Here is a 113,020-nt window from a genome sequence, read left to right on the forward strand (position 1 = left end):
CATGAGCAAGTATAACACTTAAAGGGAAAAATGTGATGAGAAAAAAATTTTGTTTCTCCCTAGACTTTTTTTTTTTTGGCCAAGAATTAAATTTGCCTCAGCTTAATTGCTTTATGCACATTCTTGCAACGTTGCACACTCGGGAGCGAGGAAGAAAAAGAGAGAGCTGTGACTGTGTGGTATGTATCTCAAAGAGTGTGGTAGAGAGGGAGAGGAGAACGCGTAAGCAAGCTGGTTTGACCAGAAACAGAACTGCCTGTGACAGATTAAGAGACAAGCAAGGCTTGGAATCTGAGAGCAAGCAAAGAGAGTGGAAATTTACAGCTGCCTTGTGTGAGTGTTCAAGTGATCATTTTCTGCTAACGTTTTCCGGTGGTAACTGTTACTCTTCAAAGAGAGAGACAGAAAGTCAAGACTGGATTGTGGAAACTCTTTTCTCTGCCACGCTTTGGTAATAGGAGGCACCCTCTATTAAATGGAAGATAGAGGGTACTTCGTCTGAAGTGTTTTGAGCCCTAGAGAGAGCTGTCTTCAGCACCTCACCATGTGTCTACTGTTTGTTCCTTAGACAAGCCTGGGCATTTCTATAACATCGGGTGAGTATCAACCATGTTATCTACACCATTTCATAGAAATGGAATGACTGTGGTAAACTTTAGTTTTAGTTGAAGTTTTACTGTTATTGCTCATACATTCCTTTTAAATCATGTTGCTGCCTTGTTTCTTTGTGCACGATGAACTGCTCTTACTAGGAGAGGTTTAAACAACAACAAAACAATACTTCTCTGTTGCCTAAGGCATTTGAACCGTTACCAACTATTCTGTGCCCATGCAATATCTTATTTTGGAAATGGGTTTTTATTTACAAAGAGTTTCCAAAAATAAAATATTGGCAGTATAACATTTTTTATGTTTCTCTTTAAACTGGCATGAAAATTCAAAAGTTTTCTCTGTCTGTCTAATGTCGGTAAATTTTAAATTATCATTGTGATGTTTGGTATTATCCAATTATTATAAATTACAGAATTCCCTTGTAATTCAAACAGAAGTGTTAATGATACCATTCATTAAAAGGTTTTATAATTTAAAAGTTGAATTTTTCTGTTAAATCCAATGAGTGACACATGATTTTTCCAAAATTCTCTAATGAAAATAAAAATTGGACAATTTACATATCAGATTTACCATTTATTACAAAAATGATTGCACATGGATGTCATATTAAGGAATAAAGCAGTTATTTTGTTCTTATAGCTGATACCAAGCTCTCATGTAACATTGTTCTGCTGAAGAACTATTATAATTAGATGCATATATGTTTATAAGTAGTAGAGCAGAGAAGAGAAAAATAAACTTAAAATACGTATTCACATTCCAATAAAAACTTCATGTGTACAATAGTAACATAGGAGATTGTATGCTAATTTTATGTATGTCTTTTTAAAGGCATCGATGGAAGACGTAATCATTTGTCTGTGGGAGGAGGTGTGTATTGTTAGCTCCTAACTGAGTCATTGCATAAAGATGCACCATTCTAAGCAAGTTTCTAATCTCCTCTCTGCCAGCCTCAAAAAATGTCCTTAGTTATTGATTCAAGTGAGTACTTTAAGGCAGAACAACTTCGCTGAAATGAAAACTTCAGCAGAATCAGTATCCCTATTAAAAGGGTTTGTACCCTAGACATAATATAAAATGGCTGTACTTTTCTAATATTTCCTCTATGTGTGCAGAAGCCTGTAGAACAGGTTTTGATTTGTAGCTTTTTGTGGGTTTTTTTTTTCTTAGCCTATTGACCTGTGTATAAGAAGAAAGTCAGCTGGTCTGTGGAAACCTTTTCTGGACCAGTATCTTGCACTTAAAGTGAAAAGTAGATAGACTAGTGATAATATCACAAACACAAGTTTTACTTCTTTATACACTTTCCCACATTCAGTCCTTAGACCAATGGAAGATTTACACACAGCTTCACAATTGTCAGAATAATTTTTATTTTAAACTAACTAGTAATTCATTAGTATTACTTTAGTGGTGGCACCATTTCTTAAGCACATAGGAATGTAGATATAGAAATAAAGTATAAGTCATCCCCAACTTGCAAATGTTTTGTACTTTAGAAATTTGTTTGTGAGTGGGTTGTTGGAAATTTGGGACTCATCTTCCCTGGGAAACAATGTAACGAAGGATTATTTGGCTTTTGTTACAGCCTAAGAATATATTTTACTCACACTGTAGAAAAACCACCAACACCCTGGAAAATATTAGAAAAATCATTTCTAGTCATGAAAGTAAATATAAAAACATTTATGTTGAATAAGGCATTATTTTTATTTATCCTAAATTAATGCTTGAATAAAAGCAAATTTAATGAGATGGATAGGTATTTGGAAGAATACTTATAAACAGAATTTCTAGGTACTTTTTAAGAGCTTCCAAGGTTGATTGCACTGTTTATGAACATGTTAAAATCAGTGATGTTTCTTTTCTTTGCTAGGGGGATATTTCTCGCCATTGCTTTATGCATATCAGCCATTTCTGAGGTCTAGCTCAGTGTCTGGCACATAAGTAGGTACCTAATAAATTGTTACTAGATGAAGACTAAACTCTTTCTTTGGTTCATGAAAGTGGAACTGAGTCATTTTTCCGAGGTATCCAAAAAAGGAAAGGGATTTAGGGGCACACAGTTTTCATTATGAGAAGAAATGGCTTGACAAGAGTTGATTGAATTGTGAGAAGTGAACAAAGCAGTAGTACAGAATAGGCCTAACTATTAAGAGAGAAAGAAAAGACCTTGGTATAACTTTGTGGCAGTCCTGAGTGAGTAGAGATGGTGATGAGGGGAGGCAGTGTACAAGTGAGGTATCTTGAGTACATGGACATTCTGAAGTAAGATGTCATCTTTAACTTTATGTATTTGCATATGCCTACAAGGAGTGTGGCCTATTGGGAAAACTCAAATTAGGTCTCTCCAAATCAAGTTTAATTATGCTGGCCTAAAAGTTCCTGTAAAGTGCTGAGATATAACATTTAAAAGTTAGTAATGCAATAAACGTATGTAATCAAGTAATTAATAATGAAATAATACAATAAATGCAGATTACACTTACCTTGGATGATTTCTAGTGGCAGAAAAACTTTTCCATTTGATCAGTAAACACTTTCTTTGTTCTATTTGAAAAAAATTTAAAATAAACTTGCCATCACATAAAAAAATTCAGGAAAGTTCAAGAATGACAGTTCTTTGCCATGTGGCCAATCATATTTAAAAAGTAATGATTTTGAATAGTCCTAAGTGGCATGTAATAGGTGCTTAATAAATATTTGTTGAATGATTGAATGAAATAAGATGGAATAGTTTGGATAGTTTGCCATTTCTGAGATATGGATGTCCATGTTTACATGTCCATATATATACGTATTTATAATGCAGTTTAAAGATAATATTTAGCTGATAGTCTCTTAGCAAGGAAAAAATCTATGAAAACTATATCAGCATACTTTTTAATTATGGTCATACTTAGTACTCCATTGGTAAAGTAATTGGTTTAGACTGAAATCTTTACTGCTTGCAAATCAGATAATATAATTTTCAGTTTTGTAACTTATATGTCTTAAATTTCTAGCAGAAACTCATCTAGTCTCTTCCAAATTTTGGAAGGATGAGAAGTTATACTAGCCTACCCAGCCAGAAAAACTGTACGAACCTGGAAGTCTAAGGGATACTTGCTAACTACAGCTAAATGACTTTCATCTCTACCCTCCCATGTTAATGTTTTTACAGACTGACTTCTTAGACAGACACAGGGGCTTACTGAAGCTATGAAATAGTTATTTTTCACATTAGAACTATAAACCTTGTCTTAATGCCAATAACAGTATCTAACCAAAATTTGATGAATGTTATGTACAATATGTATGTACTTACAAGAAAGACTAAAAAAAGTGAATTTTGAGTTTCCCTTGATAATTCCGTTGTAAGAAATGACCCTTTGTGAATTTCAGTGAGATCTGATGCTTTGCTTATAGTTACTAGTTTTTGAGAATACTGACTTAGCTTCAAATCTCTGCTATAAATTGAGATTGTGGAATTCTAATATAAAAGTATCATTCGTTAGGGGCCAGCCTGGTAGCATAGTGATCAAGTTCCTGCACTGTGCTTCAGCAGCCAAAGGTTTGTGGGTTTGGATCCCAGGTACGGACCTATACACTGCTCATCAAGCCATGCTGTGGCAGCATCCCACATATAAAGCAGAGGAAGATTGGCACAGATGTTAGCCCAGGGACAATCTTCCTCAAGCAAAAAGAGGAGGATTGGCAACAGATGTTAGCTCAGGGTCAATCCTCCTCACCAAAAAAAAAATCATTCATTGACAATCATTAATAGTTAATAGATGTAGAAGATTTTTGCTATGACAAATGACTGGAGCTGTTAACAGAAACATTACTATGAATCTAATGAATAAAGTTACTGGTGGTTTTTTCTGGAACAATAGTCTAGAAGGTTATTATTTATAGCAATAAATAAATTGGTAGTAGTATATCTTCCTAACTTCATATACTAATTCTATTTTTAAATTATTTCCGTGGTTACAATATATTAGAAATAAGGAGCAATTCCCATGAGTTTTTCTTCTTATAAAAGTTTTTTTTCTGACGTAAGTCTGGTCAAATCTTCCAGGTGAATGAAGAGCCATAAAAAACTTCTCACAAGTTTTCCATTTCTATGTAAATTGTCCATTTTAAGAAAATGTCTCTCCCTCAAACGCTGTTAATAAAACTTATAAAAACAAGATCCTTCTTAGTAATTTTGAACTGAGAAAAAGGATGATCAGCGAAAGTCATTTATGCTTTATTGTCTACTGAGTTTCACTCATTTCTTTAGGTTTTCAAGTACAAAATTCAATTGTGGTGCCGTCTAATTACATTTGGGGTGTATAATGGAATAGTTGAAGGGTAGAAGACATTGATTGGAAGATACTTTGACACATATAATATGCTTTATGATGGATTTGGTGTCATAACGTGTATAACTATAATGATACTCTTTGTAGTTAGTACCTCTGTGAAGGCAATTCTAAATTACGACTTTGCCTGGGGGAGAGGGAGAAAGCCTACTTGGATACAGCAAATAGAGTAAAACTTTTAGATACACTTTTTTTATTTTAAAATTTACATTCAATCAAATGCACCCATTTTAAGAGAACAGGTCAATGAATCTGGACAAATGTTTACATTCATGTAACCTCCATCTCATTAGTTTTTAAAAGATGACTCTTATAGACCCAATCATTTGCCGTAGATGCACTTTAGATTGCATTCTATCTTGTGAGTCTTACTTGGAATACACATAAAAGAATGGTAGTAATTCATGAACTTTTCTGAATTTTTCTTACGTGGTGGTAGGTTATTTTAATTTTTTTTAGTTTGAGAGAAGATACCTGTCCCTTAAGTTTCAGTTAGCAAGCTCTAAGAAAGAATTTTGGAAATGTTTTTCTCTCACTCATTGTTGATTGTAAAATAAACTTATGTGAAGGGAAAGAAGGCTCATTTTTAAGTTGCCTTTCTTAACAGTGAGTTAGCAGTTTGGTTATACTTTTTATGATTTTACCTATGGAAATCTTGAGATTTTTCTTGGCTTCAGAGATAAATTTCCCAATCCCTTAAATTTTTGTGAGAAACCTTTGAAATTAGACCTATTATTGAACAGCACCAATTGGAGGTTAAGACATAAAGGCCTGGAAATATTCATTAGCCACCTACAGACAGACGTTTATTCCCTTTCAGAATATTTTCAGGGATAACAATGAGGGCATTTAGTGCCCCAAATGACCTCTTCTCCTGGCTTCCCCTTTCCTCTCCCTCTTCAGACCCTCTTCACTTAGGTCATTGAACATGTTCCGATGACTCACTGCAGTGATTGACTCTGGGCCATCTTTAATAGCGTTCACACATCAGTTAGGAATATGAAATATTTTACTGTGTATTAGGAAGGGAAATTCTTCCAACATCTACTACAAAATCTCCAGGGCCTGAGTCCCCTGGGAGCAGAGCTGAATAATCTTTTTTGGCTTTCTCTCCAGAATCTGAGCCAAGTACTACTCTTTATGAAATTTTGTTTCATAAGTAACAGAAATTGTATTTGACTAATGCTTTGAAAAGACATGATGATCAGATATTCCACAGTTTGAACTTTAAAAAACGGTTGTTTAGTCATTAAAAATATCATTTACAAGAAGGTGTTTCCGTTATAAAAGCATTTGCATGATCTATTAAACAAAGTTTGGAAAAAACAGAAAATTTGAGGGAAGAAGAAAAGTAAGCATCCATAAGCCAACTACCCAGGGGCAATCAGTGTCAACTATTTAAAATTATTTTTTCTATGCAGAGGTTTTGTGTATTTGTTTTCTTTTACATAGTTGTAGTTGTGCTGTATAATATCGGATGCTCTTTTTAGCAACATTTCCATTTTATTTCACATTCTTTGTGAACATTTTAATAGCCATATACTGTATTTCATCAAACCTAAGAAACCATTGATTGTAAGGCATGTACTTTATGTCCCACTAAGAAAGAAAAAAGAAAAAAATTGCCAGTTAGTATAAGATCCCATAAATTGTAACACACGCCTATATTTCAGAGATGTTAAAATGTAAAAAACAAAATTATAAAGATAACCCTTATCTTTGTTTGTTTTCTTAGGACAAATTGCCAGGAGCGGAATTACTATTAAGTCAGAGGTTGTGAACGTCTAAATGTTCTAGATCCATATTGCCAAATTATTGTCCAATTTGTATTCAATATATTATTTATGTTTTAAAATATATTTATATTCAGTAAGAAAAGAGAGGGCCTGTTGCATTTCACCATCAGTAGAACTGAATTTTCTCAGAACATCAAAAAACTTCGTTATATGGTGGGCAAAATAGTCTTTCGCTTTGAGTTTGCATTTTTTCATTATAGGAAATAAACGTTTACTAGGTGTTAAACTATGTTTGCTCCTTTGTGATTTTCCATTATCGCTATTTTTTCCTCAATGGTTTTCTTATTGTCTTCAGAGAGCTCTTTTATAATATTAGCCCTCTGTCTTTCATATTCACGTCACAAACTTCTTTTATTGTTTACCTATAATTTTATTTATTTTACCCATAAAAAGTCAAAGTTTTTACTAGATTTGTAGCATATTTATATTAACTCTGATTTGTCAGTCTTTTTCTTTGAGGTTTATTTCATCACTTTTAAAATTAGAGAAATTATTTTACATCCAGAAATTTGAAAGTCATTTATATTAACATCTGTATCTGGGCTCTTTTGTTCCATTGGTCTGTTTTTCTTGTGCCACAGTTTTACTCATAGTACTTTATAACACCTTTAATTTTATTCTTCCTAAATAATTTTCCTTTTTAAAATTTGTTATCCTTGCTTTCTTTTCTTTTCTTTTTTTTTTTTTTTTTTTTGAGGAAGATTAGCCCTGAGCTAACATCTGCTGCCAATTCTCCTCTTTTTGCTGAGGAAGACTGGCCCTGAGCTAACATCTGTGCCCATCTTCCTCCACTTTATATGTGGGACGCCTGCCACAGCATGGCTTGACAAGCAGTGCATAGGTCCGCACCTGGGATCCGAACCAGTGAACCCCAGGCCGCCAAAGTGGAACATGCGAACTTAACCGCTGCACCACCAGGCTGGCTCCTGTCCTTGCTTTTTTGATGTTTTTGACTTAATTTAGAACTAAAAACTTTTTTGGACTTGTGATTGGAATTGTATCAGACCATGGACTTTAAGAATAATTGACATCTTAATATTCAGTTTTTCTGTTCAAAAACAATATAGGTTTTTCTACTCAAATCTTTTTTGTCTTAGTTATGTGGGGTTTTTCCTCAAATCTCTTGTTTCAGGAAAAAAGAAATGTGCTCATTATAAATAATGCAGGAAAACACCAGATGAAAAAGTTTAAAATGTACCACAAATCTCATAATTCAGATAATGACATTAATATTAGCTGAGCCACATTCCAGAAATCATTCTGTGGATATATACAGTTAAAGGGATGGCTTGCTGAAGGATTGCATAGATAAATAGACGTATCTTGCGTATCTTTACATATGTCTTCCACTTGTTAGTTTTCTACTTTAGGAACAGTAATTGTCCTTATGTTGGATTATCATTGTCAATTTTCCATAGTGATAGATTCCTTATTTTTAACTTGTAATTTTGAGATAACTGTAGATTCACATGCAGTTATAAGAAATAATACAGAAAGGTCCTGTATACCCTTGATCCAGTTTCCCTCTATAATGACATCTTGCATAACAAGATATACTTGCATAGTATGGTATCACAATGAGAAAATTGACGTTGATACGATTTACAGACCTTATTCCAATGTCACTGGTTTTACATGCATTCATTTTGCGTATGTGTATATATTTAATTCTTTGAAATTTTATCATATATGTGGATTCGTGTGACCATCACCACAGTCAAAATATAGAACAGTTCCATTGCAAGGATGTCCTGTACACTTTCTTAGCCAAAGCCGTCTCCCTCCCTGACCCATCCCAAACTCTTGGCAACCACTGTTCTCCATTTTTACAATTTTAACATTTTAAGAATATGGAATGGAATCTTTCAATATGTCACCTTCTGAGGTTGTCTTTTTTAACTTGGCATAATTCCCTGGAGATCCAAGTTGTTGTGTATCAATAGTTTGTTTCTTTTTATTGCTGAGTAGCAGTCCATGGTATGGATGTATCACAGTTTAACCATTCACCCATTGAAGGACATCTGGGTTGTTTCTAAACGTTTGCTATTACAATAATGCTGGTGTGAAAGTTCATGTACAGGTTTTTGTGTGAAAATCAAGTTTTCATTTCTCTGTCATCAGGCAGTGCCTTAGAGTGCAAGCAGTGCATCGTATGGTGATCACATGTAGTTTTGTAAGAAGCTGCCATATTCTTTTTTAGAGTGGCTCTTCCATTTTACGTTTCCACCAGCAGTGTAGAGTAATCCAGTTCTTTTGTATCCTCACCAGCATTTGGTTTTATGACTGTTTTTTGTTTTATTCATTCTGATATGTGTTTAGTAATATCTTGTGGTTTTAATTTGCATTTCCACAATGGCTAATGATATTGAACAACTTTTCAGGTGCTTATTTGCCATCTGTATATTCTTTTCAGTGAAATGTTTGTTCATGTCTTCTCCCCATTTTCTAATTGGATTATTAGTTATTTTACTACTGAGTTTTGAGAATTCTTTAAATAGTTACAAGTTTTTGCTGGGTATATGTTGGTTATATGAGTTTTAAATATGCCTTAATTATGTATTTTTATACTCAAAATTTTTAAATTAAAGTTTTGTAGGTTTTTCGAGTATAGATCTGATGTGGATATTGTATGTATGTAGTTGTCAGTGTGACTGGGATATGTCTTCCATTATATTTTCTAACTGGTTATTGCTTATGCATGAAAGCTAGTAGTTTTGTATATTTATCATGTATTTGACTACTTTACTCAACTGTCATTAACTCCAAAACTTTTTTAGTCCATCTTAGATTTATGATGTATATAAGAATATTGTCTGTGAATTGCAGTTTTGTGACATCCTTCCCAAATTTTGTACTGTTAATTTGTTTTATATTTTAATGCATTGACCAGCACATAGGACAATGATAGTGTGATAGCCATGGTCCTTGTTCTGTGCCTCTTCTTAGTGAGAATACCTCCATTAACAATGATTTTTTTGATTGAGCTGAGATTTATATATCTCTATAGATTTTTAATTTTATTAGATGCATTTTTATCAAATGAAGTAATTTTTATTTGACTTACTGATATAATTAATTATATTCACCAATTTCCTAATGTTAAATAATTTGGTCTATTATTCTGTAAACATAGCCTTTGATTTTATTGACAAGGATTGTACTTAGAATCTACATTGAACATTTTTAAACTGAAAATAATTTAGATCACTTCTGTAGTAACTCCTATTCCCATTTCTATCAGTAGCTATTCTAAACTTTTATCTCTTTCCTTAAAGTCCCTACCATACTCCTTTTCTTTCTGAGTTCGTAATAGTTTACATCGTTGTGAAATTTTAGTTGTACATTATTATTTGTCCATCGCCATATGAGTGCTCCCCTTCACCCCCTGTGACCACCCCCCAGCCCCCTTCCCCTGGTAACCACTGAACTGTCCTCTTTGTCCGTGTATTTCTTTGTCTTTCACATATGAGTGAAGTCATATGGTGTTTGTCTTTCTCAGTCTGGCTTATTTCGCTTAACGTAATACCCTCTGGGTCCATCCATGTTGTTGCAAGTGGGATGGTTTTGTCTTTTTTTATGGCTGAATAGTATTCCATTGTATATACCACATCTTCTTTATCCAGTCATCAGTCGATGGGCACTTGGATTGCTTCCATGTCTTGGCTATTGTGAATAGTGCTACAATGAACATGGGGGTACATAAGTCACTTTGGATTGTTCATTTCAAGTTATTTGGATAGATACCCAGTAGTGGGATAGCTGGGTTACATGGTAGTTCTAGTTTTAGATTTTTGAGGAATCTCCATACTGTTTTCCATAGTGGCTCCACCAGTTTGCATTCCCACAAGCAGTGTATGAGGGTTTCCTTTTCTCTACAACCTCTTCAACATTTATTGTTTTTAGTCTTAGTGATTATAGCCATTTTAACAGGCGTAAGGTGCTATCTTAGTGTAGTTTTGATTTGCGTTTCCCTGATGATTAGTGATGTTGAGCATTTTTTCATGTGCTTACTAGCCATCTGTGTATCTTCTTTGGAGAAATGTCTGTACATATCCTCTGCCCATTTTTTGATTGAGCTGTTTGTTTTTTGTTGTTCAGTTATGTGAGTTCTTTATATGTTATGGAGATTAGCCCCTTGTTGGATATATGATTTGCAAATATTTCCCCCCAATTGGTGGGTTGTCTTTTTGTTTTGATCCTAGTTTCTTTTGCCTTGCAGAAGCTCTTTAGTCTAATGAAGTCCCACTTGCTTACTTTTTGTTTTGTTTTCTTTTCTTACTTTTTTCTTTTGTTTCCCCTGTCTGAGAAGACGTGGTATTTGAAAAGATCCTTTTAAGTTTGATGTCAAAGAGTATACTACCTATATTTTCTTCCAAAGTTTTTATGGTTTCAGGACTTATCTTCAAGTCTTTGATCCATTTTGAGTTTATTTTGTGTATGGCCTGAGGTAATGGTATACTTTCACTCTTTTGCAAGTGATTATCCAGGTATCCCAACACCATTTATTGAAGAAACTATCTTTTTCCATTGTGTGTTCTTGGCACTTTTGTTGAAGATTGGCTGTCTGTAGATGTGTGGTTTTATTTCTGGGCTTTCAGTTCTGTTCCATTGATTTGTGTGCCTGTTTTTGTACCAGTACCATGCTGTTTTGATTACTATGGCTTTGTAGTACGTTTTGAGGTCAGGGATTGTGATGCTTCCAGCTTTGTTCTTTTTTCTCAGGATTTCTTTAGCAATTTAGGGTCCTTGGTTGCCCCATATCAATTTTAGGATTCTTTGTTCTATTTGTGTGAAGAATGTCATTGGGATTCTGATTGAGATTGCATTGAATTGTAGATTGCTTTGGGTAGTATGAACATTTTAACTATGTTTTTTCATCCAATCCATGTGCATGGAATCTCTTTCTGTTTCTTTATGTTATCATCTATTTCTTTCAATAATGTCTTGTAAGCTTCATCGTATAAGTCCTTCACCTCCTTGGTTAAATCTATTCCTAGATATTTTATTCTTTTTGTTGCAGTTGTAAATTGAATTGTGTTCTTGAGTTCTCTTTCTGTAAGTTTGTTATTAGAGTATAGAAATGCAACTGATTTTTGTAAGTTGATTTTGTACCCAGCAACTTTACCATAGTTGTTGATTATTTCTAGTAGTTTTCCAATGGATTCTTTAGGGTTTTCTATATGTAAGATCATGTCGTCTGCAAAGAGTGAGCGTTTCACTTCTTCATTTCCTATTTGGATTCCTTTTATTCCTTTCTCTTGCCTAATTGCGCTGGCCAAAACCTCCTGTACTGTGTTGATTAAGAGTGGTGATAGTGGGCACCCTTGTCTTGTTCCCGTTCTCAGAGGGATTACATTCAGTTTTTGCCCATTGAGTATGATGTTGCCTGTGGGTTTGTCACATATGGCCTTTATTATGTTGAGGTAATTTCCTTCTATCCTCCCTTTTTTTTAAAAAAAAAAAAAGATTGGCACCCGAGCTAACAACTGTTGCCAATCTTTTTATTTTATTTTATTTTTCTTCTGTTTCTCCTCAAAGACCCCCAGTACATAGTTGTACATTTTAGTTGTGGGCCCATCTAGTTGTGGCACATGGGACGCCAAGTCCGCATGGCCTGATGAGTGGTGCCATGTCCCCACCCAGGATCCAAACCAGCGAGACCCTGGGCCACCGAAGCGGAGCACGCAAACTTAACCACTCGGCCACAGGGCCGGCTCCAATCCCGAATTTTTAAGGTGAGTTTTTATCATAAGTGGCTGTTGGATCTTTTTAAATGCTTTCTCTGCCTCTGTTGAGATGACCATGTGGTTTTATTCCTCATTTTGTTAATGTGGTATATCACATTGATTTGCAGATGTTGATGCCCTCTGTCCCTGGTATAAATCCCACTTGATCATGGTATATGATCTTTTTGATGTATTGCTATATTTGGGTTGCCACTATTTTGTTGAGGATTTCTGCATCTATGTTCATCAGCAATATTGGCCTGTAGATTTCATTTTTTGTGTTGTCCTTGTCAGCCTTTGGTATCAGAGTGGTGTTGGCCTCATAGAATGTGTTGGGAAACATTCCATCTTCCCTAATTTTTTGGAATAGCTTGAGAAGGATATGTATTAAATCCTCTTTGAAAGTTTGGTAGAATTCTCCAGGGAGGTCGTCTGGTCCTGGGCTTTTATTTTTGGGGATGTTTTTGATTACTGTTTCAACCTCTTTTTGTGATTGGTGTATTCGGATTATCTATTTTTTCTAGATTCAGCTTTGGGAGGTTGTAAGAGTCTAAGAATTTATCCATTTCTCCTAGACTGTCCATTTTGTTGGCATATAGCTTTTTGTAGTATTCTCTTATAATTCTTTGTATTTCTGCGGTATCCATTGTAATTTCTCCTCTTTCATTTCTAATTTTATTTATCTGAGCTTTTTATCTTTGTAAGTCTGGCTAGGAGTTTGTCAATTCTGTTTATCTTCTCAAAGAACCAGCTCTTTGTTTCTTTGATCCTTTCTACTGCCTTTTTTGTTTCAAGAGCATTTATTTCTGCTCTAGTTTTTATTATTTCTCTCCTTCTGCTGACTTTGTGCTTTGTTTGTTCTTTTTCTAATTCAGTTAGATGTAGTTTGAGATTGCTTATTTGGGATTTTTCTTGTTCGTTAAGGTGAGCCTGTATTGCAATGAATTTCCCTCTTAATATGGTTTTTGCGGCATCCCATATGAGTTGGTATGGTATGTTTTTAGTTTCATTTGTCTCCAGATATATTTTGATTTCTCCTTTAATTTCTTCAATAATCCATTGGTTTTTCAATAGCATATTGTTTAGTCTCCATATCTTTGTCCATTTCTCAGCTTTTTTCTTGTAATTAATTTCCAGCTTCATAGCATTGTGATCAAAAAAGATTCTTGTTATTATTTCAATCTTCTTAAATTTATTGAGGCTTGCCTTGTTTCCCATTGTATGGACTATCCTTGAGAATGTTCTGTGTGCACTTGAGAAGAATGTATATTCTCCTGTTTTTGGATAGAGTGTTCTATATATGTCTATTAAGTCCAACTGGTCTAGCTTTTCATTTAATTCCACTGTTTCCTTGTTGATTTTCTGTCTGGATGATCTGTCCATTGATGTGAGTGGAGTGTTGAGGTCCCCTACTATTATTGTGTTATTATTAATATCTCCTTTTAGGTTTGTTAATAGTTGCTTTGTGTACTTTGGTACTCCTGTGTTGTGTGCATAGATATTTATAAGTGTTATGTCTTCTTGGTGGAGTATCCCTTTGATCATTATATACTGCCCCTCTTTGTCTCGCTTTACCTGTCTTATCTTGAAATCTACTTTGTCTGGTATAAGTCTTGTGACACCTGCTTTCTTTTGTTTGCCATTAGCTTTGAGTATTGTCTTACATCCCTTTACTCTGAGCCTGTGTTTGTCGTTGGAGCTGAGATGTGTTTCCTGGAGGTCACATATTGTTGCGTCTTGTTCTTTGATCCATCTTGCCACTCTGTGTCTTTTTATTGGAGAATTCAATCCATTTACATTTAGGGTGATTATTGATATATGAGGGCCTAATGCTGCCATTTTATCACTCGTTTCCCAGTTCTCCTGCATTTTCTTTGTTTCTCATCTCTTGTATTTCAGTCTACCAATTGAGCTATGTAATTTTTTATGTTGGGTTTCATAGTTTTCTCCTTATTTATTATTTGTGTTCCTGTTCTGCCTTTTTGTTTAGTGCTCGTCACCTTAAGGTTTGTATGGAAAATCTCATAGATAAGACAGTCCATTTTCTGATGGGCTCTTTTTGCCTAGACTAAACCAATTCGGTCCTCTTCCTCTTCTCCTCCTGGGTTGTTTTTGTCACATCTTATTCCATCTTGTGTTGTGAGTTTGTGGTTAAAATGACAGGATTATCTTTGTTTTTGGCGTTTTCCTTCCCTTCATCTTTAATGTTATACTTGAGTATTTGCTAACCTGTTCTGATGTATAGCTACAATTTTCTTATTTTGTCTACCTATTTATTTCCTTACTCTGGGCTTTGTAACCCTTTTCTCCCTTTTTTTTCAGGTATGAGGGCCTTCTTGAGAATTTATTGTAGGTGGAATTCTTGTGGATGGAAACTCCTTTAACTTTTGTTTATCTGAGAAAGTTTTTGTTTCTCCATCATATCTGAAAGATATTTTTGCTGGTTACAATATTCCTGGCTGAAAGTTTTTTTCCTCCAGTTTCTCCTAGCTTCTAAGAGTTCTGCTGAGAAATCCAGTGAAAGCCTGCTAGGGGTGCCTTTGAAGGTTATTTTCTTCTGCCTTGCTGCCCTTAGTATTTTTTCTTTGTCACTGACTTTTGTCAGTTTCACTACTATATGCCTTGCAGTAGGTCTTTTTACATTGACATATTTAGGAGATCTTGTAGCTTCTTTCATGTGGATTTCCATCCTTCCCCAGGTTTGGGAAGTTCTCCACTATTATTTCTTTGAACAAGCTTTCTGCTCCATTCTCCTTCTCTTCTCCCTCTGAAATACCTATAATTCTTATGTTGCATTTCCTGATTGGGTCAATATTTCTTGGAGACTTTCTTCATTTCTTTTTAATCTTAGTTCTCTCTCTTCCTCTATCTGGAGCATTTCAATATGTCTGTCCTCAATTATGCTGATTTGCTCCTTGATGATATCCCCTCGAGCATTCAGGGAATCCATATTTTGTTTTATCTCATCCATTGTGTCTTTCTTCTCCAATATTTCTGATTGGTTCTTCTTTATAGTTTCAGTCTTTTGTGAAGGAGCTCCTGAACTTGTTGAATTGTTTCTCTACATTCTCTCTTAACCCGTTGAGTTTTTTGATGACAGCTGACTTGAATTGTCTGTCAGTTAGATTACATATTTCTGTGTCTTTGGGATTGATTTCTGGGTACTTGTCATTTTTCTTCTATTCTGGAGATTTAATATAATTTTTGATACTGCTAGAGGGCGTGGCTCTGTTCTTTCATGTTGTAGTAGTATTTGGTTGCTGTTACCACCTATCACCACTGGGTGGGAGTCAAGAGCTGCATATTCTGAGCCCTCTGTGTTCCCTGGGGTCCTTGGTGCTAGAGTCCAGCACTGGACGAGTTCGGGGAGGGGCACTTTCGTCTGTGTGCTCTCCAGGGCTTACTGGCTCTGCCCTCACTATCTGCTCCCCTTGGGTGTTGGCTTGATGAAGTCATCTCCATGATAGCTTTCACCTCATCAGGGTGTTTCCCCCTAACCTGCAAGGGACCTTGAGGATCTTTGATGTTCCTGTGAAGGAATGCCCCTCCCCCTTCCTTTTCTCTCAGAGGCCATTCCCAATCCCTGGATCTCAGTCTTTTGGGGAGGGAGCAAAGCTTTCTCTTACTCTGTTCCACCTCCTCCCAGGGGGGCTCCAGCCTCTCTGACTCCAACATATGGCTGCATGGGTCTCTCAGATGTCTTTTGTGTTGTGTAGATGTTCTCTATTGGAATGTGAATGTCTTTTTCGTTGTATTGTGGAGGGGAGAGTTCAATGGGAAAGCTCACTCTGCCACAATGCTGATGTCACTCCCCATACTCCTTTTCTTCATCTTCTCTTCTACTTAGCAGAGAAAATCAAGGTCACAAAATAAAAATAGATAAATAATATAGTCTTTACTTTACCCAACATATGTAAGATATTATTCAGTTCATAAAGGTAATTGATTTATATATATTTGTTATGTGTTGTATATATTATATGTAATCTCCATTTATATATCCTATTCACAATAAAAATTAGATACATACAATATTTACACCATATGTATGTGTATAATCTATATCCCCCCACACGTACATATATATATATATATATATAATTTAATTGTCTTGAATTCTATATTGTCTTATATTCATATTGTAATATTGCTTGGTATATGTTTATGCATCTCTTTATTTTCAACATTTTTTGTGTTATTTTGTTTTAGTTGTGTCCCTTGCGGAGTTTATAGCTGAATTTTGTCACACATGCATGTGCATGCACACTACCCCAATCTGAGTCTTGACTTTTTAGCAGTAGAACTTTTAACACATTTGTATGTATCATAATTACTAATGTTTGCTCTTATTCCTTCCATATTGTTTTATATTCTATATTTACTCTTTGCTTATTTTTTTCCTTTTTCTTTCCATTCCTGATTCTTGCTGATTAGGTGAAATAATATTTGTTCCTTCCCCCCCTTGTGGTAGTTGAAGGTTTTATCTCCTACTTCTGTTATTGTTCCTTGAACGAAGTCTATTAAAAGAATTTTATTTTTATCTTTTCAGGTTATTTATTATTTTTTGTTACACTTTGCCTCTATCAAAATATTTTAGGAATACTTTTTTAATAATTGTATTAGGCTTCACGACACATTGTCAGCCTTCATTTAGACTTAACTATAAATTTTATTGGTTTCTTTGCCCAACTCCCTACCTCTTTCAACTATTTTCTCATTTTCCTGTTTGTTCTCCCTCTTGTTCTTCCTCTACTCGTTCTCCGTCTCCGTCCTTAGATAATCTTACTTTGCCCTCACACATGCATAATAGTTTGACTGAGTATAGACTTCTAGATCAAATATCTTTTCCCCTAGGAACTATGTAACTAGTGTTTCACTGTTTTCTAACATTTGGTGTCAAGTTATATCTCGTGATTCCTCTCTTAGATTCTGGTTCTTAGGTGCTAGCCAGGATGTCCCCCCTCTATGGAAAGGGATTTGTAGGATTCCCACAAAGGAAATGTGGAGGTTTTCTCTTTAGTCTTAGAATTCAGAAATTTTAGAATGTTCTTGGAGTGGACCTTTTTGCATTTCTCCTGTATAACCATTAGTTTATGTAAATCTGAAGACATGTGCCTTTGTTTGGCTCAGGGAAATTTTCTTTTATATTTTCTTTATTTGTTGCTCTCGTTTTGTCAGTTATCTTTGTTTTTTCCTTTAAGAACACCTATTCAACCAATATTGGCTCTTCAGATCTATCCTGTATACTTCTCTGAATAGATTTTTCTTCGTTTTCGTTTGTGTTTTGCTTTCCATTTCAGATTTCCATGGCTTGGTCTTCAAATTGCTAATTTTTTTTTTCAATTCTGTACTGTTCTATCAGTCAGCTATTCTACTGCAGTTTTTATTTAGTCATGCATGCTTTTAGTTCTAAGAATGTTTTCTTATTCACTGTTTACTTCTTTTTCATAGCAGCCTGTTCTTATTTTATGGACTTGATAACATATCATATTTGGGAGGCAGACATGAAATAAATATATTTTTTTCTAGTTACATGTTTTAATGGCTTTCTTTCCACCTTCCCCCAGGGGTTTGCTCTGTTTGTTAATCTTTCTCTTTCTCTTCCATTTTCTTGATTTTCCTCAAATGCCTGCTGATTCTTAATTGTGATTTATATTTTTAAGCAAGGGACTATATTAATTATCATTGGCTGTATGGCTTTCTTCAACTACCTAAAGAAATGGGCAAAGTATAGAAATATGAAATTTACAGAAAAATAAAGTTTAAAAGCCAGTAAGTCTATGAAAAAGTGCTCATTCTTGTTAGTAATTTAAGAAATACAAATTAAAATAATTATGGGATAACCTTTTACAGCTGTCATATTGGCAAAAATTTTAAATTCTGACAGTTCCAGCTGTTGGGAAAGATCGAGCACAGCTGGGGCTCATACACAGCAGTGAGAGTATAAGACCTTGGGAAGGCAATGTGGCCATGTCTAGTAAAGATGAACATACCAGTTGTCCCCTTTGAATCCATTTTAGAGCAGTGTTTTTTAGACTTTAGTTTGTAACTCACTAGCATGTAGTGAAATCAGTTTAATGGATAATGATCAGCACTTTTAAAAATGATGGAGGGTAGGACAGATAGAATGGAAAATATCCAGAGATCAGGTATTGTTTCATGGAACAATTATACAATCATTTATACATTCCTTTGTTCTGAGTCATGGTGTAAAATACATTTCTAACTATAAGTCACTATTTAAAAAGTTGAAACCAGTGCCCTAGAGAAATTCTGATACAAATGTACATAAGTAGACATGCAAAAGAGTCGGTGTTACAATCATGTTTGTGATGATAAACAATGGAAAACAGTTAGAACTCAGGATTGGTAAATAAACTGTGGTATAGTCATACAATAGGATACCATACAGAAGGTAAGATGAATAAACTAGAGATTGATGTATCAAAATGGATAAATCTCATAAACATAGTGTTGAGGGAGGAAAGAAGGAGCTGATGGTGTGATACCATTTCTGTAAAGCTTTAAAGCATGCACAACAATATAACATTGTCTATAAATGATAGTAAAAGTATGAAAAATGTATAGAAAGGATAAATGATAAACAGGCCCAGGGTGAGCCAGAGGGGAATGGGATCAGGAAGATGTCCCGAGGGGGTTGGTTGCTTCAGTTGTTTTTTATTTTTGAATCTGGGCAGTAAACATACAGGAACTTATTACATTGTTCTCTATTTCTTCTATATACCCCAAATATTTTATTTAAATTAAATTAAAATATCTAGGGGGAAAAGTCCTGTTGAAGCATTTTGATTAGCATAACAGTGTCACAGTCCATTTGTGAGCCGTTTGCTATAGCCAGAGCAGTGGAAGGAACACCCTGGCCACACCTGGGCAATGTTCCCATCCTTTCGGAAGGGTGAGGTAGGCCGCAAAGCAGACAGGACTATCGCCAGAAGAAACAGACCAAATAGCTATCAGAGATTTTCTTTTTCTTCTTTGTTCATTTATTTTATGGGGTCATATTGGTTTATAACATTGTGTAATTTCAGGTGCACATTATTATATATCAATTTCTGTGTAGACTACATCATACTCACCACCAATCGTCTAGTTTTTTTCTTTTTCTTTTCTGATTCAGTTATTTCTACTTCTATTGTTATTATTTCCATCCTTCTTTTCTTGGAGATTTTTGGGATGGTTTCCTTTTTAACTAATTTTTTGAATTCTTATTTATTTTATTCCCATATGAATGGATTATAATTGTAGATTCTCACCCTCCCACATGTCCTGCCAACAATATCAAGGCTCCCTTTCAAGAATTGTTTCTGATTTTTAGCATTTATTTTGTTGAACTCTTGTAGGTTTGATTCCATCTCATCTCTTTGTAAAATTTTTAGTAAGCATACACAATCTCTGAACACATAAATATGTTGGCTAGAGATTTAATTATGAGGTTAGAGGCTTTCCTTTCAGAATTCTGTAGATTTTCTCCATGGTCTTATGACATCTGGTTTTATGAAAGTCCAAAGACAACTTGATTTTTATCCTTTGTTTTTGTTAAGTTCATTTTGTAGGAATGTGCTTTGAGAGAAGAATGTTTGTTTCTTTTAATATCCACAGGACACTGAATTTTGGATCTCATCATTAACCTCAACTGGAAAAATCCTTTAAATGACCAGATTTAGATCTTTTTCCTACTTAAGCTGTTATATATTTGATTGTGCTTCTGCTCCATTTTTTATTTCCTTTTGTTCTTGTTGGCTTCCTCCGTTTCCCCCCATTGTTGTAATACCTTTTTATGGGATACTTTATCTTCTCTGTAGCTCTATAATATATACACATATGTATATTGTAGCTATGTACATGTATACATATATACACATACACACATAAACACACACACACACACACACACACAGTATCTTTTCTCCATCATTTTAGTTTCTTTGACCTTTTCCGACATTCTGGCAAAACCCTTTGTGTGTCTGCGTCTCCCACTATATTGTGAGCCCTCTGAGGCTTATTTGTTTTGCACTGCCTAGTTCTATGCCTGGCACATTATAGATGCTCAGTAAATAGTTTTTGAATGAATAAATATAGACTGACTAATTTTGTCCCTTTCAGTCCTCTTCAGTCGCTTTTCTAGGGGGTCATTTCTGCTCCCTGCAGTTTTGGATTACCATGCTGCATTTGGGGTGTATCTCTATGTGTGTGTGTGTGTGTGTTTGATCTTTTACTTTGGCCAGCTTTCTTTTTGTCTAAGTCTTCCCCCTCCCCAATCTCCACCCCCCTCACCCCGATCAGGTCTGTTCTATCTCCTTCAGGGAATTAATTTCGGAAGCACCCTTTCCTGTCCAAGTCCACAGGGCGTTTCTCCCCTTTCTTGTGCTGCTTTTTTTTTTCTTTTTTAAATAAAACCTACACTATTTGTTGTTTATTCTATTTACTCTCTTTTGAAAGTGGAAAAGTATGACAGGGTCAATGTCAGTGCATTGCCGTTTGTGTGCTACATGGCCTGCTGTCAGACGAATGCTAAAGAGCAGATTGGTGTGCTGGGCCCCAGCAGTTTTCAGTGCCCAAGAGGCATTCATCTGTTGGGCTTAACGTGGCATCTTCTCCTGTCTCTGCTTCCTGCTTTGCTGGAACATGATATATGTTCTAAAAACTCTGAGAGGGCCTTTATGGAAAAATTATTATGACCACTTTATCCCCAGAAGGCACCATTTTCAGGATTCCTCCATTCCTTTTTGTCTCTACTGTAAGCACTTTATCTTTGGCCAATGTTGGATACTAGGAGTGAAAGACTCAGAATGGGTATGGACCAGTCACGAATAACCTAGAGCTCACTGTATATGGCCTATCTAATTTCAAAATATGATGCTCTTAATCTTTAAGACCCTCCCCTTACAGTATGGAGCTTCCTCAAAATTTTACAAATCCCATATGACCCAGCAATTTCACTTCTGGGTATTTATCTGAAGATAACGAAAACACTGCTTTGAAAAGATATATACACCCCCATGTTCATTGCAGCATTATTTACAATGCCAAGATATGGAAATAATCTAAGTGTCCATCAATGGGTGGATGAATAAAGAAGATGTGTTATATACACAATGGAATATTATTCAATCATAAAAAGAATGAAATCTTGCCATTTGCGATAACATGTATGGACCTTGAAGGCACTATGCTAAATGAAATAAGCCAGACAGAGAAAGACAAATACCATATGATCTCACTTATATGTGGAATCTAAGAAAAATAAATAAATAAGCTCATAGATAAGAGAACAGATTGGTGGTTGCCAGAGGTGGGGTGGTAGGGGGTGGATGAAATAAGTAGAAGGGAGTCAAAAGGTATAAACTTCCTGTTATAAAATAAATATGTCATGGGGATGTAAAAAAGAATAAATTGGTATTGACAAATAAGTATAATGTATCTGGGCTTTCCCAAAGCGTTTGGCAAAATTTTTCTTGATATCTTCATGAGTGAAATGAGACTATGAGTTAAATATGACTAGATGAATTGACAGTTATTTAGTTAAGTTAAAAAAAAAAAGTTCTGCACATAGAACAAATGACACCCAGACAAGGGTGATAAGTTTGACTTATAGTGGATCAGTTACCAACTCAGAACTAGATGGGAGCTTAAGTACCTGTGGTTGTTTAGCAGGTAGTGTGGAGTCCTATTTGGCTCATTTCTTAAATGACTGGTGGGGTAAATGATGTGATTGGAGTGGATGCGCATGAGTGACCAGAGAGTAGGAAGGTCAGCCCTGAGTTTGAGGGTGATGGAGGGAAGTATTGAGTCTGGGGGTGAAGTGGGGCTGGCTTGGTCTGAGGAGAACAGAGCAGGCAGGAGAAGTTCACCTAATTTGTAGGGGATCTGGGGTCTGGAACTGCATAGTGTGAGAATATGGTTTTTGATTTCCTTCAAAATATGGATCCCAGAATTGAAGAATAATGATCCTATGAAATTTTAAAACATTATTAAACTAATTTTATATTATAGTTATTACAGTAAATAGGCACAGTTAAAATATGAAAATAATTCACAAAAAGGAATGCTGCTGGGGCCAGCCCGGTGGCACAGCAGTTAAGTTCACAAGTTCCACTTTGGCAGCCTGGGGTTTGCCAGTTCAGGTCCCGGGTGTGGACCCGCTTGGCAAGCCATTCTGTGGCAGGTATCCTACATATAAAATAGAGGAAGATAGGCACAGATGTTAGCTCAGGGCCCATCTTCCTCAGCAAAAAGAGGAGGATTGATGGCAGATAATAGCTCAGGACTAGTCTTCCTCAAAAAAAAAGGAGCACTGTATTGAGGCATTATATATATTGTGTGTTATCTCCCTCTGTTATATAATTTTATTGCCTCTAAAATGTTTGCTTTCTCCACTTAATAATAATCTCCAAAGAGCAGGGATTGTGTTTTTCTTTTTCATAGTACTTAGCAAGGTGCTTGTGCTTAGTACTCCGTAAGTACTAAGTGAATGTTTGTTCAATGATTAAGTGAATGAATAAATGAACAAACTAATAGGCAAATGAAAAATTGGGAGGCAGTAAATCAGGAAATGCTGGCTAACAACCATGTTAACATGGAAGTCCTGAAAACATTTATAATTTCAGCAAAATTGGCATTAGAATTAGCTTGATACAGTAAGAACTGAGCAAAACAATAGGTAGTGGACAAAAATCATGTCATATCATATATATGATTCCATGTCATAATTCGTATTCTATTTTAATGTCAGGGAGTATTTAGGTGAAATTCCTACAGTGGACTATCTTTTCCTTAGTGAAGTAGAACTACATGGAGAAAGAGAATAATTACCCAAATACATTTAGCCTTTTTTAAAAAAACTGTTTTAATGCTAAATATTCGAACATTGAGTAGTTAACATTCAAAGAATAAATTTATTTTTCAAGAAAGAAAAAATGTGTAAGTGACTAAGGAGCCAGAAGTGTCTAGGACACTTAAGACAAAATCATATCTCAATTACTGTGCCTTTCTGTTTAGTGAAGTAATTCATTAACTCTGTTGCAGAACTTTTTGTAATAATAGCACCTAAACATAGGGTACCTTACCTATACAAGGCCCTGTGCAAGGTGCTCTGCATATCTCTAGTCCTCAAAACAACCCTAAGAGGGAGATGTTATCATCCCCATTTACGGATAAGAGCACAGAGCCTTAGAGAAATCACATGCTGTGCCCAGGATCACCCGGGGAGAAAGCAACAGATTGCTCCTCTGCCTAATGACCCAGTGATTGTTTTGGCTCCCACCCCACCTCCACACTCTATAAACATTTAAATATACTCTACCTTTATTTATTTATGTTTAGGACTGATTATTAAAGAAGAACCTAGTGCATCTTTATGATTTTATTCTTGAGTTTGATAAAGGGACGAGACACAGTGTTCTTCCAATGCTCTCTTTTTTGCACCTGACACCGCCCACTGAGAACCACAGTGTTATCTTCACATACTTCACCTTTGAATGCTCTGTCAGCATCAGTTTTAAAGGCTGACTGGTGTCCCTTAACATGCTTTTCAGACTTATCCGTGCCCTGAGAGTGGACATGTTCCCCTCACACCTAGCCTCCCCTCACTGGGGAGTTGAGCCATCCCTATTGAAAACAGCATCTCTACGGAAAACAGAAAATGTTTTTTGTCTTCTGTTTTATCATCAAAATTCACACCAACACTTTTGATTTCTTCTTCATAACATATATGTATCCCATTGGAATTCTTGATCACAGACAACAAATACTGAAGGAAGTTATTAGAAGGATACAAGGTAACTCAGATCTGACAGGAATCCTAGGGAACCCTATTTGGGAAGTAGAATCTAGGGGGAAGAGGGATTTGGAACCATAGCCAAGGTTATGCCACAGCAACAGCTGGTTAGAATCCTGCTATCAACTGTGTGTGTTTGTGTATACACATTTGTGTGTAAGATTCTTTGTTGATTAATTGCATCATTGTTAATAAATAAAATATTGGGGAAAATGAAATTAACCCAAAAGCCCATCAATAGGATATTGGTAAAATAACTTTTATAATAATTTAATAAGAAATTACTGAACAATAATAATTATATAATGTATCTATATAATGGAATACTTTATTATTACTGTAAAAATATTGTAGTAGAACTAAACATACACTCATAGAATGATATTCAAGATACAAAGAGTGGGAAGAAGTTGCAAAATACTATGTTTAGTATCATTCTATTTTTGTCTTAAAATATATTTACTTTTATTTGCCTAGAAAAAATTGGGGAGGACTCTATACCAAATTGATAATAGTTGTCATCTCTGGGTGGTTGGTTAATGGGCCCCTTTGATGTATTACATCATATTTCTGTAATGTTTGAAATATTTTTGCTAATAAATGTAAAGTAAATGAATATACCTCTACTAACTGGAGCCTTCAGTTGTAAGGTTTTTTTCTCTAATGCTTGTATTTTTTGTATAAATAGGGCAATGACGGCCATATTTGGCTTTCTCTACTCTATGTAAATAGTGTTCTCAAAAACAAGAATCGATACTCCTTTTCCCCTCCCTCCTCATTCTCCACCCTGGTAGTCTTCATTTCATCAGTGAGTGTGGCTAGCTGAATATTTGAAGAGCAAGTAGAGAACAGATTCTAAATAATTTTACATTGCAATTTTGTGATTGCTGTGAAGTAGCATGCTTTTAAATATTGTTTTACCACAGTATGTGGGTCCTAATTCCGCTTTTATTTTACATGTTTTATTTTGTCTGTTATCATTATCATCATCACTCTCTTTAGTCAAAATATCTAGTTTTAAATATCAGCTTATTTTCTAAAAGTACTCCTTTCCCCATTCTTGCTTAGTCTTTGAATTTCTATTGTAGGAAAGATTTTAAACTTTCAGTAAAAACTTTTAGGGGTTGGCCCTGTGGTCAAGTGGTTAAGTTCACGCGCTCTGCTTTGCTGGCTCTGGGTTCACGAGTTCAGATCCTGGGTGCAGACCTACACAATGCTCATCAAGCCATGCTGTGGTGGCATCCCACATAGAAGAACTAGAATGACCTGTGACTAGGATATACAACTGTGTACTGGGGCTTTGGGGAGAAAAAAGAAAAAAAAAGAGGAAGATTGGCAACAGATGTTAGCTCAGGGCCAATCTTCCTCACCAAAAAAAAAAGCATACTTAAAAAAACCTTTTAGGTAAAGCTTTTTAAATAATCTTTCATAAAACATTTTATATGTATTTAAATTTGGCATAAAGTTTGTGAAACTTATTTTAGTTTGATTGATTTTAATGTTTCAGATTACTGAATTGAGGTTATTGAGAACATAAAGCATTTTGATGTAACAATTTAATCATGTTAAGAGGTAAATTCATGATTTTTGTTTGCTTGTTTGTTTTTAGCATTTCTTATTGGAAGAAGAGATTGCTGTAGATGAAAAAATGCCTTTGTTTAGTAAATCACACAGAAATCCAGCGGAAATTGTGAAAAATCTGAAAGACAACATGGTCATTTTGGAAAAGCAAGACAAAAAGACAGACAAGGTATGAGCTAAACCAATAGCATTATTATTAAAATAAATGTATTCCAAGACCAAAAACCAGCATAAAAGCTTAATGAAGAATCCTAGATATGATCTGTTATGCACACATAGAGTTTCTGTAAATACATTTGTATTAATTGCAGATTTTATGCAACTGATAATTGTTGATCCTGTTGTCTTGAACTCTTGGTTCACAATCTGGAGCCTCTGACCAACTTTGGATCCCTTTAGACTATGGAGCTTAAAAATCAAAGGGATTATACTGGTATATAATGTTATACTGACATGAAGGGTAAAAAGTTTTTATTTAAAGATCAACTGAGGGGCTGGCCCCGTGGCTGAGTGGTTAAGTTCGCACGCTCGGCTACAGGCGGCCCAGTGTTTCGTTGGTTTGAATCCTGGGCACGGACATGCTACTGCTCATCAAACTACGCTGAGGCAGTGTCCCACATGCCACAACTAGGAGGACCCACAAGAAAGAATATACAACTATGTACTGGGAGGCTTTGGGGAGAAAAGGGAAAAAAATAATAAAATCTTTAAAAAAAAAAAAAAGATCAACTGATAGTTCTTACTTACTACAGGGCAACTTCATTTTAACATTATTTTAAGATCACGCCAAGCAAGCCTTCCTCATAGGAAGGGGTTTTAGTGTTTTAGTTATTCCTTCGAAGGGATGTTGAATCCTACATATTCTATTTCTCTCTAAACTGGCTAGTTTATGGCAAGATTCAAGATACCCATAAAATTAACATCCTTGAGTTCATAGTATCTTTCTGTCCCAGTGTATGATACAATCTTGTATTCTTGTAAGGATGTAGAAATATTTTGTTAACTCTAGTGTACTTTACAAAATTGAACCAAATAGTGGCCCAGGTAGAAATAAAAGTAAATCTAAACAACAAAAGAGAAAAATGGGGAAAAAAAACATAACGAGATACTCATTTTCCTTAGTAATCAGGAAAAGGCCAATTAAAATCACAGTAAATTCATATTACACATGTACTATCTTGGCAAAAAGGAAAAATGTCTGATAGTATTAAGTGTTGACGAGTATGGAAAGCAATAAGAACTTTCATCCACTGAGTGATAAAATATAAATTGGTGTTTGGAAACCAGTTTGGTGTATTACCTGAACTCAGAAGATATGCATGTTCTAAAACCCTGCAGTTCCACCCCTGGGGATAAACTCTGGAGATGTTGTTGCATGTGTGCACCAGGATGCACGTACAAGAATGTTCACAGCATTGTTGTTCATAACATTCCCTCAATGGAAACAACCCAAATGTCCATCAACAGTAGAACTGATAAAGAAGTTGTGGTCCAGCGATCAATGGAATTCAACAGAGCAATGAAAATTAGAGAACTGCTGCCTACATGCAGCAGCATGGACGAGTATAGTATTGAGTGAACGAGGCAAATCATAAAAGGGTATGGCTACCATTCCAAATCAGCAGACCTAAGCTGTATTGTTTGGAGATGCAAGTATAGGTGAGAAAACTATAAATAAAAGTCAATAAATGATTGTCATCAAAGACTTAAAAGTATTTACTTCTGGCCTAAAAAAGGGACATTCAGGTTTCTTCTGGGGTGCCAAAAATGTTGTTTCTTTTTTTTTTATTTTTTTTTGAGGAAGATTAGCCCTGAGCTAACATCTGCTGCCAATCCTCCTCTTTTTGCTGAGGAAGACTGGCCCTGAGCTAACATCCGTGCCCATCTTCCTCTACTTTATATGTGGGATGCCTACCACAGCATGGCTTGCCAAGCCGTGCCATGTCTGCACCCAGGATCTGAACCGGGGAACCCCAGGCTGCCAAAGCGGAGCATGCCCAATTAACTGCTGCGCCACTGGGCTGGCCCCTGAAAATGTTGTTTCTTGACCTGTGTTATGGTCACACAGGTGTTTTCTTTATAATTATCTATATATGTTTAAAGTACTCTTCTGTGGCTATCTGTTACAATTTAAGAAATTTCCAATCTTTAATAAATTAAGGTTTGCTTCAGTTGGATCATAAAATGTATCTGGAAATTATTTTTTTAAGTACTGTCACACTACTACGAATTATTTTTATTTTGCCTTATGCTCCTTATTCCCTTCTTCAGTTATAGTGATTAGAGTACTTTACTTGAATGCAATAAAACCGTTATTTCTTTAAAGATATTCAGCAAATCAAATTGTTAACTAATTGGCCTGTTCTCCTTTCCTTACCTGTATTAATTTTTTAAAAAATTTTTATTGAGTGTAATTCACATATCATATAATCCATCATTTTAGAGTATAGAATTCGGTAGTTATTAATATACTCACAGGGTTGTACAACAATGACCATTTCTTAAAGTTTCATAGACAGCAAAAAAGATAATGGTTATGTGTGAGGGGTAAGTGGATTGACAAAGTGTATGGGTTTTGACAACTTATGATTTTATACCTAGTCCAGTGAAAAATCAGAAGAATAGGGTTTTGTTGAAAAACCTTAACAAATGCTTTAAATAAAGACCAGTAGCTACTAAGTCTCCAAAATGGAGTCAGTTTAATTTTGAAGAGTAAAATTTATAATTACTTACTAGCAAAGTTGACTGTGTCTGAATATGGTTTAAAGGAAGATTGTTTCAGTTATGTTGACTAAGTAGAAATACTAGAGATCTTTTTCGTATAAATAAATTTTAGTAACATTTTCCAAAATAAGAAAAAAGTAATCCCTACTAAATGTTTTGTTTGTTTGTAACTATACAGTGTTCTTTGATTATAATAAACAGGGCCCAAGAAATGGTTTTTGTTTGTTTATAGCCTGAAAATTTTTATTACTCTTAACTATTAGCATTCTTTTTGGTCACTAGGCCTCAGAAGAAGTCTCAAAATCGCTGCAAGCAATGAAAGAAATTCTGTGTGGTACAAATGACAAGGAACCCCCAACTGAAGTTGTGGCTCAGCTGGCACAAGAGCTCTACAATAGTGGGCTGCTGGTGACACTGATAGCTGACCTACAGCTGATAGACTTCGAGGTAAACTGTCAAAGGAAGACATCTCTGCTTTGCAATTTTAATATATGTTACTATAAATATTTGACTTTAATTTTTTATTACTATTTATTATTTAAAAACCCAGTTTTTTCTAAAACGTCTAAAATCACTTTAATCTTTTTTTAGAAAAGCAGAAAGGTGTACTGTAAGTTTTGTGCAGCTAGGTAGCAAAGTTAGTGACTAATAATAATAATAGATAATATTTGTTGAATGCTAACTACATGTTGTTCAGTGGCAAGTACTCAACTCATTTAATTCTTAAAACAACCTGTGTGGTTGGTACTATATTATTAACCCCGTTTCATGGATGAAGTTCAAAGATATTAAGTAATTTGCCCAAAGTCACTCAGTTACTAAGAGCCTAAGCTGGGATTCACACTCAGTGTCTCCCAAGGCTGTTGTTTTAATTAAAATATTACACCAATGATTTAAAAAGTTTGTTAAATACTAGTAATATAGGATATTTATCTCATTGTGAAAGCAATTATACTTAATTTACCTAAATCATAAATTAAGTAAATAAAATCCTAGAAACATAAGTGGTGAATATGTGTAGGCGTTTTATTATCTATGGTATATCTAACTTAGAGCAGTGATTTTTGAGTAAAAAGTGTATATATAAGGCAAGTTTGGGCAGTGGCTATTTCAGTGATGAAAGTCTTGGCTTTGATTTCTTTACTGTTTTGTTCCCACTATCAGGCTTTTGATACCATCAGGTCAGCGCTTGAGTCTCCATTAATTCTCTGAGAGAGAGGGTGATGCAGATTTCTAAAGTGAATTGCTTTAGTTCTGTAACTAAGGAAATGAAAGGAAAATACAATGATTACAGTGATTAGACCAAGCTAAGGTCAGGGCTCTGGGGATCTGTCTAAATACTAGTCCACAGCTCTCTAGACATCTTAGATGGGGGAACATTTTTGGCTGACTTGAGCCGAGGAGGAAGAATGCAGAGAAAGACTCCTCTGGAGATGTGAAGCCAGGTTTGTTGGCTGGAAGCAGCAGTGAGTGAGGACTCCAAAGGGCCCAGACTTCAACTCATCCTTCCTTGGATACACCTGTCTTTTGCTTTCTTTCCTTCCCTTATTTATTTCTCTATCTGACATTTTCTGCCCAGTAATCTTTTTTCTTGCTTTTTCCTCCTGCCTGGCCTGCCTACTCTCCCTCCCCATTTTACTCCCCATTTCCCTTTTAAACTGGCCATATGTGGAATTAAAGCGTAGCTTTGTCGTTATGTTTATATACTTTTGTGTTTCTTTTACTTAGTTTAAAATGAGATACTATGAACGTTTGTAGAAGCTGTGCATAGTAGAAAAACACTTGACTTGGAATTAGAATTGTTTAGAGTCCATGCTCTACCATTCAGTGATCAGTAACATAACTTCTTTGAGACTAAATTTTCTCATCTAAAAAATAGAAGTAATATAAACTTTACAGCATTGTTTTAAATATTAAAGTAAATAAAATATATATACTTATGAAAGAATACTACATACATGTGCAAACTATATAGAAATGCAAGGTAGTGTGGTTTCATTTCCTCTCCTTCTCAAACTAAAGTTAAATTTAAGCTGGTTTATTTTCGTATAACTCTTGACATTTGTTTGGTTTTTATTATTTTAGTTTGAGATTTAGTTAGCCAGTGACCATAAATGGGAAAACAACCCCTGCTCTTGGATTACAGCATTATATTTTTATACATCTTCTATTTTTTTGCACATTTCCCTGAACGCAGCAATGTATTAAGCTATTATCACCATTAATGAATATGTTAGTTTGAATTAGTTTATGAGATTAGCCCAATTTGCAGTTGGATGCTGGAAGGAATATGACCAAGGATAGTTATGTTTTGAAGAATGAGTCGGGGATAAGATGTTGTCAAGTGATCTGGAGAAGCCTTCAGGAGCCACAGAATAACATAGGTTCAAATTGCTCTCCAAGAATTAGGGAGATAAGAGTACACCAAAGAAAAACTCTGAGTACTTCACGACTTTGTTCAGCGTTGTCTTAGATAACAAAAGTGGAACACTAAGAAACACTTAGGCAAGTTTCCCTTATTTTACTTGGTATACTGAAAATAAATAAATTTAGAGAAGAAGTTTACTTAAAAGTTATTTTGAGATTGACATTCAATTGCCTAAAAATTGGCTTATATGTTACCAAATAGAGTAAACTTTTACTCTCTGGAATCCCTGGAGAAAAGAAATGTCTTTCTGAATATTTGAATTTTCCAGCTAAAGATTAACTCTTCAAATGCAAAGAGTTAAATAGATTACTTTTGTGGATTAAATTTTCTTTATAAAATGCATTATATCCTTGCCTCTTCTCCAAAATAATATACTAGCTATAATAATTTTTTACTGTTGACTCAAAACTCTCATTTTGAAGATCTGTTACTGTGATAATAGCAGATAGTTCTTTTTTTTTTCAGGCTTATTGAGGTATAATTGACCAGACAGTTCTTGACTTTGTTCATTCAATTGATGTAACACAGTACCCAAAACATAGTTATCAATGAATGTGATATTCAGTAGATGAAGCTATCCTTCTCCTCAAGCACAAAGAAAATAAATACTATAAATACTTCTTGGTTGAATGAATGAATGAAAAATGGTTAAAATTTACGACAGTTCAGTTTTAAGCATTCTACCAACTACATACCTCCAGTATTTTCAGGAAGGAGGCAGCATTACCAGCATCATTAGCCTACTTGCAGAAATGTGTTATATATCTTTTTAGACTGAAGGCATAAATGATCAACCCCCAGGCAGCAACTTTCATTCTCAAGACTAAAGTATCCATATAAGCTAGTGACAGCTTAGTAAAATTCTTCCTGACTTCAGCACTCAGTCTAATCACGTAGAACCCCAGCCTCCTCATCTGCTGGTTCACAGGTAGCACTGGTACAGGCCCCCTCTGGACTGAGAGTATCTTGAGTACTAGGATTGTGTTTCCCACATCCAGTGCCATGTCCATTGGTTGGCTGAATGAATAAATGAATGTAGGAATGAGAATGAGAGATAGAAGCAGAGGTAAGGGAATTGGACCAAAGGAGGATGTCCTGAGGCACAGCAGTAAGCCACTTTTCTGAAAGAATTAGTAAATTGTGTAGAAAATAATTCAAGCATAATGATAATAGCATTTCAGTAAGTGAATAGCCTCTCCTGGGGCTTCTTTGAAGAATTCAGTAGTCATTTGACTATAAAATTGTTGGTATGTTTTTATAATAAGAAAGAAAGACTATTACTTTCAGGATGGGCGGCAGCTTTTGCCAGATAACCTAAAAGGATGGAACATTCCTTACGGAGAAAAAAAGTGAACTTTTGTTTAGAAGACACCTAGATGGGCTGTTGTTAGTTGTGAAAGGTGAGGTCCCTAGGCAGTGTTTGGAAGGAAAAGACTGAAAGAAAAGAGCTTACATTCCCTCTGTAGAATAAAGTAACAGAAATTTGAGGAATGTCCTCTCTTTGGCTAAGTTTGTGAGGAGTAGGAAATAGAAGAGAGTTAGGGGTAGGGTTTGGAGTGAGGGAGAGGGAAGGCTCCAGAACCATGACAGAGGAAAGGCCTCGAGGAAAAAGATAATCAGGAATCCTGAGGAACCTTTAATAAGAGTGATAAGTAGAATTCAATTTAAGTTCTTTCTGCACTGTGCTATACTTACCCTTTGTTACTCTTAAACCTTTGGTAAAAGAACTATGTACTAATAGCATATGTTGAGTGTAGGAGAAGTGGCTGTTTTCTTCACTTGGGATAAACAGAGTGTTGAGAAAATAACCAGTTGCAGTAGGCAAGACAGTGGACAGGCATTGAGAGGAGCTGAAAGCAGGAGTTTGAAATCCAGAGCTGACAGCAGTGATGGTGCCCCAAGGCGTTGGCTTAGAATGGGTAGCAGGGACTGACTCAGGAATCTGTGACAAACCCATTTCTCCTTCAGAAATCGAAAGGGAAGTGGTCCGTTGGGGTAAGGAAAGTATTGGAGGATCCTGCTAGTATGTGAATAAGGGCTAGTTAGGGGACAGACATTTGGGTCAAGATTGTTTAAAAAGAAAATCTCATTACTTTATAGCCATAAATTTTTATCTAATCCTTTAAGCCTTAAAATTGCTGACAGAAAAGAACCACTTCAGCATATTATTATAAGGTTAAAAAAAGAGAGAGTTACGGCTGAGATTGCAAGGCTTCTGATTTTGCGGGCTCAGGATCAAACTCAGAGCTGTGTTTTTTGAGGTTTGGCTGATATTCAAGACACAGCTTTAGATTCTTTGATGTTTTGAAACACGATGCGATAAGAGATCAAAGGATGAAAATTTAGTGCATGTAAGAGTTGATGCGTTCATTTTAAAGGCAGGTGTGCCTCGCAAAACTAGGGTGGTTGCCAAGTCAACTGCTCAGGCTGAATTAGAAAGTAGCTCAAAGGAGCAGAAAACTTTCTATTGTTTTAATTTAATTTCTAATGATTATTTCTTGCTATGTTTAAAAATATCAGCAAAATAAGCACTCTAAGGTCAGCTTCTCAATAAGCCGTTTTGTGGTCCTAAGTTTTCAAAGATTTCTGTCCTCTAAGGATCCTTTTCTCTTCCTGGCCCTGGTTGAAGTGGTCCTTAACCTTTGGTTTTATTACTGTAAAAACGAGGAATCATAAAGCCTTAAGATACAAGCTTTGACTGTACGTCATGCATATAACAATTTAAAATACTTACTTTGTGTGTAAGGCATTGATTCTATTTAGTCTTGATTCTGATTGGTTGTTTATGTATTTTGCACCTGTCATTAGGCAATTAAGTTAAAGAATGTACAATTTCAAGTGGGGAAATACTGTAGCATATTAAATAGAATTTTATGGTATTGTTACCCTATTGTCCCCTTAAAACTAATGAATATAAACTTTAGAAGCATTTTTACCTATAAAGGTATATAATTTATACGTGATTAAAAATGGTATTTGGTCCTTAATCAGAAGCATAACCTGTTAATTGTTTGTATTCCCCCTATAAAAATTAAGACAATGACCATTTTAGTTTGACCTTACCATGCTTTTTAAGGAATGTAACCTGCCATAAAGATAAAGACTGCTTATGCCATGTATAATGTACAAAACATTTTGTCTGCCTACCTCCTCTGCTTTCTGGGGAATGCTCCCTCCTTCCCCACTTACTTGATTACAGTGGGAGCAACCATTTTGTGCAACATGACGCACTGCCCAACACACAGCTGACTGGCCCAGCAGTGGACATCTGACCGAAGCAGGACCAGACTGTTTCTGCAGGATTCTAGAGCTTAAAAGTTTTTGAGAGCAATTAATTCTGAGCTAGCCTGTGCTTGGGTTCTCTGAAGCTTTCTCAGTATCTGTAAATTAGTTTAGTTTGAATTTCAGTCCTCTGGGAAAGAGTCCTTGCTACTCCATACAGTGAATTCCTCCACCCTACCCCCCAACCCTGCCAGACTGCTCTGCCTATCCAGCTCTGCTACTGAAGTTCAGTACAAACATTTGCCCTACCCAGCCTCAACTCTCCCTGCTCCCGCCCCCAAGCCAAAACACAGGAGCACAGTAGAGAACTCTATAACTTCAGTGGCTACAATTAACTTTCATTTTTTTAAATTAAGATATAATTTACAAATAGTAACATTCTCCCTTTTTAGTGCACGGTTCTGTGATATAGAACAATTCCATCACCTCCCAAAATTCTCCCATGCCCCTTTGTAATCAGCTCCTTTTCCTGCCCCTAGCTTCTGGCAACCACTGATCTATCCTCTTTTCCTGTATTTTTGCCTTTGCAAATGTGTAAATAGAATCACCCAGATCTAGCCTTTTGAGTCTGGCTTCTTTCACTTAGTATAATGTGTTTGAGATTCATCCATGTTGTTGCCGTGTATCAGGAGTTTGTTCCTTTTTATTGCTGAGTAGTATTCCATTGCATAGATGTACCACAGATCATTTATCCATTCCCCAGTTGAGGGATATTTGGGGAATTTCCAGTTTTTAGCAATTACAAATAAAACCTCTGTAACCATTTAAAGTTTGTGTGTGTGTGAATGTCAGTTTTTCATTTCACTTAGAAAACTCCTGTAAATCCTAAGAGTAGGATTGTTGGATAGTGTTGGGTTTTTCATTTGTTTTGGCTTTGGTTTTTTAATTTTAGCCATTCTAATAAGTGTTAGTGGTATCTTATTGTGGTTTTGGGGTTTTTTTTTTTTTGAGGAAGTTTAGCCCTGAGCTAACTACTGCCAGTCCTCCTCTTTTTGCTGAGGAAGCCTGGCCCTGAGCTAACATCCGTGCCCATCTTCCTCTACTTTATATGTGGGACACCTACCACAGCATGGCATGCCAAGTTGTGCCATGTCCGCACCCGGGATCCAAACTGGCAAACCACGGGCTGCCAAGAAGCGGAACATGCCAACTTAACCGCTGCGCCACCAGGCCAGCCCCTGGTTGTTGAATTTTGAGAATTCTTTATGTATTCTGTATACAAGTCAGTGGCAGCAATTTTAAAGTGGGTGTTTTCTTTTCCAATTCTTGCCCTCTTATACTCTCTCATTTGCTGTTTCTCACTTCTGCTGTCAGTGAGGGGTGCTCTTTATCAGCAGTTACTTCTAATTGCTGTGACTACTGTTCGTCACTTCTTTCTTCCCTCTTTCTCTTTTCTTGTTTGATTCCAATTTGTACTTCCATATATATCCTTCGTCCAGCAAGTAATGGTTGAGCATCTCATAGGAGGGCTGACCTTTTTGAATTTGCCAGCTAATAAAAGTTCTTCTTCAAGTATGAGATCTGATCGGTTACATTATATGTAATCTTAGAATTACTGGCTAATTTCAAACATTTTTGATCGTTTTTAGATGTTGCTTCATCATCATCAAAGATGCTTTTAGGGTTTTTTTCTTCTTTCTTTCTTCTGGCCACTTCTAGATCCAGAGCTTGAGATCTGGAAGCCTGAGGGTTGCAGAAGACTGGTTTTGAGTAGTTAAGGTTTTACTCCAGTTAGATATAGTGTGATGAATGGCTGTTTACGAAGGTTACATGTAATGTAGAGACCATCGTTCATCATCTTGTACTTGTCTAAACTTTCTCGAATCCTTTTCATTTGGATCCTTTCCTCAGTTTAGGTTTTGGGAAGCTGCCCCTGGTAGCAGACCTTGTTTTTGTTATCCACAGGGGTCTTCCTTTGCCTTTGCACACATTTGCTAATGAACCAGAAGAATGTTTTCCTCTGGGTAAAAGTTGGATAGAGTTCTGTGGAGCTTCATTTCTACTGTTCACTGGAATGCTGTATGGAAATGTTCTGTGGCATTTTACTGAGAAGTATGAAAAACATGCTCTTGTGACATTTCAAAGAGGATTGATATTTATTCTACAGTATTACACTTTAGAGTGTGGAAAGGTTTGAACAAAACAGACCACTTCTTTCATGTCAAAATTCATCTGTATTTACAGCTCTACCTCTGTTGTACAGCAAATTTATTCTTTAACATCCGTACAAATGAAATTCATGTAGTATTAACATATTTTAGTATTTTAAAATTATGAGAGCAACTAATTCTTAAGTATCCTTTTAAGTTGAAGATTTAGCTCCTAATTTTCTGTTAAAATTTGGATTTTGCTGAGTGTCTTTTCTTAAAGGAAGATATAATTTACTTCCCTGTTTACCTGTTCTTTATCTCTCTGTCTCCCTTCTCCCTAAATTTACTTCTTTCTTCCTCTCTGGCTCCATTTCCTTCCTTCTCAACTATTTCCTACTCTCTCTTCCTCCCTTATTTCCACCTCTCTTTTTATTTCTTTCTTTGAAATAAAGTGAAAGCAATGGATAGCTATAGAAGTTCTTATATTTAATTATTGCCAACATTTTGATGTTCCAGTTTCTTATTTCTGCCAGTTAGATATACCATAATTTATTTAATCATGCCTAACTCTAGATATATTGATTGTTTCTAACTCTTTATTATCACAGCTTTGATAAAGATCTCTGTGCCTGAAACTATTTTTTCTGTGTTAAGATTATTATTTAGGATTATTTCCTCAGGCTAAATTTCCCAAAATGGGATTCTAGGTATTATTAGGTTGCTTTATATTCTTAGCAACAATATATGAGAACTATCATTGAATTTTATCATTTAAAAAATTCCTGGGACTCTGCACCAGGATAGCAACATAGAAGAATCATGAATTTCCCTCCTCCTGTGGTCATACTGGATATACAGCTACACAGGGAGCAATTCCCTTTGAGATAAATCCAGAAAGTAGCTGAGTGACTCCCACTCATTGCGTGACTGAGAAAATACCCAACATCAAATGGGTAGGAAGGGCTGAGAAGCACTCTTGCCATAAACTCTACTGCCAGCACAGTGCTATACAATTGGGAGGCAACCCCCAACTCCCAGCTTCTTATTGAGGGGCAAAGAGCTCGGACCACATATCTAGTGCCCCAGCTTTTAAGCTGCCAACTGAAGAGTGAGCCCTTAAATCCCCTATCTGTGAAAGCTAACAGGACTTGCATTCATGAGTCCCACAGGACGGTAGCAAACAAAGAAGCTGTTGTTAATGGGCACGTAAGCACTCGTTGCAGCTCTCTCCAGAGCCAGCAGAGAGGCAGCAGGCAAAAATGTCCATCTTCCAGTCTTTCCCTGGAAAGGGTTTGAGTGCATACTTTACAAGCTGCTGCCTGAGGGTCCATTTTTTAATTAGCATGCATCTAGTTGCTGACTGTGATCCTCCCAAGAGCCCAAAAGAGCTGATGAGCACTTCCCCCACCTTCTTCCTCTGTCTTGCTCAACAGTGAAACCAAGTCATCAGTATCTCCCTCGAAGGAGCTTGTCCACACATCCAGCACCCCAATTTTTATGGCTGCCACTTGAGGGATGGGCCGCCAAATCACCTAGCTCTGATAGCCAACGAGACTTCCATTCATGAGTCCCATAATACTGTAGGAAAGACAGAAGCAGTTTTTTAATGAGTGCAGGAGTGTCCCCCACAGCTATATACCCAGGCTTAGTGAAGAGGGAGCAGGCAGAAAAGCCTATCTCCCAGTTTTTCCTTGGAAGGAATTTGGCTGCATACTTTCCCAACTGCTGCCTGAGGGTCCAGCTTCTAATCAGACTGCATGTAGGTGCTGAATGCAGTCTTCCTCTTTGGGACACTGATGGGTCTTGGCACACCCTAAACTTCTGTGAGCCACTAAGAACAGCTTGGCAGCTTGGGCAATCATGAAATTTGATTCGGGCCAGGCTGATTGACAAAATTCATCTCCTACAAGAGACCAGTCTGTCAAGATTGGGAGAGGTGGCTGTTTTATCTAATGTACACAGAGTCAAGGAAAATGAATAAACAAGGAAATATGTTCCAAACAAAAGAACAAAATAAATCTCTAGAAACCAATTTAATGAAATGGAGTTAAGTGGTTTACCTGATAGAGTTCAAAATAATGGTCATAAGGATGCTTACTAATGCAATACATAATAACTACATGAGAATTTCAGCAAAGAGATAGAAAATATTTAAAAGGACTGTCATAGAACTGAAGAATAGAATAACTGAACTGAAAAATTCAGTAGAGGAGTTTAACAGCAGACTAGATCAAATGGAAGAAAGGATCAGCAAACTCAAAAACAGGACAGTGAAATTCATGAATCAGATAAGCAAGAAGAAAAAGGAATGGGAAAGTGGAGATAGCTTAAGAGACTTAAGGAATACCATCAAGCAGACCAGGATATGCATGATAGGGGTCCCAGAAGGAGAAGAGAGAAAGAAAGGGGCAGAAAGCTTATTCAAAGAGATAATGACTGCAAGCTTCCCTAATCTGTGGAAAGAAAGAGACATCCAGATCCAGAAAACCCATGGAGTGCCAAATAAGATGAATCCAAACAGACCCACACCAAGACATGTTATAATTAAATTGTTACATGTTAGAGAGAGAATCTTAAAAACAGCAAGAAAAAAACAATTTGTTCCATACAAAGGAATCTCCATAAGACTGGAAGTAGATTTTTCAGCAGAAATCTTAGAGGCCAGAAGGGAGTGGGATAATATATTCAAAGTGTTGAAAGAAAAAAACTTCTGATCAAGAATACTATACCCAGCAAGGCTGTCCTTCAGAACTGAAGGAGAGATAGTTTCCTAGGCAAAGAAAACCTGAAGGAGTTAATCATCACTAGATTGGCCTTACAAGAAATGTTAATGGGAGCTCTTCAAGCTGAAACAAAAGGATGCTAATTAGTAACATGAAAACCTATGAAAACTCTCTTGTAAAGGTAAATATGTAGTTAAATTTAAAATACTCTAATATTGTAATGGTGGTGGGTAAATCACTTAAAACTCTAGTAGAAAGGTTAAAGGACAGGGGGCTGGCCTGGTGGTATAGTGGCTAAGTTGGTATACTACACTTTGGTGGCCCTGGGTTGGCCAGTTCAGATCCTGGGCATGGACCTACACAGCATTCATCAAGCTGTGCTGTGGCAGCATTTCATGTAGAAGAACTAGAAGGACTTACAATTGGGATATACGACTATGTACTGGGGCTTTAGGGAGAAAAAAAAAAAAGAGGTAGATTGGTAACAGATATTAGTTCAGGGCCAATCTTCCTCACCAAAAAGCATACCTTAAAAAAATACTTAAATAAAAATAAAGTCCACCAGCTCTTTAAAAAAAAAAAAAGATTGAAGGACAAAAGCAGGGCCAACCTGGTGGTGCAGCGGTTAAGTTTGCACATTCCACTTCAGCAGCCTGGGGTTGGCCGGTTCAGATCTCAGGTGTAGATCAATGCACCACTTGTGAAGCCATGCTGTGGCAGGCATCCCACATATAAAGTAGAAGAAGATGGGCATGGATGTTAGTTCAGGGCCAGTCTTGCTCAGCAAAAAGAGGGGGATTGGCAGCAGATGTTAGCTCAGGGCTAATCTTCCTCAAAAACAAAAAAAAACGGACAAAAGTATTAAAAGTAACCATAACTACAATAATTTATTAATGGATATACAATATAAAAATGTAAATTGTGACATCAAAACAAAATATTGGAGGAGAGAATGTAGAAAAGTAAACTTTTTATATGAGTTCAAAGGTAAGTTGTTATTGGCTTAAATTAGACTATTATAAATATGAGATGTTTTATTGTAAGCCTCATGGTAGCCACAAAGCAAAAACCTATAGTAGATACACAAAAGAGAAAGGAATCCAAGCATATCACTACAAAAATCATCATATCATAAAGGAAGAGAGGAAGAAAGGAACTGCCAAACAGCCAGCAAACAATTACCAAAATGGCAGTAGTCTTAATAAATTTAATAAATTTTCTGACCACAGTGGTGTGAAACTAGAAGTCAATTATAAGAGGAAAACTAGAAAATTCACAAACGTGGAGATTTAAAAAATTCTCCAAAACAACCAATGGAGCAAGAAAAAAAGCAAAGAAATCAAAAACTATCTTGAGACAAAGGAAATTGGAAACAGAACATCCTGAAACTTATGGGATGTGGCAAAGGCAGTTTTAAGAGGAAAGTTTTTAGTGGTAAATGCCTACATTAAGAAAAAAGATCTCCATCCAGACAGAAAATCAACAAGGAAATAGTGGAGCTAAATGAAAAACTAAAACAATTGGACTTAATAGACATATATACATCACTCCACCCTGAAAGAGCTGAATACACATTCTTCTCAAGTGCACATGGAACATTCTCTAGGATAGACCATATGTTGGGAAACAAGGCAAGCTTCTACAAATTTAAAAAAATTGAAATAATAACAAGCATCTTCTCAGATCATAGTGCTATAAGGCTAGAAATTAATTACAAAATAAAAGCTGAGAAAGGCACAAAGATATGGAGACTAAACAGTACACTACTGGACAAGCAATGGATCATTGAAGAAAGTAAAGAAGAAATCAAAAAATACCTGGAAACAAATGAAAATGATAGCATGCCATACCAACTCATATGGGATACAGCAAAAGCTGTATTAAGAGGAAAATTCATCACAATACAGGCACATCTTAACAAACAAGAAAAATCCCAAATAAGTAACCTTAAAGCACACCTACCTGAACTAGAGAAAAAAGAACAAATGAAGCCCAAAGTCAGCAGAAGGAGAGAAATAATAAAAATCAGAGCAGAAATAAATACTATTGAAACGAAAAAGGCAGTAGAAAGGATCAATGAGACAAAGAGCTGGTTTTTTGAGAAGATAAATAAAATTGACAAACCACTAGCCAGACTTACAAAGAAAAAAAGGGGGAAAGCTCAAATAAACAAAATCAGAAATGAGCGAGGAGAAATAACAACAGACTCTGCAGAAATACAACAGATTATAAGAGAATACTACAAAAAACTACATGCCAACAGAATGGATAACCTAGAGGAAATGGATAAATTCTTGGACTCCTACAATCTCCCAAAGCTCACTCAAGAAGAGGCAGACAATTTGAACAGACCAATCACAAGGAAAGAGATTGAAACAGCAATCAAAAACATCCCAAAGAATAAAACCCCAGGACCAGATGGCTTTCCTGGGGAATTCTACCAAACTTTCAGAAAGGATTTAATACCTATCCTTTTCAAGCTATTCCAAAAAATTAGGGAAGATGGAACACTTCCTAACACATTCTATGAGGCCAACATCAGGCTGATACCAAAACCTGACAAGGACACCACGAAAAAAGAGAACTACAGGCCAATATCACTGATGAACATAGATGCAAAAATTCTAAACAAAATTTTGGCAACCAGAATTCAGCAATTCATCAAAAGAATCATACATCATGATCAGGTGGGATTCATACCAGGGACACAGGGATGGTTCAACATCCGCAAATCAATCAACGTGATACACCACATCAACAAACTGAGGAATAAAAACCACATGATCATCTCAATAGATGCAGAGAAGGCATTTGACAAGATCCAACAGCCATTTATGATAAAAAAAACTCTGAACAAAATGGGCATAGAAGGAAACTACCTCAACATAATAAAGGCCATATACGACAAACCCATAGCCAACATCATACTCAATGGGCAGAAACTGAACGCCATCCCCCTGAAAACAGGAACGAGACAAGGATGCCCTCTATCACCACTCTTATTTAACATAGTACTGGAGGTCCTGGCCAGAGCAATCAGGCAAGAAAAAGGAATAAAAGGAATCCAAATAGGGAGGGAAGAGGTGAAACTCTCACTGTTTGCAGACAACATGATCCTATATATAGAAAACCCCAAAGAATCCATTGGAAAACTGTTAGAAGTAATCAACAACTACAGCAAAGTTGCAGGGTATAAAATCAATTTGCATAAATCAGTAGCATTTCTGTACTCCAGTAATGAACCAACAGAAAAAGAACTCAAGAATACAATACCATTCACAATCACAACAAAAAGAATAAAATACCTTGGGGTAAATTTAACTAAGGAAGTGAAGGACCTATATAATGAAAATTATAAGGCCTTTCTGGGAGAATTGGATGACGACATAAGGAGATGGAAAGACATTCCATGTACATGGATTGGAAGAATAAACATAGTTTAAAATGTCTGTTCTACCTAAAGCAATCTACAGATTCAATGCCATCCCAATCAGAATCCCAATGACATTCTTTACAGAATTAGAACAAAGAATCCTAAAATTCATATGGGGCAACAAAAGACCCCGAATTTCTAAAGCAATCCTGAGAAAAAAGAACAAAACGGGAGGCATCACAATCCCTGACTTCAAAACATACTACATAGCTACCGTAATCAAAACAGCATGGTACTGGTACAAAAACAGCTGCACAGATCAATGGAACAGAATTGAAAGCCCAGAGATAAAACCACACATCTATGGACAGCTTATCTTTGACAAAGGAGCTGAGGGCATACAATGGAGAAAAGAAAGTCTTTTCAACAAATGGTGCTGGGAAAACTGGAAAGCCACATGTAAAAGAATGAAAATTGACCATTCTTTTTCACCGTTCACCAAAATAAACTCAAAATGGATCAAAGACCTAAAGGTGAGACCTGAAACCATAAGGCTTCTGGAAGAAAACATAGACAGTGCACTCTTTGACATCGGTATTAAAAGGATCTTTTCGGACACCATGCCTTCTCAGAGAAGGGAAACAATAGAAAGAATAAACAAATGGGACTTCATCAGATTAAAGAGCTTCTTCAAGGCAAATGAAAACAGGATTGAAACAAAAAAACAACCCACTAACTGGGAAAAAATATTTGCAAGTCATATATCTGACAAAGGCTTAATATCCATAATAGATAAAGAACTCTCGCAACTCAACAACAAAACATCAAACAAACCAATCAAAAAATGGGCTGGAGACATGAACAGACATTTCTCCAAAGAAGATATACTGATGGCCAATAGGCACATGAAAAGATGCTCATCATAGCTGCTCATCAGGGAAATGCAAATCAAAACTACACTAAGATATCACCTTACACCCGTTAGAATGACAAAAATATCTAAAACTAATAGCAACAAATGTTGGAGAGGTTGCGGAGAAAAAGGAACCCTCATACGCTGCTGGTGGGAGTGCAAACTGGTGCAGCCACTATGGAAAACAGTATGGAGATTCCTCAAAAAATTAAAAATAGAACTACCATACGATCCAGCCATCCCACTACTGGGTATTTATCCAAAGAGCTTGAAGTCAGCAATCCCAAAAGTCCTATGCACCCCAATGTTTATTGCAGCACTGTTTACAATAGCCAAGACGTGGAAGCAACCTAAGTGTCCAGCAACAGACGAATGGATAAAGAAGATGTGGTACATATATACAATGGAATACTACTCAGCTGCAAAACAGAACAAAATCATTCCATTTGCAGTAACATGGATGGACCTTGAGAGAATTATGTTAAGTGAAATAAGCCAGCGAGAAAGATAATCTGTGTATGACTCCACTCATATGAGGAATTTAAAATTATGGACTAAGAAGAGTTTAGTGGATACCAGGGGAAAGGTGGGGTGGGGGGTGGGCACAAAAGGTGAAGTGGTGCACCTACAACATGACTGACAAACGTTAATGTACAATTGAAATTTCACAAGATTGTAACCTATCAATAACTCAATAAAAAAAAAAAGATCTCAAATAAACAACCTAACTTTACACCTTAAGGAACTAGAAAAAGAAGAACAAACTAAGCCCAGAGTTAGTAGAAGGAAGGAGACAACAAAGATCAGAGCAGAAATAAATGAAATAGAGAATAGAAAGACAATAGCAAAGACCAGTGAAACTAAGAGCTGGTTTTTTGAAAAGACAAACAAAATTGACAGACCTTTAGCTAGACTAACTAAGAAAAAAAAGAGAGGAGACTCACATAAATAAAATCAGAAGTAAAAGAGATGACAATTGATAACACAAAAATACTAAGAATCATGAGAAACTACTATGAACAATTATATGCCAACAAATTGGACAGCCTAGAAGAAATGGATAAATTCCTAGAAACATAAAACCTACCAAGACTGAATCATAAAGAAATAGAGGGGCCGGCCTGGTGGCACAGCAGTTAAGTTCGCACATTCCACTTCTTGGCGGCCCGGGGTTCACCGGTTTGGATCCCGGGTGTGGACATGGCACCACTTGGCAAAAGCCATGCTATGGTAGGCCTCCCACTTATAAAGTAGAGGAAGATGGGCATGGATGTTAGCTCAGGGCCAGTGTTCCTCAACAAAAAGAGGATTGGCAGTAGTCAGCTCAGGGCTAATCTTCCTCAAAAAAAAAAAAAAGAAAGAAATAGAAAATCTGAACAGATCAATTACTAATAAGGAGATTGAATTAGTAATCAAAAACTTCCCAGCAAAGGAAAGTCCAAGAGTGGATGGCATCACTGGTGAATTCACCAAACATTTAAAGGAATTGATACCAGTCCTTCTCACACTCTTTCAAAAATACAAAAGGAGGAACACTTCCACACTTATTTTATGATGTTAGCATTACCTTGATACCAAAGCCAGACAAGGACACTACAATAAAAGAAAATCATAGGCCCATATTCCTGATGAACATATATGCAGAAATCCTCAACAAAATATTAACAAAGCAAAGTCAACAGTACATTAAAAAGATCATACACCGTGATCAAGTGGGACTTATATCTGAGATGCAAGGATGGTTCAATCAGGCAATGTGATACACCACAAAATGTTAACAAAATTAAGGATAAAAATCATATGATCATTTCAGTAGATGCAGAAAAAGCTTATTAATAAAATTCAACATCCTTTTGTGATAAAAACTCTGAACAAATTTGGTATGCAAAGAATGTACCTCAGCATGATAAAGGCTATATATGATATGCCCACAGCTAACGCATACTCAATGGTGAAAAGCTGGAAACTTTTCCTCTAAGACCAAGAACAAGACAAGAATGCCAAGTCTCACCACTTACCCAACATACTACTGGAAGTTCTAGCTACAGCAGTAAGACAAGAAAAAGAGATAAAAGGTATCCAATAGGAAAGGAAGAAATAAAACTGCCCTATTTTCAGGTGATGTAATATTATATAGAGAAAATCCTAAAGACTCCACCAAAAAACTGTTAGAACTAATAAATGAATTCAGTAAAGTCACAGATAGAAAATCAATATACAAAACTTAGTTTTGTTTCTATACACTAACAATGAACAATCAGAGAAATTAAGAAAACAATTCTATTTACAGTAGCATCGAAAAGAACAAAATATTTAGGAATAAATTTAACCAAGGAGGTGAGAGATCTGTACACTGAAAACTATAAAACATTGCTGAAAGAAATTGAAAAAGACACAAATAAATGGAAAGATACTCTGTGTTCACCGATTAGAATTATTATTAATGTTAAAATGTCAGTGCTACCCAAAGTGATCTACAGCTTCATTGCAATCGCTATCAAAATTTCAATGACATTTTTCACAGAAATAGAAAAAACAACCCTAAAATTTGTGTGGAACCACAAAAGACCCTGAATAACCAAATCAATCTTGAGAATGAACAGAGCTGGAGGCATAGCACTTCCTGATTTCCAACTATTTTACAAAGTTATTAGAAAAGTATGGTACTGGCATAAAAACAGATACATAGATCATTGGAACAAAATATAAACCTAGAAATAAACCCATGTATATATGGTCAATTAATTTTCAACAGAGGAGCTAAGAATATAAAATAAGGAAAGGATAGTCTCTTCAATAATTGGTGTTGGGAAGACTGGATATCCACATACAAAAGAATGAAATTGGACCCCTATCTTACACTATGCACAAAAATAAACTCAGAATAGATTAAGACTTAAACATATGACCTGAAACCATAAAATTCTAGAAGAAAACAGAGAGTAAGGTCCTAGACATTGGTCTTGGCAATGATTTTTTTGGATTTGACACCAAAAGCAAAGGCAACAAAAGCAAAAGTAAACAAGTGGGACTACATGAAACAAGGAAGCTGCACGGTAAAGGAAACCATCAACAAAATGAAAAGGCAACCTATGGAATAGAAGAGAATATTTTTGCAAACCACATATCGTGATGAGGGGTTAATATCTAAAATGTGCAAAGAACTCATACAACTCAGTAGCAAATAACCAAATAACACAATTAGAAAATGGGTAAAGGACCTGAATAGACATTTTTCCAAAGAAGACATTCAAATGGCAAACAGATACATGAAAAAGTACTCAACATCCGTAATCATCAGAGAAATGCAAATTAAAACCACAATGAGATATTACCTCACACCTGTTAGAATGGCTATCAAAAAGAAAAGACATAACAAATGCTGGGAAGGATGTGGGGAAACAGGAACCCTTGTATACTATTGGTGGGAATGTAAGCTGGTACAACCACTATAGAAAACAGTATGGAGATTCCTCAAGAAATTAAAAACAGAACTACCATAATTATTCAGCAGTATCATGTCTGGGTATATACCCAAAGGAAATGAAATCATTATCTTGAAGCGATACCTGTACTCCCATGTTCATGTTCATTGCAGCATTATTCACAATAGCCAAGGTATGGAAACAGCCTACGTGTCTGTCAACAGATGAATGGATAAAGTAAATGTGTATATGTATGTGTATATATATATATACACACATACACACACACATACACACAAGCACACACCAATATTATTCAACCTTAGAAGAGAAAGAAATCCTGGGGCCGGCCCCTTGGCTGAGTGGTTGGGTTCGCGCACTCCACTATGGCGGCCCAGGGTTTCGCTGATTCGGATCCTGGGCGTGGACATGGCACAGCTCATCAGGCCACATTGAGGCAGCATCCCACGTACCACAACTAGAAGGACCCACAACTAAAATATAGAACTATGTACTGGGGGGATTTGGGAAGAAAAAACAGGAAAAAAAAGAAGATTGGTGACAGTTGTTAGCTCAGGTGCCAATCTTTAAAAAAAAAAAAAAAAAGTCCCACATTAATAGATAAGAGAGATCAATGGCCTATGTTTGTGATAAAGGATTTATGGATGGCTATACCTCTAAACTCGTAAATTAGTCCAATAAATATCTAATGCCTGGTATATACTGGGCCCTAATATGAGCATTGAAATGGGGCCTGTGTCCTTGAGAGCTGAGAGTACAATGAGGAGGTTAGATGAAACTCATTCATTTTGATAGACTATGTTCAGTGTTGATATCAGTTTAGTATGATGGCTAAGAACCCAGACTCTGGATTGCGTCAACTTGGTTTGGAGTCCTGGCTCTCCCACGTTCTGTCTGGGTAAAATAACCTTGCTAGTTCTTGATTTCCTTACTTATAATATGTACATTATAAGGCTGTTGTGAGGATTGGACAATACACATAAAGCTCTTAGCATAAATGTCTGGCACAGAGTAAGTACTTAATGAATGTTTGCTGCTGTGATGGTGGTAAAAGTGGAGGTAGGGGTACTGATCAATGTAGGCAAAGGATATTGCCATACAGAGAGGGGCACTTACACTAGAGGCAAATACTTCTGAATTGAATCGTAAAGAATGACTAAGAATTAGCTAGAAAAAGGAAGGAAGGGAAAGCATTCAGGACAAATGGAAGAGTATAAACAAAGGTATAGAAGCATGAAAGATTGTGTGTAAGTGTATGTAGTACAGCAATTTGGTATTAATAGAACTTAAAGTAGCAATTGGAAAGTTTGAGGTAGCTGATGAGGCTGGAGAAGTAGGCAAGGGCCAGGTCGTGGAAGGCCTTAGCTTTTTTCTAAGCAAAAGGGAGATGTTGAAGAGCTTAAGAGAGGAGAATGGCATGGTCGGATTTGCATTTCTAGCTAGCTCACTCTGCAGACTGAAGGATGCTTTGAAATGGAAGATATAGCTGGATGACGCTTTTTAATAGTTCAGTTGAGAGATAAAGACCAGAATCAGGACCATAATAATTGAGAATGGAATGTCATTCTTGTCCTTATTTTCTGTTTAATAAACTCCTGTTCAATCTGGAGCTTCAGATGGAGAAGCAGGCTGGCCTCGGGTTGTAGAGTGTGGAAGAGTGGAAGTCTTGTATGTGAGGACTCTAAGAAGCCCTATCCAAGACTGGCTATAGTTTCTCTGGCTCAGGCTACTAGAACTGAGTGGTTGCTTCTGTTCATCTAGGCTAGATATAATTTCTTACGATCAGCTAAGTCAAATATATCCACCTGATAGAAAACTCACATTTTTTTAATGCATCGAGGTGGAAGGGGAATGGATAGAGGGGAAAAGGTTACCAAGAAGTATATCTAAGAAAAAGACATTTGAGTCTAACCTACATTTCCTAAAATCTTTGTTTTCTCATCTATTTTTCCCTCCTTTTTTATGAATGTTTAAAAAAGTTAGTCATGATTTTCTTCTTAAATAAAGCTAAAAGGTAAAAACAATAAAGAATTCATATTCACTACTATTTTATTTTCTTCTGTGCCATTTCATGGACTACTGTGAGAAATAGACCTCTAATTGTTAAATTTGCCACAGTGCAAATCCTGTGGAAAGGAGCTGCATCCATTTTGTACACTCTGTGTTTGAAAGCACAGCTAATTAAAGATAAATAAAGAGTAAATTAATGTTTTTGCATGTTATAAAGGACAGTGCTATTTCTGTTTGTGTGTGTGTGTATAAACAGCTTTTGAGATATAATTCACATGCCATACAATTCACCCATTTAAAGTGTACAGTTTAATGGTTGTTTGTTTTTTTAACAGGGAAAAAAAGATGTGACCCAGATATTTAACAACATCCTGAGAAGACAAATAGGCACTCGGAGTCCTACCGTAGAGTACATTAGTGCTCATCCTCATATCCTCTTTATGCTCCTCAAAGGGTAGGTGCATGGTTTCCTTTAAAGTAGGTTAGAGTTTAGAATAATTGTTAAAAGTATATAGCGTTAGCCTCATTTGAGATCTGATGGGTTCTCTTTTGTAATCACAGTAAAGGTATTTGCCGTGCTTGAGGTCAACCTTCCAATCCATGTCTCCTTGATTACTTCAGCTGCAGCAAAATCCTTTCTTTGCATCATGTTTCTAAATAAAGTTCCTTCCATTTACTGCCTCTCTTTCCTCTGCCTTCCTCTTATTTCTGTCTCTTCCTATTTTATTGCTTGTGTTTCCCAATCTGCCCTGTTCCTAGCTGGCCAGTTACCCTTTTCCTGTTTGCATGAGGCAGAATCCCTTCATTAAACAAACACAAACACACACACACACACAGTTCTTCCAATGGCTAGCGTCTGCCAAGATGATATACTTCCACGTGGGGATAGAGTAAATAATACTGTGTGTATGTAGGACCATAGGACAGCCAAAAAACTCAAGTCTAGCCAGAGAATAGAATCCCTGGTTATTACTTTTTATGGATGCTCATTTATAAATGTTTCTTGGAGATTTTGAGGCCTCTTTAACTCCTGAAGGCCGGAGATCTGGATGTAGTAAGACTTGGGGGGAGAGCAGACTGTCTTCTTCCTCCCCTTCCCTGTCCTTCTACTCTACCGTCTCAAACCTAGCGTGATGTTCTGTACCTAGTCCATCTCATCTGCGTTCAGTTTCCAAACACTCTCATACATTTTTCGACGTTCAATTGTATGAAAGTGATACATACCACGTAGTTTAAAAATCAGATCTATCAACGAACAGCAGCTCTTTGCTTCTTCCTTCTCTATTCCTCAGTCCCGTTACCCAAAGACAACAAGTTTCATCTTTTTTATTTGTTCATCTGATGTTTACCTGTATATTACAAATAATGGGCTTATACTAATCTTTTTTTTTTTTTAAGATTTTATTTTTTTTCCTTTTTCTCCCCAAAGCCCCCCAAGTACATAGTTGTATATTCTTTGTTGTGGGTCCTTCTAGTTGTGGCATGTGGGATGCTGCCTCAGCGTAGTCTGATGAGCAGTGCCATGTCTGCGCCCAGGATTCGAACCAACAAAATACTGGGCCACCTGCAGCGGAGCGCGTGAACTTAACCACTCAGCCACAGGGCCAGCCCCATATATTAATCTTTTGATTTACCAATTTTAAAAACTATCTTTTGACTTTCTCATAGACTAGATGATAATTTAGTTTTTTCACCGCTATCGTTACTCCACATTTCTTCCTCTTATCCTCCCAATATAATTTATCGTAATTTTTTACTTTATAAAAAAATCACAATAAAATTATTAAGGTTATGTAATTGTTATTCACTGTTGACCAAAGTAGTGTACTATGATTATTTTGTTTTTTAGCACAAAATATTGTTTTTACTGGAGAATTGTATCTTTCAATTCTGCAAACGGAAATATACTTGTATCATGAATTTTTTAGGGTAGGCTAAACTTTTAACAAACCTTAAACTTGGTAACAAATAGACCCCAGAAAGGAGTGGGTCCACCACAAGATAAGTTTATTTCTCGTGTAACAGTGCAGAGCAGATATTCTAGGTCAGCTGAGGTTCCTTCAACACGTGGTTCCTAAGATCACTTTGTTGCCACTTCGGCCGACAGGAAGGCAGAATTACATGGGAGAATTTATGAGCCAGGCCTGGAAATGGCTCACGTCACTCCCGCTCATGTTCCGTTTGAGAGCACTTAGTCACTTGGCGCCTTAATTCCTAAGGGAACCTGAGAAATGTAGTCTAGTGCTCAGGAAGAAGAGAGTGGGTTTTGGTGGACAACTAACATTCTCTGTCACATATCGTTTCTTTGAAAATTTCTTCTCTTCCATTTTTTTGTTCTCACTTTCTAGATCTCAGATTAGAGTTAAATCTCTGGGATTGATTTCTTATCTCTTCTATTTTCTATTTCTTTGTCTTTTTGTTTTATTTGTCAGAAGATGTTCTTAATTTTATCTCCTATTCAAGATCAACTCTATTGAATTTTCATTTCAGCTACCCTATTTTTAATTTATAAGAACTCTTTTTTGTTCTCTGTTTAATCCTTTTTCTGGTCTCTTACACTTTTTGGCTCTGTGACCTTTGGCAAGTCACTGCACCTTTCCAAGCCTCCGTTTCCTTATCTGCAAAATAAGAATACAATTTGTAATATTATCTTCACACTAAAATAATATAATTATATGCCTTGACTATGCATAGTCACACAGACCTGTATTTTCAGTCAGGGTTCTGCTACTTAATTGCTATAAGACCTTAGGCAAGTTACTAACTTCCTTAAGTCTTGGTTTCCTCAATGCAATATGGAGATAATAACAATAATTATTTCAGTAGGTTGTTGTGATTCTTCAGTGAAATAATGCTTGCAAAGCACAGACCTAGCACATGATAATCAGTAATTATTACTCTAAGAAATTATTGTCTCTTTCCCTCTTAAGAGCTACAGCTCACATTGAAATATATGTACAATTTTAAACAAATATAATTAAAGTCATATATAAGTGTCAGAATAATGATGTAAAGGAAAGCGCACATTTCCAGCTCAGGTGGATCTACAAGATTTAATGGGCCCACTGGGATATCATCTGCACAGCTCTTCATTGGTGGATAAGGCCAAAATGATCAATTTGGACCCACTTCTGGAGATTCTAAAATGTTAAGCTAAGCATTTGACATAGCCTGTGGGAAATGGGGAGCCACTGAAGAGTTTTAGGAGAGGAAGCATATCAGATTTGTGTTTCAGGAAGTGAAGATAAATCAATAGTCATTTAAAGTTTAGTTTGTAAATAAATGATCCCTTGAGAATGCTGAAATGTATTGTCCTAAAAATATACTGGAGATCATGTCAGCTGATGCAGAAGAGTAGTGGTGTGGGTGATCTAGAACAGTATCTTCCACTGCGGGGTCACTGTGTGAAGGGACGCATGCGGCTCTGTGAGCTTCATTCTTGGAGTGGGGATTGGTAGTCTGGAGGACCTCCTGTAGCTGCTGTCACTGAATAGCAGTTGGTAATGACAACTGCCTTGTGTTTATTTTGTGCAAAGAGCCTTACCAGATATAAGTGGTTCTGCTAAAGACATGGATTTGATATCTTCTTCCCAAGGAAATTATAAACATATGACAATTAGTACTGCTAAGTTTTCAGTTTAATGAAGAGGAAAGGCAATCCAATAAATTACAAAGTATGGCTTCAGGGTAATTTAAAATTAAATTCATTCCTTTTATATATGGGAGAATGTATATACATTTTATACACTTATACATTATATATGCTTTGTGGAAGATATTAACAGCATAATTGGATATTTATTTTTAAAATTAAGTTGGTAAAGAATGACAGCTTACATTGAGAAAAACTTTATTTTCCCTTTCTAGGATAGTGAGACAAGATAAACAACTAATTCTAATTGTTATTCATTAATAATTTAACTGCTGGAACATATTTGCAGATCTGTAGCAAGCCTTTTTCATTTGTGTTGTGCACAGGATTCATTAATGTATGATTGTCCCTGGTTTGCCCCTTCCCCCTCTTTGAGTGGAGCGAGTTGAGAAAAGAGCTGGTGATTGGAAGCCAGGCAGGGGAACTAGACTAAGCTAGAGGTTATGTCCACTTGCACAAACAAGACTTGGAGATGAGGAGGAAGGAACGGCGGAGGGAGGTAACCCATCAGCATCAGGAGAGGGTTTTGGAGGTTTAATGGTGGGAGGCTCCAGAGTAGCTGCAGAGTGAATTAGAGGAGGGAGGGGAGTGTGAGATGTCATGCTGTGGGTTATAAATTGATATTTTTGTGAGATACGTATAAAGACTGGAATCTCTTTTAAGGGATTTTTATTGCTGGATTATGTTTATTTGTATGTGACTCTGTAAAATTTGTGGAGCCTTGGCTTTTTTAAAATTAGGATTACGTATAAAGTTTACTGAGTATGAATTATCAGTATATCTTTATGTATCTTTGTTAAATCTTTAGTTATTTGGAAATGTGTCTACGGCCTGTTTAATGGTGAATGTTGTGATGAATTCGAATGGTTACTATTCTTACACAAATTATTTGATACAACAGGTCATTCAGTTTCTTAAACTATTAAATTGATGTAAGTAGAAATCTTCCTTATATTCGAAATATGAACCTTTCTACTTATTAATCACCTATATTTACCAGTGATACTATTTTAATGGATAATTTGTAATAGATAATTATATGCCCTTTTTTCCTGTATTTAAGAAAACTTAAATAGCTTCATTCATTTTTCTAATACGTAGAGAAAATAATTTTTTATTCTTTAATTAAAAAGCCACTTTCTTAATATACATATTTCTATTCTAAGACTCTATTTTCATGTAATTATAACACACAATAGAAAAATATGAATTGTTTATTTTAAGGGTAACTCCCTCAAATCTGGCTCATTGGGAAAGTTTTATAAAATATCTTCCCATTTCTTCTGAAAAGTTAATATTTAGTTTGTAAGGCTACAAACTAAGTTTGAAGGCTTTTTTACCATTTTAAACTAAGTTTGTAGGCCTTCTTACCATTTTACAGATGAAGAAATTAAACCTTAGAGAGAATAAGGCTGTTGCTCAAAGGTTATGTAGCTAATAAGTGACAGAGCCAAGTTTTCAGTCCAGATCTGTTTATAAATCCCATGTTTTTTTCCATTAATAGATCCTTAATAAGATTTGAGGACTGTTCAGATGTGAAGGGAGAGGGAATTCTAGGAAACCCTGAGGACAGGGTAGACAACAAGAAGCCCTAAGTGGGACAATTGCACCAGAATCCACTTTATGTGTCACTATTTCTAGCTTACGTTGAAATGCTAGAGAGTTAGCCCTTTCTTAAAGGTTAGCATTTTTACTGAATTATCTCTTGTAAAGTTCCTTAAAAACTTAGGACGTAACTTGATTGGTGCATTCACACATCAAACAATGCTGTTATTTAGGAATATGATGGTAATGCGCTGTATTGAACCTAAGTCTAACCATAAAGCGTGTTTAAGATAGAAATAAATTGATACTTATCCATCAAAGAGAATCATCTGGATATGGGATTCAAAACATAGTATAAAGGATTTGGAGCCCACATTTTATGAAAAGATTTTAAGTAAAGACTTTCTCTTAAACGAACTTTTCTCCTGGCCCAGACAAGCAACATTCCAGGGCACTGAGAGAGCTTGGGGATGAGCTCACTAAACAAACTCCTCTCAGTGATCTGTAAAGAATCATGGTCAATGGAGGGTGTTCCAGAAGTCTGATATTAAAATCATAAATTTCTCCGAATAGGAGAATTTTTTTATTACAATTTTTTTAAATTTTTTATTACAAAAATTTTCAACTGGGTACAAAAGTAGAAAGTCTTAATAACCATCAATATTTTACTGTGTGTTTCCTCTATCTCCCTGACACCTCCTCCCCTTTTTTTGGCTGGAGTACTTTATTTCAGGTAGGAGGGCTCGTTTCAACATTTCTTGTGGGGCAGGTCTAGTGGTGATGAACATCCTCAGCTTTTGTTTGTCTGAGGAAGCCTTTATTTCTCCACAGTGACTAACTTAATGGCAGGTTGCCAATAAAGGTTAATCCGCTGAATGTTGAATCACTCTTTTATAGAATGAACCATATCTTCCTTCTGATTTATAGTTTGGATCATATAGTCTAGACTATAATTAACTGTATGGGTGTGGAGAAGGCGCAAAGTCACATATGCATGCTTATTCAAATAATCACAGTATATAAGATCTCTTTCAAATTTAATGAAAGCTGAAATATAAGGGCAATTATCTCACCCACCAGTCAGCTACAGGAAACATTACACTGAAAATGGTTAGAAGAAAGATCTTGTGAGAGAATATCTCAATTTAAGAAAACAGATTATATTATGTAAGGGGGGAAATGACTTTTGTTGTTACTGAGTTGTTACAAAGAAAGTCAGTCAGTACTTGAAAAAGTTTCGTAAAATGCTGTTCAACAAACAATCCCTGATCTCAGGAACCTTATCCATAAGTCGAATAGGATAAATGAGATAAATATTGATTCTTTACCAAACCTAAGGATGTCAATGTTACTGAGATTTGAAACTTGATAGGCTCAATTTATGAAGCACATCTTTATACAGTAGACAACAGACCATCAAAAGTCAATATCCTGAAGGATAGTCAGGTTGAAATGATATATGTGAATTATGGATGAAAGTTAGGAATTTCCCTATATATCCCAATGTACTCCTAACTTTAAGAAGTTGTCATCTCAGAGAATGACATTTCCACTCTTGGGAACAAACTACTAGGATGGAATAAGTATTCTGACCCAGGGGGGTATTTTTTAAAATAATCTCCTGGTTTTCAAGAATAGTCAGTGCATCACAGATGGTTCCAATAAGCTTCACCAAATGAAAGGAAAAAGAGGAGTACTTATACACAAAAGTTGGAGTTGAAACTTCATATAGACAGTCTCAGTTTGGAAATTGAATTAAGAAATGAGAAAACATTGGCTAGAGATCATACAACTTTTTGCATAAGCCAAAGTTTGTGTCTCATTAGGGTCCTCTAGTTTTAAGAATTTTTGTCAGAGTTTGAAATTCATTAAATTCATTGTATGCTTACTTTGTGAAAAACAGTATGCTAGGCGCTCTTTGGAGATTGGGGTGAGGATGGGGGGAGGTAAAAATAAATAAGACATAGACACCATGTGGAGATGAGGGTAGAGAAGGAGAGAAGGTGACAGGATAAGTAAAACATATCCCCAGCAATTAAATGATTTGTAATAAGGTGAAGAAAACAGATTTATAACAGTTTATTGTGATGTGACATAATACAGAAAGAAAAAAGTACTAAAGTGGAATCACAGACAAGCTGTTGTAGGAATATGAAGGAGGGAGAGAATAACTCTGAATGGTGGGTGATTAGGAAAGAATTCAAGGAGTAGGTGGCATTTGAGCAAAACGTGGAAAGATGAGAGAATCTTAGAGGTAGAAACATAAGGAGAGGGTGTTGTAGGTTGAGAGAATGACATACTCCAAGGAATTGGGGAATATGATGGAGATGAATTTGAAAAGTTAAGTTTAGGGCAAGATTATGCAAGTCCATAAATACCTTACTAATAAATCTAGATTTTAGTTGTCTGTCCCTTAGGTCCTTTCTCTAGGCCAACAGTCTTTATTTTATATATGTTTAGGTACTCTATCAGTGAATGACAGTGTTTTTCTCCTTCACATTTCGGAAAGTATCCCCTCTTTATAACATCTTCAATAATACCCCACCTTATAACTCCTCCATGTGTGTCAGTAGACTGATTTTCAAATTCTTCTTCTAAGAGAAATTAACATTTTTTAGATTCTGCAAAGAATCATGCCTATCTGAATATATTAGCATTTAATGTTAATTTGAGTTTTTCAGGGACTATTCAAATGATATTTGTGAATGTTATTCAGCATAAAAACAGGACAAAAATGAATAAATACACCCTGGTTTATTGAGTTCTGTCACGTATCTTTCTTTGCTCTTTCCCTGACGTATTTATAAATTTGATATTAAAAGTAGCCTATTTCATAAGTTGTGGGAAAGAGATTTTATTCTTGAATCTGAATTTCCTGTAAATATTTTTTTATTATTCTTGAATCCTCAAGTTCCCTCACCCCAGATTTACTCCCCACCCTATCCCAGCTACAGCATCAGCAAGTCCTGTTGACTCTCCTCCACACAATATCCATGCCCTGCCCACAGTCCTCTGTCCTACCACTACCACCCCAGTGCGAGCTGCTGTCATCTCTAGCTCAGCCTCTGCTCCTCCTCCTACCTGGCCTCCAGGCTTCCGCTCAAGCTCCTAGCTCCCATTCGTCCCTGCTTTGCGGTGGATTCTCCACAGGTACCCACTTTTCAAAGCATACGATTAGGCTCTGTTATTTCTTCCTTTAACCTCTCCAAAGGCTTCCTACCACACGTAAAATAAAAACCAAGCTCCTTACCTTGGCTCGCAAAGCTGTATATTATCTGGCCCCTGCCCTCCTCTCGGCTCTGGCCTCATTCACACCATTCACTCCTCTTCCCCCTACATTCCAACCACACTGGCCTTAATTCTCCTCTTCTAACTCCCCAAGCTGGTTCTTGCCTTGGAGCCTTTGCATGGTTAGTTCTCTTTGCCTGGAAAACTTTGCCCTTTCCTGAGCACTCAGTCTAAAGTGGAGTAAAGTAAATTAAGTAGTCATACTCTATAATGTACCTATTTTATTGTCTTCAGTTCCATAGCACTTCTCAGTATATGAAGTTATCTTTTCATTGTTCCTCCCCACCAGACACACCCTCACTAAAATATGAATGCTGGGAAGGCAGCGACCTTGTCATGCTTAGTGCTGTGAACCCAGCCTCTGGAGTAGTGCCAGGCACATCGATAGATGTTCTGTGGATATTGAATAAATGGTGTTTGGATCAACTGTGACAAATGGTATCTATGCTTCCATTAACAGCAGTATTGAAATTGTTCTTTTAAAACCATTAATATTATTTTGTTAATAGGATAACAGAGTTCTCTATTTCTCTCTTGCTTATGCTTTAGATATGAAGCCCCACAGATTGCCTTACGCTGTGGAATTATGCTGAGAGAATGTATTCGACATGAACCACTTGCCAAAATTGTCCTCTTTTCTGATCAATTCAGAGATTTCTTTAAGTATGTGGAGTTGTCAACATTTGATATTGCTTCAGACGCCTTTGCTACTTTTAAGGTAATGCTTCTTTTTTTCTGAATCAGCTAAGTCATTTACTTTCAGCATTTAAAGTCATTTGGCCTCTGAAGAGCCAACTTAACTTTAAAAAGCAGAAAATTCTGTTCTTTAGGTCTGAGCAAGGCCAACTGTATATGATATAGATCATAAAGAGGATTCAGTAAATGAATGCAATCTGTTAGGCCAACCTGTCACATGTGGAAAAAAACAGCTCAAAATACTTGTCACAAACTCATATGAAATGAATGCCAGTATTTAAGTGAAAATGAACATGTAGTCCTGTGTGTATGGCATGTTTTCATTTATGGTAAAAACAAAGAGTATAAGCTGCTGCTCAAGGTGCATTTGCACTAAATACCTGTGGAAGGCTATCTGGGAAGCAGTGACAGTAGTTACCTCCAGGGAAAGGAACTGGGCAGTGAAGGGAGATAGAGAATTACATCTTTGACCATGAAAGATATTACATGATTTTATCAGTGTAATTTTAAATTCCCACAAGGTAAAATCTATGCTAATAATTATATTGTTATTATATTGTTATTTTTTCATAGTTATGTGTATATTTGTAAACTTATTACCTATTTTGTTATTATATAGGAAATAAATTCAATAATTAAAAAAATTTTTTTAAATATTAGTTGTGGTAAAATACACATAAAATTTACCATCTTGACCATTTTTTAGTGTAAAGTTCAGTAGTGTTAAACTATATTCATATTGTTATGCAATCAATCTTCAGAACTTTTTCATCTTGTAAAACTGAAACTCATATCTTTACACTCATTAACCAACTCTCCATTTCCCCCTTCCTCCAGCTCCTAGCAACCACCATGCTACTTTCTGTTTCTGTGAGTTTGACCATTAAAAAGAAGTTTAGAGAGGGGCCGGCCTGGTGGCGCAGCAGTTAAGGGCAAGTTCCTCTTTGGTGGCCCGGGGTTCGCCAGTTCAGATCCCGGGTGTGGACATGGCACCGCTTGTCAAGCCATGCTGTGGCAGGCGTCCCACATATAACATAGAGGAGGATGGGCACGGATGTGAGCTCAGGGCCAGTCTTCCTCAGCAAAAAGAGGGAGATTGGCAGCAGATGTTAGCTCAGGGCTAATCTTCCTCAAAAAAAATAAGTTTAGAGAGCATATTAGAAATAGCATAACTAACTTATATCTAAAATACTAGAATTTATATATCCAGTGAGTGATGACACCCTTCAGAGTTTCTATGTCAGAAAACCATTTATTTATTCTTATGATCCTGCCATTATTTAATTTTTGAAATTGGTATCAATGTCTGTGGCATGTTCATTTTTCAATAACGGCAAGTCTCTATCCTTTGAGGGCAGATAAAAGTTTTGGAAACAGCAAAAAGCTATTTGACATCCAGGTTAGTGGATAAAGTGGGTGATCAAGTTAGCTAGAACTGTTTTTATTTTTTATAATAATAATAAAAATGAATTTTAAAATGACTAAAATAGTCTGATTTTCTTCAATGTCTACCAGATCGGCTCCGAAGGTGATTTTAGAAGAGGAATTCCAAAAATATTTTGAGCTGATGATATAATAGCATCATTGAAAAAAATAGGTTTTCAAGTAGATTATAAAATAGGCAAGACATTTAAGTGTATATATTCAAATTTGTTTCTTTAAAAGCGTTTCAGCAATATACTTGTTCCATTACATAATTCCAAATTTACTTCCTTCCTTCAGAATATAAATATATATTTTTACTTAATTATAACCTATGTATGACTTTTTGTTTTTTGTATATCTTAAATACATATTTCAACAATATTGACATAGTTCGTATACTAATATTAATATGTACTTTAATCTTAGTACTTTTTGTACACGGTTTGAAAGTTGCCTGTGACCTGGATGTTAAGTAGTTCTTTTTATTAGCTCTCTAGCAGTGGAGAAAGGTGAAAGCAGTGGTTTGCTGTGCTGAAAACTACGTATTATCTATAGACTGGGAATTTACTTAGCCTGTTCTGAGAAGGTTCCTTAAGTCTATTAAAAGTTGTATTAGTGGGGCTGTGGCCAAGTGGTTAAGTTCGCAGGCTGTGCCTCAGTGGCCCCGGGTTCTTTGTTTCGGATCCCAGCATAGACATGCGCACTGCTTATCAAGCCATGCCGAGGCAGCGTCCTACGTACAAAGTAGAGGAAGATGGGCACGGATGTTAGGTCAGGGCCAGTCTTCCTCAGCAAAAAGAGGAGAATTGGCATCAGATGTTAGCTCAAGGCTAATCTTCCTCAAAAAAAATAAAAGGTGTTTTAGCTCACATGGTGGCAGGAAGTGTGTGTCAGGGAGCAGAAAGGGCAGAGACTGGAGTGGATTGGGAGGAAGGGGGGCCTCAGGAGAAGAAGAAAACCTGGCCAAGGAAAAGAGATACCCCAGGGTCCAAGTGGAGGCGACGCCTGCAGGCGGGGCAGTGAGAGGGGCTTGCTGCGCCCAAGCAAACGGTACACTGGTGAGTGGACTCCGCCCTGAAGGCAGCCTGGTTAAGGGTCGGCAAGGCTGGGTGGCTGCCTGAGACACAGCCTATAAAGGGAACCAGGGAACCTCCAGAAATAAAATGAAATGGGCAAAATTGTATTGACGAGAACTCCTGTCTGGGAGAATCTTATTTGAGGATGACAGGTAACTGTGGCACCTATGTCTTAACAAATGGTCTATGCAGGTCTGGGAGCAGGGCTGAGCTGCCCGAGGCAGTAGAGGAAAGGAGCTACAGTGCCATCGCTCCCTAAGAGCCTCAGCCAGGCCTCAAATACATACAGAACCCATCTAGAATCTTGGGTGGAAGGGGGGATGGTCGCCAGGCTGCTCAGGTTTTCCGTCTCCATTCAGTCCTGCCTGCCCCCTAGATTCTCCCTGAGGAAACCGGGAGGAGAGGAGGAGCCCATGCCTGGAAGTCTGGCATAGACTGAAAAGGGCAAGGGAGAGAGAGACGGGAAGAAGGGGGAAGAGGGGAGTATGAAGAAGACAGAGACGCAGAGTAAGGAAGAAGAAAACTGGCAAGGACAGCAAAGAGTGAAGGGAAGGAAGGAAAAGAGAGAGGCAAGAGCTGGGGACAGACTCTAAGGCGAGTTGACTGGTGGGTTGAGGGAGGGGGAGGGAGGGCAGCAAGCATGGACTTGTGCTCAGAGTGCTGTGAAAGCGACCCAGGAGCCTCTTCCATGTCACAGGCGACAAGTCTCACCTGGCAAACCCAAATTATACAGTGGCTACAGATGAACCCCACAAAAGAGCTTATCTAGCGCACATCAGAGAGGCCTTAGGGCGTCAAACGTAAGGAGTGAGATATGAGACAAAGGATGATTCCGTTGCTTTCCAGCAAAATGCCTGTGTCCAAAGAACTAAGGTGTTTTCTACTAATAGATGCTGTAGTCTCATTTTTCCCCCTTTTCTATCACATGACTCTTTGCTGTCATGGAAACAAGTTAATCCCTTTCTTGAAAGAACATAAGTAAGCATTCACAAATAATTATAAACGTAGAACAAACTCTAATGGAGGGAAAAAGCAGATACAAATGAATATGTATTTTTGAAAATATCCTCAAAGATTTTTCAACATTTAATAAACTATACTTGATAATAATATCTTGCTATCATATATTCAGCTCAATTTAATTTTCAGTACAATATTGAATCACAAAAATAAATTATGTTCTGATTGTACTTCAGTGTATCTTCCATTGAACTTAGGTCTTGAAAATCTAAATAAGCATAAAAAGTTTTCTAGTATGCTAACAATATTGGAAATGCCAATCTTCTATATTTTTCCAAAATACTAGGTTGATATAATGTAACAACGACCATAAGTCACTATTTTTTTAAGTAGCTGTTTCAAGGGGTTTTGTTTGTCAGTTGATTGGTTTGCTTTGCTTTGCTTTTAGTTTGGTTTTATTTTGGTTTTGGATTTTGTTTTTAACCTCTTAGACTTATATTTTGAGCTCCAAGATGACTGTTGTCCAGTTTAATCATTAATGTTTTAACATTATTAGTTTATGTTTTTATCATGGTATTGTCTACAAATTGTCCTTTCCCAGAAAGATTCCATACCACTACGATCTCTTTCATCTCTCCCTCCGAGAATCAACATGGTAGAAGTGGTTGCTTCTATACTTAGACTGCAAAACTTAGTTCTGTCAAAACAGAATTGTTAGGAGGTAGGATGAAAGAGTACACTATTTCAAATAATTCTTTAAATTTTAAATTCTTTAAAATTTGAACTTTATTTTTCTTTGTAGTTCTCTGCTTTTTCTTTTTTGGGTAGGATCCTAGCTAGTTGTTTTTTTTTCCACTCAGTTAGATGATCTATAATGATGCAGCAGTTATATTTGTGTATGTATTATGTGTATATATGCATGTTTGTATGTGTGTATATATATGTGTGTGTGTGTATATATATAGTATAGTCCCTCTAGTTTTGTGCATACATTTATTATGGACATCAATTTGAGTGTATATCTGTGAAGCTATAATATATACATACTCAAGTGTTGGAGTGTGTGTGTGTGAGAGAGAGAGCAAATCATTTGTTGGCTGTATGCGTCGTATACGTGAGCTGGAGGAACGCTACCCTACCATATTTTATTTTTCTATTGTTGGATTTTTAAGTTATTTCAAGTTTTTTTCCCTTGGAATTTGAATGAGCTGCTGCTAACAGAACTCCCTCCTAATTCCTGTTTCTTTGGTGTAACACTAAGTATAGTGAATGGAAAACCTTTTGAGGCAGCACTCTTCTGCAAAATGCTTTCTGTTGCCACCGTCACTGTGTGTGCAGGCCCTGCAGCTGTGGGAGAGCGTAGGCTTCACACTCGGGGCTGACACTGGTTATAACAGGTGGGGAACTCCCACGGGAGCAGCAATCCAGTCTCTGCTACAGGCCTTGGAGAGAACCGCTTTCTAACCTGGGTCAACTCAGGTTAACCACTCAGATCACTGACACTGCTCAGGAGATTAGGGAAAGGGATGTCTGAAAACTAGGCATCCCAAATATCCACTTAGAAAAAGACTAGGGACCCCAAAGGATGCTGTGGAACTACCTTACTCTCTCAGGGTCCCCTGATAGAGGAACTAGTTTGAATTTTGACTTTGGACAGGCTGAGAATGAATTCCTATAGAAGGTTTCCCCATTTTAAAATTCCAGTTCCAGAACAGTACTGAATGTCTTGCTGGAAAAAAAGTACCATATTTCCACTGATAGGCCCAAAGTTGTGACAATAAGTAATATGAAATGAAATTAATAGCTAGTGTCCTTATTTTTGAACTTGAAAATTACAGTGCAAAATGCTTTAAATATTTTACTTTTTATTAAAAATAGAAATAGGTGGGTTTTATTGTTACTGCTACCTTCTTTTTCTCTTGTTGTGTATCTTCTGTATGCTTTTAGGAAGTTTTAATTAAATATGTATTAAAGTATAAGAATTTATTTTGGTAAACCTTAAAATTCTTGTTTTTAATTAAATTCTGATGGTACCTAGACAGGGATTTTAGCCTCTAACCATATAAAAGGGATTAGGTGAGGCTTGTTTTCTTTCAACATTAGGGTGAATTAAGGATATAATTTAGGTGTGAGTTGAAGACAGTCAAATGTTCCTTTATGCTTTTGTTCAGTTTTCTGAGAGTTATGTCTGTAATAAGATCTGGCTACTTGTCTTCAGCTTTGAAAGGCTGCATTGTGCTACTTAGTAACTGCACAGCATCTCACAGCCCATTAGCCTGGGAGCCGGATGATCCTGAGATGGCACTGTTAAATGTCATTCTTGTGCTTCCCAGCGTTCTAGCCACTTCTGTTTTAAAAGTGGTTAAGAAAAAAAGTAAAGGTTAAACTCCTTGAAAATCTGTTAAGTTAACTTGTGAGATATGGTTTTAGGCCATTCAGAATTCTTTTTTTAAAGTATGATTAGTTCTTAATGACCTTTTTAAAAGATCATCGTAAACTGTATTTGAATATTTTTTATATCATAATCACAATGCAGAATTATGGCTTGAAGAAATATACTGTAAAGTCGTCTCAGGTGCCATTTGTTTCACTAGTTAAATTATTTCTATCATAAATCTAACAATAATATGAATTTAAAATACTCGATTATTTTTAACTTGAAACAAATGTGTTTCACATCTTAAACTAAAGAATGGAAATAATTTTGTGGTGTACACCAAAATATTCTTCTGAAACTTTATATAACAGTTTCAAATTAATGGACTGAAAGAGTTGTAAATTTATTGGCTATAATAATTTTGTTTCACTTGGCTGTTCTTTTTCTAGGATTTACTAACCAGACATAAAGTGTTGGTAGCAGACTTCTTAGAACAAAATTATGACACTGTAAGTAGAAGTCATTTTTAAGACTTTACCTGATTCTCTCTTCCTCTTACTCTGTCCCTCCCTCTTAGATCTATGAGTGCTTACTCCTATTTATGATCCACAATAGAAACCAACCCTACACCCAATTTGTCTATCACCTGGAAGCCAGGTCATTGGGAAACTTCATGGAAAATGGAGGATGGCAGGAGGGCAGGGCTTTCGCATTTTTTCACATCTCTTCCAGTTGTGCTCCAGAGCTCCAAGAAATGACTCACACTTGCTTACTTTGATCTTGACCTAGGAGCATCCACGTTGCCCTTAGGAGGCAGTAGGTAACGCCAAATAGAAGAACACTCCACCCTTACAAAAATAATTTTACTTGGTCAGTAATTAGTTTTAGTTACAAGGCAAAATACCAAAGTATTTCTGTCTTTCACTGTCCTTTTCTCATACTGAATCCAACTCATCCTTTTGAGATTTGGCTGAAATGTCACTCTTCTAGGAAGCTTTCCCTAATCCTACCCCTCCCCAAACACACACAAGCACATACACACACTCTCTCTCTCTCTCTCATTTTTCACACTGTATTATTATGTTATTATGGGGTTTCTCTATCTTCCTGGCTGGCTCCCTGAGAGGCAGGAACCCTACCTATTGAACCCAGGGGTTCAGTGTACAATACAGACTTCAGAATCCACTTGCTTGGCTTCAAGACTCAGCTCTGCCTCTTACTAATTGTGTGATCCTGGGCAAGTTACTGCGCTGGCTGCAAAATGAAGATATTAATAATACCTACCTCATAGGGTTACTGTGGGAATTTAGCAAGATTGAAAGTTTTTAGGATGGTACCATGGTAAGCGCTCAGTATTAATTTTTATGATTATTACTGTATCCATAATACCTCACTCACCACCATACATTTGGTGGTGTTCAGTGAACGTTGAATGAACAGATCCATCCAAAAGCAACTGTGCTTCGTAAGCAATAGCAGAGCATGATTAAGTAGAACATAACACAAACCTAGAAGCAAGTTCTGTTCCAGCATTGGTTCTGATGCTCTAGACCGGTGCTGTCCAGTTAAAATATGATGCAAGCCATTATGGAATTTAAAATTTTCTAGTTAGCCACACAAAAAGATTAAAATAAACATGAAATTAATTTTAATAACATAGTTATTTAATTCTGTATATCAAAATATTATTTTCATGTACTATCAATATAAAAAATGATTGAGCTATTTTACATTTTTTTTTATATGAGTCTTCGAAATCTGGTATATATTTTACACTTACAGCACCTCTCAATTCAGACTAACCATATTTCAATGCTCATTAGTCACAGTGCCCTGTATTGGGCAGCGTAGCACACCTCTAGACTGTGACTCTGAGGGGGAGACTCTCTTACCATCTTCATCACCCTCATCATCATCATTATCCTACGGGTGGTAGCAGCAACAGCAGAAGTTATTTTTTACTGACATTTTATGGATTTTATATGTTTGTTAATCTTATTCATCTTTGTATCCTCATTACCCAGCACAGTGCCTGACACATAACAGCAGCAATGTAACCTGCCACTTTAATCTGTAGTCAGCAATGTAACCTCTCTCTGTCTCTCTCTCTATACACACACACACACACACACACACGCAACGATTAGTGGATTTTTTTGTGTCATCCATTAAAAGCAAAAGAAAATTACATGTGTATATAGTATTTATGATAGTAATGAGTAAATTAAAGTATCTTTATTGGTTGAAAACTTTTGGTATTGAATTAAGTGATATGTGCTTACACAGAGAAATGTATTTTTGATGATGACTTTATGCCTTCCCAACAGTATTCAAGCAGACAGTTGGCACATAATAGACATATGATCAGTGACGGCCTACAAATACTAATAATAGCCCGCAACAAGTCTCTGAACCATTTCTACCCTAGACACAACTTGCAATATACCTGGACTCTGGGAAGACGTGGAATACCCTACCTGTCAGTGTCCTTTATCTTCACACATCCAAATCACAGAAATTTAACTATGTCTGTCTTATTCTTAAATTGTTTGCTGGTCTTCCTTTAAGAATTAACAATATAATCATGAAATCAAAAGTGATTTTCATATCCTAACATTATCAAGAAAATATCTGTGGGATCAATTGGAGTACTTTGATCTAAGTAAAACCTGAAGAGAGGATAATTTTTATTGCCAGAGACATACAAAATCTTCAAAACTAAAAGAAAATGGGATATTTTTTAATTTAGGAAACGAACTGCTATTATAGTTTGTTCAGTAACTATGTATGTTAGATGGAATGTTAAAAAAATACTCATTAGGTGTTACATTTCTAATAAATGAAAATAAAAGAAGGTTTAGATAGCTTATGACAAAATCTGTAGTATCAACCACTAATCTTTACTATAGAATGAGAGGTAAATATGTTGTGCAGTAATGCTTTGCATTTAGGGGTCAATACACAACAATTTGAGAGACCATGGACCCATTCTCTTTGACCCCTTATTTACCTAATTTTTTCTATCTTTGTATCTATAGTCACTTCTTATGTAATGTAATGGTTTCACAGACACAGAGTCTGCAGCACTGACTGAACACTACATCTGAGAACTCACACTCCCTCTAAGATTTCATACTTCCTGAGTTTCATATTTCTTTAGCAGAAAACCATGAAACTGGAGCATAAGATATGACTCTAAAATAATCAAATTGGTAGCTTGGGGGGTCAGTCATACCTTATACATGTATTTGCATTTTACAGTTGCATTTAAAACTTATCACAGGGGCTGGCCTGGTTGCCCACGCTCTGCTTCAGTGGCCTGGGGTTCACTGGTTCGGATCCTGGTGCAGACCTATGCACCACTTAAGCTGTGCTGTGGAAGACATCTCACATATAAAGGAGAGGAAGATGGGCACAGAGGTTAGCTCGGGGCCAGTCTTCCTCAGCAAAAAGAAGAGGATTGGCAGCAGATGTTAGCTCAGGGCTAATCTTCCTCTAAATAAATAAATAAAACATTGCAAAGTTTGTCTGATAAATTTAATAACCCATAAAATCTTCCTTGTGTTTCATGACAATTAGGATAAATAGTAAGTCCGTTAGATAAAAGAGTATAATTACCGTGACTTTAATGTGAGCTACATGTTTCGGTTTTTATTTTTCACTTTTTAATTCTCTATTGGTAATTATCACCAGTGTGCACAGCATGCCTTCACCACACACGTGCACACACATGCACGCACACACCTTGCACTCAGCCCTCTGAGGACCAGGACTGTTTTCCACTCTCCCCAGCCCCTGAACTCTTGCCTTCAGTTCTCTGCTGAGCTTGCTCCTCCCGTCTTAGTGATCTCTGAGGGTGGCATATGTGGTGGGAGGTTGAAGCGGAGCTTCCCCAGCTGCTGGCACTCTGTGTTAAACTGAAGGGCTAAGGTAGTGACTGACGACTACCTTGGGAAACAGCAGTGTCCCCCAGCTTCTGGGGAGAGTGGAAGTGCACGAGAGAGGCCAGTTGGTATCAGCATGGCTGTCATGCGGCATCATGCCCATTCCTCTACCTGTTCATGCTATGACTTTGATTCTTTATGGGTTACCAAGTGAAGCTCTAAGTGTATTTAATCTTTTTCCAAATTATTCATGGACTAATAGCTACCAGCAAGGCTACATAAACAGATTTCTTTAAAATGGCATAAAATGAGTTAACTTGCTCATTTAATAGACGAATTAATGGATGTTTGATTCAAAATGACTTATTCGGAGGACTCGGTTACTCCATTTTTCTACTCTATTTTTAATTTGCAGAACTAAAATAAAACAGATATGTCTCTTGTGTCACTTGACCTTCCTATGCTCCAGTGTCTTTGTGTATAAATGAGGATAGTAAAATGGAGAAACCTCCCTCTGCTCAGCAGTGATCAGCTAGGGTTGAGCACGTCGAGGGACAAAGCACAGCAGCTGGGCTGCACTGGGCTGGCCGGGAGGGTGAGGGGTTTGCTTCTGAGGCAAAAGAGCAAGCAAACCCAATGCAGAGAAATCACTGCTGGTTTTACACTCTAATATTTATTTTCTTTTCGTTAGATTTTTGAAGACTATGAGAAATTGCTTCTGTCTGAGAATTATGTGACTAAGAGACAATCTTTAAAGGTAATAAATTTCTTTAAGTTAGAGTCTTCAAAGTTGATATCTTGTTAGTAAATGATTGGTCTATTAGTGAGCAAGTAAATGCAGAAAAATTAAGTATCCTTTTTTTTGGAACTTGAGAACTATGTTTTATGTTATGACTATACTTTCTGGCAAAACAATGTAAGTATGATGCCTCAAATACTTTTTGAAAGTAACAACATAAATAAGTACACGATTTGGGGGCGGGGGCAGGGTGAGTAGGGATGTGTGTAACCAAATGACATTTGCGACTTGAGGTTATATCTCTCATGCAACCCTGGTGGAAATGCCGCTCTCCCTCATCAAACAGGGAGCCCTGCAGAGTAGGGCCACATCCGTCTGTGAGTGGCTTTCTCTCCCTCCATGAAAACAGCCATTTGATCAAGAGGAGGTGGGACAGCTCGTGGGGGAGTGGGACATCAGCTAGAGCCGCATCTCCACCTTTCAGATGCCACTCAAATATTCAAGAGTGTTGTTGGAGATAATAATTGGCTGTTTTTTGTCAAGCAAGTTGTATGATGTTTTAACTTACTACATACCACTCGTATTATTTTTACACGTTGGGATGATGACATTCATAGAACAATGCATTTGTTTCTAAATATTGAACACAGTTTTAAGCTAAAGCAATAAGTTAAATCTATTTTGTACCATGTTTTTGTCAATTTACTTTACCTGTGATTTTGTGATGGCCATGACCTGCTTTCTTCTGTATCTGTGCCCTCACTGCTACAGCTTTACCCATTGATGGAAAGGTCAATGTACTATTTCCATCCAGTCATTCAGCACTTTTTGTTGAGTTTCCCCTTGTGTAGAAACCCTTACAAGGTGATCCATGTAGAAAACAATACCATTGGTAGGCTGCTCTCCATGCTGGAGTCTGGAGTGATGAGACCGAGCTCCAGACAAAGGTAGTACGTCAGTACCGTGCTCTGCGTGTCCAGAAAGCTTATTAAAAGCAGTTGAAGATAAAGATACATCCTGTTGCCAGACCCATGTACCTAAAGAATAGAATTCCTTATTTGCAAAGAGCTCCACAAGGACAGCCAAAACCGGGGAGCTTGTCCATGTTACAAGAGATGGTCACCCTGGGAGGGAAGTGGAAATTGGAACAGTAAACGGAGGTGACAGTGCTCTGAAGGGCCAACATATAGGAAATCGCACATAAATTTTCCAAATCCTTTCTCTTTTCAGTGGGAATCTGTCAGATACTGGACCAAAGTAGAGAGGTTGGTATGAATTAAGGTGACTGAACCAAATTGGGATGAAAAAAGCTGAGGGTCATGGACTTTAGTATTTATCCTTGTACCATTTTCAGCAGTGACAAGAAGTTGTTACCGAAATTCTTTTGTGATCAGCTGTCTCTAGGGCCTTAGGCACAGTTATCCAAACATCTCACTTCTGGGCCCTCGTCCGGCTTTTTCTGCCTTGTTATCCTATCATCCCCTCCTACCCATGTGTGCCCATTGCCCTCGTTCTCTTCTCAGGATGTCTTCAGTTCTACCTTGTCCTGACCCCTTGTTAATATTTGTAAAGTGATTAGAGCAGAGCCTAGCACATGGTAAGACCTAGATATGTTTGCTAAACAGAATAAAAATAAATTTTATCAGTAAATATTCCTCATCATTATTGCTAGAGTTCAATCTCTGGAAGGTATTGATCTATTCTAAATAAATAATTGAGACTAGGATATGAATTAGACTTTTTCCCACCAGGATGCATTTGAATTTAAAAATAGAAACCTGTTAATTCAGTGGATGTAGGATTAGTTCAATATGATACAAATTTTGGTGGCTAGCAAGGGGGAATTAGAGGGAATCATTTTTCACGGCCATCTGCTGCCACCTGGTCTCCGCCTTCCAGCCTCCCTTCCCCTTTTCATGTGGTTCTCCAGCTAGAGACCTAGACAGTAGTTCCAGTGACACGGGCAAAGAGCGACCAAATTTGTCTCTGGTATTGAAAGTCTCCTTTAAACTCTCCCTTTTCAAACTGATTGTTTCCTACTAGTTTACTGCTGCCCCAGCCCACTCGTGAGGCCTCTTTCCTGTTCTTTATTAATCCACCCAGACATACTACATTGGCTGCTATTCCTGCCTAAAATTCTTTACAGTCGAGTTGTCTCACAAATATTTGATTTACAATATGGTAAAAGCGAGCACTGGTTGGTCAGTGAAGAAAAACTAGTGAAAAGGCAGATAAAGCATATCTAAGAATGTGGAGATCATTAAAATGGTTACTAAGAGTTGGCTTTTTTAAAATTCTAGATTATAGGCAGAGATGTTGCTAAAATGGTCTTGTATCACTCTATTCAAGGACAGAGCTCATTAAATATTGTTTGCTCTTTTCTTCAATAGAAAAACATTGTTTTAGAGAGCTCTGCTGGTGCCCTGTTGGCTTTCCCTTTTGGGAATTAAATCTGTGGGAGCACTATGTTCTGTTTGACATAACCGTGTTTATATCTCTGGGTTCTGCAATATTTTGGATATAGATATTTCATAATTTTAAGAAACAAGAGAAGTTTGATTATTATAATAGTATATTTACTTACAGTATTCTATAAGTAATAAACTCTCTTAAAACTAGGCTATTTTCTGATTCCAAAGTAGTTGCCACTGTCTTTTGTTAATGATATTCTAAATTTTCCTGAACTATCTGGGGGTGCTTAGATTCCTGGTGTCAATAAAAAATAATTAACAGAGAAATTCCTTTCCCTCATGTGACACAGCTTAGGAATTTGTTTCTTATCTACTTCAGAGGCCTGGCATTTAATTACTAGCAAGAAAGATTATAATTCACAAGAAAATTGGTGGAATTTTTGGGTTTTTTGGGGCTGTGGTCAATTTCATTAAAACACTAAGTTTTTTAAAAAGTCTTATTTCTACTTGTGCATCGTTTTACTGTGTACTATGAAGCCTATAAAATAAAATTTAAAGAAGTAAAAATATAAATTTTTTCCATTTACTTAGTACAGTATTGCTTTATAATGCTTTGTATTATAATAAAATCCAGCATTTTGCCATTGTCAGTGTTAATTAAAATAGATTAACACTTAATGTCTAAAGGATTCAGTATTCTTGGCCAAAGATTGAACACAATTGATTGTCTCAGAAAAGTAGTGAAATTATATTAGGAGAGGATAGATTGGATAGAATTTATAGGTAGGCATCCCCATGTAGTAAAAATTGAAGTAACTTAATTTGAATTTAACTCATAAATGTCACCTCAACAAATGGTTATTGAATGTTTGTGTGTGCATATGTGTGCACATTTTTAAGGGTAAAATTTTTAGTGAAATATATTTGTTTCCAAAAGACCTTTTGATGTGTGTATGTGTATATGATATATATGTATGTATATATGATATGTTATATATTTTATATAAATATATCTATATAGAGTCTATATGTATATAGAAGCTATATATAAACATGTGTGTGCGTGTGTATGTCTATCTTTAGAAGCTTCTTGTCAGCGTTACAACCCAGAATTTTCTTTGAGAGAGTCTGGTAGCCATCCAGCTGAAATGTAAACATCTAAGAAGATAGCACTTTTATCTCCCTGTCACTGGAGAATTTAACCTTGGTGCTTCTCTCCAAGCTGTAACCATTTGCTTGTCAGAGAGATAAGAGAAGGTTTATTATTCTCTGTATTAGTTGGATAAAAGCAACTAATTAGCTAAAACAAATTGCTACCTCAATGACCGGGTGAATTTAGGATAAACTGTGAAAGGGTGCACAGCAAATGGTGCTGTCAAGTCCTCTTAGAGGGATAGTCACCTTTCATCTGGAGACTATATGCACGTAGTGGATTGTAGCTGCTTGCTGTATAAATAAGGTGGAATTTATCTGTCTTTATAGTGCATTTCTTACAGGTTGCCTGCAGTGTTGTGCTCTGGATATGCTTATTCAATAATAGAGATGCTTTCTTCCTTGTCTACATTTTGAGGAGAGGATGTTGTGTTGGTAGGACCTTATTTCCCCAGCAGTGTCCACATACGTCACACAGATATGTTGCAAAGGATACAAGCACAAACAAGATTTGATGCATGCACTTGTGGAGCTTACATTCTAAAGGGGCTCACAGTAACTGTACTACAAGGCAAAGTGAGATCAACTAAGAAAAAACAAAGAGCACAGAGGTGACAGAGGAGATTCAGCTCAGGAGAAAAGTCGAACTCTTAGAAACAGAAGGTAGAATGGTGGTATCAGGGGCTACGGAGTAAGGGAAATGGGAGATGTTGGTCAAAGGATATAAACTTTCAGTTATCAAATGAATAAGTTCTGAGGATCTAATGTTACAGCATGGTGACTATAGTTAATAATACTGTATTATATACTTCAAATTTGCTGAGGGTAGATCTTAAGCATTCTCACCACAAAAAAGGGGCGGTAACTATGTGAGGTGATGGATGTGTTAATTAACCTAATTAATGTGTTAATTATCTTGATTGTTGTCATTGCTTGACTTGCAAGTGTATCTTCTTATGTCACATGCCATGCCATTTCTCACATGACAAAATATGTCATTACTGTATTACTTCTCTCTCATTAGTTTATTATTGTTAAACATTCTTGCAATGCTAGTAGTTCTGTTTAATTTTCATGAAACTTCAGCTCTTTACACCTAGGAACATTTTGAAAAGGAATAAACTCCTTTACACATATTCTTTAAAAAAGGAAAAAGGGTGCTAAATATTTCACAATGTTTACATATATCAAATCCTCACAATACACACTTTAAATATATACAGTTTTGTCAATTATACTTCAGTAAAGCTGGGGAGAAGAATTTAAGTAAGGGGCGAAGCCACAGAGGCAGAAGAATGAGGAAGACAAGTGAGGGAGCTGAGGAAAGGAAGCAATAGAAATGACTGCAGATCACAGAGGGCTTCAAATGCCATCCTAAGGAGTTTAATTTTTTTTCCCCTAAATCCATAAGAATCTAGAGATTTGTTTATCCACTCACTGTATAAGTGGAATTAGTAGCATGAACAGGGCTGATCTTCAGGAAGATTCCTTTGACATAGTGTGCAGAATGAATTGGAATGGGTGAACACTGAAGGAGAGACCATTTTGCATGCTTTTGCAGTAGTCCAGTTGAAAGGTAGTGAGGGTGTGAATGAGGATACTGACAGTAAAAATGGAATGAAGGATGTTTTAAAATTGGCAGGTGGTGGGTGTAGATTTGATGTAAGGAGCAAAAGAAAGAAAGGAGCTGAGAAGACTTCAGCTTTCTCCCCCAGGGGACTGGCAGATCATGATGTCATTAACAAAGAGAAAAAAGAGAATTGGTTTTAGAGATTCTGAGTCTGCTAGGCCAGCAGAGCTGGCCTGGGGCTACCCAATGGGCAGTTAGATATGTGGGTATAGAGTTTAGGAAAAAAGTTAAGACTAGAAATGTATATTTAGGATGCATATTCCTAGAGTTATAGTTGAAGCTGTGGGCATAGATGAGACAGTTGGGAGATAAAAGATAAGCAGTTCAGGTATACAGCTTGGAAACTTCCTACATATATAGTACAGAAGGAAGCACAGCCAGTAACAGAGGCAGCAGAGGAACAAGCTGCAAAAGGTAAAAATGAGAAGAAAGCAGTGGCCTTGAAACCAAGAACAAATACAGTTTCCAGAACAGTGTTCGGTCAATGTTAGATGTTGCAGAGAGATTAAGGAGGATGAAGATTAACAGTTTGCACAATTGCTATTCCATGTCTATGAAACTGGTGACCAGCTAACATCCAACAGTGGTCATCATTTTTTATGTTTAACAACCATGATTTTTTGTGCACTAAAATAGCTTTAAGGTGTGTACTTCTTATTTGTTAAATAGACAAAAGATGCATCACAGGCAAGTTGGTTGTTTACGGGCAGCCAGACACACCCACACACATCCCCCTGCATACCTACCTCTGGGATTCTGTTGGTAGACTCTATTGTGATAGACAGTTCGCCTTCAGTTCATGTGCTTTCTCCACCCATCCAGGACTTCTGTAACCATCTATACATTGTGTTACTATCCTGAGGCATCCAGAAAAAGTCCACTAAGTAGAAGAATTAGAAAATAAGTATACTGTATATAAAATTACAGTAGTCATCCCTTATCCAGGCAAGATACATTCCAAAACCCCAGTGGATTCTTGAAAACATGGATAGTACCGAATCTGTTATGTACTATGTTTTTTCCTATACATACATAGCTGTGATAAAGTTTAATTTGTAAATTAGGCAGTAAGAGATTAACAATAACTAATAATAAAATAAAACAATTATAACAATATACTGTAATAAAAGTTGCCGTAGATCTTAGCAACCTCAGCATATGATTTTTTTTCTTCCCTTATTAAGTCCAGAACTTTCACCTTTTCACTTAAAAGAAGCACTTTACAGCTTCTCTTTGGCATATCTGAATTGCCAACATTGCTGCTCTTGTGCTTTGGAACCATCGTTAAGTAAAGTAAGGGTTACTTGAACATAATCACTGTGGTACCATGACAGTTGATCTGATAATTGAGACAGCTACTAAGTGACTAATGGGTAGATAGCATATCCAGTGTGGATATACTGAACAAAGGGATGATTCACGTCCCAGGCAGGATGGATCTGCACAGCATGAGATTGCATCACACTACTCAGAATGGCATATTATTTAAAACTTATGAATTGTTGGAGATGACATCATCATCACTCCCCTTCAATCTACAGTGAGTTAAATGCTCATTACCCAACAAAGGCTAGATTGCCCAACATACATCCACACATCAGTACAAACAACGGTGGGTGGATTGGAGCACATAGAGGAGGCAAATGAGGGAACAGCAGAGGCAGTGCCCAGGTTCTAAACCCCTGACTGTGGCAGCTGAGCCAGCCACCCTCAGCCCCCAGAGAACCAGTGGGCAGCAGTGGAGGCACACATGCAACTCTGGCCAGCCAGCTGTGATGGCACCTGTGGCCATGGGGAGCCAAGCAGCAGTAAAGGCAGAGCCCCATGATCCCAGGCCCTCGACCACAACTCAGAACCTGGTAGCAGCAGCAGAGGCATGATGAACTCCCAACTGCAGCAGCACCCGCAGCCACAAGGTAATGGGCAACAGCAGAGGTGGTGCCCTGCAAACCTCCTGCTTTCTCACCCTCTCCCTCCCCCTGGAACTTCTGACTCAGGTGAGCCCAGACATGGTGGAGGTGTCAGCCATGCCTGTCCCCATGGCAATGAAGCCAGAAACTGCAGTAACACTGGCAACAGCAAGGCATCAGTGACCCCCAGAGGCACAGGTGGCAACAACGAGAGTACAGGCAACATGCAGAATAGAGTTGGTGGAGGGTGGAACATGCTGATCCTCAAATATAGTCAGAGGCAGCTTAGGTAAGAGAAATCAGAAACTGGCACTATAGCACCACCTACTGAAAAACAAAAGACAGACCTTTAATCTCCAGTTGGTTGAATAGTTTGAATCAAAACAAACAAAGCTACACCTAAATAAAAGGATTTCCTATGAGAAATGTGCTAACAGAGGGATAATGCAGCAAGCACCACAAAAAGCCACAGTAACATGGCATCACGGAAAGAAAGTAACAATTGTCCAGAAACCAAACATAAAATCAAGGAAGACTGTGATGTAACTGATAAAGAATTCAAAATAGCTGTCATAAAGAAATTCAGTGAGCTACAGGAAGACTAAGAAAGGCAGTTCAATGAGCTCAGGAATAAAATCAATGAACAAAAGGAACATTTTACCAAAGAGATTGAAACTCTAAAAAAGAACTGAGAAATTCTGGAGCTGAAGAACTCAATAAATGAGATGAATAGAGCAGACCATGTGAAAGAGAGAATTAGTGAGGTTGAAGGCAGAAACCTAGAAATGATGCAGATAGAAGAGGAGAAAGAACTAAGATTTTTTAAAAATTGAAATTCTACAAGAATTATGACTCTATTAGAAAGGGCAATATAAGGGTAATGGGTATCCCAAAAGGAGAAGACAGAGAGAAAGGAGTAAAGAGCTTATTTAAAGACATTCTAGCTGAGGAAGGAATTGGATATACAAATCCATGAAGCTAGTAGAATATCCAGTTATCTCAATATAAAAAGACCTTCTCCAAGACATATAATATTAAAACTGTCAAAAGTCGATGACAAAGAAGGAATATTAAGGACAGCTAGAGAGAAGAAAATAACTTACAAAAGAACCCCCATCAGGCTTTCAGTAGGTTTCCCAGCAGAAACTCTACAGGCAGGAGAGAGTGGAATGATATATTCAAAATGCAGAAAGAGTGTAATGATATATTCAAAATACAGAAAGATAAAAACAGTCAGCCAAGAATACTTTATCCAGCAAAGTTATCCTTCAGATATGAAGAAGAAATTTTCCCAGGAAACCAAATCTGAGGGAGTTCATCACCACTAGACCTGCCTTACAAGAAATGTTGAAAGGAGCTCTCTCACCTGAAACGAAAGGCAAAGGTATACAAAGCTTTGAGCAAGGTGATAAATAGATAGAATCAGAAAATTACAACTCTATATCAGAATAGGTTAGTAAACAATTATAAGAGTTAAAGGGAAAGGGAACACTAAAAATATAATCACTTCTTTTTGGTAATGAACTCAGAATACAAAATGGATAATTTGTGACAACAAAAATATAGAAGGGAAAGAGGAAAAGAACAGAACTTGCATAGGCAAATGCAGATAAGATGCTATCAGCAGAAAAAGGGCTATCTTAATCTGTGAGACCTTTTATGCAAACTTCATGGTAGCCACAAAACAAAAATTCAGAAAAGAGACACAAATTTAAAAAAAGAGGAAATTGAGAAACCCATCACAGAAAACAGCTAAACCGAAATGGCAGACAGAAACACAAGGGAAAAAAAGTAGAAATATAGAGCAACCAGAAAACAAAAGATAAAATGGCAGTATTAAGTCCTCATATATCAGTAATCATCATAAATGTAAATGGATTGAATTCACCAATCAAAAGACACAGAGTGGCTGGATGGGTTTAAAAAACAAGACCCAACAGGGGCCGGCCCCGTGGCCAAGTGGTTGGGTTCGTGTGCTCCGCTGCGACGGCCCAGGGTTCAGATCCTGGGTGCGGACATGGCACTGCTCATTGGGTCACATTGAGGTGGTGTCCCATATGCCACAACTGGAAGGACCCACAACTAAGATATACAACTATGTACAGGGGGCAGGGTGGTTTGGGGAGATAAAGCAGAAAAAAAAAAACCAAGACCCAACAATATGCTGCTTCCAGGAGACCCATCTCAACTCTAAAGACAAACAGCCTAAAGAGTGAAGGGATGGAAGATGATACTCCAAGCAAATGACAACAAAAAGAAAGCAGATGTAGCCATACTTATATCAGACAAAATAGACTTCAAGCCAAAAAAAGATAACAAGAGACAAAGACATTAGATGGACATTATATAATGATAAAGGGGACAATCAATCAAGAAGACATTAACATTTATTAACATATATGCACCCAACATAGAAGCACCAAAATATATAAAGCAATTATTAACAGACCTAAAGGGAGAAATTGACAGCAACTCAATAATAGTAGGGGACCTCAGTGCCCCACTTACATCAATGGATAGATCATCCAGACAAAAAGTCAACAAGGAAACATCAGCTTTAAATGAAACATTTGACTGTATAGACTCAATAGATACATAGAGAACATTCCATCCAAAAGCAGTAGAATACACATTCTTCTCAAGGCTACATGGAACATTCTCAAAAATTGACTGTATGTTGGGAAACAAGTCTCAATAAATTTAAGAAGATTGAAACCATATCAAGCATCTTTTCTGACCACAGTGGTATGAAACTAGAAATCAGCCACAAGAAGAAAACTGGAAAAGTCACAGAAATGTGAAGGCTAAACAACATGCTACCAAGCAGCTGTTGAATTAATGGAAAATCAGAAAATACGTGGAGGAGCCGGCTCCATGGCCGAGTGGTTAAGTTCGTGTGCTCCGCTGCGGCAGCTGAGGGTTCGGATCCTGGGCATGGACATGACACTGCTCGTCAGGCCACGTTGAGGCGGTGTCCCACATCCCACAACTGGAAGGACATGCAGCTAAGATATGCAACCGTGTACGGGGGGGTTGGGGGAGATAAAGCAGGAAAAAAAAAAAAAGATTGGCAACAGTTGTTAGCCCAGGTGCCAATCTTTAAAAAAAAAAAGAAAGAAAGAAAATGCCTGGAGACAAATGGAAATGACAGCACAACATACCAAAGTCTGGGATACAGCAAAAGCAGTAGTAAGAGAGAAGTTTATAGCAATACAGGCCTACCTCAAGAAACAAGAAAAATTTCAAACAATCTAACACTATATCCCTAAAAGAACTAGAAAAAGAAGAACAAACAAAGCCCAAAGTCAGTAGAAGGAGGGAAATAATAAAAATCAGAGTAGAAGTAAATGAAGTAGAGGCCAAAAAGACAATAGAAAGGATCAATGAAACTAAGAGCTGGTTCTTTGAAAAGATAAACAAAATGGGCAAACCTTTAGCTAGACTAACTTTAAAAAACCCAGAAGGCCCAAAATAAATAAAATCAGAAACAAAACAGGATAAATTACAACAGATACCATAGAAATACAAAGGATTATGAGAGAATACTATGAAAGGCTTATACAGCAAAAATTGGATAACCTGGAAGAAATGGATAAATTCTTAGATTCATACAACCTTTCAAAACTGAATCAGAACAAATGGAGAGTCTGAATAGTAAGGGGATTGAAACAGTAATCAAAAACCTCCCAAAAAACCAAAGTCCGGGACCAGACAGCTGCTCTGGTGAATTCTACCAAACATTCAAAGAAGATTTAATACCTGTCATTCTTAAACTTCTAAAAAATTGAAGAGGAGGGGACACTTTCTACCTCATTCTATGAGGCCAACATTACCCTGCTACCAAAACCAGACAAGAGCAACACAAAAAAAGAAAATGATAGGACAATATCACTGATGAACATAGATGCAAAAATCCGAATATTAGGAAACTAATGCAACAATACAACCAAATATTAGGAAACTAATGCAACAATACATTAACAGGAGTGTACACCACAATGAAGGAGATTTATTCCAGGGATGCAAGGATGGTTTCAACATCTGCAAATCAATCAACATGATACACTACATTAACAAATTGAATTAAAAATCACATGATTATCTCTCAAAAGATGTAGGGAAAGCATTTGACAAGATTCTGTGTACATTTGTGATAAAAACTCAATAAATGGGTATAGAAAGAAATTATCTCAACATAATAAAGGCCATATATGACAAACCCACAGCTGACATCACATTCAATGGTGAAAAACTGAAAGCTATCCCTCTAAGAACAGGAACCAGGCAAGGATGCCCACTGTCACCACTCTTATTCAGCATAGTATTGGAAGTCCCTGCCAGAGCAATTAGGCAAGAAGAATAAATAAAAGATACTCAAATTGGAAAGGAAGAAGTAAAACAGTTACTATTTGTGGATGGCATGGCTTTATATTTAGAAAACCCTAAAGAATCCACCAAAAAACTAGTATAAATAATAAACGAATGCAGTAAATTCCCAGGGGACAAAATCATTATACAAAAATCAGTTGCATTTCTATACACTAACAATGAACTATCAGAAAGAGAAATCAAGAAAAGTCTCATTTGCAATTGCAACAAGAGGAATAAAATACCTAGGAATAAATTTAACTAAGGAGGTGAAAGCCCTTTACACTGCAAACTATAAGACATTGTTGGAAGAAATTGAAGAAGGCACAAAGAAATGGAAAGATATTCCTTGCTCATGGATTGGAAGAATTAACACAGTTAAAATGTCCATATTGCCTAAAGCAATCTATAGATTCAGTGCAATCCCTATCAAAATTCCAATGACGTTTTTCATAGAAATACAACAAAGAATCCTAAAATTTATATGAAACAACAAAAAACCCCAAATAACCAAAGCAACCCTAAGAAAAAACAAAGCTGGAGGTATCACACTCCCTGATTTCAAAGTATACTACAAAGCTATAGTAATCAAAACAACATGGAACTGGCAGAAAAACAGACACACAGATCAATGGAACAGAATTGAGAGCCCAGAAATAAACCCACACGTTTATGGACAGGTAATTTTCAACAAAGGAACCAAGAACATGCAGTGGAGAAGGGAAAGTCTCTCTGATCAATGGCATTGGGAAAACTGGACAGCCATATGCAAGGAAATGAAAGTAGACCACTACACCATACACAAAAATTAACTCAAAGTCGATTAAAGATTTAAATGTAAGACCTGAAACTATAAACCTCCTAGGAGAAAACATAGGCAGTACACTTTTTGACATCAGTCTTAGCAATATCTTTTTGGACATGTCTCCTCAGGCAAGGGAAACAAAAGAAAAAATAAACAAATGATGCTACATCAAACTAAAAAGCTTATGCACAGCAAAGGAAACCATGGACAAAGCAAAGAGGTAACCTACCAATTGGGAGAAGGTATTTGCAAATCATGCATCTGATAAGGATTTAATATCCAAAATATATAAAGAACTCATACAACTCAACAACAAAAAATCAGCCTGATTAACAAATGGACAGAGGATCTGAACAGACTTTTTTCCAAAGAAGGTAATACAGTTGGCCAATAGGCACATGAAGAGGTATTCCACACCACTAATCATTAGGGACATGCAAATCAAAACCACAGTGAGATACCATCTCACACCCACCAGAATGGCTGTTATTAAAAAGACAAGAAATAACAAGTGTTGGAGAGGATGTGGAGAAAAGGGAACCCTCGTACACTACTAGTAGGAATGTAAATTGGTGCAACCAATGTGGAAAACAGTATGGAGATTCCTCAAAAAATTAAGAATAGAGGGGCTGGCCTGGTGGCGCAGCTGTTAAGTGCGCACGTTCCGCTTCTCAGCAGCCCGGGGTTCGCTGGTTCGGATCCCAGGTGCAGATGTGGCACTGCTTGGCAAAAGCCATGCTGTGGTAGGCATCCCACGTATAAAGTAGAGGAAGATGAGCATGGATGTTAGCTCAGGGCCAGTCTTCCTCAGCAAAAAGAGGAAGATTGGCAGTAGTTAGCTCAGGGCTAATCTTCCTCAAAAAAGAAAAAATTAAGAATAGAACTACCATATGATCCAGTATTCCACTTCTGGGTATTTATCCAAAGAATACTCTTTTTTTATGTTTCATGACTTTTGAGTAAATGAAACCATGGAAAGCAAAACCATGGTAAGGGAGGACTACTGGATGTTAAGGGTACATTTCGGCTGCCTGGCTGCTGAAGCTTTAAAAATTGCTACCACTGCAGTAAGAGTAAAAGTTAATGATGCAGAGCAGCAGTACATTTAGCTGTGCTGCTAGAGGGTCTTGAACTGTTCTCACTTTTGCTATTTTTATTTTGTTTTGAAGTGTCTTTGTATGGGCTGTTATAACAGAAATACCATAGACGGGGTGGCTTAGACAACAAATACTTATTGCTCGTAGTTCTGGAGGCTGGGAAGTCCAGGCTCAAGGTGCTGGCAGTGAGAGAGCTCTCGGGGCTCTTTTATAAGAGTGCCAGTGCCATTCGTGGAGGCTCCACCTTCATGCCCTTCCTCCCAGAAGCCCCACCTCCTAATGCCATCACATTGCAGGTTAGGATTTCAACGTAGAGATTTTGAGGGCGCACAAATATTCAGTTTATAACGTGGAGTAATGCTGCATTTTGAGAACTATGTCACCAGAAAATGTTTTGCTTTACTTTTTTTGGAAACTTGTACATATTAAACTTCATATGGATTCAGGGTCGATGATTTTTTTTTCTGGCTATATATCAGGTTTTATAATAAAAGTTAGGGGGAAGTTAAGAGTCCCTTAACCTGTTTTTCTAGTTAGCTGCTAGAATACATTTATTTAGGTAAAGGAGGTATAATTGTAGAGTCAATTTTGGTCTTCTTATCCTACCGTAATGCCTAGGGGGAAGCATACTACTGGGAAGCAAGATAATTGAAGTAATCGATGAAAATAATAAATTCATTTCTGGCTAGCTCTTGATGAGAGTTTCAGAGAGAGCTTTTTTAAGCTGCAGCAATGACTGGCTTAAAAAAAAAAGATTCAGAAATGCATCAAGTACTGACTTTAGCAAAACTGTGTGTGAAAAGCTTAAAATAACTTAATAACTGCTGTTTTCATAGCTGTGCTTTAAGATATGCTTAAGGACTCTCAATTTTCTTCATGTCAACATTCTTAACTCACATTTATATTTTGTTTTTCAGTGAGAAGTGAGATATGTTTTGAATAAGATGACTCTCAAACAGATGTTTGCTTTGACTCTGGTTTTTTGTAGCTGCTGGGTGAGCTGATCCTGGACCGACACAACTTCGCCATCATGACAAAGTACATCAGCAGGCCCGAGAACCTCAAGCTCATGATGAACCTCCTCCGAGATAAAAGTCCCAACATTCAATTTGAAGCCTTCCACGTCTTTAAGGTAAAGTGCAAGCCCCAGAAACTAGGTGGGCGTTTGTTTTCCAGTTTCAAGTGGCAAACTCCCTACTTTTTTACTCTCCAGTGGTCCGGTCTTTTAACTTCTCTAAGCCTCATCTAGAGAGGGAGGGGAAATGGTATCTTCCTCCTGAAATTGTTGTAAGGGATACAATATGGATAAAATATGTAACAGTACCCAGCGAATAGAAAGGACTCTGCAGACAATATCTATTATTGTAGTCCTGACTCTACCTCAAATGATGAACGATCACTTAATGTTAGTAGAATCTGTAAATGTTAAATACATATTATTAAATGAAAAAGCAGGTTACAAACCACTCTATACAGAATGCAAGCCCAGTTCTGTTTAAAATATATTTACATGTAGCTATATGCACAGAAATAAATGCTGGAAGGATGTACACCAAATATTCACAATGGTTATCTTTGGATGGAGGAAGTATGTAAGTGACTTTTTACTTTATTCTTTGTGTCTTCTTTATTTCCGGAGTTTTCCACATGTATCACTTTTATAATCAGAATAAGGATGGTGGAGGAGGAGGAGGATTCAGGAGATCTGAACTTCCGGCCTGCTCTTCTCCACCTCACGTCCTGCCCAGGGTGTTTATTCCTGCCTGGTATGCGGTGGGCCCGGGCGGTCCTGCTGTGGTCTCGCTGGTGCTCGTATATGTCAAACTGGCTTGCAGAAGCAGGGATCAGGTTCTTCTTTCTTAAACAGGAAAAAAATTACCTGTTTCTGATCAGTACTAACAAGTATTGTGTCCAAATAGTCTAAATATTGTGTTGCTCAGATTCGTATTCATTTGGGAGGGTGAACCTTTAGAATGAAAATGTCTTATTTTACACTTACACAGAACGGAATTTTGCTTTGAGTAACTTCCATGCAGCTGTATCAAGAGCCCCAATTTCAAATCCACGTACAAACCACTACAGGCTTACAGCATGCCTCGGGGAAGTGAGGTTAGCAAGGCAGAAGACTAGCCTTCCAATACCTCATCTAGCGCAAATCCCCCTGGGCAAAATAAAATTTGAATGAAATGAATGAATATGTGTGTAAGACATGCATTTTGATCTTTCATAAAAAGCATTCAGATTTAAAATAGCAAAATATTCTTAGTTTTCTGAGCTAAAAATATTTGCATTGTAGTGGTGATACTTGTCTTTCTCTAACCAAGCTTGAGAACTCCATAAATCACATTTATGAAACATGTTATGTAAATTAAGGGATACAGCCAATAAAACTGCATTCTAAAAGAGAAGTCATAGGTAGTTTCATTTGTTTAATTTGTTTGAAAGTGTTTTGAAAATACTTTTTAAAAAATGGGTACAGCAGAGAGAAAACCGAGAAATCCTCTATACTGGACATAATATTCAAAAGATTTGGTTCCCCATACCTTGATTTAGAAGTGCATTCCTTATGATAAATATCAATTTTAAATTAGATAAATCTCAGGGCCGGCCCAGTGGCGCAGCAGTTGGGTTCGCATGTTCCGCTTCTCGGCAGCCCGGGCTTTTTGCCAGTTCGGAACCCGGCTGCGGACATGGCACCACTTGGCAAAAGCCATGCTGTGGTAGGCATCCCACATATAAAGTAGAGGAAGATAGGCATGGATGTTCACTCAGGGCCAGTCTTCCTCAGCAAAAAGAGGGAGATTGGCAGTAGTTAGCTCAGGGCTAATCTTCCTCCAAAAAAAATAAAATAAAATGAATAATATTAAAAAAAAACCCTATGAATTAGATAAATCTCAAGGTTCATCCCAGGCCTTGACTAGGGCCCTTCAGGGTCCCAGGGTCCCAGTGTCCCAAGGGAATCATGCACTATTGCATTAGTTGCCTCTAATCAGGAACTACCTTTAAAGGCAGCAGAGTTCAGCAGCTGTAAAAAGTAAAAATAAGAAAATTTTAGAACTTGAAAACATGAGCCAGCCCTGATGGCCTAGTGGTTAAAGTTTGGCACTTTCACTGCTTTGGCAACCTGGGTTCATTTCCTGGTCATGGAACCCCACCACTTGTCTGTCAGTTGCCATATTGTGGCAACAGGTCACGCAGAAGAACCAGGACTTACAACTAGGATACACAACCATGCAATGGGGCTTGGGGGAGTAAAAGAAAAAAAAAAGAGGAAGATTGGTAACATGTTAGCTGAGGGCAAATCCCTGCAAAAAAAAAAAACAAAAAAAACTTGAAAACAAATTTAGTGTTTTTTAGGTCTATTTTACAGTGTATGGAGTCAATGGAGTTGATCCAGTGATGCCTATCTGCACATTCCACTACATTTTACACTTATTTTGGATTGAAACAGATATGTTTAATCTTTTTTTTTTTTTAAGAAAGAAAGACTGTTAAGAGTTGTTTATGTAGTTACTGTGAAATGCTAGACAATTTCTAGCTAAAACTTCACAGAAACTCCCTTGTAAACAAATAGTAACCAGAGGAGCCACATATTTGGCTCTAGTATATGATTTCCTAACACATTAATAGGTGTTATGTAAATGTCAAGCATTTTGTATAACAATGTAAATGAGCCTGGGGCACTTTTTTTATAAGTAACAATTTTAGTTTATTGTAGTAAAATTCATGTAACATAAAATTCACCATTTTAACCATTTTAAAGTGTACAATTCAATGGCATTTAGTATATTCACGTTGTTACGCAGCTGTTACTGCTGTCTAGTTCCAGAACGTTTTCGTCACCCCAAAAGGAAAACCTGTACTTATTAAGGAATTACTTCTCATTTTCCCTTAGCCCCAGCAGCTGGCAACCAACTAATCTGCTTTCAGTCTCTGTGGATTTGCCTATTCTGGATATTTTGTATAAATGGAATTATTCAGTATGTGGCCTTTTGTTTCTTTCATTAGCCTGATTTCAAGGTTCAAGGCATTAGCTGGTTTCTAGGTTCATCCACACCATAGCATGATCAGTACTTCATCCCTTTTTATGGCTGAATAATATTCCATCATATGGATATGTCACAGTTTGTTTATCCATTCATCAGTTGATGGACTTTTGGCTGCTATGAATAATGCTGCTATGAACATTTGTGTACAAGTTTTTGTTTGAACAAATGTTTTCAATTCTTTTGGTATATACTTAGGAGTGGAATTGCTCAGCCTTATGGTCATTTGATGTGTGACTTACCGAAGTGCTGCCAAACCGTTTTCCACAGAGTCTGTGCCATTGTACATTCCTGCCGACAACGTACAGGGTTCCAATTTCTTCCCCTTCTCACCAACACTTGTTATTGTCGGTTTTTTTATTGTAGCTGGCCTAGTGTGTGTGAAGTGGTATCTCATTGTGGTTTTGCATTTCTCTAATAACAAATGATGTTGAGCATTTTTTCATGTGCTTATTGACGATTTGTATATCTTCTTTAGAGAAATGTCTATTCAAGTCCTTAACTTTTTTTTTTAAAAGGATTGTTTACCTTTTTCTTGTTGAGTTATGAGTTCTTTATTATTCTGGATACTAGACACTGATCATGTATATGGTTTGCAAATATTTTCTCCCATTCTGTGTGTTGTCTTTTCACTCTTTTAAAAATTGTTCCGTTGAGGTCATATTGGCTTATAGCATTGTGTAAATTTCATTTTATATATACATTATATATATCTGTTTCTGTATAGACTGCATTGTGTTCACCACCAATAGTCTAGTTTTTATCTGTCACTATACATATCTGCCCCTTTACCCCTTTCGTTTTCCCCTCACCCCCTTCCTTCTAGGAATCACTAATCTTCCCTTTATCCATGTATTTGTTTATCTTCCACATATGGGTGAAATCATACTGTGTTAGTCTTTCTCTGTCTGGTTTATTTTGCTTAACATAATACCCTCAAGGTCCATTCATGTTGTCACAAATGGGAGGATTTTGTCTTTTTTTGTGGCTGAGTAGTATTCCATTGTGTATATATATATATATATATCTCACATCTTCTTTATTCATTCACCTGTTGATTTTGACTATTGTGAATAATGCTGCATGAACATAGGGATGCATAAATCTCTTTTAATTGTTGATTTTATGTTCTTTAGATAAATACCTGGTACTGGGATAGCTGGAACATATGGTATTTCTACTTTTAATTTTTTGAGAAATCTCCATACTGTTTTCCATAGTGCCTGCACCCGTTTGCATTCCCACCAGCAGTGTATTATGGTTCCCTTTTCTCCACATCCTCTCCAACATTTGTTATTTCTTCTCTTGTTACTTATAGCCTTCTGATGGTGTGAGGTGATATCTCAATGTAGTTTTGATTTGTATTTTCCTAATAATTAGTGATGTGTCTGTGCCTTTTCATGTGCCTATTGGCCATCTTTATATCTTCTTTGGAAAAATGTCTGTTCATATCTTCTGCCCATTTTCTGATTGGGTTGTTTGTCTTTTTGTTGTTGAGTTGCCAGCCATCTGTATTATCTTCTTTGGAGAAATATCTGTTCAGATCCTCAGTTCCTTTTTTAATCTGATTGATTTTTTTGTTCTTGAGTTGTATGAGTTCTTTATATATTTCAGATATTAAAACCTTATCAGATGCATGATTTGCAAATACCTTCTCCCAATCAGTAGGTTACCTCTTTGTTTTGTCCATGGTTTCCTTTGCTTTGAAGAAGCTCTTTAGTTTGATGTAGCATCATTTGTTTATTTTTTCTTTTGTTTCCCTTGCCTGAGGAGACATATCCAAAAGGTATTGCTAGGACTAATGTCAAAAAGTGTACTGCCTATGTTTTCTCCTAGGAGTTTTATGGTTTCAGGTCTTACATTCAAGTCTATAATCCATTTTGAGTTAATTTTTGTGTATGGTGTAGTGGTCTACTTTCATTCTTTTGCATATGGCTGTCCAGTTTTCCCAACACCATTGATCAAAGAGACTTTCCTTTTTCCACTGTATGTTCTTGGCTCCTTTGTTGAAAGTTAGCTGTCCATAGACGCATGGGTTTATTTCTGGGCTGTCAATTCTGTTCCATTGATCTGTGTGTCTGTTGTTCTGCCAGTACCATGTTGTTTTGATTCCTATAGCTTTGTAGTATATTTTGAAATCAGGGATTGTGATACCTCTAGCTTTGTTCTTTTTTTCTCAGGATTGCTTTGGTTATTTGGGGTCTTTTGTTGTTCCATGTAAATTTTAGGATTCTTTGTTCTGTTTCCATGAAGAATGTCATTAGGATTCTGATTGGGATTGCACTGAATCTATAGATGGCTTTAGGTAATATGGACATGTCAACTATGTTAATGCTTCCAATATGTGAGCATGGAATACCTTTCCATGTCTTTTTGTTGTCTTCGATTTCTTTCAATAATGTATTCTAGTTTTCAATGAATAGGTCTTTCATCTCCTTGGTTAAATTTATTCCTAGATATTTTATTTTTTTTGTTGTAATTGTAAATTGTATTGTATTTTTGACTTCTCTTTCTGCTTTTGTTATTAGTATATAGAAATGCAACTGATTTTTGTGTGTTGATTGGGTACCTTGCAATTTGCTGTAGTTGTGGATTATTTCTAGTCTTCCAGTGGATCCTTTAGGGTTTTCTATATTTGGAATCATGTCATCCACAAATGGTAGAGTTTTACTTCTTCCTTTCCAATTTCCCTTTTGTTTCTTTTACTTGCCTAATTGCTCTGGTCAAAACTTCCAGTACTATATTGAATAAGAGTGGTGAGAGAGGGCACCCTTGTCTTGTTCCTGTTCTCATAGGAACGGCTTTCAGTTTTTAATCATTAAATAGGATGTTGGCTGCGACTTGTGATATATACTCTTTATTATGTTGAGGGACATTATTTCCATACCCATTTTGTTGAGAGTTTTTATCATAAATGGATGTTGGATCTTGTCAAATGCTTTCTCTGCATCTGTTGAAGTGATCATGTGAGTTTTATTCCTCATTTTGTTAATGTGGTGTCACATTGATTGATTTGCAGACATTGAACCATCCCTGCATCCCTGGAATAAATCCCACTTGATCATGGTGTATGACCCTTTTAAAGTATTGTTGTGGGGCCGGCTCCGTGGCCAAGTGGTTAAGTTCACACACTCCACTTCAGTGGCCCAGGGTTTCGCTGGTTCAGATCCTGGGTGCAGACATGGCATCGCTCATCAGGCCACACTGAGGCAGCGTCCCACATGCCACAACTAGAAGGGCCCACAATAAAAAATATATACAACTATGTACTGGGGGGATTTGGGGAGAAAAAGCAGAAAAGAAAAAATAAAGATTGGCAACAGTTATTAGCTCAGGTGCCAATCCTTAAAAAAAAAGAAAAAGGTGTATTTGATTTACTGGTATTTTGTTGAGGATTTTTGCGTCTATGTCTGTCAGCAATTGGCCCATAATTTTCGTTTTTTGTTGTCTTTGTTTAGTTTTGATATCAAGGTAATGTTGGCCTTGTAGAATGAGTTAGGAAGCATCTCATCCTCTTCAATATTTCAGAAGAGTTTGAGAAGGACAGGTATTAAATCTTTGAATGTTTGGTGGAATTCACCAGAGAAGCCACCTGGTCCTGGACTTTTGTTTTGGGGGAGCTTTTGATTATTGTTTCAATCTTTTTACTTGTGATTGATCTATTCAGATTCTCTATTTCTTCTTGATTCAGTTTTGGGAAGTTGTATGATTCTAAGAATTTATCCATTTCTTCTAGGTTATCCAATTTGTTGACCAATAGCTTCTCATAGTATTCTCTTATAATCCTTTGTATTTCTGTGGTATCTCTTGTAATTTCTCCTCTTTTACTTCTGATTTTATTTGTTGAGTCTCCTCTCTTTTTTTCTTAGTGAGTCTGGCAAAGGATTTGTCAATTTTGTTTATCTTTTCAAAGAACCAGCTCTTAGTTTCATTGATCCTTTCTATTGTTTGTCTCTATCATTTATTTCTGCTCTGATTTTTATTATTTCCCTCCTTATTACTGACTTTGGGCTTTGTTTTTTCTTCTTTTTCTAATTCTCTTAGGTGTAGTTTAAGATTACTTATCTGAGATTTTTCTTGTTTGTTCAGGTAGGCCTGTATTGCTATAAATTTCCCTCTTAGTACTGCTTTTGTTGCATCTCATAAGAGTTGATATGCTGTATTTTCATTTTCATTTGTCCCCAGCTATCTTTTGATTTCTCCTTTGATTTCTTCATTGAGCCAGTAGTTATTCAGCAGCATGTTGCTTAGTCTCCACATGTTTGTAACTTTCCCAGCTTTTTTCCTGTAATTGATTTCTAGTTTCATAGCCTTGTGATTAGAAAAGATGCTTGATATGATTTCAGTCTTCTTAAGTTTATTGAGGCTTGCCTTGTTTCCCAACATGTGATCTGTTTTTCACAGTGTTCCATGTGCACTTGAGAAGAATGTGTATTCTTCGGTTTTTGGATACAATGTTCTATATATATCTATTAAGTCTATCTGGTCCAGTGTTTCATTTAAGGCCACTGTTTCCATGTTGACTTTCTCTCTGGATGATCTATTCATTGATATAAGTCGGATGTTGAGATCCCCTACTATTATTGTGTTGCTGTCAATTTCTCACTTTAGGTCTGCTGATAGTTGCTTTATTTACTGTGGTGTTCCTGTGTTAGGTGCATATATATTGATAAGTGTTATGTCTTCTTGGTGGAATGTCCCTTTTATCATAATATAGGACCCCTCTTTGTCTCTCATTGTCTTTTTTATCTTGAAGTCTGCTTTGGCTGATGTAAGTGTGCCAACACCTACTTTCTTTTGGTTGCCATTTGCTTGGAGTACCATCGTCCATCCCTTCACTTGGAGCCTGTGTTTGTCTTTAGAGTTCAGATGTGTTTCCTGGAGGCAGCATATTGTTGAGTCTTGTTTTTTAATCTATCCAGCAACTCTGTGTCTTTTGATTGGTGAATTCAATCCATTTGCATTTAGAGTGATTATTGATATATAAGGGCTTAATACTGCCATTGTCTTTTCTTGTTTTCTGGTTGTTCTATATTTCCATTGTTTCTTTTCCCTTGTATTTCTGACTGCCATTTCGGTTTTGTAGTTTTCTGTGATGGTTTTCTCATTATTTATGATTTGTGACTCTGCTCTGATTTTTTGTTTTGTGGTTACCATGAGGTTTGTATAAAAGATCTCATAGATGAGATAGTCCATTTTCTGATAGCCTCTTCTCTGCCTTTGCCCAAGCAGGTTCCATCTCTTTCTTCTTCCCCTTCTATGTTTTTTATGTCACAAATTATTCTTTTTTGTATTGTGAGTTGGTGATTAAATTGAAATGTTTATAGTTGTTCTTGTTTTTTTTTTTTAAGATTTTTTTTTTCCTTTTTCTCCTCAAAGCCCCCCGGTACATAGTTGTATATTCTTCATTGTGGGTCCTTCTAGTTGTGGCGTGTGGGACACTGCCTCAGCGTGGTTTGATGAGCAGTGCCATGTCTGCACCCAGGATTCAAACCAACGAAACACAGGGCCGCCTACAGCGGAGCGCGCGAACTTAACCACTTGGCCATGGGGCCAGCCCCTATAGTTGTTTTTGATGCTTTCTTTCCCTGTATGTTTTATGTTATAATTGTTTGCTAACGTATTCTGATAGAGAACTGCAATTTTCTGATTTTGTCTGTCTATTTATCTCCATGCTCAAAGCCTTGTAAACCTTTGCCATTTTGTTTCAGGTAAGAGGGCTCCCTTCATCATTTTTTTGTAAGGCGGGTATAGTGGTGGTGAACTCCCTCAGCTTTTATTTATCTGGGAAAGCTTTTATTTCTCCATCATATCTGAAGGATAATTTCACCGAATAGAGTATTCTTGGCTGATGGTTTTTGTCTTTCAGAATTTTGAATATATCATTCCATTCTCTCCTAGCCTGTAATGTTTTTGCTGAGAAATGCACTGAAAACCTTATGGGAGTTCTTTTGTAGGTTATTTTCTTCTCTCTTGCTGCCTTTAATATTTTTTCTTTGTCATTGACTTTTGACAGTTTTAGTAATATATACCTCAGAGGTCTTTTTGCATTGATGTAATTAGGAGTTCTGTTGGCTTCATGTACTTGTATGTCCAGTTCCTTCCCCAGTTTTTTGAAGTTCTCAGATATTATTTCTTTGAACAAACTCTCTGCTCATTTCCCCCACTCTTCTCCCTCTGGGATACCTATGTTACTTTTCCTAACTGAGTTGGATATTTCTCGAAGAATTTCCTCATTTTTTTAGAAATCTTAGTTCTCAGTCCTCCTCCACCTAAAGCATCTCTAGGTTTCTATCTTTGAGATCACTAATTCTCTCTTCCATGAGGTCTGCTCTATTTTTTATGCTTTCTACATAATTTTTGATCTCATTAACTGTTCTTCATATCCAGAATTTCCATTTGGTTTTTTTTTTAGAGTATTTTTTTCTCTTTGGTGAAGTATTCCTTCTGTTCATTAATTTCATTCTTGAGCTCATTGAACTGTCTTTCTGAGTTTTCTTGTAACTCGTTGAGTTTCTTTATGACCTCGATTTTGAATTTTCTGTCAGTTTAATTGTAATCTTCTGTGACTTAAGGTTTGGTTTCTGGAGAATTGTCATTTTCCTTCTACTCTGCAGTGTTGCTGTAGTTCTTCATGGTGTTTGATGAATTGATCCTCTGCTGGCGCATTTGTGGTAGTAATCACCTTTTCTTTTCTGGGTACCACCTTGGTTACTTTGGTTCTGGTCACCTGGGTCTTGTGTTCCTCCACTGGCTCTCCACAGGCTCAGATGCTGCTGTCCCATGCACCACCTGTGCTGTTGTTCCCAAGTTGTCTTGGGGTGCTGGTTGCACCGCTGCCAGGGGTGCTTACTTCATGGGTGTGACTGTCACTGATGGGGGCCTAGGGACCCAGGGACTTGTATACAGGCCCCACTGCTTGTGGAGCTGGTGTCAGGGTTGCAGCCATTGGGGGCTAGTTCATTGGTTCTGCTATGGTTCCTGTTGCTTCTGGTTGTAGCTTCCACCTGCAGTCGCTGAGCGGGGACAGGGCTGTTTCTCCTGTTCTCACTCCATCTGCTCATAGTTGTGCTGGTTGGGCTGCTCTGCATTCTTGTGGGCTTCACATGGGCTGGGCTGCTGCTGCTCTCTGATAGCAGGTCCACTGCTCTGATGGGGTGCCTTCACATAGACTGAACCACCACCACTCAACAGGGATCATTCACACAGGCAGGGCCAGTGTGGCACAGTGGGTGCTCCTGCAGGCCAGGCTACTGCTGCTCCACAAGCATTTGCATTGGCCACTGTGTGAGGATCTGCAACCTGGATCACTGACACCAGGGAGGGGGAGGGGCCAGGGGCTGCCCCCTAGTTTCACTGCTTCCTGGGGGTTCAGTCCACCTTTAGATGTATAGATGCATGGATCTCTCAGCTGTCCTGTTGTGCTGTGTAGGGAATCCTCTGTTATTAATGGATATACATTTAGTTGTAACTTAGAAGGGAGAGACAAAGGGAACAACTTATTCTGCCATGATGCTGACATCTGTCTTCACTCTCTTGATACAAAAAAGTTTTCAATTTTGATGTTCATTTTATCTGCATTTTCTTTTGTTGCTCATGTTTTTTGTGTCATAGCTAAGAAATGCTTGCCAAATCCAGTCTTGAAGATGTACCCCTGTATTTTCCTTTAAAAGTCTCCTTAGCCCTTATATTTAGATCTTTGATCAATTTTGAGTTAATTTTTGTTTATGGTGTGAGGTAAGATTCCAGCTTCATTCTTTTGCATGTGAATATCAGGTTGTCACATATTGAGTGTTTTTATCATGAAAAGATGTTGGATTTTGTCACATACTTTTTGTACATCAACTGAAATGATCATGTGGTTTTCCTTCATTGTAATAATGTAATATGTTAGTTTCCTACAGCTGCCATAACAAAGTACCATAGACTGAGTGGCTTAAAACAACAGAAAGTTATTTTCTTACAGTTATAGAGACTAGAAGTCCAAGATCAAGGTATCAGAGGGTTGGTTCCTTTGGGAAGCTTTCAGGGAGAATCTGTCCTATGCCATTCTCCTCCTTCTGGTGGTTGCCAGCAATCCTTGGCATTCTTTGGCTTATAGGTACGTAACTCCAATCTCTGTCTCTTTCTTCACATGGCATTTTCCTTTGCATGTCTTCTCTATGTCCAAATTTCAATCTTCTTATAAGGGTACTAGTCATTGGATTAAGGCTGATCCTCATCCAGTATGTCCTCGTCCTAATTTCATTGCATCCATAAAGCCTCTATTTCCAAATGAAGTCACATTCACGGGTACCAAACATTAGGACTTGAATGTTCATCTTTTGGGGAGACACAATTCAACCCAGTACATGTGGTGTATTACATTGATTGATTTTATTATGTTGAACCACCCTTGTATTTCTGGAACAAATCCCGCTTAGTCATGGCATATAAGCCTATTAATATGATGCTGGACTCAGTTTGCTTGTATTTTGTTGAGTATTTTTGCATCTTCATTCATAAAGGATGTTTGTCTGTAGTTATCTTGTGATATCTTTGTCTGGCTTCAGTATCAGTGTAATGCTGGCCTCATAGAATGAGTTAGAAAGTGTTCCATTCCCTTATTTTTTGGAGGAATTTGAAAAGGATTGGTGTTAATTCTTTAAAAGTTTGTAGAATTTATCAGTGAAGTCATCTGGTCTTGGGCTTTTCTTTGTTGGGAGGTTTTTGATTACCACTTCAGTCTCCTTAGAGTAATAAAAACAAGATTATGAGAGAATACTACGAATAATTGTATATCAACAAATTAGATAACCTAGATGAAATGGACAAATCCCTAGGAATACACAAACTACCAAACTGACTCAAGAAGAAATAGAAAATCTGATTCATAGACTAGCTCTCATGTCTCCTCCACCATGAGCCCTTCTTGTTCCAAACTCAGAAATCTAATGTTATCTCCACCTCCTTTGACCCTTCACAGCCTTTCATTCCCCTCCCAGAGGTCCTTAACATTCTTGTGTAGTTTTCTCCTTCTCTTTCTTGCTGGGCTGGAGGAACGTTGAGGGCTCAACCTTGTCGCCCTCACTGTCCGCATAAGTGATCCTTGTCCATAATGTGTTCAGTCTAGAGTTGTGCACTATTGGAAGTAGGGGATGGGGAGGCAGTGGGTGGAGGGGCTGGTGGTGGTAAACACCCAGCCCTTTTGAGGAGTCAGGAGCCCAGGAACTATATAGCAGTCAGATACCTTTTTTTGTTTTTTTGCTTTGTTTTGTTCTTCTGAATCTTTTTTTTTTTTATTGAGGTAACATTGGTTTATACCATTATATAAATTTCAGGTGTACATCATTACATTTTGATTTCTGTGTAGATTACATCATGTTCACCACCCAAAGACTAACTACCATCCATTTCCATACTCATGTGCCCAGTCACCCCTTTTGCTCTCCTCCCTCTCCCCTTCCCCTCTGATAGCCACCAGTCTAATCTCTGTCTCTGTGTTTCTTTGTTGTTGTTGTTGTTATCTTCTACTTATGAGTGAGATCATATGATATTTGACTTTCTTCCTCTCACTTATTTCCCTTAGCATAATACTCTCAAGGTCCAGCTGTTGTCGCAAATGGCAAGATTTCATCTTTTTTATGGCTGAGTTGTATTCCATTGTGTATGTTTACCACATCTTCTTTATCCATTTGTCCCTTGATGGACACTTAGGTTGTTTCCAAGTTTTGGCTATTTTGAATAATGCTGCAATGAACATAGGGGTGCATATATCTTTATGCATTCATGTTTTCATGTTCTTGGATGAATGTCCAGCAGTGGAGCAGCTGGATCATATGGTAGTTCTATTCTTAATTTTCTGAGGAATCTCCATACTGTTTTCCATAGTGGCTGCACCATTTTGCACTCCCACCAGCAGTGTATGAGAATTCCCTTTTCTCCACATCCTCTCCAGCACTTGTTATTTCCTGTCATGTTTATTATAGCCATTCTGATGGGTATGAGGTGATATCTCATTGTAGTTTTGATTGCATTTCCGTAATAATAGTGATGTCAAATATCTTTTCATGTGCCTGTTGGCCATCTATCTATCTTCTTTGGAAACAATCTTTGTTCATATCTTTTGCCCATTTTTTAATTGGATTTTTTGTTTCATTGTTGTTGAGATGTATGAGTTCTTTATATATTTTGGATATTAACCCTTTATCAGATATATAGTTTGCAAATATATTCTTCCAATTGTTAGGTTGTCTTTTCATTTTGTTGATGGTTTCCTTTGCTGTTTAGAAGCTTTTTAGTTTGATATAGTCCCTTTGGTTATTTTTTTCTATTGTTTCCTTTGCCTGGTCAGACATAGTATTTGAAAATATGCTGCTAAGACCAATGTCAAAGAGTGTACTACCTATGTTTTCTTCTAGAAGATTTATGGTTTCAGGTCTTACATTCAAGTCTTTAACCCATTTTGAGTTAATTTTTGTGTATGGTGTAAGATGAAGCAGATACTTTTATCTGTATTCTGGTCATGTTATCGTATGTGTCACATCTAACTAGGTAGTGTGTCCACTGCAGAATATTACACCAGTCAGTATTATAGTTTTGAGTTAGTGTCCTATTATTATAGTTGTTGCTGTCTTTTATAGTGTAGCTGAGTTATTAATCCAGGCTTGTGGTTTCAACTAGGATCTTTGTGGAGCTTCATACAGATACAGAATGCCCAACCTCTACCCCAGACCTGCTGAGTTGGAATCTCTGGGAAGTGGGGCCTGGGCGATTGTAAATTTTAAAGCTCCACATATATAAGAGAAGAAAACATTGGTGCCCTCCGGGGAGAGGCACCTTTGTCCTTTTAGAATTTTGAGCCAGATGAATATGCTACCTGTTCAAAAAAATAAATTATAAAAAAGTAAGCACAATCAAATACTATGTGTTGTTTATGTTTACATATATATGTAGGAGGAGGGAAAGGATAAAAATGTGCCTGGGATGGTAGCACGCTGCTCAGGGGAGCGGGGAGAGATGGAGGGTCAGACTTTGGCTCTCTTTGTAATGTCTTAATTCTTTAGAAAGAGAGATTTGAAGCAAAATGGCAAAATCTGTTTAATTTTTGGGTGAGTATATTGGTGTCTGTTATGTTATTTTCTGTTTGAAAGATTGTATAGTTAAAAACACATACATATTTGAAATTAAAGCAAAGTAACAGTGAAAAATATTTATAGATAGCTCTGATGTGCTTCTGGCTCGCTACCAAGGAAGTAGATATGGGTGAGGAATTAGTGATTTTCCTCCATAAGGAAGTTTAATCCCGGGCTTTCATACAAGTAACACGTGAAACACGAGTGGGGTCCACGTTGTCCCTGGCGTGTGTTCCTTGTGCCAGGTGTTTGTTTCTTATGTTTCAGGTATTTGTGGCCAGTCCTCACAAAACTCAGCCTATTGTGGAGATTCTATTAAAAAATCAACCCAAACTCATTGAGTTTCTGAGCAGCTTCCAAAAAGAAAGGACGGACGATGAGCAGTTCACCGATGAGAAGAACTACTTGATCAAACAGATTCGTGACTTGAAGAAAACAGCCCCTTGAAGGTCTCACCCAGTCCCTGCCACTGTCACCGTCTCATCTGTTCAGTTTGTACAAGTGTCATTTCACAAAGGAATTGTTCTGAGGAAGGCTTTGGAGGTGCCTATTTTTTCTCAATTCATTGCTCAAGGTAGATGGAATATAAACATTTGAATGAAAAAATAATTAACCTAGAATAATATATTCACTTAAATCAAGTCTGTGATTATTTATGTGAAATCAGAGCCATTGTGTTAGACATGGAGAAAAGCAGTTTTAACCTTTTGTTGACCAAAGGCAACAGGGCTGTGGGCTTGCAGACCTGAGCCTTCAGTCCCCGTGAGCCACCAAGTAGGAGCCCAAATGATGGACGTCACTGCGTCCTCAAAGAGGGTTAAGTTCTCAGAGGAGAGCTGGGCACTGGGGCAAGAGCTGCGAACCCATCTTGCCTGTCTGCACTTAGATTTCTCGAGGCACTGGAAGATCTGAGCAAATAAGGTTCCTGTTTTCAGTCATTACACATTCTTGTTCCCTGCTTATCTTTTGACTGTACTTGGTGGTTCCCAACTTCCTAGGGAGTCAATGCCCACCTCCCGCTCAGCCCTCCTTTCTGCTGACTGTCCCACATTCCATCCCAGCAGATCTCCTCAGCACGCCTGACTCATGGTGCGTGCACGCACGCGCACACACGCACATGCACCCGCAGACGCAGCTCCAACCTGCAGTTGGGTTAGCATGGAACCAAGTACAAATAAGATGGATTAGCAGGGGTCACAGGGGCGTAGAGGTGTATGACGTGCTCACTTGAGAACTTGGAACAGATAGTGGTTAAGAACCGTAGCTCCAGCTGTAGTCACTGCTGTTTCACACTGCCTTCTCTAGGGTTAGAGACTGTGTGGGATATTTCATTCATAATTATCATCATGGGGAAGACTTTGTGGTGGTGAAAGTGCATTTTAGAGTAGGAATCATTACGTTGGGACGCCCAGCATGTACACCACCACAGGTCCAGAGGGTTGCACAGGTCTTTAGACCACTTTTATATATAAGAGAACATTGCTGCTGGAAGGGCAAATGATGAAATGCATGGAGAAATTCTCAAACAACTAACACTGTTTTTCAGTTTATTTTCTAATTAGCTCTCACTTTAATTTTCCATCAAAGTCTTCAGTGAAAAGGTAGAAAACCTATAAAACTTTGGTCCCAAGTATTGTCTTGCATACTAGGATGATTAAGGAGTTAATCTGAGGGCTTTAAAAAAGGCATAGAACCACAACAACAGAAGTCATGATTTGTTCAGACATCGTGTATAAAATGGAATTTTAAAGCTATATTTACAAGACATTAAAGGTGCAGTTATTAATCTGTATTTTTTCAAAATTCTGTTTCCAAATCATGAGCTGTTGCCTTCCATAAGGACCCCCCCTCTGTACAGGATTGGGTGCTGTGTTCTTCAGTCCGACATGTCTCCACTCAGAGAAGGAAAGACCCCTCTCCAGGCTCAGTGCCCTCTGTAAATTTTGCATCTGAAGAATTACCTGGCAGGGCTTCATCCTTCTTGACTGGGGCACAGGGTCATGTTTTCTGTGCCCACGTGAATCCCAAGAGAGATGGTATGGGACCTGTGGGACCTGTGGGACCTTCTCGTGGCAGCTCTAGCCAGGGCTGGCATGGGGTGTCAGCCAACAGCCCATCTGATGATCTTCATTCTTCAGCCACTGAAGTCAGATTCTTTTTATAACATTCCCTGACAGTCCAGAGTCTCTTAGAATTTGACTTTTCTGGTTTTGCTTATTTGATTAAAAGAGAAGAGTGTAAATATTAAAAAACGAAGGCGCAGTAACCACTAGAAATTTGTTTAGTTCCTTAAAACTGTTCCACAACATCATGGGACACATGTTTTCTATTGGAAATCAAGGCCTGTTATAATTCTTTTTTAATAAATAAAACATATTTTATTTCCTCTGGGCTTGAATTAGCTCGTTCCTAGCAACCCCTTATCCTAGTTTAGTCCCTGCACACAGAAAACTAGAGGCTGAGAGGCAATAAATGAAGTAGCTGGGGTTTTGTTGTGATACAAATTTGTAAACTATTAACATGAGGGGGGAGCAAGAAGCTCACAGTCAAAATATGTTTGCACAAAATTCACTGTAAATATTGTGAGAATTGAATTCGGAAAAGGTCGTATTTAATAAGCTATTTCAAAAGCACACATTGAAATAGAGACTGACTAAATAAAAAGGTGCCACATACTCTGGTGGGTCTCATTCCTCTGCGTGTCCCATGTCTGTGCTCTTGTCACCTCTCCAAACAGGGAAGGCCTCAGGCGAAGGGTCGGTGTGGAGCCTCTGGGGTCAGGCTGCCCAGAGCTCCATGCTGACTTCTCCGTGCGCTCTGCTGTCCAAGTGCTGCTCCCTGGCAGGCACCAAATATACACATCACCTTACTGATGCCTCACTACGGCCCAGGTCATTCTTGTTTTATATTTGAGATAACTGAGGCTATCCCAGTTTAACTCTCCCAGACAGTGTGGGCTAGACCCAGGATGCAAACCCACAGTGGCCTGAGGCCAAACTCCTGCTCTTCTGCCCCTTTCATCCTCAAGGCTGTGAGCTCAGGAAGGTCCAGGGTGTCGGGAACTGCTTTGTGCCCTCCCCCACCACGACCTCGAAGGCCCCCGGGGGGTGTTAAGATCCTAGAGTGAAGCCAGCAGGGGTTGAGATCATAATGTTCTTGGACGAGGCTCTCGCCTAAAGCCAGGCGTCTGCCCAAGTGTTAGGATTGCCCTTGGAGAAAACGCCGAGTGGCACACGGCCCTTGCACAACTGTTCTTGGCTGCCAGCCTCCACGGGGTCTCGTCCTTGGAGGGCTCTGGGGAGGGCGGGTAGCCGTCCAAAGCCTGTCGCCACCCACACTGGTTTGTCTGTATGGGACGCAGCTGCTCGGAGCCATAGAGCGCTCTGGAAATTACACAAGACCTGAAAGTGATTGTAATAATCTGAAGGAAAATGAAATTGAAAAATCACTAGAATTCTTTTTAATATGAAAAGATAGTTGTTTCAAAATAGATTTACAGATCTTTCTAATCTACTATATTAGAAGAGATTAAGATTTTACATCTTTTACTTTTTTCTGTTTTATCCAAAAGACTATTGTACGTACAGTGTGAAGAATCACCATCTTTTCATCCATGTTCTTTCAGGAAGGTTTGGGATATTGTGGGAGGGCCTATAGTTGCATAAATGTCTGAAACAGAGAGACCTTGAAAAGGTAGACATGGTCTTCCTAAGAAGATTGAAAAGATTGAAGTGAACAACGACATAATTTTGGTTTTGAAACATGGAAAGTGCTATTACGTAACCACCATAATGAAAACAAGTAAAACAAAATGGTGAGCCTGGCCCGCACCGGGCCTCCGCAGACGACCCATCCAGCGGCATCAGTCTCCACTTTACGGAGGACACCGAATCACAGAAAGGTGGGTAACTTGTCCGGATCAAACAGCTGGCAGCAGCGCCGGGGTTTAAGGGCAGGTCTGACCCCAGAGTCCATGTCTGGAAACCAGGCTGCACATCCAGGCCACCTGCCGCCAGGCCTGCTCCTCAGCTCTCACCCCGGGGCAGACACTTCCTTCATCATGGCCCCCAAGGAAAGACAGGAGCCTGGATTCCAGTGCTGAAGGGTAACTCGGCAGAAAGATGTCTAAGTTTGCTCCACTTGGTTGTCTGGTGTTTGGAAGATCAATTAGACCAGTGTGTAGGATCGGGCACTTGATCCCGAATTTCTCCATCACTTTGAGCAATGCCTTGACTCCACGTGGGTATAAAGTTCAGACTAATTCTGAAACTGCTTTTGTTTCCTTGGCTTGCTTTTTCAGGTAGACATAATATTAGCTTAGACTTCCTGATAGGAGCGGTTGCTCAGCCAGCTGTTCCCCCATCGCACATTCCTCAGCAGCCCAGCGCCACGGGGCCACCACGTGGCGGTTCCTGATGGAACCGATTCCTGTCGGGGTCACCTAGTTCCTCATCTAGGTGCAGGATGTTCAATTACCAATTCCCGAAAATAAAGTCACAAAGCCACACAAAAAGTCACGATCCCTTTACCATCAATTAATTCAGTATCAATTGTCATTCAATCACTGCACTGCGAGCCATCTATGTTAGTTTAAAAAGCTGTGATCATAGGGGCCCTTTGGGAGAACGTGTTGTAATGCACATTGATTTATCCTTTAGGAAAGGTTGGAAAGAATGAGTTCACCTCGTTCTAGTTCTTCTGAAACTTAAAGCATAAGCAACCAAAATATTCATTTATTCAGCCACTTGATGCATTCATCCAACATTGAACTCATGCTCTGTGCCCCTTAGGGGTTGATCCAGGGAACAGAGCCGCAGAGTGACACGCTGGTGTTACTAGAGGGGTCGGCCCTTACATGCTGTGGGAGCTGGGTAAGCGGCCTTTGGTGCTGGGCCTCAGGGGACAGGGGAGGGAAGATAGACTTGACGTGGGAGCCCCCCACCTGAGGACACTCTACATGAGGAAGAGCTGGGACCCACAGAGACGATCTGCAGCCCGCACTGCCCTCCCCGCCTCCCAGCCTCCACCTTCCAGGATGTGGCCAACCACAGGACAGCACAGTTCACCACTGAGTTCCCCAGGCTGAGCCCGGATTTGGAGAAGCTGAAGGAGGAGGTGCGGGGGATTGGGTTCCCCTGACAGCAAGGCGAACCAGCACGTCTGCAGCAACCCTCGTGTCGACCTTCCCAGCGTACATGTGGCTGCCACTTTGCTTCCCCTTGCAACTCTGACAACTTTCTCTTGGGATGGGCTGAAATTCACTAATTCTGGAAACGTGTTCCAGCTTAGCTAAATCGACACATTACAAACCCACCACTTAGACTCTGTACTGCGGTAGTTGTCCCTACGTCCTGTGAATAACCTTTCCCTCCTGGGAACCTCTGTCTTTTCCTCTTCAATGACATGAGAGGTTTGTGTGAAGTCAACGGAACCACATGGACTTTGGGGACAGCCACACCTGAATTTAATCCCAGCTCCACTACTAGCTGATCTTGAGAATCACGGAGCTTCGGTTCCTGCCCATAAAATGAGGCAAAAAGAGGACTTGCCTCACAGGGTGTTTCTGGGAATTAACGCTCCCATATCAGCTTCAGCCACCCCAGGGGCTCACTGCCAGTGGAAGAGGGAATTCCACTGTGATGTGGAATCCAGGCAGAAGGCGCCATGGGGGCATGAAGCATGGCGGGTCAGAGAAGGACGAGGCATGTGCCCAGAGTGCTGGGCATGTGGATGTGGAGGGGGCCTGAAAGGGAGCCTTGAATGCCGCCCTGAGCTTATGCCATCATCAAGGGAGCTGGCCTGTAAGCAGAAAGTGACATGCAAGCCTGCAAGTCGGAGCAAGGGGCCTCTGGAGGAGAGCGGCCTGGAGTGGGGAGTGCTGGGTGAGGGGGCGCAAGACGGTGAGCACAGCCATTGCTGATTTAGTGCCCACTCTGCGTAGGCCCTGTTGAAGATGCTTCACAAGTACTAAACTCAGTCCCCAGAGCCACCCTATGAGGCGTGTGCTCCTGTTATCCTGACTTTACTGTGTGGAAACAGAAGCACAGAGAGGGTCACTTGCCCAAGACTATATACAGTGATCAGCTGGCGGAGCAGGATTCAAACCCAGGGCCCAGAGGCAGGACCCGTAGAACTTGTGAGATATTTAGGACTTAATGTTGACTGGGCTTAGTGTTGCACCATTTCTAGAAGATAAGGACGAGGAAGAGGATGCTTCACAGGCCTGTGGCTTGGGTGACCTTGAATTCAGCTCTGGACCAGCCGGGTGCCCAGTGCCTGAGACAGCTACCTGGAGATGTCCAGGCAGCAGTTGGACAGATGAATCTGGAGCTCAAGGAAGGCATGGGCTGGAGGCACTGATCTGGAGGGGGGGTCACCGAGATTTAGGAGCAGCTGAAGTCTGAGTGAGGAGGAAGTGATGCACTCCCTGCTGTGATTCAAGGCTCAGAAGCCACCTACACTTGTGTCTGTTTTCATCTGTATCTTTGCCTCATCGTAGCAGTCTCCTACTTGAAGACTTTCCCCTCACCTCCCGGTGGAGGCTCAGGAGGAAACCACCATGTTCCTCCCCTGTGGCCTCCTTCTGTTCAGTTAGAGGCGAGGGCTGCTGGGCTGCAGGATCCCCAGCTCCGCCTCCCGCCTCTGGGCACCACGGCCCCCACGTCCTTACTCCCTGGCGGCCATCAAGGTCTTTCTACATCTTCACCAGACCTGGACATGACAACTTCCACCCAAGTCTGTGTCTGATCAGTTAGCTATGTCAGCCAGAGCTGGTCGTTAGAGGTTTGGTAACCCCATTACCCCAAGGACCAGGCTGACATAACCTTTTAAAAGAGCGCCATGGGGACTAAGGGTGGTTGACATCCTGGCCATGGTCTCACTGTGCCCCCAGCCCCCACCCTCGGGAGATCCTGATGGGATCCCAGCTTCAGGACTGACCATGGTTCTGCAGCTGCGAGGACTCCGGAAAGAGGCGAGGCCCTGACTGCAGACTGTTGTTTCTGCAGGGGGCGAAAGAAGCTTCTGCCATTTTCCAGGCACTGAGCGTGACATTCACGTGGTCATGACCTGGCCTGTCTGTATGAATGAGACTCTGTGTGCCCAGGGTGTGGAAGGAAGGAGGAGGGCGTGCCTGCAGCCGCCCGGCAGCCTCTGGCAGCACCAGGCTGTCCTTCACCTTGACCAGGGACCATTTCCAAGCAGAGCAGCCCTTTTAGCTGTCAGTTTGCTGTGCCCGTCTGCAGCCAGGAAACACGCCTAGGGGAGAGGGCCAGGGCAAAGAGGGGACGCAGGCTTTCCAGCACCGTCAGTGTTAGGAGAGGCTCAGAAGCTGGCCCTGGCCCATGGCATGGAGCCAGGCTCTGGGCCAAGTTGCCTGTGGGGAGGCGATGATGAGCTCATGGGCCACCTCACTGGAGACAATCCCCTGGGTCCTGCTGTCCCTCCTCAGAGCTCCTCAGAGACCCCCACCAGCCCAGGAGGCAAGTCTGTGCAAGTCAATTCGCCATAGAACGGCAGCATCCCAGGACACCCTGAGGCCACTGGCTGTGGAGTTCGTGAAGGTGCAGTGTGCCTGCCCCACCGGTGAACCCCTTTTCTCCCTCCACGCTCCAGGAAAAGGGGGGCAGGGACAGGAGAGACCATCGCCACTGCCCGGCGAGCCACACGCTGCCCTAAACTGCGGAGTGGCAGCAAGGTTGGGTCTGACCCCACCCAGGGGCTGCTTGTGAAAGTCCAAAAGACTGCAGACCACCCAGCAGACCCCTGCCCCCACCAAGCCAGCTGATTTCCCCGGGTTCACAGCCTCTGCTCCCATCTGCGAACATCTCCTCCTGTCCCTTCCCAGGAGGCTGACCCACCGAGGCCAGCTCCCAGGTCCTTGAGAAGCGGCCGGATCCCCACAGAGTCAAGGGGAGGGGGACACACCTGGCGCCTTCCCGTGTGCTGAAATAGACGCGCAGGGGGCTCAGTCCCTCTGCTGCCCCCAGCTTGACACATTTTTCCCTGTGGGGCATTTTCGGCCTTAGGATCCTGTTAGCACACCCCTGCTCAAAAGTCTGATCCTCTGCATCTTTCAAGATCATACTGTATCAAGACCTACTGTATCAGTCAGCTCGAGCTGCCATAATAAAACACCACAGACTGGGGAGCTCAAACAACAGACATTTATTTTGCCCCGTTCTAGAGGCTGGGAAGTCCCAAATCAAGGAGCCAGCCTGTTAGGTTCCTAATGAGAACCCTCGTCCTCGCTTGGCAGACGAAAACCTTCTCCCTGTTCTCACGGGGCCTTCTGATCAGGGCCTCACCCTTATGACCTCATTTAACCTTAATTATTCCCATAAAGTTCCCGTCTCCATATACAGTCATTTCAGGGTTAGGACTTCAACATACGACCCTTAGGATGACAAAAACATTCAATCCATAACAGATACTTTCCTGCTTAAGTCACTCAAAATCTAGCTCAGAGTAAACTACCCACCTGAAGAGAGAAAATTCTGTTTCAGAAGGATGATAACTAGACAAGAAGTCACACAAAGTGACAGACTTGAGGTGCAGCAAGGACCATTGTGATGAGGCAGACAATTTCTTGGAAGGGTTCTGAATGTCACTTCCGTCTTGCTGATTTCCTTGCACATATCCCACGACCGCACTCCCGTCCGTCTTCACCTCAGACCGCGCCCTCTTGAGATGATGATCCGGTTTCTGTATATTCTCTGTGAAAGTTGAGCCCTGAAACCAAACTTTCTTCCTCTTCCCTCTCTACGTACTCACGCTGTCTCTTCTGCTCCAGGTTGGGGGAAGAGATGTCCCAGCGTTTCCAGGACTAACCCATCTGCCTTTGCCTTGAATGCCTTTCCTTCGTCTCTTCTTTAAATAGCTTATCCTGCTGCTTATCGGAGTCCACCATCTTCTTTCTTGCTCTGCCATCCATCCTGGACAGGTCGCCCTACCTAAAAACCCCATCCTTTGGCCATATTACCCTCTCCAGCCACAGTCTTTTTCTCCTCCAATCTTTTAAAGCCTAGGAGTGGCTTATACTCTAACTCATCTTAAAACAATCTCTTCTCTTGGCTCAGGATGACCAAATCATAGGATTAGAAGGAACTTGGGTTGGTTCAGACCTTTTCAGTTACAAGTGATAGAAAAACATCTCAAATTAGTTTAAGAAAAAAAAAATCATAACTGGGAATTCAAGGGTAGCACCAGTTTTAGGTATGGCTGGATCCAGGAATTCAAACCACATCATCAGGGCTCCCTCTGTCTCTCCACTGCCCTCTGTGTGGGTTTCATTCTCAGGCAGGATGTGCCCACATGGTGAGAAAGTGGCCATTGATGTTCCCAAACCAACACGCTTATGGCACATGATTCAGAAGAAAAAGAAAGACTCTCCTCTCTCCCAGGGTCTCCTGACAGCACTCAGACGGTCCCTACTTATATCTCATGCTCATCCTTGGAAAATGTCTGTTTCTATTTCAAGATATGCCCAGTCACATGCCCACCCTCAGGGGCAGGGGAGAGGGAAAAGATGTTGGAGCACGGAGGAATTGGGCATTGTCTGGATTGGGGGCAGAGTGGGTCCCCCGAGGAAGGGATGCTGACAGAAGACTCAGGTAGTCTTTCCTAACTGGGCCAAATATTGTCTCCCACTGATTTTAATGATCAGGGCTCTACACAGCTGACCCTATTCCTCTTTCTTCACACCTGACCACACCTCTTCTGTCGCCATCACCAATCTTCTCTTCTCTAGGATGTTTCAAAGGTGCAGAAAAGTCCAGGAGAGTATGGTCTGGCAAAATTACTCCTCCTATAAGGTTTGCAGTGCCCACTACCTGCCACTGCAGCATCCTGGTTCTCTGGACCCTCTGAGCACACATCTGTCTTCCCTTAGCCTATTCTTCATAGTTTACTACAAATATGTTCAATATAAAACATTTAGAAAATACAGGTAAGCAGAAAGCAAAAATATAATTCACTATGCAGAGGCAACAACTGTCAACAACCTCACTTCAGCCTTTTAATGCATAATTTTATTGACAAAAATAGAAACATCATATACAACTCAATAATAAAAAGACAAATAACCCAATTTAAAAACAGGCAAAAGACTCAAATAGACATTTCTCCAAAGAAGATATACAAATGGCCAATAAGCACATGAAAAGATTCTCAGCATCATTAACCACCAAGGAAATGCAAATAAAAACCACAGTGGGATGCGTTCACATCCACTACAATGGCTAGAATCAAAAAGTCAGATAATAACAAGTGTTGGCCAGGATGTGAGGAATTGGAACCCTCCTACACTGCTGGTGGGAATGTAAAATGGTGACACTGCTGTGGAAAAGAGTCTGGAAGTTTCTCAAATGATTAAACACAGAGTTAGCATATGACCCAGCTATTTCACTCCTAGGTATATAGCCAAGAGAAATGAAAACACACGTGTTCTCAGAAACATGTAATGAACGTTCATAATACCCAAAGGTTGGAAACCCAAATGTCCATCAGCTGAGAAATGAACAAATGTGGTATAGCACATAAAGTATTATTCAGCCACAAAAACAAACAAAGCACTGATCCATGCTACAACATGGATGAACCCTGAAAACATGATGCTAAGTAAAAGAAGTCAGACATGAACGATCACATACTATATGATTCCATTCATGTGAAAGCCCAGAATAGGGAACTCTATAGAGACAGAAAGATGAGTGGTTGCTCAGGGCTAGGGAGGGGGTTATGGGGACACAGGGAGTGATAACTAAAGGGTACAGGGTTTCTTTTTGAGGTGATGGAAATGTTCCAAAATTGACTGTGCTTATGGTTGCACATATCTGTGAAATAATAGACTAAAAGTCATTGAATTATACATCTTACATGGATGAATTGCATGGCATGTGAATTATACCTCAATAAAGCTATTAATTTTTAAAATATATTCATGATAAATACTGTTTTGTAACCTGTTTTACGACATTTTCTCATGAACACTTTCTATGTTATTTGATATTATTCTGCCTTTTAGTGGCTGCGTAGTATTCCACTGTATAATTGTGCCATCCATCCCCAGTTATTTCCAGTGTATCATTTTTACAAATCATACCACAAAGATTAGCACGCATTAAAATTTTTGCCCCATCCATGATTATCTCCTTGTAAGAAATTCCAGCAAAGCACAAGATCGTGTATCTTTCTGAGTTTACTATTTCCAAATGCTCTCCCCACCACACTGCTTTGTTTCCAGATCTTGTTCTCTTGCTTCTCCCAGCCTCTACTTCGGTGAACCCCAACTTTCTTCTTGGGTCTGGGCTCTTCTTTCTGATATCTTCCCAAGTTTTCAGGCAGTTCCTGGCAAGTGTTTCCAGTCATAACATACCACTTCTCTCTCCATTTCCAACTTCCTCTTGAACTTCTCTATGTTACACCTAACCATAAGCCCAAACTCACCATAACTTAAATCAAATGGGTTCACCCAAAACAGATTCCCAGCTTCTGTTAACTGTGCTGCTGTTTTCTCTGTCTTCCAGTCACAGTGACATGATCTTTAATGGCTCCCTTTCCTCTGCCTCCAACAAATAAATCCACGGCCTGGACTTCTCCAAGTGCCACCTGAAGAACCAGTCGGCCATGAACCGCCTTGAGCCAGCAGCGCTGATCCCACTGGCTCAAGTTTCTGTTTGCCCCGGTCACTGCCAAGTGTCCACACCCCTCACTATCCCTGGCCATCACCTGGCCTCCTTCTCCACCTGACCCTCCCTCCACCCCAATAAAAACACCTTCCTGGGGCCGGTTGCTGGTGTCTGGTTGGGTTCTGGTGCTCCCCTTTTGTGGCCCAGGGTTCCCGGGTTCGGATCCCAGCACACACCTAGCACTCCTCATCAAGCCACAGTGGGGCAGCGGCCCTCATAAAACAGAGGAAGATGGGCACAGATGTCAGCTCAGGGACAATCTTCCTCAGCAAAAAAAAGAGGAAGATTGGCAACAGATGTTAGCTCAGGGCTAATCTTCCTCACCCCTACACACACACAACAAACACACACACACCACCTTCCCGTATCCCTCAGGCCCACTCCAGCTCCCACTTCCACCGCTCTCCGCTAGACTTCTCAAGTCACTGCAGAAGTCACCCACCGCCTCACCGCCCATGTATCCGCCATCCCCCACCCTGGCTTCCCCCACCTCCCCGAAAGCGCTCTTCCCAGGGGCCAACCAAGACCTCAGCGTCGCCAGGTCCAAGGAGCGATTCTGGCCTCATCTAACGCTGCCTCCTGGCTGCAGGTGGCCGAGAGCCTCTGCTCAAAGCCCCGTCCTCTCCCGGCACCAGGAGCCTCACTCTCCCAGTTTTCTTCCTCGCTTGTCTTCTCGGCGCCCCCTCCTCCACCTCGCACTCAGCGCAGCCTGCGGGCTCTGTCCCTCCCCCGGCCCCGCTCCATCCACCCCTCCCTGGAAGGCCCGCCGTGCCGCCTCCACCCCTGTGACCCCTGTGCGCCCGGCGCCCCATCGCTGCGCCCCAGCCCCACTTCTCTGAGCGCCAAGCTCGCACTCCTGACTGTCGGATGGTCAGGGTCTCGCAAACCTAAGGCGCCCAAAGCAGAACCCGCATTCCTGACGCCCCCGCCCCGGACCCCAGGTGCTCAACAGCAAGCGACCAGGCTGCGGCGAGGCCTCCCTCCCGCTCGCCCGCGTTTCCCCCCCGAGTCCGGTCCCGCCCGCGCGCCTGCCCGCACGGCCGCCCCCGCAGCGCCTGCGCCCGGCCAGGCCGTCGCCCCCAGTCAAAGCGGGCCGGGCTCTCCCCAGCCCCGTCCCTCCAGGGCTCCGAATCAGGCCCGAAGCCCTCCGCAGTCCTCCCCGCACCCCGCCCCTCCTCCCTCGCCCAGGGGGACCCCAAAGACCGCTGCTCCCAGGGCCCGCGCCTCTGCAGCAGGAGCCGTCTGCGCACGGCCGCTCGCTGTTCCCGGGCTCCGCCCTCCGCCCTCACCGCTCATGCCTCCAGCCGGGCCGCGGACCCCTCCCCACCCCCCCCCCATTACGCTGCTCCGCAGATTCCCCCTACCCCCCGCCGGGCCGCGGACCCCCGGGCCAGCGTGTCTAGTTTCTTATCCACGTCCCCAGGGTGCCGCCTGGTATCGGGGACACAATAAATGAACAATCTAGCAGTCGATACTTTGAATGAACGAGTGATTCATTCTTTGTGAATCGTCATTTCAGTTTGTCTTTCCCTTATCACTGCCCTGGCCACCACTGCTGGGTCACTCCCTGCCACTCTGGCCTTCTTCCTGCTCAATTTAGTCACATTCTCTGTCCCCTTCTCTCATTCCCCACAAATGTCACCGTTTCTCAGACCTCATCGCTTCTCATTTTGAACCAACCAGCAGGCATCTAACTCCCCCTCTTGCTCCCTCACACCACACTGATGCTGGAGTGATTGTTTAAGGTACAGATATGATTGTGTCACTCCTCTGCCTAAAACCCTCTGTGGCTCCCTATTGGGGCTTGGAATTGTTCCCAAGGCCCTTCCTGGTTTCACTCTCCCCTGCCAACCTCCTACTTTGTCGGCTGATGCTACACCAGACACAGTTCCCTGAGGGGCCATACTCTCCTTTCATGTGCCCACCCCCCAATGCTCCCCCGCCCCCGATTCCAAATCCCATGGAATCCAACAATGCTCAAATTCTGGTTTCACCTGCATCAATTTCTGGGCCATGCAGCCACCTGGTGGCTAAAACAAATAACAATCTTTACTGTTTTCTTCCTCCCAAGACCCTTTCTTTTCCATGTTATCTGGCACTTGGGTGGGGTAGAAGTAAGACATTGATCAAATGACTGGGTGACAGGAGTCTGGGAGGGATGCCTTTATTGAGTGTAAAGAAATCAATAAGGAGTGTGACAGGGCTGAATCTCACCATGGGTAGATTTAATGAGGATAATGTGAGGTCCTACACCCAAGTCCAAAAGCAAAACCCGAGTCTGCGAGTAGAAGCTCTGGCACTCAGACAGGGTTCCTGGTGCCCCGAGTCTGGCCGCACCACCTCTTGCCTGGATTCTTGCAGTACCTTCTTGTCCGGAGCCCTGGCCTCTAGCTTCTCCCCATGCTGGAACTTGCTCCGTCCGGCCAGCAGTCATCCCCTGTGCAAAAGCGTCAGGACCTCCTGGGGAGCTGTCGAGAGGACACTCACACACAGCTGGAACTTGGAAGGGACGTGGGGTTGGAAACAGCTACCAGCCCTTTGGTGGTTCTTGAGGTCGTGGAGAGGATGGGGTTCCTGAAGAGAGGGAAGCAAAGCAAGAAGCAAAGAGGGCACAGGGAGACTCCTGGGAGGAGAGCAGGGAGACGAGAAACCTGGGAACTGTCGTGAAAGCCAAGGCAGGAGTTTCCAAAGCACAGGACGATGCACAGCACTAAAGGCTGCAGGGACCAGGAAGAATGTGGCTGCCAGGAGTGGGGAGAACCCTCCCACAGGGAGAGTGAGGCAGAAAGGCAGCAGTGGTTTGAGGAGTAAACGAAAGATGAAGATGTTGAGGAAGCTGCCACAGGCTTTCGAGTAATGAAGGGAAAGGAGCACAATGGGTAAAGGTTTTCTGAAGCTTGGAGAAATGTATCAGTTAGCAAGTGCTGCGGAACAAATCCCCCGAAACTCAGTAAGTTAAAGAAAACCAATTATTTTTTCTTGCAAGTCTGTGGGTTGGCTGGGGGTCACCCAATCTAGGTAGGCTGCCCGAGGTGGCTCTGCTCCTTGTGTCTGGTGATGGCAGAAATGTAAAAGAACACGTTCTGAGACTTCATATCAGAACTGGCATGATGACATTTTCTCTTCATTCTGTTGAACCCAGAATCAAGGGTGGAAAAATATACTCCATTCACTGATGGGAGAAACTTGCAAAGCTATATGGCAAAGGATGCAGACACAAGAAAGGGTGAACAGTTGGGGCCACTGATGCCTTCTACCATGAGAGACGAGCAGAGTTGGAGATGGAAAAAAAGAAGACATCAGAGAGGGAGAGACTCGACCAAATTTAGTGAATACTGGGAAAATTATGACAGGCACTGAATTTGGAGAAGAACCAGATTCACGTTCTGGCTCTGCCAGTTACTAGCAGTGTGGCCTGGGGTAAGTCATCGAACCTGAAACTCCACTTTATTTTCTGTAACGTAGAAATGATCATCCTTCCATCATTGTGTGGAAACTAAAGGAGGTGATATAAAAAGTGCTTTATCATAAAATGCGAACCTCTGTATGATGACACAGCAAGTTTCCAGGGGAGGTGGGGCTGTCATGGGACAGCAGGAACACAATGGCCACTTTCAAGTACTGAAGGGCATTCATGTGGAAGCAGATGAGACACAAAGAGGTCTGTGTTCTAGACCAAGGACTAACGATGGACATGAGGGAGGGACGGGGAGGGGGAGGGGTTATGCCATAAAAATAACAGTGTAGTAATGAGTCGAGTTCAAATGTGGCCTTAGAGGGCCAGGCCTGTGGCCAAGTGGTTAAGTTCACGCGCTCCGCTGCAGTGGCCCAGGGTTTTGCTGGTTCGGATCCTGGGTGTGGACATGGCACCACTCATCAGGCCACGCTGAGGCGGCCTCCCACATGCCACAACTAGAAGGACCCACAACTAAGATATATAACTATTTACTGGGGGGATTTGGGGAGAAAAAGCAGAAAGAAAAACAAAATAGATTGGCAACAGTTGTTAGCTCAGGCGCCAATCTTTAAAAAAAAAAAAATGTGGCCTTAGGAGGTGGTGATTTCTTCATGGCCAGGGGTGTGAGGGCAGGGCTGGCTGACCTGTCCTCTTTAGAGGACAGTTGAAAGGGAGATGCAGCAACTCACGGTGGGTGGATTGATCAGTGGTTCTCAGCTGAGCGCAGTCCCCCACCCCAGCTCCCCGGGGGGCGCATTTTATTGTTCAGATTTCTGGGTGATTCAAATGGCATCTGATGGGTGTGGGCCAGGGGTACTATATCTCCAACAATGCTCAAGATGGTCCTAAAC

The 113,020-nt window shown here is 38.8% G+C and overlaps 1 protein-coding gene across 1 annotated transcript; it reads left to right on the plus strand.

Moving 5' to 3' along the window:
* The first annotated feature begins 219 nt into the window (after positions 1-219).
* CAB39L (calcium binding protein 39 like) lies at positions 220-99,701 on the plus strand. The gene is given in 10 exon segments (NM_001309165.2): positions 220-596; positions 25,890-25,927; positions 25,930-26,030; positions 28,868-29,032; positions 49,186-49,304; positions 57,885-58,053; positions 64,319-64,378; positions 68,445-68,510; positions 82,854-82,997; positions 97,293-99,701. Coding segments are annotated over 9 exon segments (1,011 nt in total). The 5' UTR covers positions 220-596; positions 25,890-25,920; the 3' UTR covers positions 97,473-99,701.
* The last annotated feature ends 13,319 nt before the right edge of the window (positions 99,702-113,020 follow it).

The sequence above is a fragment of the Equus caballus genome, chromosome 17 (assembly GCF_041296265.1).
Source record: "Equus caballus isolate H_3958 breed thoroughbred chromosome 17, TB-T2T, whole genome shotgun sequence".
Classification (NCBI taxonomy): domain Eukaryota; kingdom Metazoa; phylum Chordata; class Mammalia; order Perissodactyla; family Equidae; genus Equus; species Equus caballus.